This window comes from Lutjanus erythropterus, chromosome 17, assembly GCF_056507025.1.
Source record: "Lutjanus erythropterus isolate fLutEry1 chromosome 17, fLutEry1.hap2, whole genome shotgun sequence".
Taxonomy (NCBI): domain Eukaryota; kingdom Metazoa; phylum Chordata; class Actinopteri; order Lutjaniformes; family Lutjanidae; genus Lutjanus; species Lutjanus erythropterus.
In genome coordinates, this window is record NC_139333.1 from 11,019,695 (window position 1) to 11,124,476 (window position 104,782).

General features: G+C 39.0%; 7 protein-coding genes across 11 annotated transcripts; 4 read left to right on the forward strand and 3 right to left on the reverse strand.

Moving 5' to 3' along the window:
* Nucleotides 1–541: 541 nt before the first annotated feature.
* On the reverse strand, nt 542–6,620 carry tmem130 (transmembrane protein 130). The gene is made up of 8 exons (XM_084740514.1): nt 6,488–6,620; nt 6,324–6,406; nt 6,073–6,244; nt 5,843–5,988; nt 4,548–4,632; nt 4,215–4,417; nt 1,610–1,716; nt 542–1,189 (listed from the first exon to the last, which is right to left on the reverse strand). The coding sequence occupies exons 1-8, from the start codon at nt 6,493–6,495 to the stop codon at nt 1,049–1,051; spliced, it is 945 nt and encodes a 314-aa protein (XP_084596640.1). The 5' UTR covers nt 6,496–6,620; the 3' UTR covers nt 542–1,048.
* A 2,067-nt stretch (nt 6,621–8,687) lies between these two features.
* baiap2l1a (BAR/IMD domain containing adaptor protein 2 like 1a) lies at nt 8,688–40,044 on the forward strand. The gene is made up of 14 exons (XM_084740513.1): nt 8,688–8,975; nt 11,065–11,140; nt 11,324–11,410; nt 23,531–23,592; nt 25,111–25,182; nt 26,396–26,530; nt 29,944–30,096; nt 30,189–30,332; nt 30,777–30,900; nt 31,904–32,117; nt 35,675–35,734; nt 35,832–35,979; nt 39,569–39,609; nt 39,734–40,044. Exons 1-14 carry the CDS (start codon nt 8,925–8,927, stop codon nt 39,804–39,806), a joined length of 1,440 nt encoding a protein of 479 aa, XP_084596639.1. The 5' UTR covers nt 8,688–8,924; the 3' UTR covers nt 39,807–40,044.
* A 3,841-nt stretch (nt 40,045–43,885) lies between these two features.
* On the forward strand, nt 43,886–62,184 carry tecpr1a (tectonin beta-propeller repeat containing 1a). Of its 2 annotated transcripts, XM_084741158.1 has the most exons (24): nt 43,886–44,030; nt 48,092–48,331; nt 49,707–49,889; nt 50,173–50,295; nt 50,388–50,507; nt 50,938–51,112; nt 51,194–51,294; nt 51,936–52,037; nt 52,162–52,310; nt 52,610–53,196; nt 53,482–53,627; nt 53,751–53,906; nt 54,138–54,287; nt 55,295–55,452; nt 55,566–55,796; nt 57,240–57,336; nt 57,513–57,592; nt 57,730–57,786; nt 59,010–59,184; nt 60,145–60,280; nt 60,790–60,882; nt 60,975–61,081; nt 61,351–61,470; nt 61,833–62,184. In XM_084741158.1, exons 2-24 carry the CDS (start codon nt 48,107–48,109, stop codon nt 61,977–61,979), a joined length of 3,618 nt encoding a protein of 1,205 aa, XP_084597284.1. In that variant the 5' UTR covers nt 43,886–44,030; nt 48,092–48,106; the 3' UTR covers nt 61,980–62,184. The 2 variants fall into 2 exon arrangements, with proteins under 2 accessions (XP_084597284.1, XP_084597285.1); XM_084741159.1 differs by lacking the exons at nt 60,145–60,280; nt 60,790–60,882; nt 60,975–61,081; nt 61,351–61,470; nt 61,833–62,184 and having other exon boundaries at nt 57,730–57,841; nt 59,010–59,150.
* Nucleotides 62,185–65,358: 3,174 nt separating this feature from the next.
* Nucleotides 65,359–69,026, reverse strand: bhlha15 (basic helix-loop-helix family, member a15). The gene is made up of 2 exons (XM_084741489.1): nt 68,792–69,026; nt 65,359–67,108 (listed from the first exon to the last, which is right to left on the reverse strand). The coding sequence occupies exon 2, from the start codon at nt 67,045–67,047 to the stop codon at nt 66,478–66,480; it is 570 nt and encodes a 189-aa protein (XP_084597615.1). The 5' UTR covers nt 67,048–67,108; nt 68,792–69,026; the 3' UTR covers nt 65,359–66,477.
* Nucleotides 69,027–71,524: 2,498 nt separating this feature from the next.
* On the reverse strand, nt 71,525–90,189 carry LOC146311771 (uncharacterized). Of its 4 annotated transcripts, none has more exons than XM_084740986.1 (6): nt 89,926–90,189; nt 78,460–78,514; nt 78,214–78,313; nt 74,386–75,118; nt 74,137–74,224; nt 71,525–73,301 (listed from the first exon to the last, which is right to left on the reverse strand). In XM_084740986.1, the coding sequence occupies exons 2-6, from the start codon at nt 78,464–78,466 to the stop codon at nt 73,108–73,110; spliced, it is 1,122 nt and encodes a 373-aa protein (XP_084597112.1). In that variant the 5' UTR covers nt 78,467–78,514; nt 89,926–90,189; the 3' UTR covers nt 71,525–73,107. The 4 variants fall into 4 exon arrangements, with proteins under 4 accessions (XP_084597112.1, XP_084597113.1, XP_084597114.1 ...); XM_084740987.1 differs by lacking the exon at nt 89,926–90,189 and having other exon boundaries at nt 71,525–72,970; nt 73,100–73,301; nt 78,460–78,848; XM_084740988.1 differs by lacking the exon at nt 89,926–90,189 and having other exon boundaries at nt 74,140–74,224; nt 78,460–78,848.
* A 2,033-nt stretch (nt 90,190–92,222) lies between these two features.
* LOC146311772 (parvalbumin, thymic-like) lies at nt 92,223–94,493 on the forward strand. The gene is made up of 4 exons (XM_084740111.1): nt 92,223–92,803; nt 92,975–93,107; nt 93,221–93,330; nt 94,211–94,493. The coding sequence occupies exons 1-4, from the start codon at nt 92,743–92,745 to the stop codon at nt 94,237–94,239; spliced, it is 333 nt and encodes a 110-aa protein (XP_084596237.1). The 5' UTR covers nt 92,223–92,742; the 3' UTR covers nt 94,240–94,493.
* Nucleotides 94,494–101,196: 6,703 nt separating this feature from the next.
* pvalb3 (parvalbumin 3) lies at nt 101,197–103,814 on the forward strand. The gene is made up of 4 exons (XM_084741667.1): nt 101,197–101,354; nt 102,427–102,559; nt 103,175–103,284; nt 103,408–103,814. Exons 1-4 carry the CDS (start codon nt 101,294–101,296, stop codon nt 103,431–103,433), a joined length of 330 nt encoding a protein of 109 aa, XP_084597793.1. The 5' UTR covers nt 101,197–101,293; the 3' UTR covers nt 103,434–103,814.
* Nucleotides 103,815–104,782: the final 968 nt, after the last annotated feature.

Here is a 104,782-nt window from a genome sequence, read left to right on the forward strand (position 1 = left end):
ACTCAAGGATTTTGTTTTGTATGATGTTATTTTATGCAATCCGTCATGCTTAGAGTAATTTTGTCAATACTTTTCTATCTGTTTTAAATTTAATAACAATTAACACCTTGTACTTTGTGTACTTGAGTTCATCATGCGCTAGAACTAGTTTTGTCTGCGAGTCCAAAATGTATGATAATGTAAAGTGTCATCAAAGCAGATATGCATGCTAAATACTTTTGATTTTTGTCTGTGTTGTTGATACATACTCTTCCCACAATGCAATGCACAAAGGAAACAGAGGAGAAGCTCACAGCTGAAAAATACTGAACTGAAGCTATTCCAAAGACATTTTGGGAAACAAAACAAAACAAATTACATTGTATCCAAACTGCTAATACAATACATACTATGAGAAGTCTGTAGTGCGTACTGTATACATTCAAGAACGCAAACGTGATTTCTGGTTTCCATTTGACGGGGATCTACACTGAGCTTACTGCAAAATTGATTGTACATGATCATCATTTCTTTTAAATAATTAGCACTGCAGGAGAAAACATTCTAAAAAGGAGACATGATGTTTTATTATTTTTCTGGAAAGCAAAGCAAAGTGCAAATCTACACATCGGCATGAAATAAAAATCCATTCGCAGCATGCTTTTAATCACACTCATTGTTTAAATATGAGCTGCACTTGTGCTATTAATTTATTATGAGTTCATTTGAATGTCAGCTCGAGCTCTGTGACTCATTAATTGATCATCATCATCTATTTACAAAAATGCAGAAGGCGTTTGACCTACTAGCATTAGTAACTAAAGCATTCATTATTAACACATCTAGAACATAACTCTAAATACATAAATACAAGCACACTTATGCAACTAGATGTTTTAAAATGACATATCAGGCGTTGGCCAATTAATCATTCACAGACTTAGCTATACACATCTATAACACGGTGACATGAAAGATGTGCATTATTATTACTTTTGTAATGTCATAAATGTGCATTTTCTTCTCCCAAACACCTTCATGTAGCCACAGTATGCTCGAACACAGGTGGTTAAGAGGAGTATTGAGTTCCAAACTGCAAGAGGAGCGGCTCTTTCTCTCCTTTCTCCGTGTTGGAGATGTTCAAAAGAATCGAGCTTTGGCCATCAGAATCTTGGTTCTTCAGGAACAAAGCGTTACTGGAATCAGAAATCTGAAAAAAACATTCAGACAAATGTCAGCCAGTTGTAAAACAAATATTTGTTTCAAAGTTAGATTGAATAAGTTCCACAAGCTATGGCAACTGATAGTCCAGTTCATATTGACGTTTCTGTGCCACACGCAGGTGTAATCTGTGAGCACAGACAGCCTCCTTGTGGTCATAAACTGCATTCAAGTGCAGTCACTGATGCTCTTTATGCAGATTTGGATTCTATCCTTCACTGCTATGACAACACACAAATTTTAGCAATTATTTACCTCTAAACATGATAAAGCACATCACTTTACCACAACTTTATTTTGTTTCTTGTTCTTCATTCAGCTCTTATCACCACTTCTTATCCCTCCAAACTGTGGTTGAAGTTAAACATCTAACTACGTCTAAGACGTTGCAGTGCTTTCAGTTATGTACCTGTGATCTGTAGAGATGACGAGGGCGGCAGGCAATGACTGTGATGAAGCTGAAGGTTGCTACAAGAATGGCAGCACACGTCAGGATGAAGAACAGGTGGTGGTTTGCTGCAGAAAACACAGAAAGAACATGTTACTTGTCAGTGTGGTCCTCTTAGAATCAAAGTCACAGTGAAGCGTCTCAATAATGTCTTATGTTGATGTATTTACGATAAGACAAGACAAAATACGATACGATATGATGTGATGCGATGCAATATTAATCCCAAAGGAAAATCTTGTGAGAGATTGTTCCAAAATCACAGCAACATGAGAATAAAAACAAGAGAGCATTAAATATAAAGTGAAACATAAAATAATAGAATTATTTGAAACGGGATACGTCAACAAATATTTTGTGAAGCGAAAGATTTCATGTTCAGTATCCCTATGTGCAGACTATTCATATTGATATCAGAAGGTATTAGAACACTCAACTTTTTCATGTAAGATATGAAACTACAGTTCATGTGAAAAAAGGCTGATCTGAATTTAAGTGCATCATGTAAATATCACGTTTAGTATCTGGGTGACATGACATGACACATTATGACATCAGAGGCGGTGGTGAGGAGGTGAAAGCCTGTGAGTCTATTAGCCACCCTTACACTTTTCTGTCTAGGGTTATGACCATGTTTAGTCATGTGACCAAACCACACTATGTCTGCTGTCAAAATTCCCTCAATAGCTGCAGCAACAAAGCCTTAAGTACCAAATAATCTCCATATTTTCTTTAGAAAAAAGTTGCTCGTACCTGCTGGTAGAAACTGACACTAAAAGCTGGTCATTATTAGTTCCAGTTGGATCAGAACAGCGGCGAATCAATTGAATACAGCAGTCATGTGCTGAGCAGTCAGATCACTCTGGATTCCTCCATTTTCACTGCTCCCTCTCTGTCTGTGGAACTAATACAGCTAAATGCTGCATGGTGAGTTTTATCTGAAACACCTCATGACACAGCACAGCTCCTCTTAGTTTTAGGAATCTTATTTGTTGTGGACAACTAGAAAATCACATTATTTTATCAGAAAAAAATATCTGAATGCATGACCAAATTCAAAATGATAGATCATTATAAAGAATCACAGATTTCTATCATTTTTTTTGCATTCAAATTACATCAAAGCAGAGTCAATGCCTTGAAACATATGGAGTGCTAAGAGAGCCTTGCAAATGGCCATAAAATTGTTAACTGATCTACATTTAGTTGTACAGCAAATCATTGCATTAATCAAAAAAGTTGACAGATAATAAAATAATGTATATCAATAGGAAACATATTTTAAAAATAATGTAATTTTACAAATAAAATAACCAAACTCAATCAACATACTGACCAATCAAAAGTGGACATAGATCAAATTAATGACTTGGATAAATTAAATAACAACACGTGACTATACAGTTTTCACAAAGGGAAGGCCATAATCAATTCAAAGTAACTGACAAGCAATGTGCATCTTACCAAAATGTCGGCTGGTTTCTCATTTATTTTTCCATTTGTATCATATAAGTCTATTTAATATCAATCAACAATTAAGGGTGATGGGGTGTTGTTCAGGTTTTCTATGCTCACACGGCACAGTAACATGGATCAAGGGTTAAAAACTGCGTAAAGGTGAAAAACAACCCGAGAAATGAGGGCTAATGTGCATTAAGTGGGTCACCTTGCTTTATGTCAGCGTCCTACATCGCCCTAAAGCGGTTTATTTTACAGCAATGAACTGCTAACAGTTCATTATTCCACTTATTACATGGCTACTTACTAAAAATATCAATTTCACACAAATTATTGATTTTAAAATGATTGTATTGATTTAAAAAGTATTTCATTGCTCTTACTAAGTCCTCCAGAGTCTAGGATCAGAACTGCATCCATAGCGAGGGTCTGGGGCCTGCTATTAAGAAATAACAGACCTTAGAATGTCCTAACTGACCAATCAGAATCAAGTTTTCAACAAAGCCGTAATAATGGCAGTATAAGACACTGAAAGCCCACAATTTTCTGCTCCCTATTCAGAAAGCAGCAATATAAAGTTCCTTTAATGTGATTTCTTCAGATGTTTGTCCAGTTTGACATGTAGGCCTCAAACCACTGAAGTGTAAAACTGTCACAGTCCCTCCGCTTGGACTTCCCACTGCTCAATAGATGAGATGAAACTTCTTGGACAAGTGGCGAAACATGTTAAACACTACAAATACAGTCCACTATAGCAGAGAGGATGAGAGTCCAGACGAATATCAGAAGCCTTTATGTTGTTGTGATTTTTCATGACAGATTTTAGAAAGGTTTCATAACCCTGAAGGGGGATAAATTCTCATAGAAAGCATGTTCAGTTATGAAAATCAGGAGTTATAACAGTAATATGCCATGAAGCACACCACTCTGTAAGCAGTCCTATGCCTTTTAACTCTTTCTCTGCCTGTTTGTTTTCTTGCCCGCCTTAGTTTCTGTCTTTCTGTCACACCTTTTCTATCTCCTCCATCTTTTTGTTATGGAAAGTAACCTGTCAGTCTGCAGGTGTGTGTGTGTGTGTGTGTGTGTGTGTGTGTGTGTGTCCACTCACTGCTTTTCTTGACGTAGAGGCTGAAGGAGGTCTGCAGCTTGCTGATGTCATTGCGGACACTGATGTCCAAGCAGTGGACGCCCACAGAGGTGAATGTGTGGTTCAGTCGCAGGGTGTTTTCGTACAGCATGGTCAATGTGCAGCCCTGAGACATGTCTGGCACACAGTTGGGCAGGATTCGCCAGCACACCCACATGGGAGGACTAAACACACACACACACACACACACACACACACACACACACACACACACACACAAATTAAATTAATTTAATTTCAAATAAAATATGAAAGAGAAGCAATAAAAAAATGGAAAAACAAAATGCCACTTACCTTCCATCAACATGAAAAGCCAGACTGGTGTTCCGAGACACCTCATAATCTGACGGCCCCTTCAGCACAATATTTTTGATGGCATCTACAAATTAATTTCAGTTATTAGTCATTTCACCTTCTTCTATGATTAGTTTAGGCACAGCTGTGTTTGGAAAGATACAACATGCACTTCTATATAAATCCACTTTGACAGTTCATTTAGTACTGAACATTTAATGAAATCTACTCAAGAGCAATCTGCCCCACACCACTGTTTTTTATTCATTGTAAAACAACAACAAGAACAAAATTTAAAAACTTTAATGTCTGGGCTGCCTTAAAATTTTAAGTTGACTGAGTTTGAAAAGGTAATTTGAGGTACTTTTGTAATGATTCAAAACAAATATACTTCTCTGCTCAAATAGACTTTTTATTTATTCAGTTGTACTTGAGAACATGTTCATTAAGCTTAAGATATTAAGTTAAACCAAGAACTCTTCGGTCACACTGAGGAACTTTACAAACAAGTCAGTGAGAAAAGATGAGTTAATTCCACTAAATTCCTGATTTTTCACAGTGCTAACATTTGCTGAAAGTGCACTTCACCGTGTATTTCAGAAGTAGCTGAAGAAATGTAATATTTTAAACAAGTCACATTTAGATTTCAGCTTCAGTGATTGCAGTCAATAATTGTGGATTATAACAACTTGAAATTACACCCTGTACCCTTAACCTGCTGTTCTTATTTCAGTAAAAGTGAAAGAAGGTCTAATGCCACGACCAAATAATGTAATATGCTTGATATAAAAGGATCTACATGAATCGGTTAGATTCTGTTGTTTAAGTCTTTGTAAACTCACTAAACAAAACTAGTCATCATTAAGTCAGGCTAATGTTAAGTCATGCTAACATTAGCTAATATAGTCATTATATTTAACAAACTGAAATAGCACACTAAGGTTACTATTAAAGAATCTCTCTTAAATTTAGGTTGCATTAATGCAAACTGCCAAATTCAAAGTAATCAGATTATTTGGTACATCAAAGCAATTATGTTCATCTAACTTGTTAACTTAATTTGAAAAATAAAATCATTTGTGTGTTATAATTTGAAGTTTTTAAAATAATTCTCTTTTTTCAGTGTAGGATCAGGTGACATTAACTCACCTCATCATCTAATCATATTTATTCAAGGAAATAAAGTTGTAAGACTGAAAATTAAACTTTGAAATTTAAATTGAGTGCAACAGCTGAAATATTTTGACTCATTTAAGTGCAACTAGTTGCTCATGGATTAATATAAAACTACAAACCGAGCACTTGTAGGTCCATGGAGTAGAAGTCAGTGAGCAGAGGTGCATATTTGGTCACATTCACTCCGACTTTGAGCCTCAGAGTGTAGTTCCCTGATTCAGCGTAATGGTAGCGAACCACCGGCTCTGTCCCCTGGATCACCTCTCTGCGTCAGAAATCAAAAGATGTATAAAAGATTTAGAAAATCCAAACCTTCCTTTGTATTACAAATATGGAAAAGTCCTCGTACCCATTCCCCAAGTCCCACGTGTAGGTGAACTTTGCCTTGCTGAAATTCTTCTGGGGGTCAAAGAGTTCAAACATGGTCTCAGTGGGAATACTTGAAGCCAGTTCTCCCGTGTCCCTCACATAGGTGGCATTTCCCTCGATCTGATAGAAAACCAACTTTCCAGCGATATTTTCTGTCCAAAATAAAGGATATAGTTAAGAAGCCATGATTCCTGATAGAAAGGTATAAACGAGAAATGCTCGACAACTTACCCAAATCTGTCAAAGGGTCTATGGTCTCAGCCACACCCAGGACGGCCAGGAGAAGGAGCATCAAGATCCGGACAACATTTTTTCTGTAAGCAAACATCCAACAGTTTCAAAAAGGAATATCAGAAAAAATATATTGTATTAGATGTAATAGATGTTAGATGTACCTGTCCATATCTGCTGGTCCTCAGGCGTTAATGAGAGGAGGACCTCAAGGAGAAAGTAATCCTGACAGCAGAGCGGTTGGACATGGAGAGGGAAAAGGGGGTGATGTTATGGCTCCTTCTGACTGGCTCTGACATTCAGCAGATGAGAGCCGTAAAGGCTTGAAATTGTCACCATGCGTTTCAATCATGTGGCTCGGCAACAACAATCGGCCTCTTGAGTAGGAGGCCGCGGCCCGGGTCACATTCCTGCCAGTGATGTGGGACATCTTTCCAAGATTTGACGTTTCATCTGCGGTTTTCTCTGAAAATAGAAATAACACCTTTAAATTAGAATTTGTTAAGGATAATGGAGGTGTCGTTAATTGAACTTTTCTATAGGAGATATCCACAAGGTGGTGCTAACATCTCAGTAATTACCCAAAGTTACTGCTTACTGGGATTACGCCTAAATTATATTTAGATGAAGTTACCAGATAGAACTACAAGCTGGCAGGCTGCAAAGATATATATATAATATATATAATTTCAATCTTATTAACATATTGTTTGCCTATATTCAGATTTGATTTTACAAGTCAGCATGATCTGCCTCTTTCTCTCTCTTATAGATCTGCACATAATTGATTGCAAATTTGCTTGTCAGTTTGCACCACTAAATGACACTATCAACTGAAAAAACAAGAGTCTTGCATTATCAGTTACTCTTAAAGCCTCAGAGAAAGTAACATCAGGCCTCATGTTGCCTCACATAAAGATGATTCCACTTCCACAGCCGAGGAATCAGTTCCACTGGTGGACTCAGGGCACAGGGCTGAAGGGCTGAAAAAAAAACCATGAAAACATGATAACACATACAATCCAAGGTGGCCCAGTGTGTACAATAATAAGATAAAAAGCCCTTTAGGGTGCCCTTGGAGAAAATGTGATGCAGTGCCATTAAAGCCCCCCTAAATGCTAGAATGTTAGTTGGCCTTTACGTGCTTCTAAAAGGTAAAAATGTTATAGTTCAACGTATTACCCAGCGTTGGCATCCCCTTTTTATTTTTTCACCCCTGCCTCTCAGACAGAAACCGACACTTTTGGAAGAGAAAGCTTCAGGTCCTTGTGGTTGCTGGTGATACTGAACTAATGGCTGTTCAATTGATGGAGTATAACGCCCCCATCAGGCCATGGAAGGTAAAGTCCTTAAAACAACAACAACAAATGAACTTGACCTTTTTACACAGCCAATATACAATAGATTTTAACATCTCATCTTTCAGGTACATTTCAGGTATTTCCCATGTGAAAAACTAACATCAGGTCCATTCAGCAGAACAAGACATAAAAACAACAGCAAGACAGCAGCAACAAATTCTTTACAAAAGCTTTGTTTACCCCGAAGGACTGAAAAAGTCTCACTGCTGTGAATACAACTACACACAACATTGCACATATTACAGTCTTGCACCTTTCACGCCATATGCAGTTTTGCTCTAACATGCCAAATGCTGCTACCTTACAATCACACTACCACTTTGTCCTGTTTTTAACACTTTTTTTTTTTACATTTAATTTTATACTGCACACTGCTGAAGAGGGGAATGGAGTTAATTAATTTACAGATTAGTTTATTGTGCTGACCTTTATTTCACTAAAATTCAACTTGGATCCTCTCTTATCAATTCTTGATTTTAAAAAAATGTGGGGTGGCCTCTGAAGTGAGGCATGCTATGAAAAGTTTGTGAAATATAGTGAATAAAATAAAATATACAATATAAAGTGATTAAAACTGGCTCCATCTCAACCAGATGCAAAAATCAAATGCTGGTTTTCATGTTATTTCATCGGGAGTAATAACAGGGTGATATGGGCCATGTAACATTCAGCATAATGAACACTGCCGCTTTTATATAAGTTATAATACTTGTCATTTATAAATTACTTTAAAAATGGTCCGAATACAAACATTTGCATTATAGCGCCCTCTTTACGCCAATCACAACGCTCTACATTAACACCAGTGCCATGATGCGTCATGCGTACAAAAGTTGTTTTATATTAACGTGTGACATGTAGAGTCACGCGAGCTCATATCCTATAACTTTTTATTACACCGCAACACCTCGGGGGGTGACGTCACCGCGCCCTGCCTCGCGCTCCTCCTCCTCCTCATCAGCCTGTGAACACACGGGGGAAGTCTCTCCCTCTGTGTCCAGCCAGCCAGCCAGTCAGTCAGTCAGTCAGTCAGTCAGTCAGAGAGGGCGCCGCCGGCTGCAGAGCGTCTCCCTCCACACATGCACGCAGCGAGGGCGCAGACAAGGAGCAGAACCGTGCGTGGGATTTATTACTCGCAGTGAACACCTGGAATACGAAAACATCATTTTTTCTTTTTCCTATTTGTTGCTGTTTGCTTTTATTTTTTCTGACTTTTGGGCTCGAGGAACAACCTGCCATCATGTCTCGGGCTCCAGAGGATGTGAGCAAGCTTACTGAAAGTACATATAAGGTGAGTGAAACCCCAAACAGAAAGATAATTGATTGATAATTGATAGGTATTATCCCCGGTTTGTGGTTAAGGCAGAGAGGGTGGGTCAACTTTTCGTAGTTGGGTTATTCCAGGTCAGGTTGTGACCATATTGAGTTATATGTCCCTTGTGGGAGTTTTCCTCCCATTTACTACCTTTTGTTTAAAGTGCCCATCATTTTGCTTTCACACACAGCAGCCACAACTTTCTGTTGTTGTTTACAAGGGAAATGCAATTTGTATTCTAATAACAGCTTGTAAAGTTCAACAACAACAACACGAAGTCCATGCAGGGACCCACCCTGTTGCAATATTTAATTATTAGAGGATGCATAAATCAAAGCAAACCACAGAGTATCCAAGTGTGTCTGACAAGCCATGAGAAAGAAAAAATGTTTCTCAACAATCTGTTGTAGTTTATCAGTGGATTTAGAGTTATTTGATCAGTAGTCATTTGATTAATCATGGGATTAATCTTCTTTAGTCAGACTTGGTAAATCTAATCAAGTTTACACTATTGCCTCACATGTGATAAGCAGGTGAGAGTGTGTCTGGGTGTGAGCGCCTGTATTTCTGCCTTTATGAGGACCACGTCTTCAAACTCTGAGGGAAAACAAATAGAATAAAACACTTGAACTGTTGTAATGGTTAGTTTATGTTTTGGGGAATGGGTCGACAGTGTTACACTGTAAAAAATATTTTTATTTATGATTTTTATTTTAACGTTAAAAAGTTAATATGTGGGTTGCAAGTAATTTTAAGTTGACTGGATTTGAAAAGTCAACATTGAGGTGGAGGATTTTGTAATGATTCTAAACAAATAAACAAATATTACAAACAAATAAACAAAAACATTTGTCTAGTCAAATGAACTTGGTTATAATTAAGTTGTACTATAAGCTTAAGACATTAAACCAACAACTCTTCAGTCACACTGATACATTTTATACATTTAACACATTCAGTTTCCTATTACATTTTCTCAGTTAGAAGAGTCAGTTCTTCATTTCACACAAAGCACTTACAGCTTCACCTCGACCTGTTGGAGCTACGTTGTTCCAGCATTGATCCAAAGACAGTGTGAAACTATGTGAAACTGCTCTCAGTAAATTTATTTCATTTTAAGTGTAAAAGAAAGTTAAGGCTAGAGACTCAATACTAATCGTCATCATGGTTCGTAGTGTTTTCATTATTGTGAGAACAAACAACCATGTACGTGCAATTAACTCATCATTTCAAGTTAAAAGACTAATTTTTGTTTGGATTAGGTTTATGATGAGATTAGTTTTTAACAGTGCAACAGAGCTCTGCTTAATTTCAAATCTGGATTTACTAATTTAAACCGTTTTGATAAACTCTGATTAGAACAAATCTTAGATTAAATTCATCTTTGTTGGTGCAACTTGTTGGTGCTAGCTGGTGTTTGACAGAGAGAGAGAGAGAGAGAGAGAGAGAGAGAGAGAGCTGTAGTTTACAGTGTGCCACAGTTTCAGCTGGGAGGGAGAGACAGACAGAAAAAGAAAACAAGGAACCTGTTTCCCTTTTTCTTTCTCTCCTCTCTGCTCTGTTCTTTTCTTCATGTAAAGTCATACCTGCCCCTTCATTGTTCTATTGAGGGTGTGCCAGGGGAATAGAGACAGGGAGGTGAACAGCACTTGATTGTTGAGGCATTTCAATAGAGAGAGGGAGACAGGGAGCGAGAGAAGGGGGCTGGGGGTGGGAGGGCAGAGTGATGAGGTCCGTGCCGCAAATAGCTGCTAACTTTGTGTGGGACTTTGCTCTTTTGCGGGAGTTGCGAAGCATACGTGAGGGGTCAAGTTAAAGATTGAAAGTTTTATTGTTCTCACATGCTGGTATTAATAGAGCAAAAGCACAAACACTTGCACTTGTTTTCATGTATTCCTCTTCTCCTCCACCCACTGCCACCAAAATAGCCTGATGGGTTCATTATTCTAGGCAAGCCCTTTAAAAAAAAAAAGAAATTAGAGATGTTTGTGAGTAAGTGAAAGAGAAAGTGATTGGGATTTTGCTGCTTTTCTCCACAATTTTTAATCTCTGCTCTTTGTCTCAGATTGTGATGGATCAGTTGAACCCAGGCCTGAGGAACCTGGTCAACCTCGGGAAGAGCTACGAGAAATCAGTCACAGGTAAACACCTAACCATCTATAAGTTTTAATGTGAACTTTGAATTCTCAGTGCACCTCTATGTCAGCAGTATCTCCATTTATCAAAGAGTTTAGGTTTGCAGCTTCACCAGAACACAAAATGATCCAGCTAGTGCTCTTTTCTCAGCCAGTAACTTAATGATGTGTGTCTGTCTCCCCACGCAGCAATGACTCTTGCTGGAAAGGCCTATTTTGATGCTGTCTCAAAGGTCGGAGAGAATGCTATTGCGTCTCCAGTCTCCAGAGAGCTTGGTGAGTTTCATGCACGTCCAGGTGACATCTGCCTACACGGAGTGAAATCTTAAGGGGATCTTCCTGATATCCATGTCTCTGTGGTGAAGATGGAGCCTGAAAAAGAGAATGATATCTCTCTTTCCTTTTAAAAAAAAATGTACTTGAAGGAATAGTTTGACATTTTCAGAAACACACTTACTAATTTTCGAGAGTTGGATGAGAGTATCGATACCACTCGTGTCTGTATGGTTGGTATGAAGCAAGAGCTAAGTGGTTAGCTTAGCTTAACACAGATAAGAAAGATAGACACAACACAATATCAGGAACATCACAAAACAATTTTATACAGGGGTATAAACTTTTTATTGTTCAATAATTATTTGGATACCCATTAGTTGTTATTTTATATAACATACATATGGTGTTGGCTACAAATAATTACCTTACATTATACCATTACAGAAATAACAACCATTCTTTGAAGATTGATATGGGTCTTAATATGAAACTAGAGCTAGCTTAGCACAAAGAGTTTAGCATAGCACAAAGAGTGGAAACTGGGGGACACAGTTAGCCTGGCTGTCTCCATAAGTAACAGAATCCACCTACCATCCCCTCTAAAGATCATTAATTAACATGTTATATGTCATTTGTTTATCTTATTCAAAAACCAAAGTGTGAAAATGCCACTTTGTTGTCTTACGTTTATTTTTCGGACAGGAGCAGTGACTTCCTGAGGAAGAAAAGAGAGAGAGATAGACGAGAAGATCCTACTTTCTTGTCTGCAATATGAAGTTAGATCTAGCATATAGTTAGCTTAGCTTAGCTAGAGTGGAAACTGGGGGAACCAGCTAGCCTGGATCTCTCCAAAAGTATCCAGCTATTATTCCCACTCAGTCTCACCAATTAACATGTTATACATAATTTGTTTATTCTATAGCGATGCTTAAACAAGTGCCAGTGTTTTTGGCCTGGAGCAGTGAATTCCTGAGAATCACTGCTGCCAGCCAAGACATAACCCCGAACCATAATGTGTTGAAGAAATAAAACAATTATTTTTGATTTTCTGATAGCAATATATAAGTATATAACAATATAAGTGTTATAAGTTCAGAGGGGCTGTTAAGTTGTTTCTTAGCGAGAGGTTCCCCCATTTCCAGTCTTTATGCTAAGCTATGCTAACTGGCTGTAGTTTTACATGAAGCGTACACACACAAGAGTGGTATTGATGTTTTCATCCAACTCTTGGCAAGAAAGCGAGTAAGTTTATTTCCCATAAATGTTGATCTAATTCACCATCCTTGCTCCACCCAAGCACGTCATAATAGAAGCTGCACACCATAAAAATGCTTTTTCTATGCAACTTCATCATGGTGGCATATTTTGCCACGGTCAATTATTCACACATCTGGAAATAACACTGACTGAACTCTTGTGGCACAGTAGCAGCAGAAATTCATTTTTGTTTGCTGTCTACCTCTCGCTCTGATTGAAGTGCCTCTTCTCCTCTACCTCTTCTCTGGGTCGTACAGGTTGTTTTTCATCCATCCTCTGACTCATCTCCAATTATTCTATCAGTGCTAAAATCTGACGCTGACCCACTTTGTCCAGGGGTCCTAATTCCGTGTTATTACAAGTCATCAAGTTGTTTTTTTCGGATTCTGCTGCGTCACTCCTGCAGGGTTTGTAAATTGGCCTCATGTAAGCTCAGGTTGATGTGACGGGCAGAGAAGCAGATTAGGGCAGTAAAATGGAAAGATAATTCTCAGTCATTTCGCCCTTGGTCCTGAAAAGAAAAAATGCTTGACGTCATCATACACGTCTCTCAAAAATGTGGTCCAAACTGTGGATTTTCTCTTCTTTTAGATGACATTTGCATTACTTCCAGCCATAAACAAAATATGACGACATGTCAGGCTGGGTGAAGCGATTTTCACAGAGCTGTCACTGTGTGAAGAGACATGATTAGGTGTGTCTGTCATGTTCCGTGAAAATGTAAATAAATGAATAAGGAAGTTAGGAAAACACCAAGGCAGCATAAAATATCGGAGCAGTTTGTGAAAGTGAAACCATGAAGAAAACATTTCATCATGCTAAATGGACAAAAATTTAGGCTTTCAGATGTCACTTTTCTGTCAGTCAGAGCTTTTCTGCCTTTTCTTGTCCGTTCTCCTGATAACATACTAGGACAAAATAAAATGGAGCAAGACAACAGTTTAGACCCAGTGATACTGAAAAAAGCTTTCACCTATTATGACAGTGGTGGACAACTTATTCGAGTTATGACCCCTCAGAAAAATCAGGTTTGTGTGACTGAGGTGGTTGTTAAATGTCTTGAGATCAGCTGTGTTTGGTATATTACTGAGTGCTTGTCCCATGTCTTTAAGGGGCTGCTGTTGCTGAGAGCTACATTGTGTTATTTTATTTTACTCTCCACACCCATTTGGTGATCCAGGAAATGATCTCACGACCTCAGTGGGGGTGCCGACCCCCAGCTTGAGAACCCTGTATTCTGATACCTGACATTATAGGTGAAATATATGAGATACCTCCAAATTAGCAACACATACACTGAAAGGAAATCTGCTTTTTTTTATAATTAAGATATTTTTTTTATCTGTCTGGCAGAATGCAGTGAAATATTTACTGTGATTGAAGATCCTCACCAGACTGTGCTGTTTCGCAATGTTGATCTGGTTTGTCAGACCACACCTGTCAGTTAACAATACCAACACTTCATTAAATAATACGCTCATGTTACATGGTCGGCTGGTGACATTTTCACTGCATACCAAAAACAACAAGGTGGAAAGCTTGCTCAGAGCTGCATTTCCAAAGAGACAAAAATCCTCATTTAATTTGAACATGCAAACATTACCTTAAAGCAAGAACAATAACAAAGGGAGTTGAAAATGTGCATCTCTGGCATGTTTTATCAAAAGAATGATAGAAAAGACTAAAATGACCACTGAGGGACTGATTATTTGATGCCAATCATAAGAATCCACCCCAGCGTTAAAATGGCTTGTAGTAAAAAAGGCACATAAAGTCTTTCTTGACTTGCCGGGAATAGACGACAACGAGACAGTGTGAATTCTCTCACACATTGCAGGGAGCTGTAGCAAACACACTGAACAAACAGACAGACAGACAGAGGAGACTGTCTTCCCATCACTGATCCTCCTCATCCCGTGTTCCTCCATCTGCCTTAAACTCACCGCCAGTCTTTACTGTCTGTTTGTGGAAGCCGTGGTCAAACTGTAAGGAAATGTGAGAACATTTACTTCATTTTTTTTTTATTTGTACAGTGTAACAAAACAAAAGACACAAGACAACGTTAAACAATGGTGGAGGTGTCAGAACTTAATGACATTAAGACAGAGCAGCTTTCACTTTTCTTTCTGTGTAAACGCTCCTACAGGATTTACAGTTGGTTATTATTGCCTCAGTGAATCTTTATGCCCATCATCCCTAACAGTGAATCATTTGATTTAGCCACACGAGTCAAAGAATCAAGCAGAATTTCCTTCAAACTGCACCACTCCCGAGCATATGACAGACAAAATACATAACTGTTTTTTTCTCTGCAGTGATAGGTTGTGTTTTTTCCCTCTGTGAATGGTGAGGTGCAGAAAGCACTTGCGTCACAGTGGTTGGAAGGTATTTGCAATAAGCTACCTGAGGCTTTTACTTCGTACCGCAGTGCTCCTTTTTGCCACAGGTTGTCCACATTTTTTCATACAGATTGATGTTATAATCGAACTGAAAGTGAAGTAGTAATAAAGAAAGACTTTTAATCAAATGTCACATCTGCCTAAAGTCAGACAGATGAGTGAAATGCTGTAATCTGTGCTGTTTGGTCTCCCTGTTCTTAACTTTAAAAAAGTTGCTTTAAAAGATAAAAGTAGCTACTTTATGGCTCTTAAAAGGCAGCTCCTTGATAACCCTACATGGTCTTACTTCAGATAATCACCTTTTAGTCCAAGCTCTTCCGCCTGTGATTATGTAATCAGCTGCTGCCACCGCTAACTATTACCAATTACTTAAAACATTTGAGAAGAAGGTTAAAAAAAAAAAATTCACCGTAAAGTTGCACTAGTTTTACTGCTTTTTTTGGTCTTGTTTCACCAGCATCTAATGGTGGCTAATGTTAGCTAATGCAAGAAAGATACAGAATAAATTGAGGGGATTTGCTGCTCTACTTGGACTGGTATCACCAGTAACTATTGGTGATTAATGTTTGCGAAAGCTCTTCTCCACTTGTTCTACATTTTATGAAGATATCACTAAACATGGATAATCATTTTCCTGATTTTCATTTTTTTTATTGTCAAAATTATGAAACTTGGTGAAAGGGTGTTGCATGGTCCAAGGAGGAACCCATTATATTTTGGAGTACAGATACAGCTTATGTTAACATTGCCAGACTGGTCTTAGTGGAGGCCTGCACCCTCCCAGTGCTCTTCTAGTTTCACATGTGGAATCACCTACATCAGTAAATAGATTGTTTTTTTGTTGTCGTCAATCTAAATGCACTGCCACTGGTGTGCCATACATCACTCTGTGTATTTAAAAGTCACAGTTGTCAACGGGTGTACAATTAGAAACTTCCTGTGCATTAGCGCATGACTGGACTCCACAGGGAGTTGCTGCCATTCCACTCAGAAAAGCAGCAGGTAGTGAGGGATTGAAAATGTTACAGGAGGAAGAATAGCACAATCCACACCCCTTCCACCTTTTCTCTGCGCTGTTTGTCACGCCTCAGTCGAAATTGTTTTTTGAAATATTGAAGAACAGTCAGCATGAGAAAAATGGTAATGTCAGCCGGAGCGATGTTTTTTTTCTCCCCAGAGAATTAGGATTCAGAGCAGATAGAGCCCTGAATGTTTCCCGATGATAGCTTCTGTAACAGGTTCTGGCTTTTGAGAGGAGCCATCCCTTCTGAATGAAGTTTGATGTTATTTCAAACATCTGGCTTAGGGCTATTTCATGGGACTGTTTAACTCTCTAGAGATCGCACAGTATTGCCGGCATGTATCAATATATGATGGGCAATTTATCTTTCATTACAAACATCATCACCAGAAGCATCAGGGAACCATAAATGGTTCCCAGATGTCACTTAAGGTGCACCTTCCTTCATTTTGCTCCCTGCGTTGTAGCCTATTTTGTGTCTGAGAACACCTGGAGCAGACTCATTTGTTCATTCAAAAAAATCTGGTTAAAAATTAGTTTTAGAACTTCTAAATTCTTCTTCTTTGCAACGGTGGGTAGTTCACTTCCTTTGTTTTAGAGGAAATTATTTAGAAAAACTCACCATTAATAACTATGCATATCTCATTCATTAATATTGCAATTTATGTCTTGACCAGTTAAGAATATGTCTCCTTGTTAAGACCTCATTCCCGTATCTCTGATGATGTATGTGACATTTGAGTGCCCGCTGTAAACTATCGCAGTATTGACATGCAACATAATTCAAAGTTTTATATAAAGAATAGTTCAGCTTTTGGGAAATAAACTCATTCACTTTATTGCCAAGAGTTAGATGAGATGATTGGTACCACTCTCATATCTGTCTGTTCAATTTGATGCTACAGCCAGAAGACATTAGCTTAGCTGACCACAGCTTAAATACTGGAAGGGTACTGCCCATTGCTAAGACAGCCCATTATTCCAAAACCCTAGTAGTCCAGAAAAAGTCCCGTTGGACCTAAAGCCTATTTGTCCGACAGCCCATTATCCTGAAAACAAATGTCATTTCTCAGAGGGCCCATTGCTACAAAAATACAGCCTCCCTGCACATGTTAGGGGTTAGGTTTACAGTATTACTGCAAGGAGAGTGTGTATTTTTAAGAGCAATGGGCCTTCGGATTTCTGTCTATCCCTGTAAGTGGCATCAGTTATACTGGTCATGATTGCGATATGGGCAGTATCTGAGAACAATGAGCTCGACCACATGGAAGAAATGTTTCTGATCCAATAATATATCAGAGTCAGTCACACAGACAACAATTGTTTTTTCCAAACCAGGCACAGCCTGTTGAAAACAAGCAAAACATACAGGGGTGGAGGTTGTTTTCGAAGAGTTAAGACATTGTTCAGTCAGTTATGACTCCTGTCGTCACACTCCGCAGCTCTCTAATGATCCCAGACCTCAAACGCCCTCGTCTTGCATCCACCATTAAACTGAAGGCTCTCCAGCACACTGGGAGTTTCCTCCAAGGGACCTCTAAAGAGACCCAGAGACTCACTTACTGCTCAATAAACTGTGACGTTGGAGCACCTAAATCCCTGTCACACTTCAGTTCTTTCACAGAAATGCCCATAATTATTTCTGACCCCTTCCTTGGTTGCTCAGCCTCTGAAGTCCTTTATCATCTATTACAGATTTCAACCAGCATTTAGTGTAAATAATTGCCCACAAAATCTTTAAACACCTTGTTCTTTATTTTTTAAAGAACATATGAAGTGGTGGTTTGCCTTCAGTTTGTTGTATTATAAATAGAGATTTATTGTTACTACTGTTGCTGGTTTATTGATGCTCACGGCTCAGTTTTTTTTCTTTTGTGTTCAAGTAATAAATGATGTTATGTGCTGTGTGTGATGACAGGTCATCATTCTGTATTAAGGAAGCTGTCACAGCCATTGATCTGCAGCAAACACCATAGACATGCTGAATGACAGTGGCTGCTCAAATCACTAAACAATAGATTAAAACAAACCAAAACAGTTTGTGTTTGCTCTAAGTACATACACTCGTCTATACAGGAGTCTTGTAGTGTTTGTGTGTGAATTGACTGTACGCAAGACAGCTGAGATGATTAGTTAATTAACTTCCAGCAGATTGACATGAAAATGGTCAGCAATAGTCAGCTTGATTATGTTTTCATGGTTTCAGCTTTTCAAATGTGTAGATTTTCAGTTATTTGTCATATATCATTATAAATATGATGTTGAACTCAAAAAGACACTTGGATATTTGCCAGATTACTGTAAATAGTTAGTTAATCAACTTTAACCCGACTATACAGCCTACATTTTTACGGTTGTGTATCTCCCAATTTAAACTTTAAGAACTAAGCAACTCACCCTTGCCTTTAATTTCCATGTTGAAGTTTATGCATTTGTTGTTGAGACAACAGTCTCACCTGAAGGTCCATTAATTATCCATTCCTGAACTTTCAAGTTTGTCCTGTTATACAATGTAATTGTAGATATTTTTATTTTTCAGAGCTTTTTAAGGATTTCTCGTCCCATTGGCTTCAAAGTAGGGTTGCAACTAGGATTATTTTTTATACTTTTGTTCAAATATTTGAGATTTTTGTATCTGGAAAGATTAATTGATTATCCAAGTAGTTGGCAACTAATTTTCTTTGATCAACTAATCAATTGTTGCTTTACTTAAGTTCACTTTTGAACTTAAAAAACAAAGGCAAAATTGAGGCAAATTTATTCTCTTATCTCAGTCATATCATGAAGTATGCAGTGGCTGTTGGTTGTGTTGCTTGTTTATACAGGCTAAGTGGTCGGTTTGGTTCAACAAGATTAAAATCACAAAAACTAGAGCTGTGACATTTTTATCATGATAGTGATATTCCCATTTGATGGCAGGATATCTGTTCTCCCCACAGTTAATGACACAAGACTGACTATAATGTGAACTCATTTGGAGCAGCCTGAGTCACAGTGCACAGAGTCCAGAGGGAGTTTAACCACAGTTACCTCTCCATCTGTTTCTACCAGTGGATTCAGCATTGATCACAGTGACATCATTAAAATAACAGGAAGGGAAGAGCTCTTCTATGGCAACCTCCAAACAGTGTCTCTCCCCACCTGCACTGGAATGTGTATGATCAAGATACCATTCGATCCTGAGTCACGTAGGAGGTGTCCCAGCTTCATTACGCACACGTCAGGCCTGTGTGGACAAGCAGAGTGATGCAAATCACTGATAAAACGCTGCTACAAGACGATGACCAGTTCAAGTTCAACTCAGATGTTGCTTGCACAATAATGTAAGGGTTATCAGTTAAAGTGGTGAAGAAAAGGTGAGGCAGAGAAAAAGTGTCGACAGGTGAGCTGCCAGTACTTGCCCTGCCAACGTCATCTAATATTGTACAGCCTCCTTATCTAAAACCAAATAGGCACTGGTTGTGTTGGCACAGGGCACGCCCATCTCATAAATGGCATCACCTGTTGAGAATGTCAAAGGCGTTACTGTGGGATCTATCGGCCGTCTTGTAAAACAGGCATTTGATACAGGTGTCCCAAAGAAGCCATGCAAATTAATTAACAACTTGCTTATGACAGCACCAAAAGAAATAAAATTGTGTTTCAGCCTTATGGATTATGGGTAATGGATGTTCAAACCCCTGCAGTCATATTACACAAACTTCCTATTTTAGGTCATAATTTAAAATAAGAAGAGTCTAAGAAACACTCCTGACTTTAAAAATACGATCTTATCCTACTTCATCCTATCTTATCTCAGAACTGGAAATCCTAAATACTCAATCCAACATTGCTTATCAGCTTTTATGCCTGTTATCTGGCTTACAACTTGGTAACCGTTGGTATTTCTCATTGAAACATGCAATCAAACACAAGAAAATGGAGCACAGATGAGTTCTAGGTGTTGGTAACATCTGTAGAGAAAGAGAGTGGGCCAAGACAGCATCCAGCATCTATTGTGTACAAGCAATAAAAGAGCAGCCATATGGATTAACCAAGTTAGCTAACACTACTGTTTACTACTGTTAGCAAACACTACTGTTAGCTAGTTAGTAAGTTAGCTACTATCACAGGTGGAAATGTAAAAGATATGACAGCTTAACAGTCATCCCTAAAGTTAGGAGTGCTTAAGATTAGAGAAATTGAGGATACTTGTGTAGCTAATACACTTTTCCTATTTAAAGTAGGATAGGAAACCATGAACTGTTCATCTGCAATGGCTTTATTCTAAATCAGGTCCTAACCCTAATTAATTAAGATAGGGTCTGCAAGTGAGCAAGTTTCTGCAATCAGTCAGGCCTAAAGCTGAGACTACTAATGTATTGGATAAATAAAGTGAAAGTTCTGCAGCATATTAATCACTATTGTGATAAAGTTGAATGTTGATGAGGAAGTGGAGGAGAGAATAAGCAAAGAGTGCATAATGATGAATCATGAGTCATATGCGTGAATCACGGATGGTGTAGTTTTCCACAGGGATTCTTTATCAACCGTGTACCGACCTACGTAAAAATCCATGTGAACATGGTGTTGGTTGTACATTTGGAATCTGTGATGTGAGATTAGCTTATCTTGGTGCTTAAAACCCTCAGAAGAGAACAAACTGCCAGCAACAGACAGAGATAGGAGATAAGATAAACTGAGAAAAAGCCACCTAGTGATGTTGTTGTTCTTTTTAGGTGACACATTTGAATAGCACTCCAGTTCAGCCCTGTAGACGCTAAAACCTTTGTGTTGCCAGGTGCTTGTTTTCTTTTCCATAGTTTTTTTTCATTTACACTTTAGCAAGAGAGAATCCATTTTTATTTTTACTTTTACACCTCTTCTCTCACACCTTATTTCCACAGAGAGCCGGCCCAAAAGTTCCCTCTTCAGCTGTTCATGTTACAGATTCATGATTCACTGTATAGTCTATACATTTACACACATGAGTATAAACTGTATTCTCTAAGTTGTTGAGGTTTCAATCAAACTAAAACTGTTAAAGCTACTACAAGGGGGTTTTAACTGGTTATGAAACGGGTTCAATTTAATATCGATGCCTCCATATGACCTGCATAAGCAAACGACCATCCGTGATAAGATTGATTATGCTTAATGTAAAATTCTTCTTGAAATCAGATCCAACAAGCCTGTGTTTACATTTTCCCTGACAAAGTTATGTTGAGTTGTATGTTAGCCAGTTAAAATGAAGCAGGAGATCTTTCTAGGGATAATTTTATTTTTGATGTTATGTTTTGTGGTTATTACGGTGGAAACCCTACCACTTTTGACCACAGGGTCCTCCAAAATCAACACAGTATGGTAACCTTGTCAAAGTCTTGAAATAAACTAAAAAGGTTTTTGCCAACCTATAATCTATTGTTGATATATTTTATTTTTCTCACTCACTCTTTGAAGTTTGTATTTCAGAAATTTTGAATTGCGAATAATAGTTGGGTTTCTTAAACTCAAAGAAGCAAGTTTATCTAAGGAAGAAAAGTAAATTGTCTCAACAAAAGTTTATAGGTTGAAAAAACATTTTTTTAGTTTATTTCAGAAGAGTTTGAGTTTGACTTTGAACTCAAACTTTAGTAAAGCGAGTCGTGACATTATGAGCTTTCTTTTTTTCTTTCTTTACAGCGTATATACAAACTTGTGATAACTCTGCAGCTTTTACCCTCCCTCAGGCAGACTTTCACACCTTGTTAACCCCAAAGGTGAAACCTGCAGGTGTACAACGGCCTCTTTGAACCCCCCCTCCTGGCCTTTCTCAGCCTCCCCCTTCCAGCCCAGCGCTGTCTGTTGTTGGGGCTGTACAAACAGCCCCCCGAGCCCAACGCCACCCCTCCCCGTGGCAGCACAAAGGCAGCATTTACCAGTACGTTCTGGTGACCTTCAGAGGGCAATGTTGTTGTAGCTGGACGCTGCCTGCTGGATCACAGAAGTGCGGCTCTGTATCAGCGGGTCATTACGTTTGTTTGCTCTGAGTGGAGGCGTGCAGCGAGGAATGTCAGGTGTCGGGTCAAACGTGAATGAGTGTTTAGGTAGAGTGTGCCGCTGACACGGGCGGCTTTTTAGACATTTTCACCTTAAAATCACCAAGTGAACCTTACACCTGTGCTTTCTTAACTGTCCACTGAAAGGGTTGAAATTCTTGCAGGTTGTTCACTTTTGCTCTTTTCCCCCACGGTGACACAATCACATGTTTTTACAGGTTTCACCAGAACACCGTGTCCTATAGTAAACCTTGAGTCTAGATTTCACCCCATTGTGACAGAGGTAGCCCTATAAACTGCTTAGCTACGATTGTCCACTTGTGTTTACAGTACTGACTCACTCCCATTGTCTCATGTCATATGCTGCTCTATCTATGCTGTAGCCTGTCTGTGAATGGAGACTGTTCTGTATCTGACCGCACAATACCAGAACGTTTCATAGAGATTACTTATTGACAGCTGTTCAAATATTGAAAGGAGATAAGGCATCTGTAAAATGTGAGCTGTAAAGATGTATGCAAGTTGGCTTATGAAAAACAGGTTATTATAAAACAGGAAATTTGGAAAGTTTATTGTTGATGGTTGTTTGTTTTTGTTTTTTTATATAAATTATACATTTGTTATACACTGCTTTTGGATGTCTGGCTTCCAATTGCTCTAAAGGAATAATCCCACCATTCTGAGAAATAGGCTTATTCACTTTTTTGCCAGGTGTTAAACGAAATGATACCACTCTCGTGTCTGTATGGTAAATATGAAGCCACACCCAGGAACCTGTTAGAAAGCAGTTAGCCTGGCTCTGTCCAAAGGTAACAAAGGCACACACCAGCACCCCTAAAGCTCACTATTTAACACACAAGTTTGAGTTTAATGCCTCACTGCCAGCAACAGCCTTGGCCAGAGGCAATATGTTTTTTGGGTCATCCCATTTTTGTGAATGTACTATCTCAAGAACACCTTGTGGGAATTTCTTCCAACTTGGCAACAAAAATAACCAGATTCAAGAATGAACTGTTGAAATTTTGGCGGTATAGCCTCACGTCCATCCCACTCTTGTAAACTTGATATGTCAGGAATGCTTGGAGGGAATTTCTTTCAAATTTGGTGCAAATGACCACTTGGACGCAACTTGTAATGTGTGTAAAGCCAACACTCTCAGCGGTGGAAGTTGTGGTATCAGTTAGATCACATATGCAAATTCGGGTTTTGGAATCAGATTGTAATTGAAATAACACTGGATCTCTGGCGCAGTCCCCTCCTATAATGGCATCACTCCTCTTTTCTCACTCTCAGCAAGAAAGCAAATAAAGTATTATTTTTAACTCCTCTTGCCTCTGGTCATAAAACAAATAATACGTCCCGAAGAGTTTCTCTGTCTTTGTAATGATCTCTCAAATACTAAAAGTTGCTCTTGATGTCTTCCTAGGTGTCGTTCTGATGGAGATTGCAGAGGCTCACAGGAAGGTCCACAATGAATTGGAAGAAAACGTGAGTAGCCTTAAAGAACATCTGGTGATCTTCTAGATTTTTACTCATTGCCAACAGATCCCATTAAAAAAACAACTGTAAATTGATCCTACATCCTGCAGTACATCCTGTGTGGCCAAAGGCTGATACTGTTTATCTTACTCCTCTGTGCCATTGTAAATGATCAAAAACACACTAATGAGCCACACCCTGCAATGTCTGACATAGTCCTATATTACAATGAACAAAGGCATCGTAATTTATTTTGCGTTGATCCCTCTTAGCCCATCCTGCTGCCGTCAATGCTCACTACAGTGAGACTGAAAATACTCACCAACAAACCCACAATTTATTACTTATTGCATGGTGGCGCAGTGGTTAGCACTGTTCTTCTCGTGTCCATGTGGGTTTTCTCCTGGTGCTCCGGCTTCCTCCCACAGTCCAAAGAAATGCAGCATAATAGATTAATTGGTGTGAATGTGAGCGTGAGTGGTTGTTTGTCTCTACATGTCAGCCCTCCACAACCCATCAAGGATAAGTGGTTATGGACATTGGATGGATGTATCTATATGTGATGTATTCTAACAGATTTACATCTTCAGTTTGAATGAATGGTCTAAGGGCTGAGAACCTGTCAAATGTAGGTTTTGACAATAAAAAAAACATGACTATGGCCACCAGCCTGGATTTTTAATGGACACCCTGTCTTCTGTCAGTAAAACTCACAGCTCTGAAGGTTGTTCCCTTTGTCTGTGCTCTGGTCTGTCTCCTTCTGAATCAGAAGAATGAAAGCACCATAATGAGAGCAGAAGAACCTAATGGATCTGAAGAATGAAAAGTCTTTCCTGTGTTGTAATTATGTCATTAAAATAATTTTGCGCATTGACAGTTCACCTGTTAAGCCTGTAGGAGTGAAAAATTGTCATTCCTAGAAGTTCCCTGTGGCCATTAGCACTCTCATCATCACATAATAGACAGAGACTCCTTCATTTGTTATACTGTCCTTTCTGGACATGTAACCTCTGCAACCTTTTGAGCTCATTCTTTTCATTTTAGAGAGTTTGAAATAGTTGTAACAAAAGGTGAAAGAAAGTTTGACAAGAGCGAAAAAGCCACAGAGTCATTCCTGACCTTTCTGCCTTGGGGTAAAATGTTTCAGATACCTGCTGGTGATAAGAAGTAAATTGAAGTCAAGTGTCAAGAGTTTGAAAATGGCAACAAATGAAACACAACACTCAGTCTGATGTAAGAAAAGTTTGAAAAATAAGCACAAGCTCTCCAAGACTATCCTAGACTTGTTGTAATTATCCTGCGAGAGGGAAAGGTTGTAAATCTTTAACCTTAAGAGGCTGATAAGCCATCCCTGGTGGGTGGGATCTCATCCTCTCAGAATCCCATTATCGTACACTCCACCAGGTTGCTACACTCTTATCGTAGTGTTGACATCGAGCCATGTGACACTGTACATTGCGTTTAGAACAGCATGCTTGCACAATGACGCAATGAATTTGAGGTGTATGTTTTCTCTTTTTTTTGCAGTTCAAGAGGTTCCACAGAGAGGTTATTATCGAGCTGGAGAAGAAGACAGAGATGGATGTTAAATACATGAATGTAAGTGGGTTTCCATCAGTCCAGCACCAACCAACCCAGTCATAAGGCTGTCGCAGTGATACAATTCCATGTGCGGTTATTTAGGTTGGCTCAAAAGCCTGGCATTAGCATAATTCGTTTGTTTCTTTTGTTTTAATTACTTCATTTTATGCATTAACAATAAGTGTAACATTATCTGTGGATCTCACCTCACTAGCGAGCAAGCTAGCTGCTGGATGCTAATCATAGTTACACAACATTGCAAATGAATTCCTGCAGTTTGACCATTTCTTTCACACATAGGCATATTATTACCTTTATGTCATGTCTATGAAGTAAATTTCCATACAGCAGTAACACAATACACACACACACTAAGCTAACACAGTTTGTTATTTAGTTGGCATCAAATGAAGCTTAACATTAACACAGGTTCTCTTAACTGTCTCTTCTCTTGACTGACTCTTGACAGCCATGGAACAATGAGTGAACCTACGAAATAAACAATAAAACAAGATGAAACGTGATAAATCTTACAAGCTTTGTCAAGCTCCCAGGTTTTGTAGTCAGGTCACAGACAGCCAGTGAGCTTGAACCGTTACTGGGCTTCGTTTTGCTTGTCAAATTTTTTGACGAGCATTGATGTTACATTCATGTTACATTTAATCAAACGTGTGCCAACTTCCGTCCTCACTTTCTAACATATCTGACTGATCTTGTATTTTCCTGGAAGTTATAGCAACTAACAGTGAGCTAGCAACAGCTAGCAGGAAACACGCCATTAACTTGAATAAATCACTGATTTTTCTGCATTTGAACATTTGGGATGATGTAAACACTCAACTCAACAAAATACATAAGCATTTTTAGACATTTTAATGCAGAAATGTTACATATTATATCTTTAACACGCATTTAAGTGTTAAACAAGAAGGGCCTAGACTCACAAAAAAGAAAAAACATGAGCAAATCAGTTGCCATCCCCTGCTGTTGCCTTGTCAATAGTGTAGGATATTTTGACAGCCCTGTCTAATTAAAATACAAACAGATTTCATAAATGCACTGCTTAGATTTGCCAGATAGACTGTAAGAACTGGTTCTGTGCAATGTGCATGTTTATTTCAAACAAAGAGATTATTTCGGCTTCTGTGCATCTGAGGAACGTTCACACAATGAAAACTGCGTCAGTTCCTCCCTTCATCTGTCTTATGTCTCTCTCGTCAAACATCTGTAGGCCACCTTCAAGCGCTATCAGTCAGAGCACAAGCTGAAGCAGGACTCCCTGGAGCGCTCGCTGTCAGACCTGAAGAAGCTCAGGAGGAAAAGCCAGGGAAAGCACTCATCCAAGTATGAGATCAAAGAGAACGAGGTGAGACCGAAACCACACCGACCCAGACCTTTCCTTTCCTTCAAAATGCAGCATGCGCTTGCCTAATACTTTGCATGTCTCTGTCAAGCAATGGCGCTGTTACATGCTTATGCTGTGATGCTGGTGAAACGAATATGACAAGTGTACGATTTATGTGACGGGGTGGAGAGATGTGGCCAAGATAGTTCTCATGATAATCACATACCAGTGCAAAGGAGAAAGAAGGAGGTGTGGAGCATGTGGTTTCCATGTAAAAGGAAGCTGCTTCATTGGACTGAAATTCCAGGTTTTGCTCTCAGGTTGCACTTAACGCAATTACGTAAGGGCATGACATGACAGACATGGATGACACAAAATGCCTTTAATTTTTTTTTTCTATAGCTCAGGAGACTAAAACCATCAAAGGTTTTAGTCAAAGGTGCCACCACACCTATCAGATTTTACATGCAGTAGAATAACACCATTATAGCTCAGCTCTCTGCGTTCAGCCACAGACAGAGGATTGTGTTTTTTACTGAAGGTGTACACACCCAAATTTGCACAAATCTACTATGCATGAATGCAACCACGCACACACAGTTTCAGACCATGCTGTGATCCTGATGCTTGTGTCAGACACGTTTCCTATCCTAAATTAGGATAGGAACATTCATTTAGTTAATCTGTAATAGCCTTTTTCCTAAAATTGGTCTCAACCCTAAATACCATGATTACCAGATTTATCGGTTAAGATGGGATTTGCAAGTTAGGAAGCTTCTGAAATACAGGTCCAGGACTAATAAGCTCTCCGCCCAGAGAGAGCTGGACTCAAGTTCACAAGCAGATGGACAAACAGCAGCATGATCTCATAAAACATCATCTGTTGCATCTCCGAAATCATAAATGTCAACCCAGAGCTAAAACGTGTCACTGCTGAGTGAACAGAAGCACACACACGGCTTTGAAGTTTTTATAGTCCCTGTTGACATTGCCATCAGTGACCCTGAGTATACTTGTTGAAGTGTGTTGCACATTGTTGCTCATTTATGTCCTTCTGTCTCCCACTCCACTCCCAGCAAGCAGCCTTAACACCTCAGACAGCAGTTTTCTTTGTAAATCAATGCTGTGAGCTGAAGGAGGGACTGAGCAATAACTCCTGTCTGGCTCCTGTTTTAATTTATCAGCCTCACTTTGATGATGGATGGTGTCTGAGCCCGCCTTGTTTCAAGAGAGAATTACCAAACAAAGCTTTTAATTGAAAAGTCCAGATTGCAGGTTGTAAAAGGGTCTGTTTCTTTTTTCCTCCGGTGCTAAAAACAGAATCAGTATCCTGTTTATCCTCGCTTTTTAATGCAACCTTTTAAAAGACGCTTGCACAGTAAGTCGTCTTGTCCAGGTGGAGCTTAATAACCTGAGCTGAAACTGGGGCCCCTCCTCTCTCAGAAGAGGCGTTTTCATTATCTGATAAGAATGACACTGGCTGACTACAAGAGAGACATGGCTAAGCGCTCAGCTTTCTCATAATCACATGTGAGCTGAGCACTACATGAGCACATTATGAAGTGCTGCCAATAATGTGCTCAGTCCTCTTGCTGAGAGTCTGGACGATTGTTTGCTGTGAAAATGGGAAATGAAGCGCCTTGATTCAGCGTCTGACAGGCTAGTATAGAGAGAGAGATAGAGAAAATGAGAGCAGACAGTGGTGGAGGGTCTTCGACAGAGCCCTTAGAGACAGGCTGCTTTACTGTCACCATGACAACCTGGGGAAAATGGGCGAGAGAGGGTCGGAGTGGGTGTAGAATAAAAGCCTGGAGGGATGGGTTGAGAAGTCATTTTTAAAGAGTTTGATATGTCAGGTTCGGTCGCCCGTGTGCACCGCTCGACGGGCAGAATCATTCTCAGCCTCTCAGTGTCTGTCAGCACACTCATTTGGTTTCCCACCGCGCAAAAGATCGATCCACGAGCAGCAGGACAGCCAAATAAACTTGTCGCTAAGTGCAGAGACTTTGATTACAAAGCTCATTAGTGGCTCGATTAGTGGCTCCAAGCGCACAAACATTAAGTCGTGGTCACTGTGTTAGCTTTTATTCTGAGAGAGAGAGAGTCATCAGGTCAGTGTTTAAGCAGCACATTCCTCCTAACTGTTGATCCACCCTGTGGCGCAGCCTGTACTGCAGAGCTGGAGCTGTTCACAACTGCAAGATAAACATGTAGTCAAAAAAAAAAAAAAGAGTGTGTGAAACTGACTGCACTCATCTCATCCTAGAAAAATATGATCAGCAATGTTTTACTACACCCAATAAGAGCAACATATAATCAGGCTTATGAAAAGCTACCAAAGATTTACACTGAATACATGAAAACAACAGCAAATGCACCAATTTGTAATGGGAGACAGGTGTGTACAACAGGCTGGACTTCAGGCAAAAGACCTTTTTCCAGCAGACATATGAATATAAAATCATATCAACACAGGTGTTATCAATGAAACTGATTAAGGTTCTCAGTCAAACAGAGTCAGGATGCTGCTGTTGTTCATGTTGGCTCAGTGGAAAGGCTCTGCTACACTAGAATGGGACTTTAATTAGTATGATTGGTAACACCTGTGTTTACTCTACTTGTTCATATCAATATGGCTGCTGTGCATAAGGTCTGTAGATAGTTATCAGTACTTGATAAAAAAAAATCTAATTAAATTTAACAAGAGAAATAAAGACAAACTGTAAATGTATTCATTTTATTTTTACTTTATATTGCTTTATGTTATTTTATAATTTCTCTGTATATTCTATTTTATTTTCTTTGATGGAAAATATTATTTTTTTCATTTAGTGCTATTATTCAGTTTGCTTTGTTTTTTATTTTATTTTTTCATTTTTCCATGATTTTATTGTTGACTTTTTTATATACTTTTACTTTACAGTTTTACTTTTGTTCATTATTTTATAGTTATTGTGATCTTTTTTAAATATATTATTAATTCAGTTTCATTCTGCCTCTTCATGAGCTGGATGAAATGTTGAGTGAAGCACCATTATATTCATTATCGATTAATCAAGTAGTTGTTTGGTCCATAACATACCAGAAAATGGTAACAAATGTTGATCACTGTTTCCCATGCCCCAAGATGATGTCCTCAAATGTCTTGTTTTGTCCACAACTCAAAGATATTCAATTAACACTCATAGCAGTGAAGAAACATTTAAGAAGCTGAAATCTGAGAATTTGGATATTTTTTTCATTACAAATGACTCAAAACAATTAATTATCTCAAATAGTTGCAAATTAATTTAAAAATCACTGACTGATTAGTCGACAACAACAGCTCTAAAAATCTTCTCCATACAATTTAACAAAATACATACAATTTGAAACCTGACTAGTTATTGATCACACACCATGACTTCTTTGCTGACTTCTGACCATGTCTGCAGTATATGGAGACCATCTCTTCGCGCCAGATGGACATGCAGAAGTTCATCGCCGACGGCTGCAAAGAGGCCTTACTGGAAGAAAAGAGACGCTTCTGTTTCCTGGCGGACAAACACTGCATGTTCTCCTACCAGATTAGCAACTTCCACGAGAAAGTAAGCACGGGCAGAGACGAGATCTGGTCAGAACCCCTCCATTTCTGAACTGTTCATAACACCCGCTCTCTTCCTTTCTCTGGTGTTTCCAGGCCAAAGAGATGCTGTCCATGAAGCTCCCCACCTGGCAGGAGAAGTGCAGCGACATCACTAAGGTGCCGGACACGGTGATGACCATGATAGAGGGGCTGTCCACCACTCCAAAACAATCACCGCTGGTTGAACACTACAATAGGGTGAGTATCAGCTGGTTTGTGTGTAGATTCAAGCTGGAGCTTTATTCACTTATCTTTTACTACGTGTTTCTTTTCATCACTGACTTTGACACTCAAGACTGGCCCTGGAGTGTTTTATCTTGTCTTGTTGCTTGTAGTTTATCTTGCAAAGGTGCTCCTATCTGATGGAGGCTGTTGTGTGTAAAGTGGTTGGTTATCATTATCTGGCTGTCAGCCATGGGAAACCCTGCATGTGCTCTTGTTGTTCTTTTAAAGTCCACTTAATGTGTTTCGGTCATGGAAGTTTATTGCTGCGTAGGAGAGAGATAATCAGTTTCAATTACAGTAATGACTTTGATAAGGACTTTACCCTGGGCATTCAAACAAAATGCCTGTTATATTTTTCATTATTGCCAGCTCGTATTGTCACATTTTGCATCTGCATATTCTGCTCCATCTCCTCAGAACAACGTGGAGTCAGTGGTGCCTCCTCCAGCACCACCACTAAAGGCACAGATCAGCCCGCTAGCCAACATGTTCAACCCAGAGCCCAGATCTCCGCTCACCTCCTCCTCAGACCACAACTCAGGTACTGATGGTTTCTCTGAAACACAAACATTAATATACAAAATGCATCACCCAGTGTTTTTTTAAATCAAAACTGAATGAGTAGCATGGATATCTTTGCACTATGACTGAAATTATTACATGATTTAAGTTCCAGTTTGTAAGATGTACAGTGGTTTATACAGCAGAAATGGATTAGAATGTTTAGAAGTATGTTTTCATTAGTGTATAATCACTTGAAAAAAAGAAGTGTTGTGCTTTTGCTGCCTTAGAATTAGCCGTTTATATTCGCAGAGGATGCGTCTCCTCTTCCATGGAGGTCGCCATGTTTCTACAGTAGTCCACAATGGACAAACCAAACACTGGCTCTAAACAGGACCTTTCACACTTTTGAAGAGTTTTGCAGCCACCGTAGGGTCTCCTATAAAGGTGACAGTGAAGGGAGGTGCATACAATATGCATGCTCATCACTAGATGCCACTGAATCCTACATGCTGATCCTTTAATGGTCATAGATGTCATCGGCTTTCTTCTTTGAAGTTTTGTCAAAATGCGAGCGCTATTGTCTGAGATATTGTGATTTTTAATGAATGAACTTCACTTATTCGCTCAATGCAGCAATGTTTGTAGGGTAAATGTGAAGTTAGTTAGCTGTTAGCTTAGCACAAAGACTGGAAACACTAAGACAGCCAGCATGGCTTTGTCCAACAGTAAAAAAATCCACTGCCCAGCGCGTCTAAAGCTTAATTATTAACACATTATAACTTGTTTGTTTAGTCTTTTACTGCTGAATTAAACCTCCTCATAAAACCACAGATTGTCATGTTTAGTCTTCAGTTTTTGTACGGTCCTATCAACGCCCTTGCTGCCTGGACAGCTGTTTCCCCTTTTTCCCAGTCTTTTTACTAAGCCAAGCTAATTATTTCCTCGCTGTAGCTTCATATTTACCGTGCAGACATAAGAGTGGTATCAGTCTTCTCATTGGCAAGATCACACATCACATCTCTGATCTCCCTTATCTTCAGACCAGGGGAGTCTTGGAGAGGGCAGCCTGTCCCGGTCGACATCGCAGTCGTCCGGTCTCAATGTGGGCAGGAAGCCCCGAGTGAGGACGATCTTTCCTCACACGGCGGGCAATAACAACACACTCCTCAGCTTCGATGATGGCGACGTCATCGCACTGCTCATCCAGGAGGAGAAGGATGGCTGGCTGTATGGAGAACTGGAGAAGACACAGCAGTAAGTTTTGAGCTGTTTTCACATTCAGGGACGTGGCTAAATGACACCTCAGCTCAGTTAACCCAATCACATTTGTTTCTGGAAATATAAAAGATTTTTGTTTGTTGTGGGGTTTCTTTGCTTCATGATGAGTCACGGTGAACCCATCTTATTATTCATCTCAGGATTCAAAGGGATTGTAATTGTCAACAAATACCATGAAAAGACCAAAACTCACTATGGAGCAATCCTGCTCACAAGTGTTGTCTGCATACAGTTTATTCCTCTGTGCCGTAGAGCTCAGTTGTTGTCCAAAAGTCATTAAAAACACATCAGTGAGCCACACAGCTGCACTGGACGACATATTTCTTCATTACAACACACACACTGATGTTTATTTTCAGTTGATCTCACACACACCTGCTGCTGTAAACACTATAAATATTTCTTTTTCTGGTAAAAATTGTCTCAAACAAATGCATTTATTTAATCCTATTTGAGTAAGATTTACTAAAGACTACAGTGCCCAGCTTTTTTAGGAAATTGTTTAGCCTTTTTCAGGTTCCCAAACTTTTTCAGCCTAAAAGAGACCTAAAAGAGAAATTTGGTGTCTTCCCACAACCATGACTTAGAAAAATACATCATGAATTGAAATAAAATATACATGTAGAAATTGTTAAAGAACACAACAACCCATGAATTTAAAAACAATATGAAATGTATTTATTTCATAACAAAGTGAATCACAGCAATAATCAGATTTGTTCAGTGTAATGTTAAGTTTCTCACCACCTAATAATGAACTTGCATTAAGTTTGTATTAACAGCATAATGCAGCAACTTTAACAGGGCAAACTGGAGCAGATCAAAACAAAGCGTGGCATTACAAGGTTGTAGTGGTGGCCTACATTTCCCATCATGCCTGAACTGAGTAGTTTAAGTTTGTGACTCTTTGTTAGTGTTTACTTTTCTTCTCTAGATATACTTGAATCTCTGAGTTTTAGAAAAACCCAAAAATTGTATTTCAAAATTTGTTCACAGTGAACCATTTTTTTGTCATTAATTGGGTGTTTGAAAATTAAATATTTGCAATTGAAAATCTGAAATTATGCCACAGTTTTTGAAAACTTTTTTTGTGAGCTTCTAAAACTCAGTGATTCAAGTTTGTTTAAAGAAGAAAATTATCTCAACAAAACATTATTAGTTGCTAAAACCTTTTCTCAAAATGTTTTGAATTAAGTTTGAAAGCTTGAAATTTTCCGTGGGCTTGGTTTTTAGAGCTGCAGACATGCAGGGGAAGGTGGAAAACAAAAATATAAAATCGTGACAGTGTTATACTCACCTTAAGAGCTGGGTAGAATTTATATACTTTTTTAAAATTATAATTATTATGATATCCCTCCCTCATGTACTTGATTTACATGCAATCTACATACAACCTCTGGCACACCCACAGGAGGAAATGTACTTTCATTCCAACAAATATGCAGCAGCACTGACACACAGGCGTTTTTCACATAACTCTGTTTAGCAGTACTAGTTTCTGCTTTGTGTTTGTGAATATTTCTCCGTGCTAATACATCATACCTAGAAACACAGAGTATGTCAGGTATGTTCAACATGACAGTCGTAAAGCTCGATCTCTCTCTGTCTCGCTTACTGTTGCCCTGCCCAGCAACACAACACACACATGCAAAAGACTCCAGGTGCACACACACACACACACACACACACACACACAAACAAGAGACATCTGGTCTTTTATATTTCACTCAGCAATGAACAAATGCTTAATTTTATTCTCCATGTCACCTCTAGACGGCAGAGAGGGAAAAATATTCCCACTAAAGCAAATTATTTCCTGCTTAATAGTCTCCTGTACAAACACTCATTGCCCCTGTGAGTGTCGTGTGTCTTGTTTTCTCAAATTATCAGGTTAAAAAAGGTTTATGTACAATGAGTCATGTTTGTGTATGTAGCTACTGCAGCACAAAGTAGCCTCTGAGTCGCCCGTGTAATTGCAGTCATCTTCAGCTCCTCGCTAGATCAATTAGGACTCATAATGCAGGCGAAAGGATTACGGAGTGCTTACAGAGCTTGTGACTAATATTTTTATCATTCCCACTTTGGAACAAATTAACGGAAGCCTTATCTGCTCCCTGTGTGTGTGTGTGTGTGTGTGTGTGTGTGTGTGTGTGTGTCATTAAGTGGTCTCCTGAATTAAAGGGGTTTTAATGCAGTCGGTGGCAGTTTGTCAAGAAGAGGACATGTTGGGATAAATCACATTACATTCTGTTTCTTAGCAACAAATCCAGTGCATTGGTGTGATAAGCCATCTCTTTCTCCAGACGTGACTTGGAGACAACTTCTGAGTCTTAGTGAATAAAATCTGTCACGTATCCTATGTCTGATACGTGCATCTGATTCAACTGTGTTGTCTGTAACAGCGATTTTACCTCACGAATCCTCAAAAATAGATCTCCTTGCATTCTGTTGTATGCAAAAGTCTGTCATTTTTCTGCTCTGGCCCTTTTATATGAATAATTGAAGTCCAGCACCTGAATGTATTTCATCATTTTAGCAGAATTTATTTGAAGACAAATTATTATACCCACCCAGGCTGAAAAATACTGATACTGAATCATCTGATACAGCGAGATTTATTACTTTACTTACCTAAATATAAAACATGCATTCTACTGTTGCTCAGGACGGAGATCAGCAACCTGTATTGCCTTAACTTTTCCTAAACAACTGTGTTCAAAGGTTGTACTAGACTCACAACCTTTACTGGTCTCAGTGACCATGATACTTTTGTTTTGTTTTGTTTTTACTTGGTAATTTTTTTACATCAAATATTTGTTTGTGATATTCTCTTAAAGGAGTAGTTTGACATTATAGGAATTATGCTTATTTGCTCTCTTTTGCTAAAAGGTAGATGAGAAGATCAATACCACTCTCACGTCTAACACCAGCAGCCAATTAGCTTAGCTTAGCATAAAGACGGAAGCAGGGAAACAAGGGACCCTTCCTAAGTCCCCCCTTTTTGCTTTGTGCGCCAATAACAATTGAACATTTGGTACTTAGGTCAACTTTCTCCCCTTTTCTGTAAAGGGAACACATCTTAAGCTAGCTAATGTTAGCAAAAAGCTAGCTAACTAACAAGCTAATGTTAGCAAAACACTAGCTAACTAGCAAGCTAATCAATTATGTAGATGAGGTAGCTGTTTAGCTAACTTTTTGCTAACATTTTAAAGGTCCCCCACCAACGTATTCTTCAAAACCATCTTCAAAATGAGTCTAGCAAATAACATATCTAGTATAGGAAGCAGGAAAGGCAGAATAAGCTCTTTTCCCTTGCTTCCAACCTTTGTGTTAAGCTAAGCTAACCGTCTATTGGCAGCAGAAAAAAAGTCAGACTACTCCTTTAAAAATGTGGGCTCTGTGTGTAATAGTATCATGTAATGTAATAATTTATTTATGTCCAAATAATCAATGAACAATAAATTATTCAGCTGTTTATCTAAAAATTGTTTCATGACATCGTGCTGTGTTTGTCTCTCTCTCTCTCTTAATAGGCGGGGCTGGTTTCCCTCATCTTACTGCAGGCCTTATACTGAGTCACTCATATCAAATAGGTAAGAAAACATTAAAGCATTCTGGGAAGAGAATCAATGTTTTTTTTTATACAGCTGATGTTTAATAGCTGAACATTTATGTCATATGCCTGAGCAGCAATCTGGGCACACCAGTGCGTAGTCTGAGTGTGGTCAGTCTGCCCGAGCAGGAGGAGGATGAGCCAGTGTTGCTGCCGCCACCAGACTACAGTGATGACATCCCCTCTAACCCAGTGGTTCTCTCAACGCCCTCGCCACAGAACACAGTCAGTACCAGTGTCTAATTAAGCATGCATTAACCATATGTCGTCCCTTGTATTTATTCAATCAGTACAAGAAAATATTGAAGAAATGTTTCATAAGCCTGTATACTCCAGCGGGGCAATGGGAGGAAAGAATGTGCCATCCTCATTAATAAGAAATGCTAAAATAAGCCTTTCTCTACTTGCCCACCTGCTGAAAAAGAGCTCAAGTATAAGAATGAAACAAAAAAAGTATCTTTAACAAACAAACATGTTTCGCCTCTCTGATTTCTTTGGTTTGATGGTTTGATTTAATTTAAAGCATCATGTGCTCTGTGCAGTTTAATGATGTAATGTTACAGGAATTCTAGTTTTTGAATTTCCTAGTTAACCAAATGTGTGTGTCTGTAAATGCTTTACAGACTACTCTTAAAATGGAATAACATGGTTTATTGTTGGGGGTTTGGCCCAGGAACATACTGATATACTGTAATTTTAAACAAACACAATTTAAACCTTTTTATTGACTTACGAGAAGAGATGTGAGGCTGCCCTCTTGGTGGTTGTGGGTGAAAGAAGCTGTTCCGTAGATGTGTTTAACTTGACGTTATTTATCCCTTTAATCAATCATTTGCTACACTTAAAGCTTCTACAATTAACTTTTATATTATGTTAATTTTTGATGCCCCTGTGGACAAAAGCGGTAGTGTTTCCTCCACCATAACCACAAAATATAGCATCAAAAATAAAATTATTAAACAAGTATATCCACCTTCTTCTTTATAACATACAACTCACTGTAAGTTTGCCTGGATAAATGTATTAAAATTAACTGGTTAAAAACTCCTTTTAGTAGTTTTAAAAAGAAGATTATAGTACATCTTTCATTATATTTTATATACTTACAAGCTTGATTGTGATTCGACAATTTTATGACTGAACTCATCCAGACATCTGAGGCAGAGACATGCCATGCCAATTTCAAAATAAAGGTACATCTTAAAGATGACAATAGAGATAAATATTTTTACTTCACATCAATAATATGATATATTGTGACACCCCTGCAGAATAATACTCAAAATAAATGTGAATGTTGCAACTTAAAAGATGATAATATACGCCAGCAATGTGTTCACAACTTGTGACAAACAAATAACAGTGAAAAAACCTTTATACTGCTACTAATTTATTTGCAAATGTATGCAAATGCTATGAAAATGAAGACTAAAAATAGATAAAGTAACATCTACCAACAAATATGCTTTGTATTGTTATGAAAGCTTGAGTTTTAAACGTTCCTCTTCACCATCTGTACCTCGGAAATTAGTTTGTGACCAGTGTCTGACCTGATCAGATCAAACTGGGTAAACACACTGGGTACACTCCTCTTTCTTGTAACAGCTTATGTCCATGCGCCTTCAGGCTACGTGCTTGTGCTTAATTAACACGGCTAACAGTAGAGGACTGTGGTTGTGCTGAACAGCTGCCATGTTTGACCTGGTATGAAGTGGGTTCTCACATGTTCTAGAAAAGGCTTCCTCATATCATATCTTTACTGCCCTGCCTAAGTCCTCCCAGACTCTACGGCCAAACCATGAAATGCCATCAAACTTACTTAGACTGACTAATCATGTCTTATCAAAGTCTCCTCGCTGCACAGTCATCGCCTCCACGCCCTGAAAAACAGAGCAGTGCCAGAAACACACCTCAATTCCTCTAACTAGTTTGAGGAAATTACTATATTCATCCTGATTGTCATTTCCCGAAAGGATCTTTTGTTTATGTTCTACCGGAGCCTTTTTTGCAATTTTGCCACTTTTGCAGACTGAAGTACTGTATCAACAGGAAATGAGTAAAACACACCAGAGTTCATGGCTCAGATTTTCTTTTAAAGACATCTGAAAAATGCTCCCAGCCAGGTTTTGTTCAGGAATGAAGAGATTGGAGAGGAAGGAGAGAGTTAGAGAGGGAAACGTAAAAGGACAAGAGGGTACAGACACAATTTCATTTGGTGCCTGCACTGTGTCAGCTGATTGAGAATGAACTAGTAGCTGTGTCCAGCCTGCAGACAAGCCCAGGCACACTTCTTTCTCCCTCATCATCACCTTCCTCGCTGCTCTGTCTGTACTCAGTGTCCTTGGTATCTGCTGCCTCAGGGTTTCACCCTGAAATAAACCACAGTGAGGGATATACCTGCCCAAATGGAGGAATCCCGGTGCTTTTCACTTTCTGCTTTTTCTCATCTTATATTCATATTCATACAATTTGAACAGTTTTTAAAAACGTAGCCCAGCATGGACAGAAAGTCCTTATCCTCCCTTTGACAATTTGATCTGATGGTAGAAGGCTGACTGTGCTCTTTAGGTTTGTTATTGTGACTGTGGGGCGAAGGTGGACCTTGCTCTGGGGCTTTATTCCCTGAGTTTAGTCTCTCAGGAGTTAGATTTCATTTCATGGGTTAAAATTTCATTAATTCAGAAAAACAGACATCAAATATTTTTTATTACAAGGTGTTTTTTTTCCTGGACTCAAAATTAGTTTGTTTGAGCTGTTCTCGGATAGGGATACATGTACACACAAAAAACAAGAAACCCAAGGCACTCTCTTTTAAAACAATTTTAAAAAGCCATAATTGTGAGGTGTTTGTTTAAGGTTTTACAATGACTTTGCCGTGACTGAAAAGGCATTTTAAGTGTTCGTAAAGAGAGTGACTTGACGTTTTTTGTGATTTTCGAGACATTGCTAGATTTATGATCTCTTCTTAAATGACACCACCCAGGACGAGGTGCTTCCTGAAAGGCTGCGTTCAGGGGAAAAAAGTCTCAACTATGGCTGCATGTGCGGTGACTTCTGGATGTTGACTGCTCTCTAACGGAAGAGCAGGGTAATGCATGTTTTTCTGCAATTAGTAATGCAATGACAGCTATTCCTATAAGCTTGATAACAGATGTATTATAAAGATTTTCATTTTAAAAATATAATGAAGTCAGTTACTTCTCTTTATCAGCCCTTGTCATGCACATTTAATAATTATGATATGATAAAGATGATAAAATCTTAGTTTAAACATGTGTCCTTATCTGATCTGAAATAAAAACAACATCATAAACAACAAACTCCTGGGTTGACAGTAACTCCTTCAACATATTTAACTGCTTGTAGCACCCAATAAACTTTCTTTACAGCATTTTATAAACAAATGTGCGCTGCAATTTCCCTCAGGGCTCATAGCTTAGGTATTTATGTTCCTAAACTTTATTGTCCCCACACTCACTTGGCTCTGCAGAGGCAATAACATTACCGTCGTCCTGAAGTGAGAGAAAAAGAGGAGTGTGTCTCTCGCCAGCCTTTCTAGATTGTCTAGATTCCAGACTCAGTGAGGTCTGAGGTTGAAGCTGAAGTACGTGATCGGTAAAGGAGGGAAGAGGGGGGGTTTAACTGTTGATGAGAAATCTTATCAAACCAGTCTGGCAACACTGACTTTCCTCACAGCTGGAGCGAGGGTGTGGATTTGTGGTGACTGTTGTGGTGTGTTTTGAATGTTGTGTATTATTTGTCTTTGTCCACTGGATCTTTAAGGGTCTTTTTCTTGTGTGTTTTTTGGCAACAGGTTTCTTTAGTCAATGGGACTGCAAAGGCTCCCTTTCTAGGGTGAGTGACCTAACACAACTAACAAACTCACACACCTTCACAGATTTGTGTCAAAATGTTGGTCAATGACTTTTAAGACATTATTACAGCATTAAAAAAAAAAATTTCCCACTTCCTCCCACAGAGGAGGGAATCCGTTTGCCACGGTCAAGCTGAGACCGACTGTCACGAATGACAGATCAGCGCCAGTCATCTAACACAGAAGAGGAGGATTTTCACCGCTGTCATGCCTTCAGGGGAATCATGTGACATGTGACCCCTGCGACACACTGAATATCATCCCAACCTGACATCTCACCAGCCTGCATGCTAGTCTCTCTCAGAACCCATCAGCTCTATTACATTAAAGGGATCCATTGTTTCTTGGCACAGGTGTGTTTTTACTGTGCCAGTGTGCGTTTTACATTAGCCACAACAGGGACATATTGCATAGTCGGCACATGAAGAAGCAGGAAATCTGAAATGTTTTGTTGTAAGAAAATATTTTGTGTTAAAGTACAGGAAGTGTTAAAGTTACAGGTCACTCCAAAATGAAGAGTTGTGTAAGAAAGGTGTAATCAAATCCACAAATACATTCCAATTCCTGTGGATGGTTCACAGTAAACACCAGCAAAGCACAGATAATGTATAACTTAATACATATCTGTCATGCTGTAAAGACAGTGAACTGTGAGGCTGATATCAGTGACATAAAATTGCACTGGATAACATGTATGCATTGTTTCCTGAGTCCCTTGTGTTTAGGTAGGCAATCAGACACAAGCGTGGGTGTGGCGGACTCCGCCACTACTGATAAAACTACAACTTATAGAGAGTATCAACCCTTAAATCCCGCCCCTTTTTGCCCTGTGCTCCAATAACAGTTGAACAAACTTGGCATCTCTGCCAACTTTCTCCATTTCCCATAAAAGTAGCATATAGTAACACCCTAAGTTAGCTAATGGTAACAAAACACTTGCTAACTAGCTAGCTAATGATCGATTTAGATTAGCTAGCTAGTTAGCTAGCATTTTGCTAACATTAGCTAAATATATATTGCTCCGAGGCCCCAGCAAGGTCTTAAAAATTGTTTGTTTGTTTTTTCATAATAGATATCTAAGTGCACAAAACAGGAAAGAAGAAAGTTAAGATACCAGACTAGTTAAACTGTTATTAGAGCACAAAGTGGTGAAACTTACAAAGGGTCGATTACTGACTGTAACTATTGTAGTAGCTAAAGTTGGCTTTGATCTCATAAAATTCTCAAGAATTATAACTTTAAGATTAAGGAAATAATTGAAACAAGCTAAGCCTTAAGTCTAAACCTTCTATGCCTCAAGGATAGTGGAGACATTTTAGAGATGATTGCATTTACTGTAATGCCTTCAGCACTATAATTCAAGGCTGAGATCACTTTAGTGGGGCTTTTTGTGTGTCCCACAAATACCAGTGGAGTTTCTACTGACATGTTAACAAGGAGATAAAGCCTGAATCTTCATTTTGGGGTGGACTGTCCCTTTAAGATAGTTTCTATAAGAGGAGCAGAGATGCTCAGACAGTGTCATAAGGTCTTTTCAGGCTTGTTGGTGCTGCAGTCAGTGCAGTGTTTGAATACAGAATGAGGAGATCCAGTTGTAAACAATAGTGACCTGATGCTGATGGAAAAAAAGACCAGCACCCAGGCTGTCTTCCTGACTTGCTGAAAAAAATATTGTTATTTCTATTTTTAATATTAATTATTTTTGTCTTTCTTTTTTTAAGAGGCATTGTGATATACAAAGGTTGTGAGAATGAAGGGAGAGTGACGTGTTGGGAAAAAAAAGGGTTTGTCATTTGAGTGAAGGCAAAACAGTATGTCGCTGTTTAAAATGAGAAGGCTATTTATATATAGTAAGTTTATATTAGATATTTAAATAAAATATGTAAACAGAAGTCCCTCTGTGAAGGTGCCGCTTTGAATACGGTAGCCACTGTGCTCATGATCCCTAATGACTTTGATTTGACTGCTGGTATGTGTTTTAAATGGGCAAAGTGACCTTTTGATGAAGGGAATATATTTTTCACTCCTCATGGTTTCACTGTTGTTTAATGTAGGTTCTGTGTACAATGCACAGTTTATGCAAAATAAAAATGTACCTTTACCGGTAGACTTTTGCAATGTATGAATAAAGTGGGTCATTGTTTGAAATCTACAAAGTATTTTGTGAGGAAAATGACTTTTCTGCCATGTGTTTGCTTTACAGAATGTAAATGTATGATGAGGAACTGATTGAAGAAACAGTTTATTGACCCACTGATGTTAAGTGTGTAAGTGAACCCATCATACTGACATAGTTATTGCCTCATGCTTTCTTCAGAGTACCTTCAGAGTACCTTGCCACTGTGTTGACCAGTGTAGTCTTTTTTTTCTCAATAAAACAAGGTTAAAGTAAAAGTCTGCATGATTAATGTTAAGTTTGGTCTTTTGTTTTCATCTTACTGGATTCTGTCACAAGTTTTATGTTTCACTCAGCTAGGTGGTCAAATGCAAATCTGAGTATTTAGAGAAGTGTCTAAAAACTAACAAAAAGAGTGGTTTGTTTTAGATGTGTGGGCTGTAAGATTGTATGCATTAAAGATCCAAAAAGAACTCGTAAAAACAGATAAAAAGGACCCCAACTGACTCAAAACTTTAAGTGATGATGAGAAAAACATGTGCCTGCATTAGGGATCTGATAACGGGTGCAGACATCAGACAGGGCAGATGCACCCCATAAGACAATTTCAAGATCTTCTCTGTTTGGAATTTATTCTTATATCCAGCCTGAACAATTTTTCAGTCTTTTATTTTTGAGGCTGCAAAACCTAAGCATAAAAATGAGCCCTTTACGGGTTCCCCTATAGCTCAGTTGGTAGAGTGTGTGCACCATGTATTGAGGCTGTTGATCCTCTGCAGCGGCTGCCGGTTCAATTCCCACCTGTGGCCCATTTGCTGCATGTCATCCTCTCTCTCCGCCCCTTTTCCTGTCATATCTTCAGCTGTCCTATCATAATAAAGGCGAAAAGCCCATATCTTTCCTGCTTCTCTGATGAAACAAGCAATTGTGGAAGAAGTACTCAGATCCTTTAGAGTACTGTAGCAAAACCACAATGAAAAAATACTTTTACAAGTCCTGCATTCAAAATTATATTTTATTAAAAAAAAGTACTTACATATTATCCGAGAGTGGAGGTAACTAATTACAACTACTCAAAGTACTTCAATTAAGTCATTTTTTGGGCACTTGTACTTTTCTGAGTATTTTTTCAAGTCTGTAATTTTACTCATACTTAAATATGCATTACACTATACAATCCACGTAGTTACTTTTAAAATTACAGTTGAGCATTGAGCACAATTTGAATTCATATCCAAACCTTTCACCTGCATATTTGCAGCCAGTGAAGCAATCTGATGGCAGAGGCAAATTAAAACCATTACATATAGATGAATACCAAAAACAATAAAGGTAAAAGTAATCAACCCTCAAAGTATTTTAGAAGAATACTTTGTACTTTTACTATTAATTTTTTAACACCAGTATTTTTACTTTTAGTTCAGTGATATTGCAGTAGTGTATTTATATTTGATTTTCTGTACCTTTTCCACCACTGGTATTACCAGCAAAATAAAATTGAAGTATCCACAATATAAGGACTCATTTGCAAAGAGCTCTCCGAAAAAAATATTATGTGAACAAGATAATATTTTGTGTGCATGTTATAAAACTAGATCAAAAATTGAAAATTTTCAGGGCTTCATGACTTTTTTTCATGCCATATTGATATACATTAATAGGGTAAACACAGGTATTACCAATGATACTTATTAAAGTGTTGTTTAATTTAGTTTGGTAAAGCTTTTCCAGTGAGCAGCACCCTGACTCTGTTTGACCTGAATGTAATTTAACCTTAATTAGTATCATTTATTATAACACCTTATCCTAGTTTGGTGGCTGTTATGTAAGAGGCCTGTTGTTAGTTTTGTTATAAGTTCTATTAAACTCAAAGTAACTAGTAATCATAACTGTCAGATAAATGTGTGTGGAATAAAAAGTACAATATTTACCTGTGATACGTGGCTGAGTTGAGGAATAGAAGTAGTACTTTTTTCTTTTTGGGTGCTTTTAGTTGTAAAAGTCTGCAGCCTCCTGTTGAGCAGTTTGTGAAATATGAGGCAGCAGCGCCCCCTGCTGGATATTACAGCTACAAACACCTGCTGCCTTGGCGACAGCCAATCGGAGCGAAGACAACAGCAGCACTTCCTGTTTCACGTAGAGAGGAATTATGATGTGAATATCCGAGGAGGATACCCGGACACAATATGCACATCCATCTCAGCTGTTCATTCATTTCCACAGTGTGAATGAAGAGCGGCGACATCCCAGCTGCGCTGTTTCACGGTTTGTGAGAGGAGGCTGAAGGTTTGTGTGTTTCAACTCTGTTAATTTGCTATTTCTAGAGAGCTAAGCCGTAAGCCTGCACCAAAAAACACAAGCTGAGTGCTGCCGTTTAAGCCTAAAGCTGGTGTTACTGTAAGGTGTATGTTTGTTTGGAGCATTACAGCTGATATTTCACTCTCCTGTCATTCACACCCGCAGGATATTAGCCATTATTATTTTTTAGCTCCTGTCGTTGGCACTATGCTAATAGCAGCTACATACTGTACTGCACTGTATAACGTACAGTAACAAACATAAACCTATCACTGTTAATTTCACTGTAGCCTCATCGTGTCCGCACTTTCAAGGGATATATGTATGTGCCTATATCTGTATATATACTGTTATTATTATCAATATAAGATGAGTATGTAGTATACAGAGGATACGCCTTTTAACAGCAGCATCCCTGTCGCGTACGCAGTGTTGTGAAATGGAGTGCACTTAAGGTTTTAGCAACAACAACAAAAAGAAAGCCTTTAGCAACTGATGCATTGTTACCTGTATTACCTGTGGTTTGTTTTCCATTTAGCGTGTAGTCTTAAATGTTGAGATGACACAGTAGTTCAGGATGTAGAAAACAGGTCACTAACTTGCACTCAGGGTTGGGTCAGATTACCTTGAAATGTAGTCAAGTCACTGAATACAGGTTACGTGTCATTAGTAATATCATTGGATTACAAAATCTAATGTAATCTGAATTATTTTTAGTTACTTTTGGATAACTCCAGAATTACATGTTGAAAATGATGCACCTTATACATAAACAAATGGTTGCAGCCACAAAAATCTGGGTTCCACAAAAACATGATACCAAGCCAGTTAGAGATAAAATGTTCCTATAATCTGTACTTTATGCACACCTAAGGCTAATAAAAGCAAAGATGTCGGGCTGTGTATTGGCAAACGTCTGATAATATGATATTAATCATGATACAGGGGTTGGGATTTAATATATTGCAATACCATAAAGGTGAAATGTTGCTGTTTTTTAATCTAATCTTTGGAAAACTGCAAGACTTGAAAACAGCACACACATAAAATCATAAAATGCATAAAATCTGATTTAAAAGTTTACATTTTTATGCAATCAGAACAGTGAATTTAGATCACAGAACATAATACTGTAATACTCAAGTGTATCAATATTTTCTTACACCCCTACACCTAATCAGCTTAGATGTTCAGATGTAGTGCTAAAAGATGGATAGCTCTGACCGAACCAAATATAACTGACATCACTATTACAACAAAAAGGTAAGAACATCTGTTTACTTCATGCAGCATGGAGAGAAGCCTCAAGCACAGTGTTCTCTGAAGGTCGTTCACAGTGTTTAACCTTAAATACAAAAACAACAGTTGCTGATTCCATGACAGTGTTGATTCAATCATTAATTCTTCAGATGTTAATGTGTAAGCACAGTAACTTTTAGAGTACAATGTTCCATTGATTTTACACTCAAACTTACAATAATCTTCCTTCCTTACAACTTAGAAACAAAGAATCCCATAATCAATACAATGAATATTCATCATTCATTGTTCATCCTCCACATTCCTCCCTTTTGACACAAAGTGTCAACACACTACATTTGGTGATTTTACATGATAATTACTTAGCAACTCCTTAGTGATTAGCAAAATAATATTAATTATTGATAGTGACTATTTAGAAACATTACAACATTTTCATCTACCAAACTTAAAAATTTTTTTCTTAACAAGGAAAATCTAATCAACTGTTTGGTTGTGTCTGTTGTGGTAGCATCTTCTTCTGGGGTCTTTTGACCCTGCATTTGTGGCATGCCAATGCCACTTCTGATGTCATCTTCTTCTGGGGGTTTCTGGCCCTGCGTAGGAGGCATGCCAATGCCACTCCTGCCCTCTGTGTCTTCTTGCGTCCTTGATGAGTCCATGTGTTGACCACTGTTGGCTTTGTAGGAACTGTCATCTTGTGGCTGACCTGATGGCCAGTATCGAATTCCAACAACTGTTGATCAACCCAATGATGAAAAAGGCAGCCAAGACCTTACAACAGAATTCCTCAGCCAGTCTTTCTGCATTAGGTTTTTTCCAGGAGAGGTATCACTGGAGAAAGGTTTGCACTGGGATGCATGGATGGCAGTCAGGGTTATCAACAGTACCTGGTATGGTCCCGTCCACCGTGGATGATGCCAGTGCTTCCTTCTGACATCCTTGATCACTGCACAGTCACCAGGCTGGATGTTGTGGAGTTGTGCTGATGCAGGAAGGACAGTTTTTACCTTTAGGGAAGATAAGCATCAAAGCATGGTTAAGTGCACAACAATATCTTAATAAGTCATCATCTTCCACAAAACATCTCAAAACCTTTTTAAATGTTAAAAAATACATTTTGCATATTCAGTCTTTACAGTTGGTCAAGTCAGATTACCCTGCTAAAACTACTAAAGTACTGGCACAAACTACAGGTGTACTGTGTGTGAGTAAATGGAGCACTGGTTATCATGACAGAATCTTTGATAGCTTTAAAACTACCATATTTTATGATTTAATGAAAAAAAATGCAATCAAGTAATTTATGATAATGTAATTATAATCCAATTACATATTTCTCAAATGTAATCTGGGCTGATTATAGTTACTTATTTTCTAATCTGATAATGTAATCCTGAGTACATGTAATCCATTACTACCCAACCCTGTTAACCCTGTAACCTAAGTGCAGCTAAAGTGGTGTAAACACGGTCCATGGATCAGTGCCACTTCAACACATGACCCCTTTTGCTTACCCAACTTACACGGGCGCCTTAAAATACACCGGACTACAGACATTGTGCTGTTTATATAACTATTTGGAAATAGTTTGAAAAACCACAGGCCTTCTTCACAGAAGACATTTTAACATGTTACAGCGAGAAAAGCACAGCTGTGAATAATACAATTATTGATGGCTGAATTCCATTTAACTTCTTCAGTGTCAGGGCCCTGATATTGTGCATTCTGGCTCACGGTCATGACTCACTTGGACACTTGAAGAGATCAGAGCCATCGTTTGTGCTACTAGAAACACCTGTGCTTCTCCTGCTCTGAGAAGTCAGCATGTCTGTAAAATAAAGGCAAAGTCTGACTAGAGTTACTAAACTCTAAACTAAACTTCAGTACAATTAAAAAAAACATTCTCAATACCTGTTTTGATACAGGGAAAATGAAACAAAGCAAGCCTAGCCACACAAAATAGGATATTTTTTTCCTTTTCCAAAAAATAACAATCAACACATGATGCTCATATAGAAAAAGTCACTGAACACTGCATGGTTTTGCAGCAAGACAAAATTCAGGCAGGAAAGTAGAGTCACCTGAAATAGGGTCTTGAATAAGGACTTGGATTATTTTTTTTATAGCTTTGGTACTTTTGATAACAAAATTATTGGATATTGTGTTGTTTTAAATGCATGATAGGCCTGTTAAAAATGTTTCAATACTTCTGACAACAGCTTATCTTTGTCAACACTGAACAAGAGAGAGGAAGCACCGAGGTTGGTTTAACGGTCCTCACACTAATGTCTTATAGTAACTGTAACCCCTTATCTCCCACTGACTCTTTGGTGTAGGGGTTATTAGTTTATATGCTCTTTTCTGTGTTATGTTTCTTTGAATGTCATTTGAACACATCTAGTGCTTCCACTAAATTATCTTAATCGTACCATTTCACCTATTTCCACCTTATCCTTTCCAGCCCTGTTGTCCCACTGTTAATTCTATTATAACACATTTTGTGCAGACAAGTATTTGTAAAACCCTCTGAACTTAATTTTAAGATTCAAGGCAAGATCACAAGGATACCATCTGGAAATGTGTATAAAATTCACATGATTCACATGACCTGAATAATGTCATCTGACACACTGTAATGATTCAGCTGTAAATAATGGTGTTGTAAGTGTGAATATTATCTCCAGAGACTATGTGGAACTAACAGGTACAAATTATGTATCTGATATTGTCATGCATTGTGGAATAAATATTATCTGTCTTTAAAGCTACTTTCTCCTGTTCTCCAGGTTCCTGTTGCAGCCATGCCCGTCTCCTTGCTATGGGCGGTGGATGTGTACGGGCGGGTCTACAGCCTGTCCACGGCGGGGCAGCAGTGGGAGCAGTGCCGTGACGCCCAGATGGAGTTCAAGCGGGTGACGGCAGCTCAGCAGTGCTGCTGGGGCATCGCCTGTGACAACAGGATTTACCTCAATGTCCACGCATCTGACCTGCCGGTCCGCTACCAGGAAGAGACCTATGAGAATCAGGTGTGTCTCTTGCACCAGTCAGGGTATTAGAGTTTGTTTCTGGAACATAATTTAGTGAAAGAGGCTGATTATTCAAGTTAAGGTTGAAATAGACAAGGAAAGGAAGCCATTTCATTTATTCTCTCCAGTTAAAAAAAGCCCTAATATTTTTCTGTGACTGTCCTTTATTTCCTGCTCAAAGTATCCTCAGTAAAATCGAAAAAATGGAGTTCCCCCTTCGACTTGTTTTATGTGTGACTGAGTGAGTTACTTTCAGCGCAACATCCTCATACAGCAGTGTCGCACTTCCTCTGTTGCTAACTTCAGCACACTGTCAGCTGTTTGCCTTAATGAGCAAATTAAAGGCACGTTGAAGCAGGTTTTAAGCTAAATACCAGATATACTGAAAGTACTGTATACTGTACATGGAGCTCAAATAGTACAGATTAGATTCACGCTGCAACTTTTTGAACCATCAGGTTCACAGCTGAGTCAGGTTATGTGCATTAGGTCAGTACTCTGTAGTGGTTGTTCTTATGATTTCCTCTCCAGGGTACTAGTAAATTTTTCAAACATAGAGGGGGGGGAGTGTTTGGATTGGATTACAGGGGGAAACCAGAAGAAAACAGTGCCTGGTTCCCCAAAAACTTAGACCAAGGTTTCAATTAAATCAGGCATCAAATCTCAAAAGTGTCATTACCCGTGTATATTCTCTCATGAGTTGCTAGAGGGCTTTTAGTGACCATTTTCCTCAGTAAAATTTTAAGGGGCCCGTACCAGTCTCTTAAAAGTGAAATCATTTGTGGAACATAAGATAATGGTTTAATTTATGATGACTGAAGAGACGGCAGAGATACCAAGATGCATTTTTCGGGAGAGGAACAAACCCACTTAACACTATGAGCAATGTGAGACTCAGTTGTATCATTTTACTGAAACTCACCAGGTTTTCTCCTTTCATCTCCTTTCTTGCTGTCACAGTAATATTTTTAATTTCTTCATTACTTCATCTATGGTTTGTTTCACAGCAAGGTTTCTCACATTAGTTTTGTCACTTACGTCTTGCCACATTTTGTGCTCGTGTGTATTTATTAGAGCTGCCTGGTTAAATTTTCTTTGGATTATGCGCCTGTGGTTTCCTTCTAGGAGAACAACATTGTCATCTTTTGTCCAGTTTCGATTTCTTTTTCTGCTGTATCCTCTTTGTTGGCCATTTTGGAGAAGTTAGCTAATACTTAAAGAATGATCTGAGTGAAGCAGAACCATGGTTACTCAAGTGCACATGTGCTGTATTATGACTGTAACTGCTGTAAAAACCTTAGTCTGAACACTTAGACCAAAAGACAACCTAAGAGGCTTTATGCAGCACTCGTAATATGTCATCTCCATCTGTCAGCGATGGAATCCTGTTGATGGTTTCTCTGAGCGTTTGTTGCCAAGCGACCGCTGGCAGTGGAGTGATGTCACGGGTCTGCAACACCAACCTCTGGACAGCTTTCAGCTTCCTTCCAGCAGCTGGGAATGGGAGGGCGACTGGTACGTGGATGAAAACTTTGAGGGAGAGCCCACAGAGAAAGGGGTGAGTGTCCAGTTATTGCTTTACTTGCATCTCTACTTGAGCATCAGTTTCTGTTTTATATTCCTGACCTTTTTTTAAAGGAGCAGTAAGCCATTCTGGAGAAAGACAGTTGATCGCTGAGTCTCATTTCCAGGTCGTAAAATACTGAACCGAGCTGACAACGCAAAGCATCCGTATTTGGTTGGTGGATTGGTTGCTCGGTCTGTTTTTTTTACGACCTGAATGAGGCTTTCTCCAGAATGGCTTACTGCACCTATAGTGATTGTGGGGTTTGTATCTGCAGGGGTGGAGCTATGCCATAGACTTCCCCGCCACCTACACCAAAGACAAGAAGTGGAACTCCTGTGTCCGTCGCAGGCGATGGCTCCGCTACAGGAGGTACAAGGCCATGGACACCTGGGCTAAGGTGGGTGCTGTACTTTATGTCTGTTTGTGTGTGTTTCTGCGTGCAAAAGTTTGTTTGTTCACCTGCGTCTCTCTTTCTGTGTGTGCTGACAGATCCCCTCACAGCTGACGACTCTACCAGATCCCTTCAGTGACATCAGCTGTGGAGGTTGGGAGATCAGTGAGGAGCCCAGAGGCCGCCTGTCACTGTGGGCTGTGTCCTTGCAGGGCAAGGTACACACACACACACACACACTCACCCAACACCCATCTTATTCTTACGTATCCATGGCAATGTACTTCAAGGCTTGATTAGCCTGTAATTTACAAAATGAATGCTGTAAAGGAGCAATAATCATTAATCAGTTACACAGTGATAAAGCATAGTTGTAACATTTGCTGTCATGCAGAGTATAAAATGTGTCATGCTTTATAAAATAGAACTTCTATTAAAAGTATCTAATGTAATTCATTTGGCTCGTCTATACACACATGTACTAAGGATATGTTTGTGTGTTTTATTATTGTTAACTTTGTTAATGCCCGTAGCAAGATCACACACTCCACCCTCTTGTCACATCAGATAAACAAACAACTGTATTTGCGTTTCTTGGTGTCCTGCTATCGCTCTAGATTATCTAACCCTCCTCTGCTCTCCCTCCAGGTTTGGTTCAGAGAGGGAATCTATCACCATAATCCTGAGGGTTCTCTGTGGGAGGAGGTGCCTCTCCCCGGGGAGGTCATCCAGATCAGCTGCGGCCCGGGGGATCTGGTGTGGGCAGTGCTGTGGGAGGGGCAGCTCATTGTCAGGGAGGGCATCGGCCGAGACTGCCCAAAAGGTACGGCGGCTCACACGGTGGGAGGAGCATGTGTTTTTGGTGTGATCATGTTGCTTGTGTATAATATTTTCTGCGTGTCAGGTACCTCCTGGGCGATCGTGGATTCTCCCAGTCCTGATGTTGGTGCCACACATGTAGCTGTGGGAGTCAACGTTGTTTGGGCTTTGACCAAGGACAGCAAAGTAAGAAAATTCTGTAATGGCCATTATGAAAGGCAAAAAAGTCAAACCAGCTATCTTTTAATAAAATGGTCATCAAGTATACTTTTAAGTGTTGTTTATTTTATCATATTATCATTGTCCAATATCTTACTTAAATTATTATATAGGCATGTAGAGATGCTGATTAAACAGTATGATTATTGTATGTTTGTGTCTTGGACTGGTCATGGTAAAAGGCCACTCTAACATGTGCAGTTTTACAGTAAATTAAATAAAGACATTTATTTCACATTGGACTATGGTTATTTCACACAGGGCTGCAGATACCATTTTTTCCCAGGAGGGCAAAGTCATGACCCACCGTACTCTGCCTCTGATTAGTAGACTGATATTCTTTCCCTAACCCTAACCAGTCACTCCTCATGTTTAAACCTAACCAGCCCAGTCAATGAAGGCATCAGGTACTCACCAGTTATACAGAACTTATCGCCCTGCAGTCAAAAAAATATAGGATAGCTAAAAAAGAGGAAAGCTGCATTACTTTAGCAAAGAGAAACAGACTACTCTGGCAAATTAAGGCTAAACAGATGTTAACCATGGTGTTTCAGCAGATGTGTGTTATACTAAAGAGCAGTTTACTCCTCATTCTCCTGCTCTGCCAGGTGTGGTTCAGACGCGGCGTGAACTCCCACAATCCCTGTGGCTCCGGCTGGATCAGCATGGTGGGAGAAATGATCATGATCAATGTAGGACTCAATGATCAGGTGAATTCAAGTCACAGGACATCACATCCTGTGCTAAACTCCTCTCTGCTGGCTTACTTTTAGTGTAAAATCATGGGATGTGAACATACTAAAGTCAATCTGCTGCTGCTGTTGTTGTGTGCAGGTGTTGGCGATCAGCAGTGAGGATCGGGCAGTGTACCTCCGACAAGGTGTGACCTCCAGTGAACTGAGTGGGAAAACCTGGAAAGCCATCAGCGTCCCCCGAGACGGAGACAGATCCCACTCCAGCGCCAGCGGAAACAGCCTGCAGAGGTGGAGGGGCCTCAGTGGACACACACACACACACACACACATATACACACATACAGATTCCTGGAAAAAAAAATCACACTCTAGTCATTTTAATATGTTCGGTGGTAGGTGCAGTTCTGGAAATATGGTAAAGTTATAACAGTAACAGATTGTTTGTTTGAAAACATAACTAAAAATTGATTGTGCTTTGCTGTGCAGTCATCAAGACTTTGAGAACCCCTGGTATATGCAATATAAAACTGCTTCCTGGGAAAACAATAGTAAATTAATCCAGTTCGTTTTTCTCTCCCTCTTCACAGCGCTGGATGCTACTTCTGTGGTGAGGTTCGCACTCAGTCAGTAGTGAGCGATGTGGAATCAGACACAGAGAAAGGATCTACAGATGGAGCCAGCTGCCTCGTCACCTCCGCCTCCCCAGAGTCCCTTATTGACGCCCACACAGACCACTCTGACCAACCTACAGAGACTCCCAAACCCCGCATCCCCAAAGTCACCAGTGACAGCTTCATCTCTGAACTCGTCTCTGATCGAGAACCCACAAAGACCTCGAGAGATGTTCCGGAGGAGGACACCATCCCAGAAGAAGGGGAGGTCAAAGTCCCCTGTGCCGGTGTAGCTCTTTCCCCAAGCCAGTCTGGAGGTCCTCTGGACCCCCAGTGGAGTAACGTGGATCTGGAGGAGGCGCAGGGCCAGCAGGCACAGACTGGAGCAGTGCTGGACACAGCTGACACCTGCAGCTTGTCATCAGTGGCCACATACACTCTGGCCATGGAGGACCCATATGGGGCTGATGAGCACCCTCTGTGGGCGTGGGTCAGTGGAGGAGGCTGCAGTGTGGACAGTCACTCCCAACTCAACTGGTTCAACAGCTCCATGAACGCTTCATGTGAGTTAAATGAAATAGATGTCACTGAAAATCTAGGTTGTTGTGGAGTTAACACAACGGGGGTGTTAGGGGTGTTACAATATTAAATCAAAAATCTTTCGACTTGAGTTTTCAGTTTCCATAATCAAAATCAAAGGCAGAATCTGCAGTTTTCCCAGTATTTTTTTTCTCCTCCCCTACCTACTTGCAGCTGACGTGTGTCTGGTGAAAAAAGCAAACAAAAAAACAACACTTCAAAAATGTAAGTGACAGTTTTTATTGATCTTTCCTTTCTGTCCTTCCCAGCTTTGATCCAATCTGTCCAATCCATGAGTCTGTCTGTCACCCCGGCCCAGACGGCAGCCTGGCGGAAACAAATCTTTGAGCAACTCAGCGAGAGGACCAAAAGAGAGATGGATAATTTCAGACATTATGAACAAGCCATAGAGCAGGTACATGCAGTACAGGAACAGGGAAGACCTGGCCAACAGCAGGAGCTCTTCTACTTGATCTTTAGGATATTTGTTGTTTTTAAATTCACTTCTGTCCTCATTTCTTCCCCTGTCCTCATGCAGTCTGTGTGGGTGAAGAAGGGAACCATGCAGTGGTGGAGAGACTGGAAGCCAAACAAGTGGATAGATGTTCATTTTGCCCTGGAGCAGTTCTCAGGACCAGAGGGCAACAAGGACGGCATCCTTTTCATCTATTACAACTTTTATGAGGAGAAGAAGGTGAACAAGAAGTTTGAGTGTGTAGATTAGACTTTTCATTTGCCTTCTTGAGGGAAATAATTAAGTATCAAGGTCAGATCGTCACAATGAGCTTCTCTGACAGTGGAATGAGTCATTCAAGTGAATCAGTACTGCTGTTCCTCTCTTGCACTCACTACTGCTTTTCTCCTCTTCTCCCATACTCTATTTACTTTTTTTCACTTTCTATCTTCCTCTTCCTCTTCTGTGCAGTACCTTCATGCCTTCGTCAACGAGGTCACCATCCTCGTTCCTGTCCTAAATGACTCCAAACACACTTTTGCCATCTACACTCCTGAGCGGACCAAACAGAGGTGGCCAATCAGATTGGCAGCAGCCACAGAGCTAGAGATGCACGACTGGGTACGTATGAAAACACAACAGCATTTTTACAGAAAACCTTATTAAACCTTATCATTATTATTATTATTAGATATTAGTGACAAAATTATAAGTATCTACTACAAAGAACAAATACTAGCTCATCATATGTATCAAAATAAAATATAAAATACTGTATGAGAAAATGTATTTAATTAAAATATGAGTAATTTGAAAATACAAAAATGTTTTCTAAACTAATATAATCACATTTTAGTTATTTAGTAGCCTTAATATGGATCTAACCATTGACCTTAACCCTGTACATCAAAAAGATTAGCTCTTTTAATTTTCCCCCATCATAGTTTTGTAGTGATCAATCAGTATATTTTAGAGGTGGGAGGCTGCATACTCATGGTGCACACTGGGTGGTTTCTTTCAATTAAAGCGACCACTGACTGAGTGAATGAAGGGTTAGTGTTAGTCATTTGCATTTAGCCAAAGACTGGGATTAGGCTAATTAGTGTATTTTGGTTTTTTTCTAGAGTTTTAACCAATGGATAAAAAGTGTCCTACATGCTATTTTTGTCTGTCCAGGAAAAAACACATTATAAAATACTCAAAAATAATAAATAATGTATTGTATGTATTACATCTCTTGCTGTAATTTGGTAAAATGTGTATTATTATACTACATTATACAAAAATTAATAGTTTGTGGAACTTCAGTCTGTACTTGTTCTTATGCAGCATTTCAGTCAAGGACCTTCCCCCGGCAGTACTGAGGCATAAAGCATGATAAATAAATGCTTCATAATAAATTTTTATGTGCAAAGGCAGACAGTTTTTATTTGCTTTCGTGGACTGCACAGATTCCCCACAGGAAAAATGTTGAAGAACAAACTGGGACTCTCTGAAGACATTTGATATGAAAACACGCTTTTGTAATTTCCTTTTTATGACCTCCCTGCTGTCTAATGACTTCTCATTTGTCTCTCCCTCCCCTCCCAACCCAATCTGTCGGCCCTCGCCTCCCTCCCGGTTTCAAGCTGGCGTTGTTGAGCCTGTCGTGTTGCGACTCCAGGGGGATCCAGGGTCCTCCCTCCAAACAGGCCATCTGGTCAATCACCTGTAAAGGGGACATCTTTGTCAGTGAGCCCTCTCCTGCTCTGGAGGCCATGCCTTACCCCACACCCTGCGACCAGATGTAAGAATTATCCGCACATTAGTCTAATGCAGGAAAAAAAAATATGAGAGATAAGTGTGTAAATAATTTGCGTAATCACTCAGCCTTTATGAAGCATTTCGTCCTTTCTGCAGGTTCTGGCGGCAGGTCGGAGGTCACCTCCGTGTGGTGGAGTGTAACAGCGTTGGTGTAGTGTGGGGGATTGGCTACGACCACACGGCCTGGGTTTACACTGGGGGTTATGGAGGAGGCTTCTTCCAGGGTCTGGCCAGCAGCACAGACAACATCTACACACAGACAGATGTCAAGAGCGTCTACATCTACGAGAACCAGAGGTGGAACCCCGTTACTGGCTACACAAACAGGTAGAGTACTCACTCCGGGCAATGCTGAGATTCAAGGTAAAGAGGGAAGTTTGTACTTTCACTGTATACTTACTTACTCTGTATCTATATTTGCAAAGGAGACTGGACACTGATGTGGGTTTAAGCTGATTTTGTATTAATATTGGCATTAAATTATGAAATATATTTCCACATCCTCACATAAACTGTACTCAAACTGGGCTCACTGAACAATAAGAAACTGGAAAAAGTGTTTAATGAATCGAAGGATTCAGTTTCCCTTCTAAATACAATTTTTTTACATTAAAGGTTTTAAAAAAATATAATATCACTTGAAAGAAATAATCTTGCTTGCAATGATGCAGTGTTCGTGTTTCTGGATGTGTTATTCCTACTGCAGTTCACAGTATTATGATATTCTACATATGTATATCAATATTAGGATATATTATAATAATATTAGATTAAAGTACTTGTGCAAAAAAGGCAGAACTCCAAAAAGTACTGTGTTAGATTTTTGTTTTTTTTCCTGAATAAAATGGGGTTCTAACAGGTGCTGGAAAATCCATGAAAACACTTGAATTTAAATGTAATGTTTTCATGGTTTGAATTTGCATTCATATTGGATAAAACGCTTGAAACTGTACCCGCATTGCCTTCATAATAAATCCCTGTGTAACTGAATAGGCTGCTCTGCTGGAGTCTCGCTTGCCTCTCTGCATGTGTGGCTACACTTAGTGTGATCTGTTTGTTGATGTGTGCCCTCTGATGGAACAGTGAGTGTGAGGACGACAGACAACAACATGCGGGGAGTTCGCTCTGTCAATGAGCGTTAATAAAGAAAAGGATTTTATTGAAATGCCAATGCTTTTTACCAACAGGTGACATATTTTGACTCATGAAACTTTGTTGTGTTTTCCATTACTTTGTCACTCTTTTGTTAAATTCTGCCAAGAAACTGGTTGTTTATATCACAATAACATCTACTTTAATGTGATAAAGAAATGAGATGTGGCCACGTCTTTGGAAAAAGGTGTAGGAACCCTGATAATAACAAGCAACTTTGGACAGATTATCATATTGTTTGTGCTTTCCTGGATAACATAATCAAATTTAGGTGCCAACAAATGACTTTCCAGGCAAATATGACTGACTGAGTGACATGTCTGTGTCTATGATAGCAGGGAGTCTGAAAAAAATGGATTTATACATTTAAGATCTGTGATAAAAGTGCAGTGATTACACATTTCTATTTTTACTGTTTCTGTTTTTACTTAACATCTCATGGAAATGAAATATACTATAAAAATGCCATCTGTCACCGCACCTTACTTTACTTAACACTATGATGTGCCAAATGCAAACATCACTATTACAGCTGAAGTACATTTTGTTTTTGACAATTTGATTTGAAGTATGTAAAGTCAGTCACGGCTCATTTAAAGTGCGTTTGGTTTATTTTAGAGGGCTGCCTACAGACCGATACATGTGGAGTGATGCATCAGGACTACACGAGTGCACAAAAACAAATATGAAACCTCCCTCCCCCCAGTGGACATGGGTGCGTACAGCTACAGACACACACACCGGGGAATGCCCTCTGGTGATATGAAACCAGTCCTGTAGTGCAAAGATTAAACACCGTCCTTCTATTCTAAACATTAGTTAGGAAACTATAAATATTTGACCAAAAATACAGAGGTATTATGTTTCACTTCCTCTGTTTGCTGTTTTCAGGTGTCTGACTGGGCTATTGACTACAGCGTCTCTGGAGGGACAGACAGAGAAGGTTGGCAGTATGCAGCTGATTTTCCAGCGTAGGTTTCATTTGTCGTTCTTCAAACCCACCTGCTGGATCGCTTGTTTCAAACTCTGCTGCCCTCATAATTAATGACCTTCATTTATTTATTTTATCCTGTGATTCTTCCTTCCTCTTCCTCATCTCTTCATGCAGGTCGTATCACGGCCATAAAACGATGAAGGACTTTGTGCGTCGCAGGCGGTGGGCCAGGTACTATAAAAAGCAACACTGGCATATTAGTCCCTCCAATATATTTGCTCAGCAGGTACACAGTGGTCCAAGAGTGCGCTTGACATTTGCAGTTTTTGTTTGTATGTTTGTGTAGCTTTTTTAGAAAGTCAGTGCAGACTTAGCAGAGGAGACAGAGCAGAGAGTCATGAATAATGACATCTGACAGGAGTTAAATGATATAAAATGACATATAGAGGTGTTGGACAAGGGACATCTTTACTGTCACTGATGTTTTTGAGTCTGACAAATTGTTGGTAGTACTTAGTGTTGTAGTAAATTGTATAATAGTGTACAGGTGTTGTTTTCTATTCAGGGTCAGGTCACCGTAGCCCTGGAACATTTTCTTATATTGGCTTTTCACCAGAAGTGGATTTCCTAGCAAATTGGCTGGTTAATTATAGCTGCAGATCCGGACCCTGTTCTTCAGACACAGATAACTGAAATATCCAGATGAGAATGTTGATGATTTTTATGAGAACATGCAGGTTACTGAGAAATCACTGAACCATGGGAGCAATTTTATTATGCTATTATGGAATAAACTAGAGCTGCCACAATTAGTCATTTGAACATTTGTCAACTATTAAATTAATCAGATCAATGATGGTTGATTTATCATTTTAGTCAAAAATGACCAGATTCTCTGATTTCAGCTTCTCAAATGTGAATATTTTCTGGTTTCTTAAATCTTCTCTGACAGTAAATTAAGTGAACAGTAAACAAGACATTTGAGGACATCACCTTGGGCTTTGGAAAACACTGATCAACATTTTTCACAATTTTCTGACATTTTATAGGCCAAATAACTAATTGATTACTTGTGAAAATGATTGCCAGATAATTGATAATGTAAATAATCATTAGTTGCAGCCCTGCAATAAATCCCTATGCTTACATAAGATATAAAGCAATATAAAAGTTAGCACACTAAAAAAGCACAAAATGCAGTTTGAGAAACTGAACAAAAAGCCATAAAATCAGCTCAGAGATTCCGACTATAAAAGGGATGATAAAACAAATAGCTGCCAGGAAACATATCATTTAATTTGACATAAAAAATGGAAATTTGCCATCCGAACAATAAAACATATTAAATGTTTAACCGCAGAACAAAAAGTCTCTTGCACGTCACGTATCGCGTGGCTGCTGATATTGCAATTAAAATCTACCGTCTTTTGCATTGTGTTTTTCCTTCTGCACAGGAAGTGTAAATTGACCACCACGGGACCCTGGCAAGAAATTCCACCTATCCCACTGAGCGATGTGACCATCCTGCCGTGTGCAGCTCAGAGCAGCGTGGACGTGGTTTCTCTGTGGGCCATCAGCAACAAGGGAGACGTGCTCTGCCGACTGGGAGTCACGGCACTGACGCCTGCTGTGAGTCATGTTTACTGTATGCATGCAGAGCAGACGCCTCATGAACAGGTTAAACGCCATTTGATGAGCCACCCATAAACATTCAAAGCTGTTGTTCTGTTTTAACTGCATCCGTGCACAACAGAACCACTCTGTCCTTCTTGGGTTTGGACAGTGAGTGGAATCCTTTTCTTATCTTTAGTCTGAATGGATGCTTTTCTGACACAATAATCGTTCAGGACTTTCATATGTTTTTGTTAATTATAATTATACAGGAAACAATTAGAAATGACATTACAGATGTTAAAATGTGTCACATTTAAACCTGTGTGACCCTCTGGACCCCCCTCTGGAGTAATCTGTGAACATGTTTTATTTATAGTAAAATAACTTTATTTTACTGAGTTGGGATAAAGTCACTTTATATGTAAATATACTTTATTGTGAATTAATTCCTTAAAGCTGTTCTGCTCTATTTGTTTGTATAAATACTGACTATTATGTAGTAATATTTCAAGTGATTATCACTAAAGATTTGCACTTTTTTCATGTATTTTAGGTTCCTTGCAACTTTATTCTTTGTTAAATTGAGAAAATGAGAAAACAGACTTTTTAGTCAAATTTATACTGAAAAATACAATGCATGTTACAATACCAAGATTAACCTGGATGTTGTGGATGGTTTAAAAGTGGTTTACAGCTCATAAAGGAAAGAATCGTATTACAACACAAAGTAAACACAGAAACAAGACGACAAAAAACTTGAGTGCAGTGAGGAAGATGGTGGGAGTTGAATCAGTGGTTGTGGGTGTGTCCATCAGATGGTGTTTATATGCCTATTTGAAATGTGTAATAGAGGCTATCGTGCTAATGTAATTATAGGACTTTGATACATGAGTGCGACAGCTGCAAACAAAAACAGTTTAAAAAGTACTTGGAGGTATTTGTTTTAACATCTTTTCCTCCTCGCTGGTCCATCAGGGATCCTCGTGGCTCCACGTGGGAACTGATCAGCCCTTCAAGTCCATCTCCATCGGAGCTGCCAGCCAGGTTTGGGCCATCGCCAGGGACGGTTCTGCCTTTTACAGAGGATCTGTCTCTGAACAAAGCCCAGCAGGTCAGTGGGAGAAACTGTGATGTTCTGTGTGAAAGAACAAAACATTTACTTAAAAAGATTTGCTTAATAATTAACTGAGTTAAGGAAAATCACAATCACAACACTGGAGCAAAGTAAAATATAACCCAGCCGTTTCTTTTCCTTCCATTTTCCTTGTTTTCTTCCCTCTAACCAACTCCACCCCACCATGACATGATGGACCAGAGCAATAGGCTGCAACAATTAGTTGATTAATCAATCAGTTCAGTTACTTTTCAAGCAAAATACAATATTTTATATACTAAACCACTGACCGATCAATCATGAAAATAACTGGCAGATTAATCAGCGGTGAGGATAATTGTTAGTTTTAGCTCTGCCAGGCCTTGTACATGAACAAAGGCCCCAAAATAGACATAAAAACAACAGAAATAAACTTAAGTACAACCAAGGAAACAAAACCCGTCAGCCTCTGATGCACATGATGATTTTCATTCACGCAGTATTATGTGCTGTGTCTCCCCCTGCAGGAGACTGTTGGTACCACATCCCCTCTCCATGCAAACAGAAGCTGAAGCAGGTCTGTGTCGGCAGGACGTCAGTCTACACTGTAGATGAAAATGGTAAAAAAAAAGATTACCTGATATACCTGATGTTCATGTTTTTTGTTAGACTTATTCTGATCATGTGTCCGATGCAACGGTTTCCTGTCTAGGAAACCTGTGGTACCGGCAGGGTGTGACCCCAAGCTACCCTCAGGGCTCCTCCTGGGAACACATTTCTAATAATGTACGCAAGGTCTCTGTAGGGCCTCTGGACCAGGTCAGTACCAGGATATCAGTGCTGCAATATGGATCTTTTTTCACCTTTTATTACTGTCTACACTGAAATAAATAGAAATTTGTTTTTTGTGATTGGGGGGTTGGGACATTTTATTTGAACAGGGTAATAGATTTATAATGAACTCTGCAAAGAAATTGTTACTTTAGCTGTTATCCTTTGGATTTTTTTGTTGTTTGTGTGTCTGATCAGTCGGATCTGAATCAACTGATTTGTGGTGTTTTGTTGTTGTTGTTGTTGTTGTGGTGCAGGTGTGGATAATTGCAGACAGGGTGCAGGGCAGTCACAGTCTGAGCTGTGGAACAGTGTGCCATCGACTCGGAGTCCAACCAATGGAGCCTAAAGGACAGTCGTGGGATTACGGCATTGGGGTAAGACACCAAAAGAAGTAAACGTACTACAGTGTTGTCAGGGATCCTTTTATTTACTTGCAAAAGTCTAGAATATTTTTTTTTGCATGATGTAGGCAGTGATTTTAGTTTTATATCAGATTATAGGTTTTTACAGGTGCTGGAAATCCTTGAAAACACTTGAATTTTAATGTCGTGTTTTCAAGGGAAAGGAAAGTGCTTGGGTTTTGGATAAAGTGCTTTAAACTGTTTTAAATTGTGATTGCATCACTTTCATAACAAATCCTTTTTTATGATTAAAGCTAAATCGTAAATAGGTTTACTTGCCTAATTTCTCTTCCTCTCTCTCCTTCTCTTTCTCTGTCTCTCTTGCTGTCTTTCAGGGTGGGTGGGACCACATCACAGTGAGGGGGAACTCCATGGAGCCGCCCCGTGTCCGTCTCCCCTCTCTAACAGACCCGTCAGCCGCAGCCCCTCGGAGCCCCTTCCCTGTCAGGAACACAGAGGTCAACAGCAGTGCTGTGGAATAGTGGCCACACGCTTATCACACAAACAAAGATACACAAACACGTACAGCACACAGCCATCCTAAACCTCATCACCTTTGTAGTAAACCTTTGTAGATAATTCAGGGCAACATTTAGTCTTCACATCACTGCAGTCAGCGTGAACAGAAAGTTGTGACTTTTGGACCCTCAGAACAATTTTAAATGTGGAGATGAATCTGTCTCCTTGTCGTCTGGAGACCTGAATGTTGTTCATTTTTACTTTCATCTCCTCTGCATTTCTGTCTGTTTTTGTCAGTGTTTTTTTTTTTTATTTATACATCAGGATGTGATGTTTCTTTTGGTTTCTGTGTAGAGATTATCACATGTAATTTAAAGGTGGAAGGGGTGTTTTTTTAAAAAAAAGGGGGGAAAATGTGTTTACTTAAATTACAGCTGCTTACCTATCAGCTCCAGGGCTGGCATTGTAGCCTGGGAACCAGACTAATCCGTGAACTCATGTTTTATTATGCCCTGGCAGATACGTCTGTTCACCCTCCGGTTTAGATAGACTTCCACCCATCCTGGATTTGGTTGGGCCAATCACAACTGTTTATCTAACATGGCGCTGGTTTGATGACTGTACATAGGCTCGCCATTAAGGCATTTTCATAAGCAGCCAAGACGGCTGCCACTGATGTCAAACTGTTTCCGGTGAATCCACTTAAAGCGATGTGTTTGTTGTACTTCCGACAGGATTTGGTCACTTTAACTTACCAACCAAGCATGTTACATTTTATTGCTCTGATTGGTTGTAAGTCTATCCTGTTTTGTCCAGAAACATTTTGGTCTGTGCCCATTTGTAGCCCTTGGGAATAAAAAAATAACTGAGAGGGTTTTTTTTTAACAAAATAAATATTATGTTTCATCTTAGCCTGCATGCAACAGATTAACACATGTTCCAACTGGAGTAAAGCCTGATTATTCAGAGGTGAAATGAATAAGTAGATACAGACAATGTCTGATCCAGGCTTCACCGGCTCCTTCTAAGTCTGACACAGTTTCTAAAGCTGTAGGTTTCTGAAAGGATTTGAAGCCTAAAATTTGGTTTATTGCGTGCTACAATCCTGCCAATCGTATGGAGCCAAAAAGAAAAGCAAATTTAGGCAAATCCAGAGTGTGATAGGCTGTAACTTCTCTGTAAGGCTTGGTTTGTTTTAGTGATACAAGTGTCTGTGGCAGCTGTAAAAAGTCCTGCACTGGCTTCATTTACCTGTGGTGGTTGCTGCTCGCCTTTTAGAAACAGTCGACAGATGTTTTTGTAAAGGTTTTAATGTTGTTTTCTAAAAGATCTGATCATGATTATGTTATTGTCATGGAGTATGTGCAATGGTCAGCGATGTCAATGAGGGACAAGTGTGGATTAGCTGTAAACGTCTTGTGGTTGAAATGCTCAAACTGAACCTTCCTCTTTCTCAGGAGAATGTTTGCATTTGCACGCCACCTACTTCCTGATGGTTGAATGACTGAGCAGTGACAAAAAACATTTAAAAACAGTCTATTTTTGTTATAAATCTGTAAGATATTAGTATTATACAGTAAGTTTAGTGGTATTATATTAAGGTGGAGTCTTGTTTGTACATTTGTCAAAGAACAATTATTTCAAAATAGTTTTACATTAAAAAATATTCATAAACCACTGACACACACTGATGAATTGCATTTGTTCAAGCATTAATATATTTTAACGACTGCCTAATTTCTTCCATATCATTATTTACTGTACTGTCATAATGTACTGTATTATCTGTGAATAACACACCATACTGTGTTACTGTGTTACTCGAACACATCAGTGCTGTTAACATTGTGGAGTGCATTTCTCAAGTGTTGTGCATGGTCAAAATAACAGTCTTTGTCAATAAATAAATGTGTTTATTGATAATAAATCCTCAAATAGCTCCTCCTTTCCTCTTTTTCACCACAAAGTCCTGCCTTGAGACAAAAAAAGTCAAACAACACACACTTCAAACATCATAGGGGCCCCCCAGCTATGGGCGCACAGCCTGTTAGAAGACAAGTAAATCGTGTTCTTAACTTGCGCAAACGAGCAAACACACTTTCTAACTTTCAACATTTCGATATTTAGACCTGCTGCTCGCCTTTCTTTTTTCTTCCTGGATGTGACAGTTATGACTCGAGGCTAAGATCAGCAGGTTTCTCAACAGAAAACACAAAATAAGATCACAAGATAACACAAAAGCCAGCAAGTTCCTGCTCCAGCTCAAACCATAGAAGACGAGAAATAAGAGAGAAAATGATGAAATATTAGCCCTTCAACTCTGAGCACAATAACAAATTTCACCTTCATATTAACCTAGGGTGACCAGACAGACAGTTGTCCCAAATCCTGTCCTTTTTGTTCCAAAAATAATTTTATTTTAAAATTATATTTATATTTTAATAGATAATATGAAAAACATATGAATTTGTGAAAATATTCTGATCAAATCAGTTATGTGGGCAATAATTCCTGCTTTTAGTTTTTTTGTGTGTGTATAAGATATGTCTGAGTCTTAATAAAGTGTTTGTCTGTAGCACTGATTATTCTATCATAAACCAACCAAAGTCAGGTATATTGGGGCACTTACAGGTGGATTACCAAGAAAACCAACTAAAATTCTGAAAAGTGTTATTTTTGAACTAGTTATGGATGTCTGCTATTCATTCTATGAAGTAAATATGTTGCCAACTAAAATGCTTTTGAATTATTGGCACTTCACTATTCTCTGATGACATGTTCAGGTCACTGATGGTTAAAAAGGACATCAAACAATTCAGCTTGATGGCAAACTCAGCTGATGAAAAGATGTTTAAAATGAGCGTAACACACCTGTCACCTGTGCCAGGAGACTGCGATTCATTTCATCCTGTCCGTCTCCTGTCAGTCTGTAACTAATTTTCAATTAATATTAATAACAAATTATGTTACTCAAAATTATTCTGTGTTAATCCTTATGACATGCCACACCAACCCCCAACACCTCTATCCCAGATTTCACCCATTCTCATCTGGTCACCCTGTATTAACCACAATCAGGGGCGGATTTAGTCATTTTGAGGCCTAAGGCAAATAGAGACATGGGGCCCTCCACATCCCCTGTTACCCCTCCTTTCTCAATCCTGGAATAAATAATAAGTCATAAAAATAAACTTTTATTTATGGTGGAATCGGGAAGATGTCTCACAGCCTCTGGTGGTAGGGCAGCAGATACTTGTGTATCTCTTGCCAGAGCGAGGTGCAGGCAGCAGGGTGAATAGGCTGTGGCTGGGGTGGATATAAAGAGGCAAAGTCCCACCACTTTCAGTGGACAACAAAAAAAGAAACAGTTATCAATGACGAGAGAGATTTCTTTTACACACATGATGTTTGCCAGTTTAATGACCTCTGGAGTCAAACATTGTTTGTCATAAAAATGTTTCAGTATAAGTTTGTGAAGATATGTAATTAGAAAGTCTACACACCCAACAGTCATGTAAATGACATCATGATTTTCTCACTACAAAAGCTAACATTAGCAGCTGAAGCTACGATGTCAGTGTGTTTCATACAGGGGATGTAGTCACAGAAGTTACCGGTCTCGCTTGTTCTTGTGCTTCTGGATCAAAGGACCAGGAGTCGCTGGATAAAACATCTCGGGTAAGATAACGTTAAAACAGACCGCAATCCTGGTGATGCTGATTACGCATATTGTGCGAGACGAGAAATGTAGTTCACTGAGCAGTTTCACACAAAACTAAATTACAAGAATCCTACGACAAATTGCGAGTTTCTTGACAGGTAAAATTATCTCCTAAATTGACATAATCATATGTGTAATTCATGACACACTTCAAACATGAAAAAAGAATATAATAACTTGTCTCTCGTCATTGACTAGCGTCCTTTTTTTTCCACAGTGGAAGGGGAGGAACTTTGTCTCATATTGTCCTCCCACTTCATTGTTTTCTCAGCACTGCTGGAGGAGCTTCGCCTCACTTTTCAATAGTCTGTACACTTCACCGAGCTGTTTGTTGTCTTTAGTTGGCTACTGTCTTCCTAAAGCGTTTCCACAGATTCACAGTAAGATCATGGAATAGTCCAAGTCAGTGGGGAGGCCTTGAGGCACTTGTGGATTAATAAACTTTCTCAACCATAAGTTTATGAGGCCCTTGGTAGCTTGGGGCTCAAGGCAAATGCAGACCTTTGCCTAATGGTAAGTCCTCCCCTGACCATGATCCATCTGGTTTTCTCTGTCCAGTCTGTAGTCGCTGTGTGGCGAATGGTCCTAAAATCATTCCATATTTTTCATAAAGGGCAAGTTCTAGATGGCCCTCCTCTTGCCATGGTGCATGGGTTTATTGTCTGTGGAGGTCTATGATCTGGAACAGCACCAGTCCCCAGAGAAAACACCACTTTTACACCTCTTGGCACTGGATGTTGTTTGAGATTTGGCCCTAAAAGTCCGCCCGCACCTTGGAGACAACCTCCTTGCAGCCACTATTAGCTGCGCTGGCTGAAGTTATGCACGTGTGTGAGGTACTGGGTGAGATCGTCCTCCCCGTCCTCCTCCAGGTGCTGCTGGTAGCACTGGAGCAGCTTGGCAGCACTGGCCTCTGAGGGGACACCCCCAGCAGGCAGGCAGGCCCCTGACATGTCCAGGATGATGCTGGTTAGGGACTTGATGTAATTCTTTGCCAGGGTCAGAGTCTCAATCTTGGACAGCTTCTTGTCTGTCTTGACGTGGGGGATGGCCTCACGCAGGGCCTGGAAGGCGTTGTTGAGCTTGTGCATGCGCTGGCGTTCTCGCTCGTTGCTCTCCAGCCGCCGGATGCTGCGTTCTTTGTTGCTGGAGCCGTACTGCCGTCGCCTCCGGCCTCCACCCGCTCCTCCTTGGCGTTTGCCATCCCCGCCCCTCAGCGAACCCCTCCAGGAGCCGCCGATCCGGAGTGAGGCCTCTGAGCCCTCCTGCTCGCTGGAGCCCGGTTCTGCTTCTGTGTCCGGTTCGAGTTCTGGCTCTGGGTCGGACCAGGTCCTCCTGGATGCTTTCACAGCCTTCCCTTTGGACTTCATCCTGCTGCCTCCGTCACCTCACTCTGTCTCTGATGGTGTAGATCTCACAGCTTCAGCAGGCCTGGAAGAAAAGACAGGAACGTTAGAGAAAGGAAGAACAACGATTAGTCACTTAATCGATCAGTACAATCCATCATTTAGATAGGCGATTAATTGTTTTGAGACATTTTCTGGGAGAAATATTTTCCAAATTTCTCTTCCATTGTGTATATTTTCTGGTTTCTTGAGTCCTCTGTTGCAGTAGACAGAGTCACCTTGGGCTTTTGGAAACATGCAAGAGCTCACAATTTGTTAAAGGCCATGGCAAATAAGGCAGAAGCACCAAAGTTTAATTAACTGATTTACTTACAAAAACATAAATTAAACTAATTAAGTGAGATGTGGATGGCAGTAGAGTTAGTGGTGTAGTTCAGTGGGTGTGTGGAAAGTATCTTGTGCCATGTCTCGTGGGTGAAATGATAAAGAAACCAAACAAAGCACATGAGAAGAGTCTCGACCAGAGGACTAAGGTGGCTGCTTTCCTAGTTACTGGGAGCACTGGGCTCAGGTGCCCCAAGTGGGCAGCCCCACCTACCAATTAGGCTACACAAACCTGCAAGAGAGGAGCAGACAGGCACAACCAAACAGGCCAGAGGGCTGTCACAGTGAGCAACGTTTTCACCATTTTCTCACATTTTCTGGACCAACCAATCATCAAAATGATCACCAGATTAATTGGTAATGACAATAATTGTTAGTTGCAGCCCTCAAATAAGCTGATCATTCCAAAAGTATAAAAAGTGGCATTTTAAACTTGACTTCAAGAATTTTTCTACAGTATAGTCCGGTCTTCTCCCAGTCATCCCCTATTACTGAATGAGCGTCTGTCCAATTTAAACAGCCTTGCATCCTGCTGTATCTAATCAGCCTGTTGCAGTGTGAAAACTCCATGATGTTGGTCTGGTAATCTACGCCTCTCTTATCCCCACGGTCCTGTGATAATGCTCATTTCAAGGTTACACTCACAAAAACACAGAGAGCAGCCAGCAGCGCTCTGATAATTCACCTCCAACGCTCTGTAACTGTATTTAATCAGTAGATGCCCAGTTTAATGATACATCAGCAGAATTTGCCTGTAAACACGCCAGAAAGGTATTTGATTCTTGATTATCATTCCCTGGACGTCGAATAGCGACATTTAGGTTTGGTAAAACACAGCAAAATAATGAGGAAATAAGGAAATACAGTCAGAGGGCAGGGTCTCTGCTGATGCACACACCACCACACATTTCTAGTGGGTCATAAGTGATGACTGAATGATTGAGTCTCTACATTTTGTTATTTTTCTTTCAGGGAAGTGGAATATTATGCCTTTAAAATGCACATATTGATGAATGAACTTCCTGATACTTGTCACTATGGTAAAAATGGGGCTGGAAATAGGGTAAGAAATTTCTTTAAACCAAATGATCAAATATGCTAATTTGCTAAAACTGCTCAAATTTCACAGATAAGGCTGTTTTGCATACTGAAGATTAGTGCACTCAATGAAATACGGGAATTTCTCCATCCCTCTGTATTTTCCTAACACAAGTTTAATCACCCCAACGGTTGTGTTGTAACTGATAGGAGATAAACAGGCAAAAGTCAGCCTCATTCACTGCAGTAAATGACACACACACACACACACACACACACACACACACACACACACACACACTGAAATGAAATGAAAGTGAATGAAACAAAACATAAAAGGACTCACCTTTGTAAATTAAACTAACTTTCGTCCTCCTCGGTGTTTACAGATGAATCGTCACCATGCAGCGGGTCACTGACAGCACCATCATGTGAAGTAAAGAGCAGAGACAGAGAAAGAGACAGACAGAGACAGAGACAGAGCAGCAGCAGCAGATCGCCGCAAATACACACGCACACACACACAGTCAGATAACTGTCACATGTGGACTACCTGTAGCTGACTGATGTACACGTAGCGCTGCTCAGCCAATCACAGAGCCGGAACACCCCTTCAGCTCTGCGCGTTGGCCAAATGTCCCTGCAGGCTCCTGCTGCAACAAGCCACACAAGTACATCAGTGATGTGGAGTCTCGTCGGGGTTTGTCCAAAAATGAGCTGTAATCAGTTTATCACTTTTGGTCATATGACTTAGTGACCTGGTATTTGGTGGTGGACCAAGTATTTAGATCAGGTACAGTAAAAATAGCAATGCTACATTTTAAAAAAGACCCTATTAGAATTAAAAGTGCATTCAAAATAATACTGAAATGCACAGAACAGCAACATAATGTGCACAAAATAGGACTGCTGGTGAAAACCTTGGTGCACTCACATTTGTTTATTTATGAACATTGTACCACTTCAGGTATTTTCAGATCATTATTGCTGATTCATTAAGAAGTCCTTTAATGTTGTAGCCGGTCGAGGTGAAGTAAATTTGAATTTGAATACCTTTTTAAAGAAAAATATCTCTCATGTAAATTCGAAAAGAACAGCTATTAGGCCTGAATAAAATTAGTCATGTAAACACTACAATATTTGCCTTGGAAAAAGTGGGGTATATATATTGGTTGTTTGTTTGTTTTTGTTTTCTGGGGTTTGAAGATACTTAAGTCTTCATAATAAATTAGTGATCAAACTGGGATCTCTATAAATTCTAGTCAATCAAAACACCCAACTCTATTTTTTACCTTCTTCTTCCAACTAAATCTGATGAAAGTTAAAATATTCCATCGCTCTTTTTGCAGAAGAGCCCCTAACCCCAGTTTTAAAGCCACCAGACTAGCATAAAATGGAGATACACAAACAAGGTCAAAATTGTACTTAGATATAGTGCTTGAGTGAATATAATTTTACTTTTGTGCAGCAAAAATTAAACAAACTCAGTGAATCAGTTAAAGCCCCAATAACTAACTAATTTGTGTGAGTATGTAAGTTTTGAAGGAAAAAGTGATCCTGTTTTTGTAAATGTTGGATTGCATAACTGGTCTCTAACTAATATTTAAAATAATAATATAAATATATAAATAATATTTAAAAAGCGATATTGAGCCTATTTGTGATATGATAAAATAAATGGTTTTCCATATCCAAAATTAAATTTCGACATAGGAACCTTGTAAATGTCATTTGCTGTTTACTTGAAACATTAGCCACAACACCATTCTACCACAATAGAAAAGTAATCAAATGTCGTGTTTTATTTTTCAGTGTTCCTCAGTTAATCTTTTCTGATTTTCTCGGCTGACTGTAAGTAAAATGAGACACTGAACAGAGTCAGAGACACTTTGTTTTGGTTCAGCGTCCACTCCTTTAACTCCAAGCAGTTAACATAATTTCCATTGTGGCTTATCGCCTTCCACTGCTTCATTTGAATACAGTCCTCCAGGCTACACCTGAAATGTACAGAAGCAGGGACAGGTCTCATTCAAGAAAACTTTTTCACATTATTTACTTTTTAACAGACTGTTACTTTTTGCACTGCACTATTGTTTTCTCTGTAATGACAGTGTAACGTGGACCACTGACAGATGCTGCCAAACTACTGTAAACTGAACAAAGATGGCAAACAAGCAACAACAGAACATAACATGATTAACCTTTTTTGAATAATCACCCACACACCCCTTCCCCAGTTGCGTGTGTGATCTTCAGTAATGTCTGTTTGACCTGAGGGCCCACTGTTGGGCTGTTGGCAGTTGGGATTATTGCCCTCTCCTACTGTGACAGATAGTGGAGTGGAGATAGGCTGGTATTATGGCAGTGAGATATACTGAGTGACCAGTCACACATTTAAATCATGTTTCACAGCATTTCTTTTTTGTAGTAATCAGAAATGCACCACAGTCTCTTGAAGTTCTCTAGCTTAAAGAAAGGAAATTTAAAGGAGCAACATGTAAGACCATATGCTGCAGTCCAAACAGCAAGTCAGACAATATATTAAATACATTGAAGCTCTATTTAATATATGACCTATGGTTGAAGCAAGTTGTTTACCCACCCCATCCTCCTCTGACTCAAAGCCCAGGCAGGACACTAAAACCTACATGAGTGCAAGATGAGCACAACTTTATAATTTGACAATGAGAAAACAAAAAAAATACACATTCTGGACTTGGAGTTAAGTGACTGGCTGCCAGACTCCATTGATAAATTTACTTGTTATAAACATCTGCTCCATCTAAAAGATAATTAATGATTTCTTATGACTCATAAACTGACACTTACTCATTCGGTGATTGTTCGACAGTAATTTGAACTCTAATAAACATGAAACATGCTGGCTAGTGCTGTTGTTGGAGAAACCGGTATATCAACTTATTTCAGTTTCCTTAATCTGACATATCATGGTCATGTTATGATTTAATAGTACAGTAGATGTAAATATATCACACATTTCTACTTTGAGTTTTTAGAAAAGTGTGCTAACTACTGTATTTAACTTCACAAGAAACATACATTCCTAAAATGTCCCCTCAAATCAATTTAGAAATTTTTCATATAAAACCGTTAATTTTAAGAGCCACATTGACAAATAGCCTAAACCAAGAAAATGCCGAGTCAAGTCAGTTTTATTTATAAAGCACCGAACCAAAACAGAGGTTATCTCAGGACCAGTTTCCTACAGAGAAGATCTAGACCGTAACCTGACGGTTCCCACCAAGAGCAAGCACTAAGGTGACGCTGGCGAGGAAAAACTTCCTTTTAACAGGAACTGTAGCAACAGTATGTAAAATGTTTAATGGAGAGAAAAATGTTGATGAATTCATATTTTTGTTTGGTTGATTTCTGACAAAATAGAGTCGTCTGTCGCTAATTCTGTTTCATTCCTTTTTAATGCGACAGTTTTATGACTAAGTGGCACATTAGCTTAACAGGGAAATAGCAAATAATGTACAGCAACTTTTTTAAAATAAAAAGAAACTTCAGAAAACTTTATGGTAGCTTCAGTTGAAAATAGGTCATTCCCCAGCAGTATTTTATGAATGAATTCACAACACCATGATTTGCCTATTAGCAACATAACCATGAATATGAACATGAAACAACAATAACGTGCAGGTGTGAAGCTCCCAGCTCTTAGAGGCGAACACTTTCAGCTTTTGGTGTCCTTGAACAGCTTGTGTGTGTGTGTGTGTGTGTGTGTGTGTGTGTGTGTGTGTGTGTGTGTGTGTGTGTGTGTGTCTGTGTGTGTGTGTAAGACTGGTCCTGCCAGGTTTCCTTTCCTCCTCACTCAGGTACACTGTATCTAATCAACCAAACCTCGCTGATGCTGGCTCTGTGGAAACATTATCTATTACTTTTAGTTTGTTCAGTTCCCGCCTCCATTGCCCCTAAGCCTTACATTGTTTATTTAGTCACAGCCACTGATAAATTCTGAGCTGAATACACTTCAGTAATGAGGCGAGCAAACACAAGCCTCCACAAGCATGCTCTGTTTGAGCAAAACAAACTGTATAAACAACGTGTATACTCCAAGCTCAACCTGGAATCTGCTGAATACAACAATTTAAAGATAAAACAGGAGTTCAGACACATGGCAATTTATTAAACTTGGAGTTGACAACATTTATGAGGTCCAAGGACACAACCGGGCATTAAAAGCAGCTTCCACAGAGGTTTGCAGCTGGAAATGTACCAGCTGTTATGCAATTGGCCGTTTTATCGCATCATAGCCAGTGATCATGTTATACCAACAACTGTGAGAGCTGAATGCACTGTCACACAGTCCTGCGTGGCCGTGATGTCACGAACGACAGGTGCTCTGAATCCATTTGGAGCAGAGAGAAGGGAAAAAAACCCATTAAAATCCCTGACTCATCATAAAAGAGGAGGGAGGTGCAGGGCAGGAGAGATGAGTTAGAGGTGAGGAGGACGAGATCTGGACGATTAGTCAGTTTTTCCATTATGCCAAGGCTGCTGTCTGAAAGAAAAACAAGTGTCACGTAAGGCCATGGTGACAGTTAGATGGCCTTTGGCTGAACGCAGACGATGTGACAGAGCCACCGGTGTGTCATAAAAATCACCACCTGTGTATGTTTGTGGCACTAACCCTTAACCTCACAGCTCCAGGTCTGACTCGGTGACATGGGTGAGGAACAGGCAGGTTTGGGACAGGAAGAAACGTCTGGACAGAGCCGTGCAGCTCTGTGTCGGCAGGGACGGGGCGTCGTGTCGAGGTAATACGGACTGCCGGACGCACTGAAAATGGCTGCTCTTCTCCAAAGCTGAGAAGTCGTCCTCCCACTCCAAACCTGCAGGCAAAACCAACCAAAATGAAAATGAAGTGTCAACAGCCTGCAGCATCTGGATCAGTAACATACAAACATTAAATATTCTCTTGAAGTGTCCCGCCCTGATCTTGTTACTTCGGTTTGAAGTAGTTAAACACATGATCAAATTACTTTTCCTCATTTTATGCCAAGTTTTAGTGCCAGAATATTATCTCATTTATTAATTACCAAATTATTGTTTTTGAAAGTTATATATATAATATATATATATTTATTATATATATCCAAAAAATTTAGAACGTGTCAGAGGAAAATAGAGAATTTAATAGTTGCGGCTGCAGAAGATTTCTTTTTTTCTTTTTTTTATAAGAAAGATTGCGATCTTTGTACTAACCCTAACCTGACTGGCTTCTGTTTACAAACTGAAGCTTATAATATGTTGCGATGCCTCTTTGTCTCAATAAAAATCATCAAGGAGTTGAATTAGCATGTACACACACACCAAAAAAGGAGAAATGAGTAACGTTATTACATTACACAAACAAGTTAACCATAGCAGAGGTTGGTAAAGGGCTGGGAGCATCATTAGAAGAAAATATCAGGAGAAAAGGTCATGAATTTGTCCACTCATTTGGCATGTAATAAACACACCATTTTCCTGGGAAATATTGTGTCCAGTGGCGGACAGAACTGTATAGTAAATGTGAGGTTCGTAGGAAGCCAGTCTAAATATTGAGGGCATCATTATTCTTTGCAACATTTACACCATAATGATAAGTTCAAGCAAAACAGTTGTCTATTACCACTTTAATGGGGTAATGGGGCATGCAAAAGTTTTAATCCTTCAGAACACTACCACTGTCTTCTAATGTAACATCTGGCAGGTTGCAGCTGCTTGGCAGGGATGTGCAGGGCCCAGAGTGCAGCTCCACGGTGGGACTCTCCTGAGAACAGTAGCAGTGGAAATTGAACAGAAAATAAAAAAGGTGTCACAGCCTTGGCCAGTAAAATTATGATTATGTGTTTACCTGTCATTATTCCCAGTGGGAAACAAGGCCCACACACATCAAACTACCGTATAACAAAGACAAAAGAAGGACAGTACCCGATCAAACAGGTAGACCACGACATCGTCATCAAAGGACACACTCTTCCTCCTTTTTACATTCTTTTTCCTCCTGGATAAGACACCTGGAGGATTGTAGATTTGACAGGATTTCAGAAGACTTTTAAGGTTGCATGTGTTAAAATTGTCTCTGCTGACCAGTTCATGCTGAATCTCCTCAGAGTTGCTGGTGTTGGGAACATGGGACCAGTGGGCAGTGGAGTCTTTCACATCACTTAACACGTTGTTATCACTAATATCCCAACCAGTGTCCCCTATAGATGTCCTACAGCCCTCAGCGTAGCCAGTGTCACTAAAAAGTTGCAGCGGTATGTCCTCATCACAGAAAATAATAAAGCTATTATGTTGATTCTTTGCGACAGCATCCTGCCGGGTCACGATGCTTAAGTCCTTTTTGATGAAACGGAAAAAGTCCTGCATGTTTAAAATAAGCCGCGTCCATGTTGTCTCCTTTAGGCACTCTGAGACAAAAGAAGCTAAAGAGGCGAGCGTTGAATGATGCGTGGACTCCTCTGGAAGACAACGCTGTCGCGGGAGGACAGAGAATGATGGCGGCTGTGCAGCCAAACTTGATCTGCAGTCACTGTTCCTCCATAACCGAGGGGCTCCACTTCCTCTTTGATCAAGAATACACAAGCAGGTGATTGGCTGCTGCTGCTCATCAGTCTGGATCATCGGACCAGAGGACATCAACAGCTGGAGCTCCTCATCCCTGAAAATGATTCACAATGAGACTCTGAGACGTCATTGTGTTTAAATTGGTTCATCATCACAGACAGAAGACGACATCAAGCTAATTTTGGCAACATGACTGTCATGGTTTACTGGGGCACTGAAATGGAACAGAGCCATCATTAATGTTAATAGTAACACCCGCACATTTCCAACTCAGAATTTCTCATGTGGAAGAAACCTGCTATTATATTGCACTTACCAGTTTAATTGCTGACAACTGGGAACACAGACAAAATATTTCTGACAGGGCACACACATGATCTCAGCTCACTGGGGGATTATTATCATTTCCAGGGTGCTAATTTTCCATTTAACTGCTAAAAAGATAAGCTGTTGCCTTGTTTACAACCAGTCGTACCACTCATGAGTCTTATCCTGTCAGACTATGTTGCATTGATGTATTCGCAGATTACAGCAATTACTATGGTGAATACAAACTTATCATACCAATAGAAACAATGTCAAAACAGCAAAAATAGCACCAAAGTTGTATTAAACTAGAATTATAATTTAAAGGCATAATTTAACATTAGTGTATAATATAACTTAACCTGGCTATAATTCATCATTTTTTAGAAACAGTGTATGAAATGACAATGTTAAAACAAAGGGATAACATTTAAGGGGTTGCTCATTGTGATGATGAGCCTCCAGAGAACAAATCTGCAGCTCTTCTCTGCTTTACTGAGCTTTATAGTTTGTTTTGGCTCACAACTTGACTGTTTTAGTTGACTCTCACCATTATCAAACCATTGTTTTTGCCTGAATCAGCTGTTTTCAGTGAAAAAAGCTCTAAAAAACCCACCGTAGACAACCTGCCTAGCACCAAACAAACAGAAGCAGTTAGTGACTAGCAGCTAAACAGCCAGATATGTCTTTAAGGACATGGTAGAGACCAAAAACAGAGCTAAAAGAGAGTGAATATTAGACTTTTATCAAACGCATGGCCAAAAACACTATTCCAACTGAATGATAATGTTGCTCAACCCTCTAGATGTGTAAATACACAACTGTCTGCTAACAATTGGCAATGCCACTGTTGTGTTCAGAACATAGACCGTAGATTAATAAGTAGACAAAAATACCATGAGGTCACCCATTGGTTAGTGGACTACTATTTTGAAGCCTCGAGTTTGGCGGTATAAAGGTATTTAAGTATACCAAGGTACTAAAAAAATCTCAACTGTATGATTTTCAGTCCTGTCCTGAATACAGATGCTCCTCTTTCTATCAAACTGATAGGGAGATGCTGTGTTGTAGTGCACAGCTTCTGTCAGCAGGGGTTAGTCTCTGTGCTTGTAGTGCAGCTGAGCAAACAAACATGGCGTCTGGAGGATAAAGTTACAGGACTAACTCATAAAAAAAGAAGAAAAATGCCTCTGTCTCTGCACTGGGAGAATTTGCAATTTAATCTCAATGGTAAAGGTAAGCCAACAAACACTGAAAATTACTGATTGGTCAGGGGAGTGTATCATAACGAGTATCTAACTTTAGCAAGTGTGAGAGGGTGAGCTGCAGGCTGATTACTGTCGATGGTGAATGTGCACTAGTCAGAGGAAAGGGTTTACTGAGATGACCTGTCAATCACACGATAGCCCTGCTCTAAAGCATACCCCGCTTTATCATATATTTTGCTCTAAATGGGACCAGAATTTACTAAATGAACATCATGCAGTATAGAAGAGGTCTTTAAAGTAGCCACTGGGACCCTAAACTGATTAGGAAACTGTTAACTGAGGTCATATATCAAGTAAGAAGTAGGGTCATTTTCTCATAAGGCTCCATACATCAGATTTCTTTTTGCGACCACTGGAGTTGCCCCCTGCTGGCCATGAGAAGGAATGCCGATTTTAAGGCGCTTCAGCATTGGCTTCACTTTTCAGACCACAAAGCGCCATCCACTAATTCTACTGTCAACGGTTCATACTTTGTTCACGCTGCCCTCAAGAGGACAAAAACAAAAAGAAGGAAGAATCAGTTATTGCAGATTTAAGCTTAAGAACACCAAAAAATAAGAGAATACATATAATATTTAATATTCTGTTTGGTCCAACAACATAAACTGGCTATGTTAGCTGTAGATGACTAACAATTAGCTTGATCTTCCCAGCCAGATTATTACCCACGTGCAATAGGGAATTGCGTAAATGACAGTCACTGGTTATCTGCCAATACAATAGTGACATAAGCTAACAGTGTTAAATGGCACAGCAGATGTGGTAACTGTTTGGATGACATGCTGTTTGAATGTGGCGTAGATCAACAGAGATGAAGTGTCATACCAATAGTCAACAGTGTCAGCAGGCAGGCAGCCCAGACCTCTCTTTTGTAAGTTAAAACAAATAGTTTCAATGGCTGGTTATGATATGAACTCTGTAACGTAGAGCCACCCATTCAACAAGCATACAGTTTACAGTTTGGGCACAGTGACGAAACATGATATGTACGCTTTGTCTAAAGATAGTCTTAATTCCATTTTAGTGTCTGCTTTGTCTGTTTTTTTGTAATCCACTAGACACGTTAAGAGGTCAGCTGCAGTGCACAGACTGCCCTTCACAACAGGATGTACTAAAACTGATTTGTCAGCCTTTGTCCGTTTGATGAAACAGTGCACACACAAACGCACGCATGCACACAAACACATACATTATTTGGCCACTCACTCCTGAGCCTGAATAAATATCGGGGCCCATCCATCCACGGAGACAAAGACGCAATAGGAAACTTTCACCGCTCTGCAGTAACCAAGCAACCGCTGGATGAGTGACTCAGGAAAGGAAGAGAGGAGCTGACTCACAGCAGCTGTGACGTAAAGGATGTAAAAGGACACACATGCACACACATACACACCTCTGTATGGTCTCACACACACAAAAACACACGTATGCAGGAGGTCACGAAGCCAGTAATCTGCCCTGTTTCAGCTAAATTAACACCTCACTGTGTAACAGGTGGAGGAGCTCAGGGGAAAGACAGATTATAATAACTTCGACAAACAGACAACACACAAACAGACACCCTTAAGTCCCACCACCACAAGATAAACACACAAACAAATACAAATCTAAATACCTTTTCTTGATTCCTTTGTCTCTGCATTTCCCTTTAGAAAGCCAATTCAAACCGTCCAATGAAATCACCAGTGTAGCTCCATCCCTTAAGTATTTAAACTCTGTGAAAATAAAGACAGGGACATGCTTATCATCTGATATGCATTGCCTCAAAATCTTGCTGCATCATGACTCTGCAAAATGTGTTGCAACACATTTAATCTCTCTGCATCCAGCATGCATGACACCAGCAGATTTCTTTCCTTACCTTGCATCGTGTCAGCCCCACTCGTTCCCCAGGCTTTTTACTGCACCACAGAAGCCTGATCGAGGGCAAAGAGAGAGAAACATATGGGGCAGAGAGAGGAAACAGGGAGATGCACAGAAAAAAGAGAGGAGGGGGGGATCCTGCAGGATAGAGGGGGAAAATGAAATAAGGGGGAGCAGATCAGAGGACGTAAAGAGGGGATGAAAAGAATGGGGACAGAGAGAGGACAAAGAGCTCGTATATACAGTGCTCTCCCTGGAGGCTGCTGCTGGCCTCTCTGCAGCAGCAGAGTGCAAGATGGGGATCAATAACTTATCTGGTTTAATGTAACACAACTGCCTGACTGATGAACATAGTGGCATATAAGCTGTACGTTATCCTTCTTCTTCATCTCCCTAGTTTTTATGTTCAATTTTTTTATACATATTTATTATTCCACCAGGGAATCATGCAGTCGCTTCCACGTGTGAGTGTATGTGCTTGTCCACAGCTAATCTTGCACGTTCACGACTGTATGCTGAAGGACCTCTGTAATTCTGAATTTTTGAAAAACCTTGAAAAACCTTCATTTGTTTAGGACATTTATGCCCTTGTGTTTTTTTTATGGCCAGAGGCAATATGTTTTTTGATATTGCAAAAATGCCTTTAGGGATTTTCTGTCTACGCCAACCTCTTCAGGAGCCACCGTTGTAGCATCCATGGATGTTTCGCGCTGTTGTCACACCTAAAACTACACCCGAAGCTGCCACTAGTCCCTCCTAGGGTGCTGATTGGCTGCACTGCTTTTGGTGTGGACACAAATGGATTACTTGAAGCCTGGCAGGATGGATTCTCACGTGAATCCAGCGGTCTCACTAAGTTAGCATACTCATAATCAAAATGCATGCTGTGAAAAGGGCACAGAAAGCAACCCTCCACCTCAACCTTTTAACAGCATTTTGACGTTTCATAGTAGGGAACACACGGGTGTAATTAATAACCTTATCGATGGCTGCAGTCAGCCAAATTACTGTAATGTAAATGTAACAGAGCGATTGGTTGTACCTGTGCTTTTCTTGGTATGACACAACTGAGTATCTGCTGCGAAAAAGGTCAGCTGAAACTTGCATATACTCCATAACAGTACTACCTATTTTTTTCTGAGAACTGGTTTTAAATTACCCTCAAGAGGCAGGATAGTTGATAAGATTATTGAAAGCTAAATGTACAAAATAAGTTAAGCCATTATCATACATTCATCACTAATGTCAAGGCCAGCTCCATCTTGTGTCTATTTCACATTTCAGAGCCACATGCAACTCTACAAACATTACCCACAAATACACTTTGGCAGAATCTATTTTCACCAGATAAGTTATATGTAATATGATTCCCAGAACCAGGGTCCACCAAGGGTCCATAAGGACACATACATACAAATACATTTAATGATATGACAAATAATTACCAAAGGAAGTTTTACCATGTCTAGTCTATTTTTTTTAATATACATGAAAAAAGGAACATAAGGGAAGAGAAATATTCCTACCTTCTTAATGAAAGTAAGATACTTAATTTAAGTTTAAGTTGGTATTTAAGGTTATTTGTATTTTTTATGATCTGTTTGTTTTATGTTTGCTTTGTCTATTGCTCTTCGCTGACTTACTGAATATGAATGATTGCTCAGGTTAGATTCATTCTGCATAATGTAGAAACTAGAGTTCGGTGTTACAGTGTGAGAATTTTTTTCCCAGTCCCATCTTTGATATGATGAATATCATTCAGTTTGAATATTTTTAATTTAGAAGATCACTTGAGTTTAGTTGAAAGGAAGAGCACAATCTGATCTGATTGCAATGCATCATTTCAATAATCAAAATTAAGAAATTAAATTACTAATGATGCATTTTTAATGTAGCATAGGGTTATTTTTTTTAACTTTAGTTTGTTTTTATTATCACAAGCACTCTTAGTCTATGTTTTGTGCTTGGTCTCACTGGATGTAACAGTGAACATTAGCTCCCTCTGGAGGCTGAACGCAGAACAGCACTGGGAGGAAAAACCTGCAATTTAAAGATTACAGTTTTTGTAAAGAAAGAAAGTAAATTATCTAAAAAAAAAAAAGGATTATAGGTCAGCGACACTTCATGTTTATTTCAAAAGTTAAGAGTTTGATTCAAAACTCAAAAATGTAGTCTTGAAACTATGAGTTTTCTCAGCTTTTTAGAAACAGAAATATTACTGATGTGACATTATTACTGATATAAATATATTATTACTACTACAATTCAAACTGCTACTGTACTTGTGGCTTCCCTTGTGCTGTTGTTATCAGATGCACTTTACCATTATTTATCATCATCATTACCATCTAAGTATCCATATTTATTAGTAAGTTCCCGCTGCTATAGTCGTCCCCCTGGCAACAAAATCACTGATGCTGGAGTTCTGCTTTACACACCCAGACAGCATCAGGATGTTGTTCCCAGGAGGCAACGCTGTCACCATTCAGTCCACCTCTGGTTCCCAAGAGAGGGGAAATAAAGTAGGAGATAAGGGTACTGAGGAAAGAGAGATGGCAAAAGGGATATTGAGATGGACAGATGGTGTTTCCATTCAGAATATGGAAGGCGATTGCATTTCTTCTTCTGACCATTTTGCTTTTTTTTTTCATCCTTCATCCCTGTACAGACGACCTGCGCTCAGAGGCATCGTGTCCCCCAGCAACCTGCGCTCCCGGATCCATATCAGGTCAGCGAGGCCCTTTGACTGCTTACAGTACAATGTTTCAGTATAGTCAACTCTTTTTTCACTGGACTTAGCAGTACACATGAGGATGTGATACAGTCGCTGAGCTGAAAGCCTTCTCACCGGCACAAAATGTGAGCTTGTCTCAGTCTTGTCTACTTTCTATTTTCATATTGGAGTAATGATTGATGTGTGCTATCTGAGGTTGCTCATAATCTGATATCTCAACAACTTCTGCACATAAATATCAGATGAAAGAGGGACACATATTTGGTTTCAGGACTTCTGACTGACTGGAAGCCTCATAGTTGTATTTTATGATCTGCTGTAGTTTATTTAAGCAGGATAAAGCACTGAATATCACTTCTCCCCTGATCTACTCCGCTCCTTTAGCCAGAGATGTGCTGACAGCCAACCAGGCAGAGATCCAGCCGGCCAACTCTCTCATCTGGCTCAATCCCATAATTCCCTGCAGTACACAGGGTAACCCGACCTCACGGGCATCAACAGGTGAACTAGAATATAGAACGTGTCTGTTGTGCCAAAGAGGGTGAGAACAAGCCCAGGCGCCATGGTAACACTTCAGCTTGAATTTTTGGGTTAATTGGTTTGGTCCCACTCATGTTTTACTGCTCCAATTGAGTTGTAACGTGCGCATCGCATGCCAGAAGAACTGTGGAACTATCCTTTTACACTGCAGGCGCAGAATCATCATATCCAGCCGGCAGACGGCGAGTGACACCAAACAATCCGTGAGAGGAGGGTAATTGGAGACCATTGGGCTTATTCTGAGCATGCAGAATACACCGTGCACTGGGGAGACCTGAGGAGGAACATATGGAGTAAGTCACTGTCTGACGCCAGTGGAATGGCACTGCAAAGCTCTATGGGTAATATGGGTGAATGAAACGTCCATTCAGGACACTAGTCGTGCTGTTTTGCAGCCTTTATTTGGACACAGAAGGCTCTCACTGCTGCAGGGGAGAGGGGCCAAGAGGACGTGACACTAAAATAACAACATACAGGGTGGTAAACATGTCACTGTTGTGTACATATTTGTTGAAGGTGTGTGGCTTCAACAGGAAAAAAAACTGTGATATAATAAGTATCCCTGGTGAACAATATGCAGTGTATTAAATTTCAGCATTTATCAGTATATGTGGACTAATCATCAGTGTACTTCAAGTGAATTAATAATTAGTTCACTTAAAGTTTGTTAAGTTTATTTTAGTTCTGATTAAAGTGTTGAAAAGCACATTTTAAAGTGTATTTAGTGAACTTTTATGTGCCAAAGTGGAACAACTTCAAGTATACTTAATACACTCAATCAATATATATGCTTCATCTTGTTTGTGCTATTTTTTCAAAATAGACTGAAGCGCAGTTTTAAATAAACTTATATTTTTTGCAACTTCTTGTTACTTAAATACACTTCTGATGAAGAGAAATTAAAGTACACTTTGCTAAAACATACTAACAGTGTAAAATCACCTTGATTGTACCACTTTTTTCAAAATACACTGAAGTACGTACAGATTTAAATCAACTTATATTAGATTGCTCTTTTTGTGAGCAGACTTAAATACTGAAATTAAAATGCACTTTATTGAAGCCTACCAGTAGTGTTTTACAAAGGACTTGAAAATAATTATACTTTTCAAAAGTAAAGTAACTTACCACTCTAAGGATTTGCAACTGAGTATACTTTTTAGGACACTAATCTACAATTTACAGTATATGTACAATAAAGTACACTTCTTATGTATTGTGGAATTAGTATATTTATTTCTATTAACTGAAGTTGAACTTAATTACAACTATTTTGAAGAACACTTTTTAAAAGCACACATAAAATATACTAGACGTGTTTTCTTTTGTCATTTAATGTAGACACTAAAGTGCGTTACGTTTCTACCAAGGATGTAAAGTAAGTTGGGGAACTTTTCTGCAGCCTTTACATATTAAATAATAGGAGCCAGGGTGCAGCTCTGCATCTGGTTGTGAATTGAAGGACTAATTTGTTGCAGATCAGCACTGGCCTTTGCTGCGCAGCGGTGAGCCGCAGGGAGACAAGACTGTTCTGTTAGGCGAGAGATTACAGGGTCTTAAAGGTGTTTGCTGACAGAGTGTCTTTAATATGATGACATAAATGTGTGATCCATCTCAGATCGCTGGCTGAGTATTTATGAGCCTCTGTTGACAGCAGTACACCTGCTCCTCCCCGGTCCAGAGCTGGGAACAGCGCCCGCCTGAACTAGCACCACCGTTGCCAAGGGCACTGCCATATTGGGAGACGTGTGAGTGTGTGCGAGTGTAAAGAGACAAGGAGTGTGTGTTTGTCTGAAAATGTGTACAGTCTTAGAAATAAAGGTGCTAACTAGAAACATAAAAGATTATTCAGCTCGTCCCCATAAGAAAACCCTTTGTGGTTCCTGGTAGAATCTTTTATAAATGTTCTACTTGGAACCCTTTCAGAGGGTTCTACCTAGAACCCAACATAAACGGTTACAGCAAGACCCAGTTGTGAAAGGTTTCAACCAGAACCCCCTATAAGCGGCTAACCAGAGAACCTTTCTGTGGTGTAATGGTCCATCCAGAACCCTGTCTGTCAAAAACTAACAAGAACCTATCCGGGGGAGCTGCTGAGAACACAGGTTCAATCAAGAACCTTTTTACATTCCAGGGGGTTTTATTCCAAGAGTTTTATCTAGAACCCACGCAGGACGTTCTACCGAGAACCTTTTATATTATGGTACAAAGAACTTTGATGCAAGATTTCTTCAAGGGTCTCAACAATCCTGGAAGAACTACTTCTTCCAAAAAATGGTTCTTAATGGAACCCTTAGTTTTGTAAAGAACCTTTGACAAAAACTTTCTTATAAAAAGGGTTCTCCAATTCCAGGGGTGTAGAGAGACAGAGACGGGAGCAGATAACTTGTTTGCAGAAAGTATGCTGACCAAAAATGTGAAGAAACACACTGACCAGAAGTTCTGTTGGGTTTTTAAAGTAGTGTCAGAGGGAACATCATTGCCTTCATTACACTACAATCATTAATAAACAAGAAGGACATGCACATGCAGGATGATCAAAATGAAAAATCAAATTAGAGACTGAAAATATGCACATTTTAAGCCCTCATTTGCATGAATTTTAATGGATTAATTCACTTAATGTAAGTTCAGTGCAAGACAAAAACATTCTGTTGTGACAAGAAAATACTTTGACATCTGTTCTGATCTGGTGTTTTTAAGAAATACGCAGTAAATAATGATATAACAATTTATTGAAGTATTAAAATTTTTTGTATTTATTCCCAGAACACTTGAGAACTCATAAACATGACTTCTTCTAACTTGAAGTCTTATGTATTGAAATGATGACTTGAATGAATGTACTGTACAGAGTTCAGTCAACTAATTAAATCAAGTTTCTGACAAAACATGATCACCGTATCAGACTTCCCAGCATGCACTGTTTGAGAGTTAAAATGTTTCTGAGAACGTTTGAAGAAAATATTTATGATGAAAATTTGCTGTGTGTCTCCACTATACTTTCAGATAAGTCATGGTTGTTCTCATAATAACGGAAACATTTTGAACCATAATGAAGATTATTGAATGTAGTCCCACCAAAAATATTTAAAAAAAATAATATTTAATTTAATAATAATATTTGTGTTTGTTCAACTTCAACTAAATTTATTTATTTTTTCAGTGTATACATTACAATGTATGTATTATATACAGTATATACATATATAATATACTTTATATAGTTTATATATAGTATATGGACTATATAAATTAAGTTTTCACTTGTGCCTACCAAAGCAAGAAAACTTTAAGAATTTCAAAATAAAAGCTTACACGACGTTCAACAGGATTGCTGCTCCTAAATACTGATGGATTTATGGGAGACGTGTATTTTTTGCAGCGTGTGCGTGCATAGATGGTTACAACTGTGTAGCAAATAAAGCAAATTAATCCATCAACATGACAAGTAAGAGCAGAAAAGTGATTTAAAACCATGTCTGCAGTATGTGTCATTGCAGAGTTCTGCCACTAGACAGCAGTAGAGTGTAGCATTGGCATCAGTGGGGGTAGTGTGGTTGAGGGATTCACACACAAACTGAAGCTTGTTAGGAAAATTAAAGGTGTAGCAATGACAATTATAAAAAAAAAAAAAGTTCTTTAATCAAATATTTACTTTTCATTTTTGTTTTTAGGTGTGCGGTTCTCTGATCATGCACTAGTTGTGAAGAAGCTGCAAAGAGCATGAAAGACAACAGCGCTACACACTAAAGCACTGAATCAGTCTGTGATAGAGGGTCTGTGCCTGTGTGTCACTTTACGGACACATCTCTGAGGGCTGAGCACTGACTGTTACCATGTACGTATGTAAACACTTAGCCTAGCCTGTAATCAAACCACAGCTAAGGGAACACCTAATCGGGGTGAAGTTATATTTCAGCAATAACATAAAGTTCACACACAGTTGACACACACACATGCAAGTTGGCAAATTCAACTTGAAATGTCAGGACCGCTGGCGGGCAAAGGATGGCGGGAAAAGTGTTGAAAAGCCGGGCTGTGACCTCTGACCTGCACCGGCACACTCAGGCTCTGAGACAGCTGTGGGACTCCTCAACTGGTTTAAAGTGTTTATGGAGGAGCTGAGTTTGAGCGCTTGTTGACAGAGCTCTCATTTACACAGACACACACACACTCACACAGTCGTACACACAACCCCGATCAGATAAGAGCAGATCTGTTTCAGCGGCTAATCTTAAATGTGATGAGGTATACAGCGGCCTCTGACATTGGAATATACATAAATATCTTTATTTGGGAATCAGGCGCTGCCCGTGGGTATATCACACTACCTCACACTATAGGAAAATGAAACAGGACACCATGCTTTCATCTCAAAGCCCTATTTTTACAGCTTGTTTTGGCTTGAAGATTCCAATAACCATCATATGAAATCTGTAAAAAAAAAAAAAAAAAAGACATAAGGTTGTTCAGATAGAATATGATTCGTTGAAGTTCTTGGCTTGTTAGCATAAGCACTTATTGTTCTATACTCAGCACTTCTATAAACCCAGCCCAGGCCTCTCCATTTGACCCTGACACGACCATCCTCTCCTCAGAGACACCCGAGGGAGTCCCTCAGTCCCCCACCCCATCCCTTCCCCCCTCCCAAAACCCCATCCATCCTCTCTTGTCCCTGCATACATCCTATCACTTGCGTCCTAAGCTGACTGGTATTCATCGGGCCCTGATCCAGTTGCACAGCAGCGACCACTTTTAAGTCCGAAATGTAATGAGTCAGGATTGCCGCTTGGTTACGGCTCAAACAGATAAGAAATAAAGGGGCCAGGGCACAGAGGTTATAGACAGGCTTCATCTCTGAGCATTAAAGGGGTATTTTATATTCATAGGTAATCTACAATCCACCAAACATAGAAACTCTTTCATGACTGGAAGGTTTTTTCTCTGCATCAAAGAAAAAGCTTGACATTAAGCAAAGTATTTTCACTCGCACGACTGATACTGCTGTATGCTAAATATGGCTACCAGCCAGCACAGCTTAGCATAAACACTGGAAACAGGGGGAAGTAGCTACTGTGTTGAGCGCTGCAGGAATGACATATTTTAGGCCAACCAGGAAGTTAGTTCCCTCTACAAAAAGCCAAAGGGATTTTCCATTGCTTTTTTTTTGATTAGTGCAGAAAATAAACTCTGTGGCGGGCAAGGCATACTACAATACTTTGCTAAGCAAGATTATCTTGACAAAGCAAAATGATGTTTGATGTTTGAAGCACCTCCAGCAGTAAAAAGTCATCGTCAAGCGACTTGTGTGTTCGGTGTGGTGACATTTAATGCCCCCAACAACCTCTGTAGTCTCGTTTAAACACTTTTTTACGAAATTTAAGTTTCAAAATTCAGAAGTGGGATAATAATTGACATATGTCAATTTATTTCATAGAACCAAACATGAAAACCTCTGAAGCTTGTGTTAACAACAAACCTTATTTCAAGCATCAAAACCCTTCAAAAAAAAAAACATCTTCTTAAGGATAAGGAACCAGAACTGCTAATATACTAACTCACTTTAGAGGTGTTGGAAGGTAGAGTCTGTTATTGATGGAGCCAAGCTAGCTGTCTTCCCCTGTTTCCAATCTTGCGCTATGCTAAGTTAGCTGTTTGCTAGCTGTACTTTCATATTTAAATAGCACACAGACATGACATTAGTTTAAATCTTCTTATCTATGTTATTTCCTGGCAAGAAATTCTGTGCATTTCCCAAATTGTCAAACTTTTTAATGAAATGTCAAATGTTTCATGAAATGTTTGCCTCCACATTTGTTTCACTCCCCTTCCAAGCATCTAGGAGAAACTACGACGCTGCTACAAAGGTTATCTCCAGAGCCAGCGTTTGGTTTGTCCATTCTGGGCTACTGTAGAGCCTGCCAATGCAACATGGTGGACCTGTGGCCTCTGTAGATATAAAAAACTCATTCTAAGGTAACAAAAACATAAGATTCTTATTATCAGGTGATTACACACTAAGCAAAACATACTTCTGCCATATTCAGTCAATAGATCTCTGTATCTTTAATGGTTGGGAGGGAACTAAAAGGCAACAGCATGCATAAGATGCAAAGACACGCACAGACATACAGCACTACAGACATAAACAAAATGCATGCATGTGCAGATACAAACTCACACACATCCAGCCCTGAGTGATTCATGTCAAAACAGAGTAGTGAGAAGAGTCACACACACACATGCACAGACACACTGAGTGCCACAGACGACCACAAAGATCAAAAGATTGGTGCCAAAACAGACAAGTGAGATAAAACTGTTAGCGAGAGTGGGGGGTGGTGTTGGTGGAGGGCGTTCAACTGTGTGTTGAAGGGGGTATCTTGGCTGAATTTGAGTGTCACCGGCATGTCCACAGTGCAGCTGGTCAGATGGAAATAGCCGGGGCAGTAACTGAGCCCAGGAAAAAGGAGGAGTGACCACTTTCCTCAGGGATGCATTCATGGATGACTCTCCTCTTCTCTGTCTCTCTGCCTGAGAGGCCGAACGTTTCAGACATTACAGAGGGACTTAGAGGTTTAGTTTAGCTGGACATTAAATCTATCCTGATGACATTAACATCCATCTGAATTAAAACGGCTTTCAAGTTAAATTGAAGGTGATACACACAATGTCATATTGAAATCTGACACGTTCTAAATATCCTTTATCTTTCGTATTTCCAGTCAAAGAAGGTCAAAAGTCATTGTTAATATCCATGAATCGTTTTCTCATGAATAGCTCATGTAAATGAAAAGATATGTAAACCTAAAAAAAAAATTCTAAATTTATGTTTTCTATGAAGTGGATATACTGAAAAATGAACAAAAAGTTACTGAGACTAAAAATTGGAAGTAAAGCAGCTTTAATTACTCTTGAAAATGATAAACGCAGATAAATGGCGTACACTTATATGACACTAAAATGGGCAGATTCCTTCACAATCGCTCTCATTTACTGATTTCACACGATAATTGATGGTGGCAAAGGTGTTATAAGGCGCTGCTCTGCTCATGGACTGGACATGTGGACAGAAGGAGCCAAAGACAAAAAAAAAAAAAAAAACAGCCCAGACTCAGCTGAATAATGTTCATTTTATCTAATTAATTAAAATTAATAATCTGTATAATTGTTTATTACAACACTGTCAAAACAAACAAGAAAAAACTTGTCTGGGCTGCCTTAAAATTTTAAGTTGACTGAAAAGACAAGTTGAGATAATATTGTAATTATTCAAATCAAATAAACTTTTCTAGTCAAATAAACTTGATATAAATTTAGTTATACTTCAGAAAACATCAGTATGCTTAAGATATTACATTGTCAAACAAATTTAATTTCCTTAAATTCTTTCCTTAAATCCTTAAACTCACAGCTGCTCCTGATCCAGCATTGTCACAAACGTGATATATGAAACTGCTCCCACTGAATTAAAGTTTTAAGAGTTGAATACTAACCTGCAGTGTTTTCATTATTATGAGAACAACCACAACGTGTCTTAAAATTTATTAATGACACACAACAAGTCTTCATCATATATGTTTTCTTCAAACTATAAAAAAGCAAGTTTTTTGTGAGAGTTTTAACTCTCATAAAATGCATGCTGGGAAGTCTGCTAATATCCTGATCATGTTTCTTTGGAAACTTAATTTAATGAGTTGATTGAGCTCTGTACGGTACATTCATTCAACTCGACAAAAGACTTCAGTCAGAAGAGGACATGTCTATAAGTTCAGTATGTGTATCTGAAAGTGTATCTGTAGTATTCTGAAAATAAATGCAAGAAATTTTAAGCTTAATTAATTTGAAAAAAAATTCATATTAGTGTTAAGCTGATGAACAGAGATTAGTTGATTCCATAAAATTCCAGCAATGATGACGTGATAACTGATACCACAGGAGGAAAAGCGCTCTGTAAGCCAAATCTCGCACAGTAAATCCCCACAAAGCCAGTATGTGTGAATACATCTGTGGTGCATCCTGTCATAGTGTCCTTGAGCAACACACTGAACTGACCAGCTCCCTCAGTCCCTACAGATAAGCTTTTATCTATATCTCATAGACAAGTGTATCCAATACTGAAACAATAGCACAGGCTGTGTTAACTTGAGTAAATTTCAACCTACCATCTGTTTATGTAGTACTTACCTCTGCTGCTTTCCATGCTTTGTGCTGATTGTAGTATTTCCAAAAACAAATGGAAAAAGGGAGAGATTTCTAAATGCTCACACACTGCGTTTGTGTTTCCTCATATTAAGCCTAAGCCACTCCCTGTCTGCTTTGCTCACTTTTCTCAGGTGAACAAGACAAAAAAAAAGTCAAGTTTTCTATCTATGCAGAAGATTTGCACTGTAACCCTGCTCTCGGAGTCCCTTACAGCTGCCTGTACCTGTCAAGAAAGCAACTAAAGCAACAAACTTCCCCAAATCACTGCATGCGCAGGGCCGTCACCTCATCCCTATCCATCTCTCTCTCTCTCTGTCTGTCCTTTCCGCTCCGTCCCATCCCCCTCTTCCTCTACTCATCCACCGCTCCATCACACAGGAAGCCTGGTCTTCCTGAAAACAAGCGTCGGAGCATGGAAAGGGACAAGGCTGAGGGGGGCAGGTACATGGCGGGAGGGGGACAGAGGATGTTTTTGTCGTTCCTCTGCCCCTCTGGTTGCTGCAGGCCTCACTGTGGTCCATCCTGAGGAAACCAGGCTCACGTCACTCTGGCCAGGCCTTGGGCCCACACGTGCTGCCTGTTGTGTGACGCAGTAACTTCAGAGTTCCTGCAGCCCCTCACACATGGGAACCGTAAAGACATATGTGGACCGAAACTGTGGAAAACACGGCTTTTCAAACCGCAGTGGCATCTGCAAGCAGGAAGAGCCGACACAAAATCACATAGTGGGCATTTCAGTCACACAAAAGGGGTCAGATGTGGTGTAGAGAGAGATATTGTTAGGAGGGTTTTGCCAGAACAAAAGTCTTTAACTTTGCCAGTTAACCACACTGCCAAGCCAGCTGCAGGTGTGAGAATTCCTCAGCAGGTGGTTTTCCAGAGATTCCCATTGACTGATTTACAGCAAATCAAAAAAAATGTTCTTATGCCAATAATAGATGCTGTCTTTTGTTTTCAGCTTGTGGGAGAAATACTGAGTTTTACTTGTGAAAAAAAGCTTCAAACTGGCAACATGCCTCAACTATATTACCTGACAGTGTTTTGTGGGTTTCAGTTTCAACCAGTGCCCTACAGAGTGAGACATGGCAAGTCAAGTCAAATACTGTACCACAAATCACAACATTTGCTTCAAGGGGCTTTGTCAGTGGCTCAGACTTAGCCTATAACAAAAACATTTACTAACTGATTTATGTGCCACAAAACTAAAAATGGTTGCATAATGGAAACTAATTTTTAAGTAGAGATTACTTTTTGCTAAATATTGACAGCCAACAGCTGCCAGATGTAGGCTAACTATTTCATGGCAACCTAAATTAAATGAAAAACTAACATTAACTTATTAAAATATGATGTTGCCCACATATAGTGAAATCACTTGATGCTTGTTAATAATAATGACGCAAAATGGGGAGATTTAAAATTAGAATTCACGAAATAAAACAAAATTCTTCAAACTACAAAATGTTATGTCAATAATGCTTTAATAAACATATTAATAACCCTAATAACTTTAGCATGTTGAGATATTTCACACTCGTTTTAAACTAAATGAATGCTGCTAATTCTGAGGAAAAAAACATACTCCATCTACTATGTATGAACCGAAACAAATAAAATAAAGTCATACCTACGTTTACTTTTATTTATTTAAAGGATTGGTGTGTGATATGTCCTATTATGTTAAAATATGCTACAGGTTGTGGCAGTTTTTACTGTTTGTGTAAACTAACACATCTCTTAAGTGTTTATTTTGTAACCAGATTTAGTAAGACACTAATTTGAAAGAAACTAATAGTTATTCAGAACTAAGAACTGTGTGTAAAGGGCTTTACATACACGCTAAGGCTGGCTTGCACCAAGGATTAATCTTTAAACCCAATTCATGGTTTAATTTTAAATCATGTGGCACCACACTTACACTTCAGGATGTTTAACTTTTAAATTGGTGCCTTTTTTTTAGATGGTTTGAGCAAAGTAATCAAATTCATCAAAGAAAGTTAAGGAACTAAATCAACCCAATTTAATTTCAAGATGCACCTCTTCTTTCTTTCACTGCAGTTGATAATTTGGCCAATATATTTTTTGCTAGTTCAACCCAGTCTTAGTCATGAATGGACGAATAACTGGTGTATCTCAATCCTGGAGCACACAATATCAGCTAAATGAAAGAATGAAACTTGACCACGTTGTGTGATTGTGATTCTCGTCATGTTAGTTTAACAAGTTTTTAAATGAACGCTCGTATGTTAAATGTGGCATGTGGGAACAAGGTGACTGTGAGTGGAGACAGCTCTGTGGAGTGCAGCCTGAAAGTGACAGAGGCCATAATAACAGGATGTTTACAGCCTGAGGAAACACTGCCAGGACGACCACGAGCAGGCAGCAACTGTGGCTGGGAAACACGAGCAAAGCGGAAATGCAGGCCAGCCAGGTTCCCCCCAGATCCACCAAATATAACCTCACTGACTCACTGTTTTGTTTACAGACAGACGCTACCTGACTGCAGTCTGTTTCTGTAGATATAATTTCCACTTTGACCTCTGACCCCTGGAGAAACCACTCTAGAAAGCACGGTCATGCAATTATAAGGTTCTCTGTCTGTCAGGCTCCCATTCACACACACAAACACACAGTTTGCTGAAGTGGTCAGCTGCAGGTGACAGCGCACAGAAGGACACTGGTGGTTTCTGACACCCGGGGGGTGAAGCATATTCACTGTCACCGGTAGCTTCTTTCTGCCATCAGTGGTCACGTACTACACCAGGCTGAAACATCCACCACAACAGAGTCTCCACCACTATGGCTGTTACCGACTTTCTAGCTGCCTCGGACATCACTTCAGCAATTAATGCTTGTAAAGGTGAGGAGATGGTCGTGTTTTGAGTGAGAGTAAAAGTCTTGTCACAGGATATAAGGCTTTTGATCTCTTGCAGTTCACTGTAGTTGCATGAAACCTAAATTTTTTTTACGACATCACCATTTTAGCTAACTGGTTTTAAAATTTTATCTGTTTTTTTTTTTTTGCTTTCAGCAAAAGATTCCTTCAGCCCAAAGATGTTTTTCAAAACAGTCGGTTTATCCAAGAAAACTCCAACAGAGATCGAGAGGGTCTTCAAGATTTTGGACCAGGACAAAAGTGGCTACATAGAACAGGATGAGTTACAGTTGAGTTTTAAATACACCAAACTGTTGGTAGTTTTATGTTTCAGTTTGAAATGCAGCACGTTTAGTGTATTCATCCCTTCTGTTCCCGTTATGTTATTATGCTCTTCATCAGACTCTTCCTGCAGAACTTCTCCAAAGGAGCGAGGCCCCTGACTGCGGCGGAGACCAGAGCTTTCCTGCTGGAGGGAGACTCGGATGGAGACGGAAAGATCGGCTGGGAAGGTAAGTAGGTCTGAGGAGCACCTGGCCTGTAGATGCTGTGATCAGGGGGCGAGTTTTAGGGTTTTATCAGGCAGGAAATTTTTGTTTGTCCTGTTGTGTTGAAGCACAGCATTTCTCACAGGCTGAGAGGTGACTGAGATCAGGGCCTCTAGTTATCAATCCTTATACTTAAGATCAGTTTATTATCATTTACAGTAAAGTGTGGGCATTAACCCTTAAGAGCACCTTGGAAGTGATCACATGATATTTTAAATATTTATGCAAAGATCAGAAATAGCCAATCAGATTCAAGTATTTACCCTCATATATCATACTGTTCATTCTTTGAATTTCTCTCACTGATATATTATTCTGCAAAAACATATGTTGAACAATCACCAGTGTCATCTATCTGTCTCATATACATATACAAATGCAAATAAATGTGATTATTTTTTAATACAGAAATGACAAAAAATACAGGGCACTCTCTTTTAAAACAGTAGAAATTCCTTTATTGTCATGGCATGGTCAAAACAAACTAACTACATGTGTCTAGTCTAGTTTGTCAGTAGGAGTAAAAGTATTAGTATATATTTTTTCAAGTCCAAAAACAGTTATCCTTCAGCGTAAATATGTCATTTAATAGAGAATCAGTGTAAATAAAGCACTTTTTCATCCCTGTGCTGTTTCACTCTGTTGCCAGGCAGCTTAAGAGCAGCTACATCAATCACCTCGTACAAAGTGTCACTGCCAGAGCTTCACCCTCCAGTGTGTTAGGTCATCTCTGAAGTTTATTAAAAGAAGATGAGCAAACAGGATGATTATCACCAGATGAATGAGAAAGCACAGAATCAAAAATGTCTAAAATTCTGTCTGTCTTTCAATTTTTTTTTTTCAGAGTTTTCTGCGCTGGTCAAGTCATCGTAAATCATGCGTAATCCCTGTGTTTTGTTGTACATGATAATCTCAGGGTGGACCTCCTTTTATAATGTGTACCAGTGACGGTAAATAACATGTACTCATCCGGGGATTTTTATGTGTTTAGAGTAATAAGATATGTTGTAGATTTAATAAAAAAGTAATGAAATAAAGTAACTAAAGTGGACCACAAATGAAAGCTTGCCTCTCTGCTATATGTCTTTACCTGCCAGAAAACTGAATAAACATACTTTTCTCCATGAGATGTTGTTGGGTTTTTTTCCTGCTTCTTGTCAACAGATGAGCAGAAGTGTCTCACGTGCCTCGTGTTACGATGTTATATCGAGCTCTGGGAGAGATCCAGCCTGTGCAGGAGGGTTCGGTTTCTCCAATTAACGGCATGAGCAACTTTCCACTGTGCAAATGAAGTGTTTGACATTCTGGAGAACTCAATTTGACACCTTCGATTGAGTAATTTGGTGTAAATTATATGTTTACATTTAGACAACATGTACACAACATTTATCCCATTTTCTTTGAATTATTCCCACAGATAAAATGTGTCAATTGAAAGATTATTTTAATATTCACTACCATAAAACTGAGTACATTCAGACTTAAAAAAGCTCAATGTGGTCATAAAACAGTCTGTAATGTATTCGATCTGAGTAATTTGACTTCCCTTGCCTCATATTCACAGCAGTCACCTTACAGAAAAAATGCATGACGCATGCAATGCATCCAGCTCCATCTGTTTCTCTGTCAGGTTGGGTCTGTTAAAGTCTGTGGACAGCATTAACAATATATTTTAAAAGATAGTATGGTTTAATTTAAATTATTCAACCATTTAACAGGGATAATATTAAGGACATTAATAATAATGGCTGTCAATATGCCAGTCAGCCAAGGGGCTATTTTTCATTTGTCGTCCCTGAGCAGATGTTACAAAGTCACCCTAAAAAAACAGAACATAAGATTAAGTCATTTAGTCATTCATCATTTATCTTATATAAGCATGCAAAACAATAATAAAAAGAATAAAGAATATTAATGAAGTAGAAACATCATTCAGAACACCCTTATACCACTATTTTAAACCTGCAACACATAGACTTATATAGCAACATATGCAAAACAATTAAATGAGAGATATTAATGTTAATAGAAAGCATAAACCAAAGACAATATTTTGCTAGATTGTTAGACATTAACCAAAACATGCAAAGCAGAAGCACAGGCATAAAAGCCTTCACAGTGTATAGTTTCATTTAGGAAGGTGGTGATACAGTGAAAGGCTTATTGTTTAAAGTAAAGACAAAATGCTGTTACCACTCATTTTGAATTTGGATGTTAAGTATATAGTCCGAGCTAGACAACTAGTTGGTCACGTGCAGGTGAAGGTTGAATATTTCAGTCATTTACTTCAGTAAAACTAACGATACCACAGTATAGAACTACACTGTTACAAGTAAAAGTCTTTGAACTTCAGTAAAAGGTAAAAGTGGAGCTATAAGCAATAAAGTCTCATCTTACTGTAACATTTCCTTTGTTTCATTTGTTCATTTTATTTGTATCTTTAGTCTGAATCTGTAAAATAACTTGCAACTAAAGACATAAAAAATGTTGTTTCTGAAATGTTGTTGAGTAGAAGTATATGAGCAGATGGAAATATAAAGTAAAACACACGTAACTTGAAAATTGTATTTAACTACAGGTATTTGAGTAAATTTACTTCATAACTTTATACCACTGGTGACATGGCTTTTAAAAAAATAACTTATATTAAACTGACATGGAACTATGAAAATGTTGGGGTTTTTTACATAAGTTTTATAATGAATGTTAAATACAAAAGAAGAAGAAGAGGAAGGTAAAAATACAGAAACATTAGCAACAAAAAGCACTGTTGCTACTCTTAGCAGAGTAGCTCCTGTCAGTGTCATATTATCTTATTGAATCATTATTATGGATTCATTTACATATATAGCTAAGCAACAGTCTGTAAAAAATAATTTAATGATTTTATATTTTTAAAAGTTAGTGTCCAGGCTGCATTAAAATTTTTAGTTGCCTGAATCTGAAAAAAACATGTTGAGGTGATTTTGTAATGATTCAAAACAAATAACTTTTCTCATTGAATAAACTTAATATTAATATTAACACAGTTGTACTTGAAAAAACATGTAAAATAAGCCTAAGATATTATAAGTTGAACCACCAACTCAAACTGACGAACATTACGAACAAACTTTATTTCATTTACAATGAACAATTTCAAGTTAGAGGATTTCTTGTTTATAAGTTCCTAAGTGTTCTGAAAAAAGTATTAGAAATTATAACTTTAAATAACTTGAATAAATAGAATTTGTATATTAATGATAAGATAATGAGAAAAGATTAGTTGATTACACTAAATTATTGTATAAGGTTTTACAGGGCATATTGTAGCTCATTGTCTCATATCTGCAGCTGGTAAATAAATTCAGCAATATAACAATATCACCTTATAACTTATGGTTGAGTAGAAGTGTAGCATAGCACAAAAAGGAAACTCTGAAATTAAGTACAGATACCTCAAAACTGCCCTTGCATTAAATACAGATAGGGACAAAATACCTGCAAACACTGGTCCTTTTTGAAGATATGTCTGAGTCAGCAAATGACATCAGAACAGGATTCACTGGATCAATATCAGCCGCTGTGCAGCTTCCTGGCACCCAAGGCTCACCCACTACAGCCAGAAATGTTTATTGCAGATCAGGAGGGGGGCACGACAGGACACAGTTGGATCAGAGGCAGCTCCGGCAGACAGAGAAGCAGCTCTGGCAGAGCGTCAGCAGGCAGTAACTGCTCTGGCGAGTACCTGCGGTGACCCAGCAGAAGAACTCTGGGGCGGGAGGATAGAGTTTCTGTGCCTGCACATTTACAGGACTTCTGTCAATGAAGCACATTTATTTCTCTATAACTTTCTCTCAGATGGCAAGCCCCGGTGTCAGAGAATATAGGTCACTTCTATTTCTGCTGCAGCAAGAGGGAACAAACTCCTGCTCACAGGTGGAGCATTAAAGAAACTTTGCTCATTTGTACTCATACGTTAGCTCACAAACAAGGACAAATTAAATACCTGTTGACATGGCAGTAAAATCTTTAATTCTTATGGTTGCTGATATTTTAAAATCTAACCTCAGTGCAGTTTCAGTGTGTTGTTTACCAGTCCTACACTGTAAGAAAGAAACTATTTGCAATACCTTTTTTAAAAAAGTTTCTGGGCTGGACTTTTTATTGCGGTACTAGTTTTTTATATCATCACATCCCTAATACATTATGATTTATTGATTGATTATATTTGTATTATTATTGTTGTACACTGTAAAAAAAAAAAATCTTATCATATACTAGCCATTTACATTAACATTAATATTTATATTAAAACATTTATTATATTAATTTACATTAACACTTATTATTTATATTAAAAATAGTGCCCTGGCTGCCTTAAAATTTTAACTTGACTGAATATGAAAGAATATGTAATGTTTTAATGATTTAAAAACAAATTAACTTTTCTAGTCAAATAAACTTAATTCAGTTGTACTTGAGGAAACATGTTCCAAAAACTTAAGATATTAAATCGAACCAACAACTCTTTAGTCACACTGATGAATATTACAAACTAATTTAATTTCCTTTTATGTTTTCTCAGTTTGAAAAGTTCTGATTTTACACAAAGAACTTATTTAATACAATATATATGTTACACAATATATTATATAAGAGCTTACTTAACACAAAATAACTCCAACTGTTGGAGTTACTTTGTTCCTACATTGGCACAAAGACAGTATGTGACCCATCACACTCACTGTAGTGTAACCATGACTTACCATGAAATTAGATCAGTTTCATCCTTTATGTTTTCTTTAAATTATAATGGAGAAAGGTCTCATGAGAGTTTTAACTCTCAGCCAAAGCATGCTGGGAACCCTAAACACGTGATGTTTCTTTAACAACTTAATTTTAATGAGTTGATTGAAGTCTTTACAGTTCATTCATTCAACTCATCACTTCAAATCAAGACTTCAGTTTAGAGTAAGTTATGTTCATAAGTTCTTTAGTGTTCTGAAAATAGATTTAATTTAATTAACTTCAATAAATAAAAAATATACGGTATATTTACATGAAGCAAAGGAGAAAAAAATAGTTGATTCCACTAGATCTAAAGATAGATACTAAAATATGGGGAAAAAAGGCATAGCTTTTTTAAATTTTTCACTGAATTTATACTTCAAACATTAAGTTCAAATTATGGTGGCATATCGTCCTTCACCGTCTCCAATTAGAGACGCTCATAGCCTCGCTTGATCCCTGCTGTGACATATTTGTAATTTAAACCTGATATTGAAGAAGGGCAGGAATAGTTACAGTATCTGTGGCTGAGTCGTTCGAGGTGAAAGACCTCATTTGACCACAGCAAACGTTAAAGGCCAAAGACTAGTTTTACAGAGCGTTTAAGGCGATTTGAAGCGAAGCAGGGTGGAAAATATACATATCCTTTCTGGCTGTTGAGACATCATACACCTGAAACCACTGAGGTGAAGGAAGTGACTAATTAACAACATAAAATCATGGAAGATTTCAAAGAGATCAGTTTATGTAGAACTGAAGCTGCAGTTAAAGAGGGAGTTTTTAATTTAAATGGTTTTTAATGTAGGTTTTATGATGATTTATACACACAAATAAAAGATGCTGATATTTCAATATTAACTTCATAAGATTTTAATCACAGGATCACCTCAACACTGCCACCTGATGTACTTTAGGTTCCTAACAGCCTGCAGCCGTCATCAGAGCAAATATGGGCATGGAAAGACCCCTGGACTAGTCCCTCATTTAATTTCATTGTTTGGTGCCGTGTGAGAACTGGGTGTCGTTACGCAACTGAAGTGTTAAGACTTTGATGATAATAGTGATAATGATGACGGCGATGATGATATAGTTGATATCAGTTTTCAATGTTTCCTAAAATAGCCTCACAAATAGTTTCATCACCATAAGGAGAAATGGTCTGAATGAGTGTAAGAGGACCAAAAATAAAACCTGGCAAACGGTCGTCAGCTGCGTGTAAGTAGATGATGATGATGATGATGTACTTTTAAATGAAAGCATTTGAATGAAGTCCACTATGTGTCCAATCAATCCCCTCGCCTCTTTGGCACCGGAGTCCATAGTGTGATCTTAAATCTTATCATCTTGCTCGCATAAAGTTTTTCACACATTTTACTTTCTCATAAAAATGCATTTAACTCTCCAAAACGAAACAATGATGCACAAAAAATATGTTCAGTGGTACATATTTGCAACATTTAAGCCAAAATATACATATTACATGAAACCTAGATGTTGTTTGTTTTTTAAAATAGTGAGAAAAGATGAATTTCATGACTATATTTTAATTTGTTTATGAAAAGCTATACTTGTTTGCAACATGCAAAATAAATTTAGAATATCAGAAATATCAGTTACTGGATAAATTCCTGTTATGATCTGTGTAAAAAGAAGTCAAGTCAGAAGACATAAGCCTATAAAAATGTATCTAGGATAAGAATTTTTTTTTTGCTTAATCATAACATTACCATCAGCAGTGATAATCAATCACAACAGCTAGACTTTTCTGACACTGGAATGCCAGGAGAGCCATTGCAGACATTTTTTGCACGCCAATGGCACACAAGCTCATTTTCACCCAAACACTGCTGTTCAGAGGGCATGTGTGGGGCAATTAATCAGCAAAGGAGATTATGACATAAAAGTCCATGTGGCTACATAATAACAAACAATAACACCATATTTTATTCACTTTTTATTAGGGAAGTCGTGCAGTACTAAGGAAGACAGGCTTATTCAGCTTTGATAGAAATGTAAACTGACATTTGAAAGAGGCATTCACATCCACAACATATTTTACAAACATGACAACCACTGAATAAAGATAAAATTTAAAAAGTTTGTACTTTGCATAATAAAAACCTTTACATTTCACATGAGAAAAGTCTTGGATACAAAGTTTAGCATACTGATATAACAGCACAGTCTGAAATCCAGTTCATGACAACAAGACAAAACTAGTCACTATTAAACAAACAGGAAAAGTAGCTGCAACAATTTTACATTACAGAAACCTGTCTGATAATCTTCAACAATTTACCTCATTCCTCTGTCCGTGGTGCTCTGCACAGTTTAACAGATCAAAACTACATGGCCACAGAGTACATTTCACCCAAATCAGCAGCATATATTATTAGCCCTATGCAATATCAAGCACTTTTGCATAGGCCTACACTTAGCCTACCATTTAAGCATCTTCATTTATGTGCATATAAATAGAACGGCTCTGTCTACTGGACACATTTTTTTGACCGACTACTTTGACTGCTTTGCACACAGTGTCTATTACATAGCGTGTGCATCATATTTCAGGTGAGTGAAGGTATATAAGCTTGCGAGGGAGACTGAAGGCTTCACTGCAGTGAGCAGATTCATCTGAGCGAATCCACTTTAGTCTTAGACAAAAACCCCAAGGTGAGTTTCACTGAGGAGCTGCAGACCTTTAGGCACTACTTGCCTGACTCAAAGAGGGGTTCAGGGCTTCAACATCATGCAACGGGATATAAATCGAGGAAACAGGGCAGCACAGGGCCAGATTCTGAACATCAGACACTCAGAGTTTGGCTTTGGATTAACTAAGGAACCAAATGGGAAAAAAATCTATGCTGCAAAGGATATTTGATCTTTTGCCTTGGAGGGCTTGATTTTGGAAAAATTGGACTACCTTTTCTGATCATTTGTGCCTTGTCTTTTGGGGCTACCAGAGAGGAATACTCACAGAGAGGAACTGTAAAATGTATTGCATGGTTACATGTAGCTCTTTAACTTTGAATGCTGTATTGTGATGCGCAGTGAGGGAACTTGACATGCTTAGATTCAATGTAGACCTGCTTCATCATGTCTGAGTTGCTGCAGCTGAACTGATGACTTGTCCTCTGCTCTCCTCCCTCAGTTAAAAATGGCATTCGCTGGAATTCTGAATGACGCTGACATCACTGCAGCCCTTGCAGCCTGCCAAAGTAAACCCCACCACGACAATGACACAGCATGTACACGGTGTAACAACTCAGGGCAGCTTAGATTTTAGCTATATGCACTTTACTCATTTGTAGTTGAATGTCTTGCTGCAGAATTCAGTTGTCAACACAGAATCACATGACCAGATTGTAGTTATAGGCAGGTAGAAGATGCCTCTTGCATATTTTCTGCATTTAACACTGCAGATATCTCTTTTTAAACCACTTGGTTAATTACGTTATGGCTAGAGTGTAACTCCTTTATGTTTTGTCTTTTTGTACTCATTATATATTTTTTTTTTTAAATGACGTAAACCTTTGGAAAAAATTTCAGGAAATACTATTAAGGGAACTTAAATAAGTGTTTTTAAAGTATTTACTACAACAATTATTATCCTGCTAAGCTAATGTTTGGCTAGTTAGCTTTTTAGCAAAACCAGTTTTGCTTTTTTTATTCTCCATGATTGGATTCAGCTCCTGCCTTATTTATGTGGGATAACAAACTAAGTTACCAGGATGTTAGTTAACAAAAATGATTTCAGTTTCACTTTGCTACAGTCAACCTTTAGCAGAATTGAGTATATTTTGTGTACTCATAAACAAAATTTGTTTATATTTTTTTAAATAATAATAATCACCTTTAATTAATATAGTAAATTAATCTACACCTCAAAATGCTTAAGTTGTTTTGAGGTATCTTGATATATATGGCAAAATAAATGTCAACAAGTCAAATATGTAGTTACAGCATTTTGGTTTTGTAGGGCAGTATATCTACTGTAAGAAAAACACCTCTACAAATTCAGTGGTGGAAGAGATATGAGATATTTTACTCAAGTAAAGGTAACAATTCAACAGTGTTGAATTACTCTGCTGCAAATATAAGTCCTGCATTAAATTTTTGACTTAAATGAAAGTACAGAAGTATTAGCATCAAAAATATACTTCAAGAAGTAAATACACTCACTATGCATGGGCCTTATAGACGAGAGACAGTGCAGCTGCAAAACACACTTCAGTCTGTATGTGAAACATCTTCAATGTCTGATATGATTGCTTTTCTCTCCCCTCACAGATGCTGACTCTTTCAAGCACAAGGAGTTCTTCGCCAAGGTCGGCCTGGCTGGCAAGTCTGCCGACGACATCAAGAAGGCCTTCGCCGTCATTGACCAGGACAAGAGTGGCTTCATTGAGGAGGATGAGCTGAAGTAAGCACCATTTCTTATTAGATTTTAACCTCAAGATTCTCTTGTAGTGCAGGGAACATCTTTCTTTGGACTAATGAAGCACCCAATGTAGAGCAGTTGAGAATACAGAACAAATTGGGAGCATTTTATTCAGATATCCCAACTTTTCCAGAGCCAAGTACACAAGTACACAAGTACACATAAGTAGACATAACCCAGGTAAAAAAAAAAAAAAAAAAAAAAAGCGCACTAAAGTAGGTGTAACTTAGTTTAAAAAAAAAGAACATATAACTAGACTTAACCTAGGTAAAAAAAAAATAAAAATAAACAAAAAGTACATGAAAGCCTATTTAGCTTTGTTTCAACTCAAAGTATAGCCCACTTTAATTATATTCTAAGTGCATTTGAAAGTCATTCCAAATTTCAGTACAGAATCAACATAAAAAATATGTACTAGAAGTATATTTAATTGCATTGTATGTTGTCTCAAAATAATACACTCAATACAGTTGTTAGTACATCAAAACTACATTGATCATTTGCACATGGAAGTATCCTAAGTATACTTAAATTAAGTATAATTTTGTTACCTTTTTACTGTAATACTCAGCATTTCTCTCTGATCCTCCTCTGCAGGCTGTTCCTGCAGAACTTCTCTGGCTCTGCCAGAGCTCTGACCGACGCTGAGACCAAGGCGTTCCTCAAGGCTGGTGACTCTGATGGTGACGGCAAGATCGGAGTTGATGGTGAGAGAAAACTTTTACTATAAGATGAGCTTTCAATCTCACACAGATTGATACATAAATGTAAAGCCCTCCAAAGATCTTGAAATAACACTCAAAATTCTTTCTCTCTTTGTCTCCCTGCAGAGTTCGCTGCCTTGGTCAAGGTTTAAATGAATAAGCTGACCAACATCTTACTTCACTACTCTAAAGGAACAACTTGAGCCAAGACATACTCCTCCTCTTCTTCTCCTCTTCCCTCTCACTCTCTCTCTTTAACTCTCCACACCACTTTTATACACCTGACTCCCCAAAAACAAACTGTCCCCCCCCCTCTTTCTTTCTCTGACCGTGCTCACCCCTTTGCTGTCCACGATGAATGTACCTGACTAAGTGTATAGCGTGGTTGACTTGTGTCTTTCTCTCTCTCTCTCTCTCACTTCTGTCGTCGTTTTACTATGTGAGTTTTGCTTACTGTGAGATCAGATGATGCACTTTTATGGGAAACGGACGGACGATGAGAAAACAATAAAGGTTCTTTTTCAATAAGACAAGTCTGACCCTGGTCTTCAATACGGTTGTGAAGGAGTGAAAATAAAGACTCAAAGAATAGTTTTTACAGTAAAGGTAACACATTGTCAGAAATAGAGTGTCTAAGTAAAATCGCAAAGGGTTCTTCGGTTTTTCCCGACAAGACAATCCATTTTGGTTCCTGGTACAACCTTTTACAAAGGTTCCACGTGGGGCCCTTTCAAAGAGTTTCACCTATAACCAAACATAAAGGGTAAAACCTATAACCATCTGTGATAGGTTCTACCCAGAACCTCCAATGGGCCCTTTTACACCAACATGGTTCAAGAACCTAATTTTGAACCATTTTGAACATTTCCACCAGAAACAAATTGGATTGGAACCTGAAAAGCGGGTTCCCAACAGGAACAAAAAGAGACCCCCAAACTTCCTGAACCTTTGGAAAGTACTGCTCTCTGACTGTTTTTTTTGGAGGGGGGGGGGGTAAAACAATTACCCCGGAACTAAAATTAAGGCCCTGGTTCTTGTAGTTGAAACACACACAAGGTTCCCAGTTCCTGTGGAAAGTTCCTGTCATATTGTGGCTGGTTGTTGTGCATTGTGCAGCGTCCTCTGTTGATCACACACTTGGTTCTTGGCTGGTTCTCTAGATAGCACTAAAATTCCAAGGATTTTGAACAGAGAGTTTTTATAGTGGGAAAGGATCTATGAGAGGATCTACAAAGAACCGTTCCATGATGAAAAGGTTCCATTCAGAACCCTCTCTGATGGTTCTATCCAGAACCTTTTCACCTTCTAAAGGAGCTAACAAGAACCCATTCCAGGAGGTTCTAACAAAAACCCTTTTATATTACAATGATTTTATCTAAAACCCACCCAGGAGGTTCTATGGAGAACCCTTTTATAACTCCAATTCCCAAAAAGTTGGGACATTGTGTAAAAAGTAAATAAAGACATAATGTGGTGATTTGCAAAAACGTTTTAAACTTTA

Excerpts from the sequence above, each read along its gene's own strand:
- tmem130 (XM_084740514.1), bottom strand. Across the intron at positions 1,717-4,214 it reads CCTCTACGTCAAGAAAAGCA|CAAACCACCACCTGTTCTTC; the intron begins GTGAGTGGACAC and ends TGTTTTCTGCAG. Across the intron at positions 1,190-1,609 it reads GTCATCTCTACAGATCACAG|ATTTCTGATTCCAGTAACGC; the intron begins GTACATAACTGA and ends TGTTTTTTTCAG.
- baiap2l1a (XM_084740513.1), top strand. The coding sequence starts at position 8,925 with ATGTCTCGGGCTCCAGAGGATGTGAGCAAGCTTACTGAAAGTACATAT. Across the intron at positions 26,531-29,943 it reads ATGAGATCAAAGAGAACGAG|TATATGGAGACCATCTCTTC; the intron begins GTGAGACCGAAA and ends CCATGTCTGCAG. Across the intron at positions 39,610-39,733 it reads GCAAAGGCTCCCTTTCTAGG|AGGAGGGAATCCGTTTGCCA; the intron begins GTGAGTGACCTA and ends TTCCTCCCACAG.
- tecpr1a (XM_084741158.1), top strand. The coding sequence starts at position 48,107 with ATGCCCGTCTCCTTGCTATGGGCGGTGGATGTGTACGGGCGGGTCTAC. Across the intron at positions 49,890-50,172 it reads GAGAGCCCACAGAGAAAGGG|GGGTGGAGCTATGCCATAGA; the intron begins GTGAGTGTCCAG and ends TTGTATCTGCAG. Across the intron at positions 60,883-60,974 it reads CTACACTGTAGATGAAAATG|GAAACCTGTGGTACCGGCAG; the intron begins GTAAAAAAAAAG and ends TTTCCTGTCTAG.
- bhlha15 (XM_084741489.1), bottom strand. The coding sequence starts at position 67,047 with ATGAAGTCCAAAGGGAAGGCTGTGAAAGCATCCAGGAGGACCTGGTCC.
- LOC146311771 (XM_084740986.1), bottom strand. Across the intron at positions 74,225-74,385 it reads TGGTCTACCTGTTTGATCGG|GAGAGTCCCACCGTGGAGCT; the intron begins GTACTGTCCTTC and ends TACTGTTCTCAG. Across the intron at positions 73,302-74,136 it reads TGTTACATTAGAAGACAGTG|GTTTGGAGTGGGAGGACGAC; the intron begins GTAGTGTTCTGA and ends TTTTGCCTGCAG.
- LOC146311772 (XM_084740111.1), top strand. The coding sequence starts at position 92,743 with ATGGCTGTTACCGACTTTCTAGCTGCCTCGGACATCACTTCAGCAATT. Across the intron at positions 93,108-93,220 it reads ATAGAACAGGATGAGTTACA|ACTCTTCCTGCAGAACTTCT; the intron begins GTTGAGTTTTAA and ends GCTCTTCATCAG. Across the intron at positions 93,331-94,210 it reads CGGAAAGATCGGCTGGGAAG|AGTTTTCTGCGCTGGTCAAG; the intron begins GTAAGTAGGTCT and ends TTTTTTTTTCAG.
- pvalb3 (XM_084741667.1), top strand. The coding sequence starts at position 101,294 with ATGGCATTCGCTGGAATTCTGAATGACGCTGACATCACTGCAGCCCTT. Across the intron at positions 102,560-103,174 it reads ATTGAGGAGGATGAGCTGAA|GCTGTTCCTGCAGAACTTCT; the intron begins GTAAGCACCATT and ends CCTCCTCTGCAG. Across the intron at positions 103,285-103,407 it reads CGGCAAGATCGGAGTTGATG|AGTTCGCTGCCTTGGTCAAG; the intron begins GTGAGAGAAAAC and ends GTCTCCCTGCAG.